Raw genomic sequence first — 134,270 nt, 5'->3', positions numbered from 1 at the left:
GCCGCATCTGAAGGCCTGAAAACCGTAGTATTGCATTCAGGGCCAGCCATTTCGGAAGGCACTTAGCATGCTAACTGATGAGAGTTTTGGTCTGTGCTCCTAGCCCCTCTTCCCCTTTATCCATTTCCCATTTGCACTCGCACAATTACGTTATGAGCCAGCTGTGTTAGGCTCAGCTTTCGCAGACTAGTGAGAAACTCCGATGGATAGGAATTCCACAGGACACGTAGAGGACACGGGGCATCTCACATCCTTATTCCTTTAAATCAAGTGGGTTGAGCCTACTTTCCGAGGCTTTGAAGAAATCCAAGATTGCTCAAGCTCCCTGGGGTTTCCCCTCCCTTGGGATACACCAGAACCCTTGGCGCCTGGCACACATCACTCTACGCCTGGGAGCTACCATGGTCATTAGCATCATCCTTATCATTATTCCAAAACGTGCCAACACAAAGCGTGGCAGCTTGCTGAAGTGTACATTCCCCACACTCGCGCCAGAGCATGTGAGGACCTGGGGAGCTGCGTGGTGATAAACCCTCCAGATGATTCTGAAGCTGGTATCCACGGCCACTTTGAGAAAGGGTGATTTTTGACCTTTCTGATCTAGAAGCTCGAACAAGAAGCATTTCTCTGGCTCCAAAGGCAGTTTTGGACTCGTATGAATGCGTTTGTGGAGTGCCCGGCTGGCTCAGTCAGTAAAGCACGGGACTCTTGATCTCGGGGTCATGAGCTTGAGCCCCACACTGGGTCTGGAGCCTACTTTAAAAAAATTAATAAAATATTTAAAATAAATGAATAAATGCATCGGAGTTTGCAAATCTAGAAATTCTTCACATAAAATTAAGGAGGCTGTGTGGCGCGTGGGTGGCTCGGTCAATTAAGCATCTGCTTTCAGCTCAGGTCCTGACCCTGGGGGTCCTGGGATCAAGCCCGGCATTGGGCTCCCTGCTCAGGGGGGCGTCTGCTTGTTCCTCCCTCCTACCCATTTCTGCTCACACTCTCGCTCTCTCGCTCTCTTTCTTGCTCTCTCTCAAATGAATAAACAAAATATTTTTTAAAAAAAATAATAAAGCTGTAAAACAAATAAAATTCCTGACCTTAATGGCTCTACTCTCTCAACAGTGACACTTACTTCTCAATAGGCAATTTTCTGGCCAGAACTGTCTGCTCATTTCTATTCTTGGCATAAAACCTGAAAAAGACCTTATGGTACACAACCCATGAAATAGGAACAGATTCACGCACGTGTCTGAATTGCTGCTACCGGAGTTCTGACCTACTACATTTTCTACCCCAGATTTTTCTTCCTTGGTCATCAATATTTGCTTGTTTCTTTTATTTTAACTACTGTGTGCTCGATGGGGATGATATCACTGCCTCCTTCCAGCAAAATTGGAGGGAGAAGAAAAATTGAATTTTTATTAATATAGCCCAGATATAAATGCAGTACATAAAGGGATATTCAGTGTATCTGTGCTGCTACAGTTTCATGGAGAAGGGTCAATTAGGGAAGGATGTCTACAAAGTTTCCTCAAAAAGAAAAAGGAAGAAAAGTTTGAGAAATACTGCTTCACTTGAATTCAATCTTAGTTTCCTAATTTTTAAAATAAACAACTTTTATGGAGCCCCTGGGTGGCTCGGCCGGCAAAGCGCCTGCCTTCGTCTCAGGTCATGATCTCACGGTCCTGGAATCGAGTTCTGCATCAGGCTCCCTGCTCAGCAGGGCATCTGCTTCTCCCTCTCCTTCTGCCCCTCCCTCTGCTGGTGTTCCCTCTCCCTCTCTAACAAATAAATGAAATCTCTAAAAAGAATGATATAAATAAACAAATTTTAAATTTTGGAAACAGAGAAGAAACTATTTTCTAAGAATCCTACCTGTAGCCATATCAAACACATGGTTGGCACTCGGTGTTGCAGGGGGTAGTCTGAGCCCTTTATGTGTATTAACTCCTCCAACAGGGTCAACCATCCATGACCACATTAAACCCAACAATGGTTTAACAGATGAGGAAGCTGAGGGACAGAGGCATAAGGAACTCGCCAGGATGAGACAACTAATAAATGGCAGTATGAGGGTCAAAACCCAGGGCGCTTGGCCTCAGAATCTGTTACTAGAGCCACACTGTGTTTTCTGGCCTCTCTTTGGGCATACAGCCTTCCAATCTTTCCATGGGTGTGTGCACACCTCAGCTCAGGGCCTGACCCCGGGGTCCCGGAATCGAATCCCATGTCGGGCTCCCTGCATGGTGTCTGCTTCTCCCTCTGCCTGGGTCTCTGCCTCTCTCTCTGTGTGTCTCATGAATAAAAAACGAAAATCTTAAAAATAAAAAAAAGAAAGAAAGAAAGATAAAAAGAAAGCAATCAAACCCAGCAGAGCCGGGAAAAGCTCTTTTACTTCCCTATTCACAGTAACTCAGATAGAGGACTTGCTCTTGCAAGAGGGCTATCCCTACTGATAACTGTGCTGTGGTAGGAACCAGGCATGGTAGCGGGGAGGGACCCAGCAAGGGCCGTTTGATCAAAGTCCTCTGGGTCTTGTGGTTTCTGAAGGGCCCAGTGCGCATTTGCTCCTTTATCTTCCAGTGAGTTGCATTCCTTCCCTTTGAAGTCCCAGACCTCTGTCCTGTGTTCCTCAGTTCGAACTCCCATAGATACTTCATTTTGCCTGTCTTTGGAATTTCCACAACTGTGTGGATTCCACAAACTCATAAATTTAAGTGAGTAATTTAATTTAAAAATTAAATTGATTTTCTCCTGTTGATCTGTCATGGGTCAGTGTCAGTTTGATTCCTCTTCTAGCTGGAAGGACCTTAAACGGCAGAGAGAGTTTCTTCCTCCCAACATCAGTGAACCACACAAGAGGTTCGAGGATCCAAGCTGGAAGATTCTATTCATCTTCAGACATTTGATGTCCCTCAAAGTTTAACCAGGTGCAGGTGGAGGCCTACAATGTTACAGCCACTCTGGAAAAATCTTCTGGAAGTTTCTACTGCACTTCTACACGTGAATATCTTACAACCAGAAAATTTCACTCTTGGCCTATACTTACCCAAAATGTAAGTAGGAAAGACAGAAGAAAAGTTCAAGTGGAATTATTTGCAATGGACAAAAGTTGGACTCCACGGACTGGAGAAGAGATACATAAAATCTGGTATAGCAACATAATGGGATACCATACAGCAATACAGAGGAGCAGACTATTGTCACATGCAAAAGCATGGGTGAGTCCCAGAGCCATAATGTGGGGTGAAGCAGCCAGACCCAGAGGGTGTGTACATACAACCCCATTTTTCTGACGTTCAAAAGGGCGAACTAATGTACTAGCATCAGAGTAGTGGCTCTCTTTGAGGAAGGGAAGGAAATGGTAATTGGCAGGCACTTGAGAGGGTTTCTGGGTATCGGCAAAGTTTTAGTTCTTCACGTGGGGCACGATTTCACAGGTATATTCACTTTAGGGTTATTAATTGAGCTTATAATCCACACACTTTTCTACACGTATGTTACTCTTAAACATAACATACTCGTCCAGATTTCTACAGAACGAATAGACTAAAATCTCCAGCAAATATGGTTTTCTAGGACCCTCTCCCCTCCGAGCTGCTTCCTCATTCCCACCTGCGCACCATCCTCTTAGAGAATGTTCCAATCTCCAGGCTTGCCTTCTCCTTGCTGCCCCAGCTGGTGGCAACTGAGTCACTGCCTGCCGTTATGGTCGGCCTCGCACACCTGTTACACACACGCTTCCTCCCAGCCCTGAATCACCCAACGGCGTGAGAAGTCATCTTAGTTGAGAAATATGATAGGAACAGCTGGAATCTGGCCACATTGATCTTCTTTTCCTAGAAGGATTCTGCTGTGCCCAAACAACGCACCCAACACAGTTAGGGGAAAGCAGAACTATAATTACTACTAAGAGTGCCATCTGGTGTATTTTTTGCCAAGTGGCACCAACATCTCCGCTAAGAGCTCTGGAACTTAAAGCCTTTCCCTAAAGAATATCATACATCTCTGTCTTTGGATTTAACCTTTGACAAAGTCCTAAGAATTCCCATTATATTGAGAAATATAGAATAACTACTTAATAATGGACCTTGGTCTGTTGTTGTTGTTGTTGTTGTTGTTTTTCCTGTCATCCCAATCAAGCTATGTTTGGGGACTTTTCCACTATGGAAACTGTAGGAAAACAAATATTGGATTTCCCAGACTCTCTTTACCTCAGGCATCACGTGACCTAGGGGCCACCGGTTAGAAGCACCTGTCACCTGAGCTTAGAATTGGAAGCTCAGGGGTTACCTGGGGGGCTCAGTCAGTGAAGCAGCTGCCTTCAGCTCGGGTCATGATCTCAGGGTCCCGGGATCGTGTAGGGCTCCCTGCTCAGTGGGGAGTCTGCTTCTCCCTCTCCCTCTGCCCATTCCCTGCCCCATTCATGCTCTCTCTCTCTCAAGTAAATAAATAAAATCTTTAAAAATGAGGAAAGAAAAGAAATAGATGCTCAGAAGAGAAAAAGCTGAGACTGCCATTTCCGTTCTCACGACTGTCTCCCATCTAAAGACAGCAATGGCAGCGATTCCAGCAGCAAGCGCAAAAACTAAAAGATACGAGAATTTGCCCTACTTGCAGGCTAATAGATTCGTCTGCCATAGTTCCATGGATGCAGCTAGGAGACACTACGTTGGTCAGAGACAATGGACTCTATCAGAGCATGGCACATCAGCAGCGTGAATATCAGCATATAAACGAGTTCCCCGTGGCCCTAATTCTTGTGGGAGCAAAGCAGATGGGCCAAAGAGATGCCTGGGCACACAGGAGAACACACTGGATCTTTTATAATGGGCAGTAGTCACGTCTACCCCTTTGCTCTGCAGGGAAATACAATCTTTACCTTCCAAGGCCTCTGCTGTGCAAGCATTCTTTTCTAATTTTTATTTCTATTCAGTTAATTAGCATATAGTGTATTATTAGTTTCAGAGGTAGAGTTCAGTGATTCATCAGTTGGATATAACACCCCGTGCTCATGACATCATCTTGCCAGACACGTCTCCAAAGGCAAGGGAAACGAACGCAAAAAAGAACTATTGGGACTTCATCAAGATAAAAAGCTTATTTCGCACAGCCAAGGAAACAGTCAATGCAACCAAAAGTCAACACCCCACAGAATGGGAGATGATATCTGCAAATGTCTTATAAGATAAAGGGCTGGTATCCGAGATCTATAAAGAGCTTATCAAACTCGACACCCAAAGGACAAATGATCCTGTCAAGAAATGGGCGGAAGACACGAACAGAAATTTATTCAAAGAAGACCTACAAATGGCCAACAGACATACGCAAGCACCCTTGACGGATGGTCTGGAACAAGGGCGGCCAATGGAGAAACGTGTCCTAGCACAGGGTTGACGACCGGTGTTGATGAAATCGGAGGTGTTAATTGCGATGACTCAACTGAACAATGGTGCCAGTGGTGTCTCCACCAGACCAGTTCTGCAGCATTATCTCCAGCATGGCCCCGGCTGCGTCGGCTACACACCTGGTTCTTGGACCCATCTGGAGTTAGTCAGCTCTGGCGGATATTTTCTTGGCTTCTTTCACTCACACCTGCCTACCCTGACTAACACACTGAAGAAGCCATGACTTTTCATTGGAAAATGCCTACACGTGCCCAACTCTTGCCCTTTGTTTCGGTTGGTTCCTTTAGTCTCTTAGATATTAGATAAACCATCTACCCATCCACCAAAGCCAGGTGTGAGATCTCTCCGGAGTCCAGTCTTAAAGGGAAATGAAGTGGGATTTGTACGGCCCGAAGATCCTGCTCCTGAGGTAAGATCCCCGGGTCGTACGCGTTCTGAACGTAGGATCCCCGGCCTGCAGGTTTCTAGGACCTGGAGATTTTGTCTTAATCTAGGATGTAAAGAGATGCAGCCTCATGAGGCCCGCTGATGAGTCTATGCATGTGTTGATGTGTACTCCCCAGCAGAGCTCCCTAGGATAGTGTCTCACGGTTCTTGCCTTGTGATTCCTGGATGGCTGGATAATGACCAAGTTTTCACGTGTCTTGGTTAGTCTATGCTTCCTTTGCTGAGAATCATTAAAAAAAAAAAAAAAAAAAAAAAAGTGATGCCTGAAGGATTGTCTCCCAAACAGTTCATAACTGGACATTGGTTTTCTTACCCAAAAATGTTACAGTTTTTGCATTGTCCTGATAGTAAAAAATACTTTTCCAGCAGGTTCCCGAGATGGACCGTACATACTGCGTCATCTTGCCCCTGCGGTCAGCTGCCTTGATGATATTTGAACTGCACATTTCAAGTTAATCGCATATCAAGTTATTCGCCCTCTTGTGGGGACTCCTAAACTGCTGGAGCAGGGAGGGGCTTACGGGGCCGTCTTCCGGTTTACTGCTCAGTTTTAAAAGAAGGACGGAAATCTCACATGCTATATACGTTTTAATGCCTTTTGTTTCCTTTAAAAACATGCCATTTGTTAAATTTATTTTGAAGCAGTGAAGTGATCCTTGCTTATTTTTTTTATTGGAAAATAAAAGAACCTGTTTTTAAAAAGTCATCCCAACAGTATTGGCTATCCATGCCTACAAGCATTTTTTTTTCCAGACGCTCATTTCTGCGTGTGTATTTTTACATGCTTTAAATAAAAGTATATATTTCACTTACTTGTTGGTAATTTCTCCACTCAGCTGCCTGTTATTACTTCTTTTTCTTAACATGCTCACCGCTTCTAAAGATGACCCCCTTCTTTCCCGAGTGGTGAGGAAGGTTAATGCTTTTATGAAGCAGTTTTCAGATTTTTTTAAAAAATTGTATTTATTTAGTTAGTTTTCAGATTTTAAGGTGCTTACAAATTTATTTCTCATTTTCATGTACAGAGTCATACACACGTTCGGATGGGAAGGTAAGGAGTATAATGCATGTGGCTGCGAGGAAATGTAAAGTCAGGCTTACGTGTCCGAAATGATGTAAGTGAACGCTGGGCTGGAACTTCTAGACCAACATGGCACTAATGTGCCCCAGAACTATGCGTCTGCAGGAAGAGAAAAGAATACAAGCATTCCTACTGGGAAATGGACCAGTCATGCAGGATCAGGGTGATAGACGTCCCTGAAAAGTGTCGAGACCAGCACTATTTAAAATAACAAAGCTATCTAATCTTTGTTGAGTGTTCACTCAGTGCCAGGAACCTGCCTTAAATGCACTGCAGTATTTAATCACCCTCAAACATTAAACCAGGTATTATCACCACTTGAGGCTTAGAGAAGTTGAGTGGCTTATCTTAAAGCGCTTGCAAGTGACCGAGCAGGACTCTTACGGCATCTGCCGCAGTGCTGGCGCTTAAAAGTCACCCCGTGGCAACCTGTGGAGCTGACCCAGTTGGGTGTAAAAATTATATTGTAAGAAGTTATGTTGTATATTTAAAGTTATGTTGTATATTTAAACCCCTGGGTGGTTCAGTCGGGGAAGCGTCTGACTCTTGGTCTCCGTTCAGGTTGTGATCTCAGGGTCATGAGATTGGGTCCCTCCTCTTAGTGCAGAGTCTGCTTGTCCCTGTTCCTCCCCCGTCACAAATGGTCTCCTGCGCCCCAAAGCCTGGGGTGACAGGGGAAGAAGGATCCTCTTGTGATAAGGAGGCAGCTGTGGGAGGCAGATGTGAATACTAGACACACAGAGAGAGGCAGAGACACAGGCAGAGGGAGATGCAGGCTCCATGCAGGGACCCCGACGCCGGACTCGATCCCAGGACCCTGGGGTCACGCCTTGAGCCAAAGGCAGGCGCTCAACCGCTGAGCTACCAAGGCGGCCCTTAAATTTGTGCTCTTATACAAGTAATAGATGTTCTTTGCAGAAATGTTGGGGAAAACGGGAAAAATAACACAGAAAAATTACAGAGGGGGGAAATAAAGATCACACACAAGTCCGTTCCCCACCCACCGTCCAAGTGCTTCTGGAATTGAAATCGTCCCGCGGGCACCGGCGTCGTGGTAGGGACGTGATTCCTCCTGCGCGGCCTCCTTTAGGCTGAGTCAGTACAGACGTAATCAAGCCAAATCAGAGCTTAAGGAAGCACCTGCTGAAAGATGCCTGTGTCTCCTGAGCGCGGCCCGCGCCGCCGACATCTCCTTTTGGCTCCGCCATCGGGGCTGGAAGAGTAACCAGGGCTTCTAAGCAGAGCGCAGCGTCGTCTAGGAAAGGGAGCTCGGGTGTCTGCACGCTGGATGGCCCCGAAGTGCCGAGACAGACCCTGTCCTCTTCTACCCACCTCCCAGCGCCTCCCTCCTATCACCGTGGCTAATGAACTTGGGGTCACCCAGGGGTGTCTCTCCGCTGACTCTGCCCGTCTCGCTGGCTAATCAGGAAACCTCTCCTACGACCAGCTGTGATGAGAACTTTGCACCGGGGCCACAGGAGCTGATGACCACGCCGAGCACCAGAGCAGCGAATCCTGACAAACTCCCCGTGAGGTAGTATGACTATCCCTGGCCTTGGTTTCTGTTTTGGTTTTCTTTTCTTTTTTTTTTTTTTAAGATTTTATTTATTTATTCATGAGAGACTCAGAGACAGAGAGGCAGAGACACAGGCAGAGGGAGAAACAGGCTCCTTGCGGGGACCCCGATGTGGGACTCGATTCCAGGACCCCGGGGTCACGCCCTGGGCTGAAGGCCATGCTAAACCGCTGGGCCACCCAGGCTGCCCCCCCCCTTTTTTTTTTAAGATTTTGTTTATTTATTTGAGAATTAGAGAGAAAGAGAGAGAGAACCTGAGCTGGGGGGGGGTGGGAGACAGAAACAATCTCAAGCAGACTCAGTGCAGAGCCTGACATGGGGCTCGATCTCACGACCCTGAGATCATGACCTGAGCTCAAATCAAGGGTCAGATACGCAACCAACTGAGCCCCCCAGGCACCCCTTAAGATCCTTGTCTTATAGATGGGAAAACTGAGATTCAGAGGAGTTCACTAAACAGCTCAAAGGTCGCAGAGCTGCAACATGTGGAACCCAGATTCAAACCCAAGGCTGTCTCACTCCAAACGCCTGCTCTTAGCAGACTCTCTAGTAAATAGACTCACTTCCTACAGACGTGGCACATGTTCTAACGGCCCATGTAGGAGGACAGCCCTGGACCAAGACCGTTGGAGGACGTCATCCACTCAGCCTTATGTCTCTAAATATTCCACCTTGAGACTAAAATCCACTGCTATAAGGTCAACAAGTGCTGTTTGGTCGAGTACAGATGCTGTCGAATGCTTTTCCTGTGTCCCAGAAGCACCTCGGCCTGATGGACTCTATCAAATCAAACCACTCGGTGTGGGGATGGCCACAGTGTATCCTTGACTCCAGACTTTCCATCCTTTCCTTGTGTCTCGGATGAATCGTGTGCGTCAAGGATGCAAATTCATGCATATTCTCCGGCTCCCACCAGCTTCTTAGTCTTGGAGACGTAGCAGGAGGTGGTGAGAGGCCTCTCGCTTGCTGACTTCATCCTGGTTTCTCTTTCCTTGGAGGGAATCTGAGTCCCCCGAGAATAGATCAGTGGAAAGAGTCTAGGAAGCGTTAGAGATTTATAGCAAAGAGAGGGGCCTGGCGTAGATGAGGAGCACAGCGTAATCCTAGAGGGATCGCCGTTTATAAGACATTAAGAATGAGGAAAAAAAATAATCAACATTGTGAAAACGACCCTTTTGGCGTTTTTGTGACACACACGCAGCGATGCTTTAGATTCTACTTCAAGTCTGGATGCGGGATGGATATTCCTTTGGATGTGAAAGTGTGCTGGGAGGTTAAGGAAGTCGTGGAACGTGATCGAGTTCGGCCTTTTTCCTCCAGAAGAGGAGTCCTCGCGGGAGCCCGTCCCGACTCCTTCAGGATCTTACTCTTCGCCTTCTCTTTTCCATAGTCGGTGGCTGGAGTCTTCCTCTTTCTACAGGCTCCTGCCCTCAGCCGCCCCTCCTCGCAGGCAGAAGTCGCCAGGCTCCGAGGACCCTCTGACTGCCAACCGGTCTCTTGCCATCCGTGGGGATACGGGTCCGTGGTTGGCACCGCAGTCCTACCCCAACCCTCGCCCCGTCCCCTGGCCCACGGGCCCACTGCTCCCCCGGAAGCGTTCGCTCCTGCGGCTGCCCAGGGCCGTGGACATCGGTGGAGGCTCAGGCCTTGCTCACGCATGGTCCCTGAGGCTTTCACCCACTGTCTGGGTCTCGCTCATCACTCTTCAGCAGGGCACCCCCACATCTACATTTCAAGGCTAATTCCATGGGGTCATGAGGTTGGCACATCCAGCTGGCTCTTCACCACGTTACGCGGCCTGTATCATGGCCCGCCTCGGAGACCTTGGCGCGACCCCTCCTGTGCTTGGCGGGGCGCTACTCGCTCTCCCCACCTGGCTTCACTTACCCTGGGACTCTGACTCCATGAGCTACGCAAGCCGCCGGGGCCTGGAGGAGCGAACGGACTTGCCTTTGGAGCCCAAACTGTCCCCCAGTCTTTGCGATCAGAGACTCTGCCACCTAATCCTCCACTTCCACAAATTCACTCAGTCCTTTGTAGGACGTAACAGATGCCCCTCGTCTCTAGGCGGCACCTGAGTCCCACTCCGACCCTGATCTCTACTGCCCCGGGGTTTGCCCATTTGCAGTGCAGCCCCCACGCCCTCTGGGGTCCATTTCTAGACACACAAGGAGCCTCCATCCCTGCCTGCGCACCCGGCCTTCCCCCCGCGGGGCTGCTGAGAGAGCCCACCGGCGTGATGTCGGGGAACGTCCATGCAGTCAGTCAAGGAAAGACCCAATCACACGGGCTGGGGGCGAGCTGACCACGTCTCCCGACGGTCACGGGACAGACGCACACAGTCCTCAGCGTCCTCGGCAAGTTACCGCCACCTTCTAAGATTTCCGCCTCCTCCTCCGTGAGCAGGAGGCTGGGCCGGCCCGCGTCCGTGGTACCTCCCGATTCCCAAACTCGAAGACTCTGCTGTTCAGAGTGCACTGTTTTCCACCTCAAGGAGTGATAGATTTTTCTGATTAAAATAAAAACAGTAAGTCAGAGAAAGGCAGTATCACCAAGCTTCCTCTCTCAGGAAGGGGCGTGTGTTTCTCTGTGTTCAGTCTCGGGCGTTTTTTAATCAGAGACACTGGGTAAGTACAAAGAATCCTGTAGCTTCTAAGAGACTCAGGGGAAACTATGCGCTTCCTTATTTTTTCTTCTAGCATTTTTTTTTAATTCATAAGAGACACAGAGAGAGGCAGAGACCCAGGCAGAGGGAGAAGCAGGCTCCCTGCAGGGAGCCCGACGCAGAACTCGATCCCAGAACCCCAGGGTCACACCCTGGGCCAAAGGCAGACGCTAGCCACTGAGCCTCCCAGGAGTCCCTAAAATAGAATCTAAAAAACCAAGAAGGAGAGAGAGACGTCGCTCGCCCCGACCCATGCGAGGACACAGCAGGAAGCTGAGCCTCTGCAAGCCAGGAGGGGAGCTCCACAGAAAGGAATCGGCCGGCCCCTCCACTGTGACTTCCGCTCCCAGAGCCGTGAGAAGAGACTTCCGTCGTCCAGAACCACGAGTCGGGGTGCTCTGTGACGGCAGCCGAGCAGGCTAAGACGGAAGTGTCACCTCGCTTGCCAGCCTGAGTCGTAAGCCCAGCAGCACATGCATTTAGAGATCTGCTATTTTTGCTACGTGTCCTTGGAAAAGGTCATGTCTTTGCTTATATAGCCATAGATTGAAGAATTCTGTTTTAAAATCGTATTATTAAAAAATAAATAAATACATACATAAATAAATAAAATATAAATATAAATAAATATAAATAAATGAATGAATGAATGAATTAATTAATTAAAAATCGTACTATTCACTCCTGTAAAAACTTCGGTGGGTACTTTTTTTTTTTCACTTCTATAAACAGAAGACAGCTTCTTTCTCTGCTGACCAAAGGAATTTTAAATTTAAAGAGCCAACATAAGGCCATCCTGTGTGTTTCTCTGTTCCTCCTTCAGAAGGACACCGCTCGGGCCTACTGAACAGCTCTTAACGGTCACGGCCTGCCATGGAAGGATCGTCCCAGGGGACAGGCCACCGTCGTAGGGTAGGTGTGACGGTGAGGGCCAGCCGCTGTTGGACCGCTGCCCATCCCCTGCACCTTCCTGTCCTTCCACACGCATTCTTTGTATCTGTCAACGAACGAGCCTGCAGGAAAACAGGTGTTTAGGAAAAAAAAAAAAAAAAACCTAACAACACCGCAGACACTAATATTTTTTTCAAGTAGGCTCTATGCCCAACGTGGGGCTTGAACTCACAACCCGGAGATCCGGAGATCAAGAGTCACATCTCTACCGGCTGAGCCAGCCAGGTGCCCCTAGTAACATTGGACAACATCTCTGGTCCCCAAATCCAGGGATCAGATAACATCAGCCGAAGAGAGAATTTACATTTTCGTCAAAGGTCTGCTTGGGTGTCGAGATGTCTGACGGCAAGTCTTAGACCCACGAGGTACACGAGGGCTTGCAGGATGCTGGCGTAGTCACTGGCTGCTTCTGCGCTCCCCGAAGCCTGCATTCCCATATTTCCAGGGGAAAACCAAGCTCAGGAAGACGGAAAAGCCCCGGATCCGGGAATTTGCAAGGCTCACCGGGTGTGCATAGGCCCACAGGAGCCTGACGGACATAAAATAATCCCAGCCCGGAGCAACTACCCGCAAGGGAGCTCTGAACTCTCACAGACGGGAAAAGTCAAGTGTGCCCGCAGCGCCTGTTTTTGGAGCACTTACGTCCTGGGATCCAGGACGCAGACTGGTTGCCTCGTTCTGATAGGATTCCTCAAACGAGGACTCGGTCGTTTAGAACCTCCTGGCTCCGCGGTGTGCGGGACTTCCTGGCACGCTCTTCCAATGACCCTGCAGACCATCGGGGACTCCAGGGAGCTTTGAGGGCCACTGGGATGAACAACAGCAAACCCCCTAATTTTAAGAACATGTGGTTTTGGAACGTGATGATGCCCGAGGCGCACGTTTTTAGGCACATATTCCCTGGGGTGAACGTACCTCCCAGTGGAAGCGTCTGAGCACCAGAGCTCTGGCCTTTCCCTTGACTTGGCAGCCAGGACGTTGCAGACAAAGACCAAAGACTCCAGGCCGTGCAGACTCAGCAAGGCCCCCGGGTGAGGATGGTTGTCACCCGGCCCCGGGGACTATTGCTTTACGTGCAGACGCCGGCCACAGGGGTGCGCAAATGTAACGGTGGTTTCCTACCTTCAACCCTTAATCTTTGTACCTTGAGTTCCAACAAATAGGATTCTCGGAGGAGGTCAACAGATGTGGCCGTTAGCGACCCTTCCAAACTCTTGGACTCTGGGGGCCGCAGAGAGGCCACACCCCACAGAGCAGCCACCCAGCGGCCGACGAGGGCGTCTTGGTCTTGACACCAGCGTCCTGTGGTTCCTCCACCTTCTCAGATCTACCTCCCACGTCCCGGGACCGGAAAGTACCTGACGGCGGACTCCGGGTTAGTCCTCTAACGAGAAGGACGGTCAGTGGGTTGCCACATGCCGCAGTTAGAACGCAGCCTTACGTACTAAAGCAACGGCCAAGGCCTCGCTTCTCTGCGTGCCATCACCTCAGCAGGCGGCAGAGGAATCTCAGTCCCTGAACTCATCGCCGTGAGGCAGGGCGGCCCCTCCTACCTCCCTCCCTCCCTTCTTTCTAGGTCCGTTCCTACCTCAAATACTGATTATGAGCCCATGATGAATGAGGCCCTGTGATAAACAGAACCTCATATTTTTTCAGGCTACCAATTCTGTTTGTTTTTAATTATTAAATATTCTTTTTTCCTCCAGAAGAGGCAGGCAGGCCCATTAGAGGACATGAAAGTCCTAGTAAAGTGCAAAGCAGGCAAGCATAATTGCCCGTGGCCGATCTCCAGGGGTAATTTTAATAAATTCTAGATTTTCTTCCTGTGATTCAACCTAGTTGGGGCCATACGCGGGCGCCATTTTGTATCATTAACGTTGGATCACGGGCAGCCGCAATGTCGTTTGGAGCTCACCATAAAGCTGACTCGAGCCTAAAGCTGATGTGCAATGTCTCAAGGAGAAATCTTTTTTTTTTCCCAAGGAGAAATCTTATTTCCCGTTTCAGATTTCCATAGGCCCAATGCCTTCCTGGAAGTGGAATTACTTGGGGGAAAGGCTCCATTTCCCAGCTTCTGTTAACAGACCGAGACTCCTCTCCGCGGCCGTGCATCAAAGGCTGAGGGGCTCCTTTCCCTGCCCCCCACCAGTACTGAGGGGGTGTTCATTTACACACCGTCCTCGCTAATACTGTTATCCTACATTAAAAAAAACAATGCATGTCGGACTCATAGTGACATAAAATCTTTAAAAGTGCATGTAAAAGGGAGCGTGGGTGACTTGAGGGTCGAACATCTGACTTCCTTCCCCTCTGGCCAGTCATGATCTCCGGGTCCTGGGGTCAGCCCCATTCAGCAGGTGGGGTGGGGTCCTTCTTGTCCCTCTTTGTCTGCTCCTTCCCCGTTTGAGTTCTCTCTGTCTCTCAAATAAATAAAATCTTTTTTTTTTTAAGTGCAAGTAAAATTATGGAACACTTTAAAATTCCAAGATAAAAGCTGAACAAATCTACTTGTGCCCACTTCTCATTAATTCCATTAGTGAAAAGGAGGCCGGGCTGACACATCCCGAAAGTCACTGTGTCGGAGTTTTGGTGGCAAACGCTGAAACCAGTTCTGATGACTTCATCAGAAGAGAGACGTCTTGGAGGGGCAGCAGGTAGGAGACCCAGGTTCACCACACAGGCAGGGGAACTTGGTAGTTGGCATCCGAACATGTCACAGCACCCGGGACGCCACTGGTATCGCCACTGGGTTTGTCCAAATGTCACTTCTGGCACCGCTGCCCAGGGCCGCAAAACCACCCTGTATATAATGATGATACTTTTTCCAGAATGTCTGTTGTTTGAGTCATAGACTCTGGCTTCAAGGGCCTGGATGGGAATCTCCGATGGGATGGACTTAGGTCACACGACAGCGCCATCCATGCTGGAGAATGGAGACAGGGAGCTTTGGGCCGTTCTGGCTTTTTGGAGAGTTTGGAGTCTGGGTAGGAAGCCTTGGGTCAATGACCACTCTGAATATTTATGTAAACTTGTTTGTTTCATCATATTTTGTTAGAAATCTGGTTAAACTTAATCACAACTGATTTTTTTTTTTAGGTTGTCTAGGTCATGGGATGTCTAGTCCAGAACGGCAGACTCCAGGGTGAATCACATCTTCAAAAGTCAGCGGGGCGGGGGGTACAGGAGTGGGGGAGACCGTGGAAAACCCAGGAGCATCCTCCCAGGGTAGAGGGGACTCCTGCATCCGGCTCTGGCTGACCGTTACTAGAGCCCCCGTGAGCCGAGGGTCACGGCTTGTTCAACGTTCCAGAACGTGCGGAAAGTCTGAGTTTCTGTGAAATTCTCTGATTTTAAAATTTGGAACTGAATCCGAAATCAGAAGAGCAATGACACCGTTGCTTTTCAAAAATGAGGGCTGCAGGCCGCCTCCAGGAGTTTTTTTATTTTATTTTATTTTAATTTATTTATTTTTAAACCTTTGCATTTTAAAAATTGAAACGGGGGGGGGGGCGGTGGGGACGGCGGGGTGGGGCGGTGGAGCCTCGGCCTTTGGCCCAGGGCGTGACCCGGGTCCCCGCATGGGGCCTGCTCCTGCCTCCGCCTGGGTCTCTGCCTCTCTCTGTGTGTCTCATGAATAAATAAGTAAAAATATTTTAAAAATACATTAAAAAAGAAATGCAAACGCGGGGACGAGGCCCTGGAGGTGGCCGTGCTGGGCCCGGGCCGCTCAGCCGCTCAGCCGGGGCAGCCCCGCCGCTCCCAGGGCGCGACCCGAGGGGCCAGGAGGAGCCGCGCCGCGGGGGGGGCCCGGGGGGGGAGGGGGCGGGGGGCAGGGGGCGGGGCTCCCCGCGTGCGGCACCTGCGACCTCGGGGCGGGGGGGGTCGGGACGCGCAGCCACGGCCCTCCCCGCCGCCCCGCCGAGAGCTCTGGGGCCCCGCCCGGCGCGGGTTCGGGGCTGGGGGCGGGGCGGTCCTGCAGGAGGCCGGGCGGGGCGCGGCGGCACGGCCCGGATGCGGGGGCCCCAGGGGCAGCGCCGCCGCGGGGAGGAGCCGGCGGGCGGTGAGCGCGCGGGGCCGGGGGGGGGCGGGGGGGCCCGGGGGCGACCCCTCGGCGGGGTGGGGGGGCGGGGTCGCGGGGACCGGGCCGGGCCGGGCCGACGCTCCGCGGGGGGGTGGTCCCCGGCCCCGACCCGGTGGGGCCCCGCGGGCGGGCGTCGCTCTGTGCCCCCCGGAGGCCCCGGCGCCATCCACGCGGCCGAGGCGGAGCCGGAGAGGCCAGGGCAGGGGCGCGCAGGGGTGCGCAGGGGCGCGCAGCCAACCACCCAGGAGCCGGGCGGGGGGCGGGGGCGGGGGCGGGGGCTCCCGGGACCCGGCCGAGGTCGGCAGCGCAGCCCCCCGCGGGGCGCAGGCCCAGGGCGGGGGCGGGGGAGGGGGCGGGGCCGCCGCGCTGGGCCCGGGGTCAGCCCCAAGGTCACCGGGGCAGGCCTGCGCCGAGCCCCCTGGACGCCGCCTCCTGCTCTCCTGCTCCCGCGGGGCCGCCCGTTCCGGGCCCCTCGCCCCCCGGCGCCCCCCCAGGGTCCGTGTCCGCGCGTCAGGGCCTCGGAGGAAGAGGCTCCCCGCCCCCCGCTCCCCGCTCCCCGCTCCCCGCTCCCCGCTCCGGGTCGGCGGCAGGTCGGCGGCAGGTCCTGGGGCGCAGCTGACGCGACTGGCCTAGCTAGACGTTGGTGCAGCCGCTGCCGCTTTTTACTCTTTGACTTTCCGTGCACGGGACGTGGCTGAGCAGGGCTTGGGCACAGCCCCGTACGGACACTTCCCAGGCCTGCTTGACGGGCACGATCCAGGAAGTCAGAAAGGAAAGAAAAAGAAAAAGAAAAGCCTGGTAGCTCTTGCTCACTACAGGAGGGGGAGGAGGAGCGTGAGAGGCGCCGGGGATCCCCCCACCCCCAAAGGTACGTTCACCAGCAAGACGCATCCTCCTCCTCTGGCTTCATGACTCTGCGACACCAGCGCTCTTTACTCCAGCCTGTGTGGGATTCGCGACCTGTCACCAGGGTGGGAACGGTGACAAATGACTCAGTGTGATCCTCGGGAGTATTGGAGTCAGCCTGAGGTCCCTGGGGCTAGACGGTCACAGCTGCCCGGCCAGTGCTGGGGACTCTGAAGTGGGCACCGTCCCGGTTCGGCTTGACCACCCTCCAGTGCGGCTCGTTCCTCGCCCCAACATGCTACAAGGTACCCGTCACCTCCTCCAACCGGAGCCCGACCCACCCAGGCCAACCTCGTCAGGACCCAGGACCCCAGGCCCCAGGCACGTCAGGACCCCACCAGGACAAAGGCAGCGGTCAGCACCCCGTGGGCACCTGTCACCGTGCCCGTTCCAGCCACCCACACGCAGCCAGGCAGCAGGACACATGAGCAACGTTCAGAAGCCCGGAGCTGAACCAGAACATCAGAACATCCGGCTCGGGAATGATCTGGATGCAGCCACACCGGACGCTGTTTGCATTTGCAGGCAGATCAGGTGAACTTCCAGTACAGTCGTGCACCCCCGCGCGAGTGGGGAGCCAGGTAAGCGTCTGGCGGACTGCTAAGTCCGCCCAGCACGTGGTGTCTGGCTTTCAAAAATTTTAAATGAAGTCCGTGTTGTTTGTCCGTGGATGCGGTTGCTCTAGGGACCTTAGATCCGACCGCGGGTTACTTGGTGGCTTACGGTTATCAACAGCAGCGCCTCGGTGTAAGTGCAGTGATTCATATCCGCCTTGGTTTGCTCCGGCCTTTTTTTTTTTTTCCAAAGGTTTTATTTATTGATTCATGAGAGAGACAGAGAGAGAGGCAGGGACCCAGGCAGAGGGAGAAGCAGGCTCCCTGCAGGGAGCCCCATGTGGGACTCAATCCCGGGACCCCAGGGTCACGCCCTGGGCCCAAGGCAGATGCTCCACCCCAGAGGCCCCCCCCCCGCCCCCCCCCCCCCCCCCCCCCCCCCCGCCCCGCGCCGCTCTACTTAGCCGTTTAAGGTACTCATGGAAGTGGGTGCGGTATCTGAGCTCAACTATTAAGGCTGTTAGACCTTTTTTTTTTCTTTCCTTCTTCTTCTTCTTCTTTTTTTTTTTTTTAAACAACGTCAGTTTCGGTCCCCAGTCCCTAGATGTTTGCCCTGTGGCTCATGATCTAGTTTCAGGGTCAAAGGTCAGAACGCTGCCTGAAATGTCCCCGGATGTTAGGGTGTTAGCCTTCTAGTGCGCATCAAGAATGTGCATTTTCTCTGACGTCCTTCCCCGTGTGTCTTTCACTCAAGCTTGTTTCATTCTGAGCAAAAAAAATCAGGTGAGATCCTGAAGCGTCTTCTGCTGGGCTGTGTGCGAAGTAAATATGTCAAATAAAACATCGCTCATCACCGTTTGGAGGTAACGTAGGAGCCGCTCTTGGCGCAGCCGGCCGGTGAGCACCTGCTGGGCCCACAGGCGCTGCAGCCCCGTCCCCGGGTGGCCTGTTTGTCCCCCGCCCCGAGGGCCCTGCGTGGCCCGGGAGGGGGTTTCGGGAGGTGAGGCGGCCAATTGCCAGGAGGTTCCTTGAGAGGTGTGGGCTGACGGTGGCCTTGCAGGGGACGATGGTGGCCTTGCAAGGGACAGTCTGGCAGGTGGAGGATGGAGGGGAGGGAGGGCGGTGGGACGTCGCGTCGCAGAGTGACAGGCCTGCCAGGCATCCTGGCGACACTGGGGAGGGAACCACCCGGACCTGCCTCAGTGCCCGGCAGGAACTTGCCATCGCTGTCCCCCGGCCGGCTCGCAGACGCCTGGCAGAGGCCTAGGAAGAAAGGGTGGCCCTTGGACGTGTGGCAGAGCCGGACGCTGCGCAAAACCGTCACGCGCGCCACCTCACGGGCCGCCGAGCGCCGAGAAGCTCGAGTCCCTCCTGGCGCCGATGGCCACGTGTCCTCGGGCAGCTCGCGGGCGCCTACGAGCCCGGGCCTCTTCGTTTCTCGGCCGGGTGTCCCGTTGTGTGTCCCCAGCCTCAGGGCAGGGCTCAGTGGGCGCACAGGGAAGGGCGTCTCGGGGTTCCCGGCGTCCTGGGTGCTGTCGGCGTTGTCACCATGGCCCCTAGAGCGATGGCACGCGGTGGGCGTCCCTGACGGATGAAGAACCCGCAGACCCGAGCGCCAGGCCACCTAGGATGGCAGTGGGCTGTGGGCAGACGGTGGCCCGGCCCTGGCCCCCCATGCGGCCTGCACACGGGCTGGGCCTGCACACGGGCTGGGCATGCACACGGGCCAGGCCTGCGGGCTCCGGCGTCCTGTCACTTCCCCCGTGGAGTCGGCCGTGTCTGCGCAGCATTGCTCTGGGGACCACCGCCGAAGCCCCCGCCAGCTGTCCTGGGCGTCCGGGTGTTGTGCGGGGAGCTCCCGGTCACGAGGCCCCACGTGTGTTCCCACATGGGCTTGGGAAGCCGCTGGACTGCGGTTGGCGTGGGCCCTGGTGCATCTCGGCGCCCGGGCTCCTGCTGGGGGGGCTGCACACGAGGCCTCCGTGGTGTGAGGGAGCAGTGTCGTGTGCGTGTGTGCGGACACGGCGTGACGCGTGTCGCATGCTGACCGTCCTCTGACACGCTCACCTGTCTGGGCCTTGGGACAGAGGGGCTGGGCCGCGCACTGCTGCGTGTCTGTGGGGCGGAGCCGTCCGTGCCGCCCGCCCGTGTCCACCCCAGCGCCGCGCACCCTCCCTTCCTGGCCGCGGTGGCCTTACGAGGACATGTCCTAGCCGTCGTGCCCACGGCCCCCGGCGCTCAGACAGCCGTCGTGGTCACGGACCGAGCCTCGCGGGGTCCGCGCAGACCCGGCCCCCCCACGCTCGCTGGCTCCTCTCCCTCTCCAATCAATTAAAAAAAATAACCGTTTTTATTCAGAATATTATCTGGACTTAGAGCCGAGCGATTTTAGCTATTTTTAGACTCGTGGAAGTAACGCGGTTTAGGGGTAAGAGGCGCGTTCTAACGGGGGAGGCGGCCAGACGGCGGGTGGGCAGGTGGGTCCGCGGGTGGCCGCTCCCCTGAACCGCTGGGCCCTCAGGCCTGTTCTCACAGCGACTCCCAGGCAGCGCCTGTGCCGCGCGGTCCTGCCTGCTCGTGGACGGGGTGACGGGGTGACGGGGTGACGGGGTGACGGGCGCTGCTTCGGGGAAAGCCCTCACGCCTCGAATCTCACCTGTCCCCACACCGCGCTGCGCGGCCTCACGTTCCGCATCAGTCACACGGTCCCATGTCACGGGCGTTCAGTTCTTCTTAAAGAGCTGTGGGGTCTCGTTTTTGTTTTTTTGATTTTGTGAGTTTAAACCCGACGTAAGAAGACGGCCGAGCTTCCCCGCGGGCTCCGGACGCGGCCTCCCGGGCGCCCACCTGCCGCAGGGCAGGAGCCGCGGGGCCTCGGTGTCTCTCCGCACTCCCGCCCCCGCTTCTGGCCCCTCGTGCGTCGCTGGGCCACAGGCCACGCCAGCCCTCGTCCCCACGGCCCCCGGGACGCCAGCGAGGCAGGAGCCAAACGTCTCCTAAATCAAACAGGAAACCTTGTTAAGGTTGAAGGAATTTGGGCGCCCGGGGGCTCAGCGGCTGAGCATCTCCCTGCGGCCCAGAGCGTGACCCCGGGGTCCTGGGATCGAGTCTCACGTCGAGCTCCCTGCAGGGAGCCTGCTTTTCCCTCTGCCTGCATCTCTGCCTCTCCCCGTGGGTCTCTTAAAAGAATAAAATAAAAGCATGTCAGATTTCTAAAAAAATACATGGAATTTCTGTATATCCCTTACCCCCCTCCTCGAAATATTAACAGTCTACGTGATCACAGTAGTTCTCAAAATCGGGAGAGTAATACCATCCCCTTGTTATTGTCCGATGCACAGATCTTATTCGCATTTATTTCCCCAGCGTCCTTCCGATCCAGGATTGGGTCCCCTGCAGGACTGTGCCTGGCATTCAGTTGTCTCGTCTCTGTGGACTCTTTTATTTTATTTTATTATTTTTTAAACATTTTATTTATTTACTCATGAGAGACCCAGGCAGACGGAGAAGCAGCTCCCTGCGGGGAGCCCGATGCAGAACTCGATCCCGGGCCCCCGGGGTCACAGCCTGGGCTGAAGGCAGCCGCTCCCCCCTCCGGAGCCTCCCACGGGCCCTTAGTAGTGTCTTTGAATCTGGAACAGTCCCTCCCTGTCTTCCATCATCTTGACACTTGTGAAGAGCAGTAGCCGTTGGCTTTATGGAACGGCCTCCACCCGTGTGGCCTGACGTTTCTTCATGAGTGTGCGAGTGCGTGCGGTGCACAGCGGCAGGCGGGTGTGGACCGGGCGGCGGGCACACGGAGCTGTCTCCAGGGCTCACCAGGTTTTGTGCGATTGACGAGCGGTTGGCGCTGTTCAGGAGGAGGGGACCTTTCCTCGGCACAAGTCGCAAGTGCCACCCTGATGTGGTGACTGTCTGTGCCAGCGTCCGTGCCGGCGGTTCCGCTGCCTGCTTTTGCTCCGGAACCCCGGGAGGTCCGCTCAGCTTCCAAGGTTTGGGGCTCTCCCGCACTCCCCCCAGTAGCTGCGTGTCCCCCTCCAGGCTTCGTGTCGCAGAGTTGCGAGTTACATAAGAAGCTCAGGGTAATTGAGGCTTCGCCTGATGCAAAGGGAAACTGTAGCCGTGTCTAAACTCCTCGCAGAAACGTGAATTCCACACAGATTCAAAACTATCCAACCGCGGGCGCCTGGGGGCTCCGTCGGTGAAGCGTCTGCCTTCGGCTCCGGTCATGCTCTCGCGGTCCCGGGTTCGAGCCCAGTGTCGGGCTCCCAGCTCAGCGGGAAGTCGGCTTCTCCCTCTGCCTCTGCCTGCAGCTCCCTCTGCTTGTGCGCTCTCTCAGATGAATGAATGACATCTTAAAAAATATACACCCAACCACAAAACTACTGGAAGAAGAGGTTGGTGAACACGTTAGGAAATATTTTTGGCATTAGTGAGTTTGAAGACCTTTTATAAAAATGATGAAAAAACTCAGATACCATAAAGAAAAGATGGAACCATCTTACAGGCTGAAATGTAAACATTTTGTACAAAACTTAAACATCCTTCGACCGAAAATGCCACCTAAACTAAGAAATGTCGGACGGAGGATGGAAATAGAAAATGCACCATTTTCAGACGCACGGTAATCATTGTTCAGGCAACAATCACCTTTCGATGCTAAAATTAGGGGCCAAGGTGTATTTGCAGGTTCCTGAAGTTACTCACAAAGGAAAAATATAGAATCTTTACAAGGAAGGGGCCTGGCAGCCGTGATTTAAACAAGAGATCCAAGTTGACGTCACCAGTGATGGGGCAAAAGCTGCCTCCCCGTGCACTGAGGAGGACACGCTTGTTTCTGAAGGTTTGCTTTGTTTTTTTTTTTCAAGAAAAAGAATGCATAGCTGTCTCTGTTTCCTGTATTTTGTCTCAGTAGCGGTTACCACGCATCTCTGCCTCACCCTGCCCCTCGCAGAATGTTTGTGTCGGAAGATCCGTTAGGATCTGTCTCTCTGGTCACTGTTGCGTCGCTAGCGCCTAGCACAGGCTGTTGGTTCGTAAATAACGTCGTACACGTAAACCGACGACTGGATTTACTGGGAGCCAGAGGTATTTGCAGGAAAGATGTAGTTAGCCTTGGGGCATCCCGGGTGCGAGATCAGTTGGGTGTCCCGGTGGAAGCAGATGGAAGAGATTTGAAGACACGGTGCTGAGGCTCAGATGGAGCGTCAGTCCGAGTCATGACAAGACGTGTCCCGGGGAAGGAATGAAGGTGTGTTAGCAGGAAAGGCAGGACACGGAGAGTTGAGATGCAGGGTGAGGACGGGTGTCGGGGGACAGACACCTCTGCTTCGCAGAGCCCACGGCAGGAGCTTGTTCCACGGCAGAAAACACGCAGCTGATCCAGGCCAGGCTTTCAGGAGGTTGCTCGTAACTGCCTTGGAGCAGTGTGGCCGGTGTCGTGAGCCTCGGGTCTGGGTGTGCGTCCAGAACTGCTGGGCGGCCTGATGAGAATAGAGACCTGGCAACCACTCTCCTGCTCTACCAAGGAGTTGTGGTGGAGGTGGTCGAGGAGCCACACTCGGAGGCAGCCCCGCGTCAGAGCGGGGGCGTCGGCCGTGGGCCTGGAGACCGGAGGGGGTGAGAGCTGAGCACACAGGCCCGGCAGCTGAGGCCGCGTGCGGGGCTCGCTGAGCACCATCAGGGGGGCGGCCAGGCCGGCCTGAGGAAGGACACGGCCTATTTTGCGTTGGCCTCCTGCATCGATGAGGTTTTCTCGTGCAAAACCCAAACCGTGAGAGCTGCCGTGCGGGGGACGCGTGGAACGGCTGCGGTTCCTGTGGTCGGGGAGCATCGGAGACCATCGGAGACGTGCTCCTCCATTTCTCCAAAAGGAGAGCTTTTGCTTTTGAGTAGTCGTGCCGGGCTCAGGGCATCTTGGTCATGGCCCGTCCTCAGGAAATTCATGAGAATGAAATTAAATTGATTAATAATGCCCGAGCACTGACCTTGCATCTCTGAGCTTCAGGCAACTGGCAGGCAAAAAGATGATGTTATTTTAAAAATTTATTCTGGCTCACTGTGCCTCGTGGAATTAGATAACTCCTGGATGGTATTTTGTTACAAGCTTATTGCAGCAAAAAAGGGAAGTATGTTAAAATATACATTAAAGCTGAGTGGCTTACGGGTGGCTTCTTTTCTTTTCTTTTTTTGGGGGGGGGAGGTGGCTTATTTTTAGAAGGCATCATTTCCAGGAAATTTTAGTACCTCTCTAGCAGAATAACAAAATCAACATGTTCATGTGGATTTAAGATGACAAAATAATTGTGCACAAATATGAATTTCTCCCCGAGAGCTCAAATTCATTCTCTTAAGTGTTTTATGATGCGTATCAATCGGACCGTCTCATTAAGGGAAAAAAAAAAATGGAATCCTAAATTAGCACATTTGTGAGCACATGAAATGCCCTTTGAGCACTGAGGGGGGCTCTTGATGGGATGAGCACAGGCGGTCAGTCCACAGCCAGCCAGTCATTGTGCATAAAATATAAGTGAAAGGAATCAACACCCTTTTATCTTTTTGGCAGAGAGAAGATTGTGGATCAGATAGTTGTTATGCTGAACTGAAATGTCATCTCTTCCTTTTCTCTGCTTAAGTACATTTACTGGCAAATCATAGAACATAGACAACAAGGAACAATCCTCAAGAAGTGAGGATTAAGGGTCTCAGTTGATTAAGCACCTGCTTTCGGCTCAGGTCACGATCTCAGGGTCCCGGGATCAAGCCCCACGTCGGGCTCCCTGCTCAGCGGGGCGGCTGCTTCTCCGTCCTGCCCCCACTCAGACTGTCTCTCAAATAAACAGAATCTTAAAAAAAAAAAAAAAAAGTAGCTAAAAATGAACTGGTATCTTAATTCTAGATATGGTGAGAGTAATGAAATAATAAAAATAAGGACAGAAGTTAATAAAAATAAGGTTGCAGGATGAACCAACCCAAAGTTGATTCTTTGAAAAACATTTTCCAAAAAAAAGAAAAGAAAAAAGAAAAACGTTAGCCAAGTAGCTAAATTTCTGACAATGTTAACCCAGGAAGAAAGAGGAAAACCCATAAATAGCATTAGGAATGAATAGGGAGGCATAACTACAGACCCACTATTTACTTATTTAAAAATCTGTTTATTTGAGAGCGAGTGGGTGAGTGGGGAGGACGGGGCACACAGAGAGAGCATCTCAAGCAGACTCTCCCCCCCCCCAGCGTGAGCCTCATCGAGCCCGTGACCCTGGGATCACGACCTGAGCTGAAACCAAGGGTTTGACACCTCACCGGCTGAGGCGCAGGCGCCCCGGGACCCGTGAATAATTGAGACCCTCTGAGGAGAGCTCTGATTATCTGCATTTGAAAAACAGATAAAATGGGACACAATTAGAAAACTTGAGCTAACTAAAATGGGCTCCAGGAGAAAGCAGAAAACCTGAATATTCCAATGACCCTTAAAGCATCCAGCCAATCTGTGACGTTTCTCCCCAGCCGCCCGGCCCCCCACGCCGCCAGCCACCTCCCTGTGTTCGTGGTCCAGGTCATCGAAGGCGTGACATGTCACGTCCGCATCCTGTCATTCTTATCCAAGCACCAAGACCAGCCTTGCCCTGATTTCAGCATCAACTATCAAATGCTGCTTGAGCCGACGCCAGGGATCCTCTGCCCCTACTTCGGAGTCCCCGCCTCGCCACTTGCTCGGGTTGCTCACCTGTTCTGCGCCCGGGCTTCCTCACCGGGGCACGCGGATGGTGCTGTGGCCCGTCGCTGACACCGAGCATCGGGCTCTGGGTTACACAGTGTCCTTTCTCCTTGCCTGCCCTTCTCCGCCCCTGTGCAGGGGGAGAGGCTGCGGTCCTGCAGTTTGTGCCTGGAGCCCGGGTGGGAGCCCCGGTGCTGGGACCCTGCACCTCTGGGCTCCATGGGCCCGACCGGCTCAGGCCTTGGAGCCTGGGTGGGAGCCCGATGTGAGACTTGATCCCAGGACCCGGGGACACGGCCTAGGCCCGAGGTGGACATTGCACCCTGCAGCCCCACAGGCACCCCTGACGCTCCCTTTTCACCCCAGGGTGGCATCTAGAGCCGCTGCCACCCTGCCCTCCAGGGCCATGAGCAACACTTGGACCTCCCTTTGGGACCCCAGGCTCCAATTCAAGAGGAATCGTGCTCTTGGGCCGTGACTCTGGGGAATGTGAGGTGTTGGCTGGGAGGCGGACCTGCCCCGTCCCCCCAGTGGGACCCGCCTGTGCCGTCGCCCTGGGCCCAGCTGGGGGTGCTCAGGGCTTCCTGCGGCTCCTGCTCGGCTCCCCCCTGCGGGCAGTGCTCACAGCTCAGCTCGACCAGCAATCCAGGCCCCCCCGCCCCCACCCCTGTCCCCCTTAGAAGGCCGTGTAGGCAGGAGCGAGCTGGGTGTCGGTGGCCACGCGGGGAGGGGCTGGGGCAGCAGCGGCGCTGGGTGCGGTGAGGTCACAGCCAGGTGCCCCCCAGGGTGCAGGGAGGTAGGGGCGGCTTCAGGTGACCCTGGGCACTCCTGTGGAACGCTTGCCGGGGTTGGAGCCGCCGCAAGGGGCACCCTGTGTCTGTGCAGACCGTGAGCCTGGAAGAGCGCGGCAGGTACCCACGGCAGGTGGACGGACGGGCAGGTGGATGGGGCGGCTGCGGGGCAGGCGGGGCCTTGAAGGCCGTGTCACCCTGCCTCTGCCGTCACCCTGCCTCCGCCGAGCCTGGAGCCTGCACTTCCAGAGGAGCCCAGGTGTGACTGCAGGTGGTGGCAGCACTGCCTCTCGCCCCAGGGGGTCCTCCCCGCCCTCCGCATCCTCCCCGCCCTCTACATCCTCCCCGTCCTCCCCACCCTCCTCATCCTCCCTGATCTTCTCCGTCCTCCCCAGGCTCCTCCTCATCCTCCCCTGCACCCGGCACCCAGCGTGCAGGTGGCCCAGCGGAGCACCGGGCAAGGGGGCCTGATGGAGGCCCTGTTTGCTGGTCCTGGGTGGGGCAGGACGGGGATCCCGCTGCCCCAACGGACCCGGCCTCGGGGGGGGGGCATCTGTGCGGCGTGGACTCAGCTAAGCCAGTGAGACGCTGCCTTTCTCTTCTTGCTTTGCCACGGCTCGGACTCCTGATGGGCGTCCCTGCCTGCCTGCTCCTGCTCCCCCCTCCCCTCCTCTCCCTCCTCCCACCTCCCCCCACCCCCGTCTCCCCACCCCCGTCTTCTCACCCCCATCTCCCCATCTCCCCTTCTCTAACCCTCTCTCCCCCCTCCCCCCTTTCCTCCCCCTTCCCCCTTTCCTCCTCCCCCTTCCCCCTCCCCCCTCCACTTCCCCCTCCCCCCTCCACTTTCCCCTCCCCCAGGCTCCATAACGGTCCCAACAAAAGCTGAGACTCGTCACCTCGGGTGTGCAAGGGACTTTCCCGGGCACCCCACTCCGCACCCCACTCCGCCTGCTGACCCGCTTGAGTTCTCGGGAGGCCCTGAGTCGTTCCTGCCACCGTCACCTGCACTTACTACCTGTGGGTTTGTAGCCGGGTCCTCCGCTCGGTGCCCACCTGGGGGACAGGTGTAGGGGCTCATCGGGGCTGTTTCGACTCCCGAGGGGCAGGGGGGTGCATCCGTGATCCTGCAGCTGAGCAATGTCCATGGCTGAGTCTGCAGGGCCGGCAGGGGAGCTGTTGGGCCCCCAGAGCTTTCACCTGATTAGGCCAGGCCCGCCCCGAGCTCTCTGTAGCAGGAGTTGGTGCGCTGGTTAGACATCCTCCTACATCCACACAACCCCTCATCCGGGGCGTCACACCAACATGCAGGTGAGGTCCCTCGGTGACAAGTCGGCCGCCTCTCGTCCACACTCAGAGGGAAGGTGCCACACCCTGGGGACCCGGAGGCAGGGCTCCACCTGCCGGCTCCAGGCTCCCGGCCCCCACAGCCTGGCCTTTGTCCCTTGGAGCCACGTCCTGAGTGCGGGAGCGCAGCAGCGTGCCAGCAGGCCGCGTGTCCCCCGGCCGCTCCTGAAGGTCCGCTTGGAAGAGGGTCCATGGCCGCCTGCGGCTCCGTCCCGGGCTCCATCCTGGGGCTCCGTCTCGGGGCTCTGTCCTGGGGCTCCGTCCTGGGCTCTGTCCTGGGCTCCATCCCGGGCTCTGTCCTGGGCTCCATCCCGGGGCTCCGTCCCGGGCTCCGTCCTGGGCTCCGTCCTGCGGTTCCATCCTGCGCTCCGTCCTGGGCTCTGTCCTGCGGCTCTGTCTGGGGTCTGTCCTGGGTTCCATCCTGCGTCTCTGGCCTTGGCTATGGCCTCGGCTCCGTCCTGGGCTCCGTCCTGCGGCTCCATCCTGTGGCTCCATATGGGGTTCCATCCTGGGCTCCACCCAGGGCTCCGTCCCGGGCTCCGTCCTGCGGCTCCGTCCTGGGGTCCATCCTTGGCTCGAGGCCCCCACAGCCGAGCACTCAGGGCACACGGTCCCTGCGGTTTGTGTTCCGCGGTCGGATGCTCAGAAAGTAACTGTGGCTCTGCTTGTCTCTGCGCAGATGAAGTGACCGGGACGCAGCGCGAGTGGGTCCTCTGCGGCCGACGACATGGACCAGCCGTTCACCGTGGCCTCCCTGGTATGTGGCGCCCGCTGCTGCCCCCGTGGGGCCTAAAGCCCCAGCGACCAATCGGCAGGTGCGAACCGAGGTGGTGGCGGTGCGGCGTCCACCCTGCGCGCAGCCCTCTGCCAAGTGGCTCCTGAGCCGGCTAAATAACTCGTTTTGATCCACAAGAGTGTGAGCCTGCAGTGGACCAGGCCACCCTCGGGTGCCGTCCTCTGTCCCGGCCGTGGGTGCCTGCAGCACAGGCTGTGCGGCCAGCCTCTGACCCCGCGGCCCAGGGCTCCGGGGCACGGTGGGACCGTGTGCCCACACGTGTGTCGCGCTTCCCTTTATGCCCATCATGCCCGTGCAGTGGCTGTACAAAGAGCAGGAGCCCGAGGGCGCCGGGCCGGGGGCTCAGGGACATGCGGGGGGCCCAGTCGCCCCGGGGAGGTGGCCCGGTTCTGCACACAGCACAGCCGAGCAGTATGTGGGACGCCCTCAGCCCATTGGGGCCTGATGGACGCACGCGGGCCTGATCGCCGGCAGGATCGGGGACCGCAGAGCAAACAGGCCCCGGCCCGCGGCATCCTCCAGGATGCTCGGTTGCCCCTGACGCTGGCAGCTGAGCCCCATCGCGCCTCCGGCGGCCGGCGGGTTTCTAGGGCGTCCTGCAGGGACGATGAAATGTTCACGGCGGGCCACCGTGAAGGGAGCACGAAGGCCTCTCCCCGGGAGATTTTGTATTTTCCTTCGAGATCCACGAACCCAGCTTCTAGGTCGACGGAGACACTAGGCTCTTTCCCAGTTTCCTTCTGAAATCACTTCTGAGTCTGGGAAGCTAGGACCAGTCAGTGCAGGAAACGGAAATCTTACTTTTACTTTCAGGGAGAAAGAGAACCCGGTTCTGTCCGCCTTGCACGTCTCCGTGTGTCCCTCCGTGCTCAGCGCCTGTGCTGCGAGGGACGGTCCTGGGGAGCAGGGCTGGGTGGACGCTGTGCACAAATAACCACCGTTCGGGGCAGGCCGTGCAGTAGTGAAAAGTGAGCAGACCACTTGTGCGCGTCCCGGGGGCTGGAAACCCCCTTTGGAAACGTGCTTACTTCCAGAGTTAGTTTTTTTAAAAATTTCCGATCATTTTCTGATGTCACTGGGGCCCTGCGGTCGGTTGAACCGCGAGGGGCAAGCGGTGGCCCAGGCCACGTGCAGCCCCCCAGTGCCTGCAGCTGCACCCCTGCCCGGGGCAGCGTCCGGGCCAAAGCCTGTGGGGGTGCGGCAGGTTGGCTACTCGGAAGCGTGCCCCGAGCTGGGGTGGCGCCGGAGGAGGAGCTGCTGTGGGTGCTGCGGCCAGCACCACCCCCCGCACCGGGCCTCAGTTGCTTCCAGGTGCCGGAGTGGGGATCCGGGGGCGCCTTGCTGTCGGTGATGGAGCCCTGGAAGCTCCAGGTTGCCCCGTGGCCGTGAGGGGTCGCAGGATGCCTTCAGGGGAGGCAGCGGGGCCCTGGGGCCGCCTGGGCTGGGGACCGGCAGGGGTCCTGGGCACGCCTCCGCAGGGGTCCCTCCCCGCCACCGCAGGGGCCACCGAGAGAAGCAGCTGTCGGGTCTCTGGTTCTGTCGCTAGGGGGTCGCCGCCCGGGTGCAGGGCCGGCTCACGACACGCTGGGGGGTGTCTCCCGGCCCCCGTGCCGCGCCGTGGGTGAGCGCAGCCGGTCCCCGGCCTGAGGGTCGCACGTGGCCGCCGCCCCCCGCAGGGCTCAGGCCTTGCTGCCCGGCCCGCGAGCCTGAGGTGCCCGCCAGGAGGCCGCCGGCAGCAGGAGACAGAAAGCTGTTGGCCTCGGCCTTCCCGGAGGCCGGCCTCTGCGCTGAGCGGGTACCCCGGGGCGCACGTTGTGTTCTCCCCGGACGTGTGCAGATGCTATTTTCACGCACAAAACACAAGCGTGTGACCTCGTGTCACTGGTTCTGCGGGCGATCCCGCGCATTGTCCCCGGCCAGGGCCTGTGCCCGTCACGGGCTGTGAGCACTCGGGCGCTTGCAGAGCCTTTTTATGTTAAAAAGAAATCGGAGGGGGGCGGCCACGCGGCTCGGCGTCTGCCCTGGGCGCAGGGCGTGACCCCGGGGTCCTGGGATCGAGTCCTGCCTCGGGCCCCCCCGCTTGGGGGGGATCCGGCTTCTCCTCGGCTCCCGCCCTGCTCGTGCCCTCCATCCCTCGCTCTCTGTTAAGTAAATAGACAAAATCTTTAAAAACCAAAAAAAAAAAAAAAAAAAAAAAGGAAAAGGAGGTGGCCCTCTGCCCAGAAAGGCTGCTCTGGGACTGGGCGGGGGGGCTCAGTGGCCGAGGCCGCAGGGGTCCCCAAGGCGCCTGCTGTGCAAGGGACGCCCATCCCTGGAGACCCTGAAGGAGACCGCGGCTTGGAGGTGCCCCGGGCCCCGCGCAGGCGACAGCCCCCCACCCCCGCCCGCCCTCTTCTCCCGGCCCGGGGGGCTCACCTGTGAGGACATGCGTGGCCGCGCCCGCGCCCCAGGGGGACGCACCGCAGCACCTGCGCCGCCACTGGGGACGCTGCTGGCTCCCCGGGGTGCACGGCCGCGCCTCCCCTCGGGGTCCCCCCCTGCGCGTCCCGAGAGGCGCGGGGTCGCCGTGCCGCGCCGCCTGCTGGGGCTCAGGGCCTCTGGCCTTGCCTTGCAGAGGAGGCTGGCGGCCCTGCCCGACCACACGGACGTGTCGCTGAGCCCAGAGGAGCGCGTCCGCGCCCTAAGCAAGCTCGGGGCCAACATCGCCATCACGGAGGACATCGCCCCGCGCCGCTACTTCCGGTCCGGGGTGGAGATGGAGAGGATGGCGTCTGTGTACCTGGAGGAGGGGAACCTGGAAAACGCCTTTGTCCTGTACAATAAATTCATAACGTAAGTCTGGCCTGAGAAGCCTGGCCCAGGGCCGCGTGGGGGGCAGGCGCCTTGCTGGGGCCGGGGACGCGGGACGACCCCGAGCCCGACCCCGCGGCCGCGACCTCCCGACGCGCTGAGTGGCGGGGTTTACGCTGCCGGGTACTGTGCGCAGGGCCCCGCGGCCTCCCTGGGCTCCGGGACCGCCGTCCCCTCGCTCCGCCAGAGAAGTGGCTTCCAGGGCCCTGCCCTTGGCGGCCTCCCGGGGAAGCGTGTGGCGCGCTGCTCTGCGCGCGGGAGCGGGAGCGTCGTGGGCAGGAGCTTATCCAGATGCGGCCACGGCGCCCGGGCCGCCGCGGACCCTGTACCCGCGCTTGTAGGGCTGGCGCCGGGCCGCGCCCCACCACGGGCCGATTCCGGGCAGGGAGCAGCCCTCAGCTGCCCTCTGAGTCAGTGGGTTTTTAAAGATTTATTTAGGGGCACCCGGGGGCTCAGGGGCGGAGCGTCTGCCTCGGGCCCAGGGCCTGCCCCGGGGGCTCAGGGGACGGGGGGGGGGGGGGGGGGGGGGGGGGGTGGGGGGGGGGGTTGGGCTCAGCGGTTGAGCATCTGTCTTGAGTTCCAGCCATGATCCCCGGGTCCCGGGATTGAGTCCTACGTCGGGCCCCCAGAGCGTGCTTCCCGTCTGCCTAGGTCTCTGCCTCACTTCGCCTGAGAACACAGAGGGGGATGGTTGGCAGCGCTCGCCTGCCTGGGCAACCCCTGGCTTCTAGGGAGCCCACAGGTCGTGTGCAACGGGAAGCAGCTGGGCATCCCTGACGATACGCGTTACCCGAGAACCTGAGTTTCTGAGCCCTAAGTGACCGATTGCCCGGGTCTGGTTCCCTTCTGCTGGCGTTTTTGCACATGTTCCCGGGGGAACTAAGCAAGAGGACACCGGCGACGGAGGCATCCCCATTAGTTGAGCAGAGATGGCATCCGCGGCCCATCGTGATCCATCGAGGAAGGACTCCTCAGGCCCTAAACAGATGTCTACTGAGCGCAGATTGTGGGCTGGACGCTCTTCTACGGGTTAGGGCTGCTCAGTAAGGACCAAACCCCAGAATCCCTGCGCCTGGCGATGCAAATCTTCATTTCACGGGGATGTGATCCATGTGGTTTGCTCTAAGGATTTCCCTTCACCTCTGCTGTCCTTTGTTCCTCGAAAAGGTGATGAAAAGTAGTGGGCTCCTAATTAGCACCTCGTAATCCACTAGGGACTCTGGCCATCGTGTCCCTTAGTGGGCTTCCCGTTAAGGATCCGACACAGACCCCAGGCCGCTCCTGCTTCGTCAGGGGTCGAAGTCTTTTTCAGTGGTGAGGACAGATGACCTTGGTCTTCCCGACTCTTGACATTTCTACAAATCCTCTGTGTTGCCAGCGCGGCACATGTGCGCGGGGTGCTCTGGGGGGCATCAGGGGGTGCCCAGGACCTGACAAGGGCCAGGGCATGGGGAGCATCCTAACCCTCTTAGTGCTTCATCCGCTGAGCTTGCTCCCCTGTGACACCAAGATCACACCCACCCCGGCCCTTGGTGGAAAGGCTGATGGAACGAATGTAGATGAAACAGTAACGAGTCAAGGATGTTCTTTTTGAAAAGGAGTGTCGTTCTGTTAGAAACCGTCACGGATGGGATGCCTGGCAGCTCAGTCAGTTGAGTGTCGGACTCTTGATTTAGGCGCAGATCGTGACCTCAGGGTTGTGAGTTCGAGGGCTCCGCACTCAGCAGGGAGTCTGCTTCTCTCCCTCCCCACTCCCCGGCCCTTCCCCTTGCTCATGAGCAGCCCCCCTCTTAAAATAAATGAAGTCTAAAAAAAAAAAAAACCCTAAAAACAAAAAAATTAAACTATCATTGAGCTCTTTTCTTTTTTTTTAAGATGTTATTTATTTATTCATGAGAGACAGGCAGAGACCCAGGCAGACGGAGAGGCAGGCTCCATGCAGGAGCCCAACGTGGGACTCGATCTCAGGACCCCGGGGTCACGCCCTGGGCTGAAGGCAGACCCCCCACCGCTGAGCCCCCCGAGGCGCCCATCATGGAGCTTTTCCCCCCACATAATGCTGAGGATGTGTTCTCTTTGTGTAGCTTGTTCGTGGAAAAGCTTCCCAGCCATCGAGATTACCAGCAATGTGCGGTCCCCGAGAAGCAGGATATTATGAAGGTAGGTGGGGTCGATGCTCCCCCGGGGGATCAAATGCTGCAGGAGGCTCCCTTATTGATCTCCTCCTCCTCCTCCTCCGCTTCCTCCCCTCCTTCCTCCCATCCTCTGGGGAGTTCGAGCACAGAAAATTCATTCCATTAGCCAAGATGTTTCGATTTCTTCTTGGGCCTTTAATCACTGAACGGAGCCAGCATGGGATGTCTAATTGAATCCTGGACGGGGTCGGGGGAGAGAGAAAAGAAAAAATCAAGAATGTGCTCAGTGGCTTTGTGGTGTGAAGAAGGAATCGCTAGCTGTTCTCCCCAGAGGTGGCGAGGAAGGTGGTCCCAGGCCCCAGAACTGTCTGAGAGTCACTGTGGCTGGGGTGGACTCTTCCATACGGTTCTGAGCCCAAAAACCGTTTGAAAATCGGTGTTGATTATTAAGGCGGCCCCGAAGTTCTACTTCTTGTCCTGTAGAACCCCCAAAGCAGGGTGTTATGAAGGTCCTGTGGGGGACTGGCTGAAGGCGGATCAAATATTTGAGGGGTGCCCTAAAGGTCTCAAGGAAAAGGAAGATGGTAGTTGAAAAGTTACGTATTCACCGTCCACATTGGCCACTGATGGAGCTTCAGGTATTTTTAGCTGAGACTATAGCCTTTTAAATAATATTTTTAAAATGTTTCCCACCTGTCTGTCTTTAGTTTGGGTCACTCTTACACGGGGTAAGACAGTGGGCGCAAAGCCGGCCACAGCACGAAATCTTAGCGCCCAACGACACGTGGCCTACAGGTAGTGGGAGACGGGCTCTCACCAGCGTGTCCAGCCTGGGGCTGCCGCCAGGAGCTCAGATGCTGTCAAACGGTCACCGCCGTTTCCTAAATTCCGGGAGACGCTGATCTGAAGGGCCACTCATTGCAAGGCCTCGTGTAGCATTTCCACTGAGTTCTCTCGTTCGTTCAAGCCCACGGGGGCCCCCAAGCCGACTCTCCTGCTCTCAGTTAGTTTTATTCTTATTTTTGTCCGTAGGATAAAGCTCTCCCAAAGCTAATGGTTCATGCCTGTGGAGTGAAGGGGGCGGGCGGGTGACGAAAGATTAAGAGAAAGGAAGTGTTAGCGGAAGAGCCTGGCCAGAGTCAGAGGACTTGGATCCTGGTGGTAACGGGCAGTCGCTGCTGCGCAGGACCTGGAGTCTCCGTGGGCCTCCGTTCCCTCGTGTCTGAGAAGGAGGGTGGTGCTTGGATGAATCCGATTTTCTCGGAGAAGGCGTTTGGGATCTGGATCCCCCGCCCTTCCCCTAAGCCTGTCGATTGAGGGGACCTGGGAGGCGGCCCGGGGTATGTGGATCCTCAGGGGCGTCCGTGCCTCCTCATGGCCGAGCCTGGCGGCCCGGCCCCCGGGGCGCCTCTGTCCCTCCTGGTGCCCCGCGGACCGCACGCGGTGAGTGTGTGGCCACAGACCCGCTGCCCGGGGACGGGTGCCGCGCGGACCGCCTGCCGGCCTCACAGAAGGGGAGAAGGGGCACCGCTCTCCCCGGCCTCCTGGGTCGTGTGCCGGAGCCACGGCAGACGGGCTCCGTTCCCACCATCACCTCCGGTTACTCGTGTCCTGATGTCTAACGCACGTGCCAGCTGTTTTTCTTTCTCAGCTGATGACCTGAGAGACTGTACCGGGGATCCCGCTAACCAATGTGTGTACATATATTTTTAAAAGAAACTGAAGGAGATTGCATTCCCGAGGACAGATGAATTGAAAAAGGACCTTTTAAAGAAATACAACGTAGAGTACCAAGAATATTTGCAAAGCAAAGTAAGTTCAACTGGTATATTTGTTTCGTGACTGTTTTCTGTGCGAATATTTTTTGAATTTCATTTTCATGTGAGTTTTGCAAGTGTCATGTGCATTTAAATTAAAAATTAAAGACGCAGTGATGTAAGAGCAATAAAAAATTCATGTCGACGTGCAAGTTAAGCGCTTGCACCAAACATGGCGTAATTTTATTTCCCTGCAATATCTGATCATGTGATGCTTTAGAAAATAAATTTCCTACAGTGATTTAAATGGAGCCTTTGACCAACTCTTGCCGCTGGGACCGTGGGGCGGGCTCTTTGGTGGTGACTGGAGGCGGCGGAGGCAGGGGAACGGGAGGTGGTTTCCAGTGCATCTTATTATTTTGGCCTTGGAAACGCCAAGGTTGCCTTGAGAGGGAATAACCGCTGACCATATGAGATGTGGTCGTAGCACCAATGGCTGGTGGCTTCTGGGTCGTCACCACAGAAAGAGGGACAGCGACAGTGAGGTCTCGGGTTGAGAGGCCTTGGAGATGCCATCGGCCCGTCTCTAGGACCTCCAGTTTAATGCTTGAGCTCCTCCCGTGTTTGCCATCGTTGTGTAGGTGGCTCTGCTTTTCGTTCCATTGCGCGCTTGTGTGCTTTGGACTTGTCACTCGTGCTGTCACCTTGGCTCAGTGTCATGAACTGCGAGCACGGCCCGGGAACATCGCTGCGAGTCAGCTGGGAGTGCAGGGCTCGGCTGTGGGGCAGAGAGGGCGTCCCTCAGGTGCGGAGGGTGAGGACTCGGGTCGACTTGCCCGGTGAAGAGAGGAGAATGATCTCGGAGGCTTAGGCAAGGCAACCGCGCGGAGAGAAGGGCCCGGGCCGGTCCCCTTTCACGCCGGCGAGCGCAAGGTCGTCCCCCCGCAGGGTCCCGGGCGGAAGGGCCTGGCCAGCCCTAATGCTGCCCGTGTGTCACAGTGGCCGGCAGGATCCCCGGGGCTCCCTCGGGAGGCGTCTCGCAGAGACGGAGCACAGCCCGGGTGGCAGGCATCCCCCGGGGCTTGTTGGACCCCTGCGCCTGCTGAGTCAGGCCCGGCCCTTCCGACCAGACCGTGGTGGCTCGGGGCCGCCAGGTGCTGCGTGGGGGTGCCCACCCCCCTCAAGCTAGTTTTCATCAGAAACACCTGAGGAGCTAATTGAAGATTCCTAGTCTCTGACCAGATACTGCCTGGAGGGGTTTGGACCCCGCGATGTCCTTGGGAGCCCCGGGGAGCGGAGGGCTGGGCGGCCGCGGCTCGGGGGATCTGGGCAGCCTGGGCCTGCTGCCCTGAGCAGGTGGACGGCGTTGGCCGTGGCGCTCGCGTCCCCACGGGCACATCGCAGCGTCTGCCTCTCCGCCGCCAGCCTGGAACCGGCTGGTCCCAGTTTGGTGGCGTTGCCTTGGAAACTAACCTCTTGTTCTGCAACCCCGTTTTCCAGAACAAGTATAAGGCCGAAATCCTGAAACAGCTGGAGCATCAGAGCCTGATCGAGGCCGAAAGGAAGCGGGTGGCCCGGATGCGGCAGCAGCAGCTGGAGTCGGAGCAGTTCCTGTTCTTCGAGGACCAGCTCAAGAAGCAAGAATTAGCTCGGGGCCAGATGCGGAGCCAGGAAGGCCCGGCGCCGCCGGAGCAGATCGACGGGGGCGCCGTGTCCTGCTTCTCCGCGCAGCGCGACGAGTCCCTGCTCGGTGCCTTCGCAGACCTGCCCGCTCCCAGCCGCGCCGCCAGCTGTGCCGGCCACTCTCCGCCCGTGACCCGGGCCCTGAAGCCTGCCGCCACCCTGAGCGCCGTGCAGAGTAAGTGACCATCCCCGGGCAGCCCTCCCGGGACCCGAGCGCGCAGCGGTGTCGTTGCCCCTTGGCGCAGCCCTGGGGTCGCGGCCTGCAGCGTCCGGTACAGAGACGGGGGGAGGGGGCGGGGGCATTGCAAGCCTTCGGTTTCTGGCCTGTGTTCAACCCCGAGCCGCGGGAGCGTTAGAGGCGAACACCCGCAGGCAAGGTGCTGGGCAGGTTGCGTGACCTTCGCTTACACCCGCAAAGCCGGTGCCCAGACTGCCGTGCGCGGGGGCTGTGGCCGGCAGGTGGCCTGCGGGGGCCCGGCTTCGCCCCCTTCCCGGAGCCCAGCAGTGGCCGCCCCACCCGAGACGTGGCCGGATGGCGTTTGCTTCCGGTCGCCTGAGGAGTCAGGAGAGGCAGCCGCTTAACGCGTTCCCCTCCCGCCAATCGCTGCTAAGATCAGCGCCCCAGTACCGACCCCGGCGTCCGCGGAGACGCAGGGTCACAGGGGAGCTGAGCGGGGAACGTCCGCCGTAGGGGCAGAGCGGGCCTGGCTTGCGCCACCCGCGTGGTCCTGGCCCGGCCCCGCCGTCCTCGCTGAGCTTGCCTCTCGGGCTGCGGAAGTACAGGGAGCACCCGGGACGCCACGTCCCTGTATTTCTCTTGGCCCCGTCGCGCCGACGCAGCTCTGGTGGCCGGGACGCGGGAACGTGTCTTTAGCTCTTTCTGCCTTTGCTCTCTCGTAGACTTAGTGGTTGAAGGCCTGCGGCGTGTAGTTTTACCGAGAGACCTTTGCCACAAATTTCTGCTGCTGGCGGAATCTAATACAGTGAGAGGAATAGAAACCTGTGGAATTCTCTGTGGAAAACTGGTACGGCCTGTGTTCCTGTCCTCCCGCCCAGCACACACGCGGGGGCGCCACTGACAGGTGACGAGCACGGCAGGGTAGAATCACCCCGAGGGCCGCACACATGATGACGTGGCCGACGTAGTCCACTGACAGCTGTCGTCGCTAACGGACTGACGCTTCCGGGACATGGGACGCAGGAGCCAGTCGTAAATGCATCGAGCCACGTATTAAGTCTCGGTCTAGAAAAATGAGGGACCCGGGGTGCCTGCGCGGTGCAGCCCGTTGAGCGTCCGAGTCTTGGTTTCAGTTCAGGTCATGATGTCAAGGTCGTGGGATCCAGCAGGGAGTCTACTTAGGGTCTCTTCCTCTGCCTCTGTCCTGAGCCCTGCTCGCTCACGCGCTCTCTATCTAAGATAAATACAATCTCTAAAATAAAGAACAATGATGGATGTCAGGTCTTCGGATTCCCTAGACCACACCCCCGCCGCAGCTGTCACTGTGACGGACGGTCACGTCGTTAACTCTGCAGGCGTCGTCTGGCCTCCCTTTCGCAGAAATGCACGGAGTAAGACCAGGGTTTGGCTGTTTTCCTTAGTTTCAGGCGGTAGTTTCGGCCAGCTGACCTCTCAGCACGGGCCCTATTTACGTTACGGAGGATTTTATCCAAAATATGTGATGAAAGATAATGTGAATATAGAAGGAGGACAAGCGACGGAAGACACGTTGGATCTGCACCTGCAAGGAGGGCGAGTCATGTCTTGTGGAAAGTGCCCTTTGTGGCGTCACTTGGGTCCGGGCACGTTTTCCCCCTAAACACTGAGCCGGGGAACCGTGACTTAACCGACCGTTTCACTGAGCACACGTCCTCCCTGCCGCACTCCCGCTCCTCCCTGGTCCTCCAGGAGACAGGGTGACAGCAGCCGCACACCTGCCGCGTCCTCACCGCCACCTGGTTCGCCTCCCCGGCGGCGTGCGGTGGATGCTCCCTCAAGACATAGGTCCTACCTGGTTGGCTTGATGGTGCATCGCCGTCCACACGCCACTCCCTCCTTCATCACACAGCCGCGCGCGAAGCAGCTGTCGGCGGTCGTAGCCTCGCGTGGCCGTGGCCTTGGCCCTGCGGTGCCCCGGGGGCGCCTCTGAAGGAGCGGCTGGGTGCCTCCTGTCGGCGGGGCTGGCCTGCTCATGGGAGGACGGGGTGGCCCGGCCACTGGGGACTGGGCAGTGCTCTCCTCTGGGACGTCGGGGCGATCCCGAGATGGGCCGTTCGCCCGGGCCCGAAGGCATAAAGTCAGCCAGGACGGGGTGACGAGCGCGGAGGGGAGAGCCGCAGTGGAGGCCGCAGGATGTGCACCCCGTCTGCAAGAGAGCCCCGGCCCCGAGGGAAGGTGGCGCGGGGGGGACAGCCCGCCCGGCATGAGCACCCCCACCTGAGCTCCCGCCGCCCCTTCCCCTGAAGGCAGTAATGTGGGGGCTTTCCTTTTTCTCTAAATGCAAACCCAAAACATTACCTTAATGGTGGAGAACTAAGTCCCTGTGAGTCCACTCAGTAGCAGAAGAGATTTGGGGAAGGACGTGAAGTTATGTACAGTCACATACGAGCGAGACCTTTGACCCCGCACACTGCTGAGTGCCCCCAGCACAACCATGGACTCCCCATAGCATCCCCCCTCCAAATGCACCTGCTGTTTTGTTGTGATCTCTGAGTTTTTCCACCGCAAACGTAACATATCAAGACGTTGCTTGTTGACTGACGCCTCGCAGACCAGCCCGGGACGCTCACTCCTGTCTACTGTACGTTTTCCATCGTGAGAATAGGTTTCGGGCCCCCGAGAACGGCCCCCAGACTTCTGGCAGGTTAGCCACTGTGACGTGTGAGGCTCTCAGGGTCCGCGGCGGGGGGCTGCGGGCTGCGGGTCGTCTCTCGTCTCGCCATGAAACGCCCTGCTTCCAGCTCAGCCTGCGGGGTCTTGCCGTTTTTCCCTCTCAGATGCTGGTTATTCTTTCCGCTACTTGTTTTTCAGATGCACAATGAATTCACCATCACGCATGTGATCGTGCCAAAGCAGTCTGCGGGGCCGGACTACTGCGACGTGGAGAACGTGGAGGAACTATTCGGCGTGCAGGACCAACACGGCCTCCTCACGCTGGGCTGGATCCATGTACGTGGGGCCTCGGGGTTCGGTGTCTTTTCCACGGGTGTGGGGGGGCGGGGGCCGCGTTCCTCGAGGAAATGGAGCTTCCTTGGAATCGTTTCTTCTTTCTGGGTTTCAAGCACCATGAGTGTCTCCACGGCGTCGGGCTGGGTCTGCTGCCAAGTCCGATTGAGCAGTGCTCTGCTCTGCTCTTTTCCCTCACCGTCCAGTGTCGAGACAGAGAAACAGAAATTGGGTGACCCCCTTCGATGATTTTATGTGGCCTGACGGGGACCACGTCAGGTTTTTAACGGACTTGATGAGACACGTATTGATATTCTCTTTCTCTTTGTCGTGGGCCAACAGTGCGTTGTTCTAAGAGAACTTCCAAAACATTTTTTTTTGGTATTTTATTAATTTATTCATGAGAAAGAGAAGCAGAGGGAGGAGCAGTCTCCCCACGCAGCAGGGAGCCCATGCGGGACTCAATCCCAGGACCTGAGATCACGACCTGAGCTGAAGGCAGACGCTCCCCCCACGGAGCCTCCCAGGTGCCCCGGAAAAAGTTTCTTTTAAGCAAATGTTTTTATATATCAAACAGGGGCCATTCATCCTTCTGCTTCTCCCCCGCAGGCCAGGGAGGAAGGTACCACTGTGTAAACAGCCGCGGTGGAGCAATCCTGGGTTCCAGCACCTACCAGGCCATCGTAGGCGTGAGAAAGAGCTTATGAATTTTTTTTTTAAAGACTTATTCATTCATGAGAGACCCAGGCAGAGGGAGAAGCAGGCTCCCTGCAGGGAGCCCGATATGGGACTCGATCCCAGGCCCCCGGGGTCACGCCCTGAGCTGAAGGCAGACGCTCAGCCACGGAGCCCCCCAGGCACCCCGAAAGGGCTTATGAATGAAAACACCCACGTTCAGATCTCAACTCTGCTCAGAATTCATTACAGGAACGTGGGCCCGTTAGGTAAGCGATCCATGCATCTGTGTCACCATCCACAGAGCAGCCGTCACGGTAACCAGCTTACCCCGGCCTGTGTTAGAGGAGAGGAGTCCGTGAATTCCGTGGCACGATTCCTAGGTGAACACAGCACTTTCCTCGTGTCTAAGAGTCGAATGAGATAACATGTGGGGTGACCTGCTCAGAGCCTGGCCCGCCATCGCAGCCAGTGGCACCTGCGGCCATCAGCGTCCAGGGCAGGGCCATGCCTTGGTCCTTCTATCCGTCGGGGTGGCGGCTGCATCGCTCTCCACGGAGGAGCGGTTATTCTGGGGTGCACGTGACTGCTCCTGGCAGAAAGAAGGGGCTTGGGCATGTGCCGTGCACATTCAGTCTGCGAGCCCCGGGGCCGCCGGGCATTGTGTGTCCGACAGTCGCTCGCTGCCGCCCGGAGCCCTGGAGACCTCTGGGCAGTTTGTACCCCCACCCCTGCTGGCATAGATGGCTCACGTGGTGACAGCGGGTTTGCACAGGTCAGCAGGCGGGCAGACCCTCGTCCTCAGTCTCACGAATGCTCTGGGTTAGAAAAGGTGGGATAATCCCGGTCCTCAGTTGGCCTGTGTCTTTGTAGACCAAGACAATATTAAAATAATGGCAGCAAAGACAGTAACAGATGCAGCGGACAATTTTGGTTCCTTTCTGTGTTAGGCACTGTCCTGAGGATTTTACGTGGATGACCACATTTAATTTTAACGCAGCGACCTGATGAGGAAATACTGTCTTTGAGCAGCCCAGGAAATGGGCATGTGGGGTTAAGTGGCCTTCTCAGCGTCACACAGCCAGTGAGCGACGGGCGCAGGACCCAGACACTGCTTGCTGGGACCCAGGTTTCCTGATTAAACGGGTCCCTTTCCTTTTTCAAGAGTAATTGGGGCTGACTGTGAATTCTAAGATCATGATGGGTGCACGTGCGTTTCACACTCGTGTGAGCCTCCAATCCGTGTCTTGGAAGCACAAGTCTGCATATGGCCCCAAAGCTGGAAGGTACACTTCCCAATGCAGACCCCGTCCTTGTCACCGTGCAAGTGTGCACTTGCCGGGGGGATGAGCCCCGACCGTCTCCAGGCACCCGGAGGCTTCTGCTCTCCTGCTTGTAGGGAATGACGGCCCACGGACGGCGCGAAGTGCGGCGTGGTAACCCCGCGAAAGGCCTTCCTCTCGCGGCCGCGGGTTTGCCAACAGTCGCTCTGGGTTTCGACCCCAGCTGTGCCGCTGAGCGGCTGCGTGAGCACAATGGGCAACTGACCCCAAGGCGCCGGGCCCCTGTGGAAGACGGGGTGCTGGGGCGACTCCCCCGGCTCCTGGCGTGGCGACCTGGCCTCCCTAGTAAGCAGGAAGCACGCGGGCACGAGCCAGGGCCCTCCTCCCCAATCGTGGTCGTTCCACGGGGGCGCGAAGCGTTTGTAAAAGTCCGATTTGATGAGTGACGGTCAAGAAGGACAGGCTGGTCCCTGGAGACTTCTTGCAGGGCGGTGTGGCCTGGGCCGCGACGACGACCCGGTAAGGCCCTCCTCTTTCCTGTTGGCAGACGCATCCTACGCAGACTGCCTTCTTGTCCAGCGTGGACCTGCACACCCACTGCTCCTACCAGCTCATGCTGCCCGAGGCGATTGCCGTCGTCTGCTCCCCGAAGCACAAGGAGTAAGTGCTGGCCGCGCCCGAGGGGGCGTGGGCTCTCGGCTGGGGACGCAGGGTCTCCGCCCCCACCTGCGGCTCTGCAGGCTTGGTGTCACTTAAGGTCCTTTCCGCAGAATGCCCGGGGCTCCTGGGAGCGTGATCGCCAGCTGCATAAACGGGGTTATTTCCCAGCCTTAGCTCGTGACCTCCAGAGCCTGTCCACGGGGTTGGAGACAGTGACCGCTAGGCACAGATTATGAGCCGAGGAGTTGGACAACTCCGGGTGGAACCTTGGCTGCGGCCCCGCATGCGCGAGGCCAGCAGGACACCTGCCCCTGGAGCCCCAGGCCCCTCGGGCCCGCCCGTCGGGAGGGGTGGGAAGGAGCCGCTGCAGGGGGTCGGCGAGGAGAGCTACGCCCAGGTCTGGCAGCCGCCGCCACTCACGCAGGTGCTGCTGCTTTGAACGGCGTGCGCATGATTACAAACAGGAGCTGTAGGTGCCGCCTGGGGTCTCCTCCCACGGGGCCTGCTTCCTCTCCGGCCTCACGGGACAGTTCGGGTCCGCGGCCCCCACCCTGAGGCCCAGTGGGCGCCTGCAGCTGGTGTCAGCCCCCGGGGACTCCCCATCTGCACCCCTGTGGTAAAGTCGGCCTGAAAGACCACTGTGAGGGCACGCAGGTGGCTAAGGTGGTGAAGCGCCCCACTCGCGCTTTCAGCTAAGGTCATGACCTCAGGGTCGTGGGACCCACCCCGCGTGGGGGTCTGTGCTGGCCGTGGGACTTGCCTATGACTCCGCCCCCCGCAGCCCAACGATCTCTGACTTTGTCCCTTTTGTTTGCACCCGGAAACAGCACTGGCATTTTCAGGCTCACCAACGCCGGCATGCTTGAGGTCTCCGCTTGTAAAAAGAAGGGCTTTCACCCACACACCAAGGACCCCAGGCTGTTCAGCGTGAGTACACTGTGCTGGCTGTTGTTCACACTTACTTTTCACCTCTTCATTTATTGTCCTTACGGATTCGGGGAGGGTGCGCTACGGCCTAAAACGCTGCACTGCTTCGCCTGGAGCTTCCTGACCCTGAGAGGTCATCGGTCTTTGTAGTTACTCCCGATTTCTTGCCCTATTACTGCACGTGCAACACCAGTATCCCTGCGGCCGGTCAGTCATGCACAAGCCCCCTTTCCATTTATGTATCGTCCTGACGCTTCACAAGCTAGTTTCCTCAGACCCCGGGAGGAAACGATTAAAGAAAATGAGATGACTGTCCCATGGATCCTTCTGCTCCGTGTGGACAGATTAATGTTTCCGTAACAGTGAAAACTGCAACCACACGTCTGGGCTGGCTTGCTACAGCCCCAGAGGGACACCCGACTATATCTTTTCTAACTGCTCACGTGGTGCTTCTCCAGCCGTAACATCACAGAAACATTAAAGTCAGAATCTACCTAAAATGACAGTTACTTGGCAACCTCTGTATGTGTGTGTTTGTTGGAAGTGAATGAACACCATTTTATTTGTTCTGATCGGAAACATTTTCAAAAATTAGGAACATTTTAAATTAGGAAATTCATATTCCCTTTCTGCAGAGAATCATGTTAAACATTCTGACGTAAAACCAATTATTTTTTTTTCCTAGGTCTGCAAACATGTGTTGATAAAAGACATAAAAATAACCATGCTGGATCTAAGGTGATGTGTTCTGAAGACGAGCACCATTGACGCCGGACACCGGTCCCTGGACCTGAGGTTGCGGGATTTTCTTAAGATGTTTCCTGAAATGACTGATATTTTATATTTATACATTTTAGATCAGAACGTTTGATATTTATTGTTCTTGCGCATTTTGAAGTTTTTCCTTTCAGGTTGCTCTGTCTGCAGGGCGATCACAGTGGTGTGAACTTCAGTAACTGTGAACGCGCCAGTTCCATGACCACACAATAAACGATGCTGCAAACAGTGTGTCTGTTAGTCCTAGAAATGTCTGTGCACGTCTTCAGGGCTTTTGATGCTTCCCTGAATTTAGTTTTCCCCTCGTTCCTATAAAACATGATTCTAAACAAGAAGTTCTGAGTGCCAGGCGGTCTCCAAGCCCAGCCCTCTGTTTCTGCCACCCTTCCCTGAGGTCGAAGATGAGCCGTTTCCACCTGTGAGAGGAAACGCGGCTGCAGCCAATGGGGACGTCCTGCGTTGAGTGTCGGGCAGGTCCGGCTCGGAGCTGCATCTGTGGTGGACCCCAGGGGACGGAGCAGAAGAGCGAGCCTCTGCTCAGGAAGCAGGTGCCAGACGCCTGGGGTAGCACGTGATGCCTTAACCTGCTGAGACGAGAAGCAGAGACGCCTGAGAGGAGGATTCAAAAAGCTCAGATAAGAGCGTACGGCCTGTTGCCGTGAGAGTCGGGGTGACAGGGAGAAGAAATGAAGCGAGAGAAGGAGCTCCTACCTCGCAGCCCAAATGATTAACAGATTTGAAAGGTGCACCTGCAGTGGAAAGGGTCTGTCTACGAAGCAGGGCATGGGGACTACAGAAAAATACGTTCAAGCCGAATAAGGGAACATAAATACGACGTTAGGTTTTATCAAGGCGTGGGTGGGGACTTGTGACCCGTGTCTGGATAATAAAAGCGTTTACCTGGATCAAAAAATATGGATTTTTTGATCAAACAGAAGAACGGGAGGTTTGTGTACTATGTTGGCACGTTGGAGGAGTAGGAAAAACCTAGGAGTGGTGACCGCGGGGGACAGAATGTGACCGCATCGGAGGTGGGACGATTAAAGAGGTGATTCAGGTCAACTGAGGCCACCGGGCCCTGACCCAATGTGACAGGTGTCCTGTGAGAGAGGGCCGACCGGGCGGACACGGGCAGAGGACGCCCCCTCCTGAGGCAAGATGCTTCCAAAGAAACCAGACCCTTGATCTCAGACTTCCAGCCTTCAGAACGGTGAGAAAACCGGTTTCTGTCGTCTGCACCACTCAGCGGTGGTAGTGTATCGCGGCAGTGCAGCGGCCACACACAGCACCTCGTAAATATTTGCTGAAGGTGCTGCTGGTTTTCTGGAAAGGACTCTCTTGGTTGCCAGGCAGGGGTCACCCTCTTCCCTGCGGGCCTTGGCCCTCGCAGGACAGCAGGACAGGGCGTCCGTGGTCATTCTCCGCTCCTGCAGCGGCTCCTGGATGCTGTTGCCGCTCCCGTGGCTGGTTCTGGGCCTCCCCCAACCTCGTTCCACGCTGTGGACACGCAGGTCATGATGGAAGCTGTGCTATCACGACTGTGGGGACCGGGCCTGGGGTCATGGTTGGGAAACCAGCCATGGTGACCCAAAAACGTGGAGAGCATGTCACATGCCTGGCATGTTGTGACGGGATCACATTGCGAGAGAATGTTTCCTGTCCAGAGGATGCTTGAGAAACGTCGTGTGCTTGGCGTCGATCGAGGGAGGGAGGGAACATGCGGCTCCGTGTTCCTCATAGAGGCACCTGCTGTGTTCTCTGTTCCAAAGACAGCAGAGTCTCCTTCAAGGAATGTGCCTCCTCTTCTAGCGTCTGTGCTCCTTGGGGACGGCTGCATCAGGGGTCCCAGAGATTCATCACACTCACGTCCAAGGAGACTCCTCAGTGAGGGAAGGCGCATCCCAGTGGGTTGCCCTGATCAAAACACCAGACATGGGCGCTGAGACGACAGGTCGTTTCCCACAGTTCTGGAGGCCTAGGGTCAGGCTGGCACCTTTGGGGGCTGCGTGGGGGCTGGCTGCCGGGTTTACAGACGGCCACGTTCTCACGAGGTAGAGAAAGCTCGTCTCCCCAGAGAAGGACACTAATCCCACCATCAGGGATCCCCTCTCGTGGTGCAATAGGCCAGAAGGCCCCACCTCCACACTCCGTCACACTGGGGACTGGATTTCAACATGTGGAATGGGGGGGGGGGGCGTACAGGCACCCACATCACAAGGCAGGTGCCAACAAGCAAATACCTTATCCGTTTGTCACGCTTTATGGAAGTGCTGTTGTACACGCCCGGAAAGCCCACGATCACACGTCGGTGAGAATGTGGAAGCTGTTACTCTCTTCCCCGTGATCTGGTGCTGAAGTGCCTTCAAGTGGATTAACGGGCTTACCCAGTGAGAAGGTAGGTTCCCAGCAGTCACCAGTTCAGGAACTCATACTAGGTACTGGTTGCCAAGAAAAAAAATCTCTCAAAAAGAAAGTTTTTTTTTTTTTTTTTTTGGGGGGGGGGGGAATCTTTAAACCCATATATTTTATATTTATGTTTTATCCGTATGATTTTAATTTTATACTGTTTTTATAATTAAAAGGACTTCATAAAGCCCATATTCCTGTGTATGCTTGAATAATCAGGGAGAAGCTAACGAAGTGGAGGTGGTGGCGAGAATCCGGGGGGGAGAGTTTCCCTATTTAGCGAGGAAGGTGCCAGAATCCGGGCGCAGCCGGGGCCGCGCGAGGGCGAGGGCGAGGGCGAGGGCGGGCCGGGAGGTGAGCCCCGCGGACCCCGCGCACCCTGCGCCGAGCGCGCCTGCGGCCAATCCCTGGCCGTGGTCCGGCCCCAGGGCCCTTCGGACTCCGCGGAGGCATGTGTCGGCGTCAGGGGGGTCGCCCGCTCCGCCGCCCGGGCGGTACTCGCCTGGGTCCCCGGGGCCCGGACGGGCCGTCACCCCGGGTCGCGGGGCGTGCGGACTTCTGTGCGGGGGCAAGGCCGACGGCGCGGCGGGCGCGGGGCGGGGCGGGGCGGGGCGGGGCGGGAGGCGTCTGTGCCCGGCGCACCTCACCCCCCAGCGGCCTCGCCCGGGACACGCGGCGGGACTGAGGCGGCGGCGCCTTCCCTGCCTCAAGGGGTGTCGGGAGCTGCTGCCACGGGGCTGCTCGCGGCCGGGCCTCCCCCGTTGCGCCCGCCGCCTCAGCCGTCCGCTCCGCGGTGTCCCGGCCTCCGACGCGCCCCGGTCCTGGGCGTGACCCCGCGGTCGGGCCCGGCGGGGAGGGGAGGCCCCTCGGCCGCGGCAGCCCGTCCCGTCGGTGACCTGGGGTGTGCGCACGTGGCGGCGGCGCGGGCGCCCCCCCCCCCCCCGGCCCGGCGTCCTCCTGGGTCACGGCGGCCGCTGTCCGTGCCCGCAGTCCGTGCCCGCGCCGCCCGGGCCTCCGTCCACACCGCCTGACGCGACGCCGACCCGAGACCCCGGCCGCCCCAGCCCTCGCTGAGGAGCCGTCGCGCCGGGAGGAAGGTCGCGGGGTCGCGGGGTCGCGGGCCAAGGCTCTTCCGGCTCCTCCGGCTCTTCCTTCCGGCCGCGGGGGCGGGGGGCGGGGCCCCGGGGCAGCCTGCGCGGCTCCTCAGCACTTCCGGGCGCGCCGGGCTCACGCGGGGCCACGGCCTCTGAGGATCCGGCGTCCGACCCCGCGCCTCCGAGGCCGCGACGTCACCTCGAGAACGTTCTAGAACGGCTGAGCGGGAGGATGCCCGTCCCGGGGACGCCCGCCCGCGACTCGACCCCACGGGCCGCGCTCCCGGCACCGACCCGCGGCCCGGCCTCCCCGGCCCGAGGCCTCCGCGGGCCCCGCGCACCTCCCAGGGGGCTGTGCGCTCCGGGCGGGGGGAGGGGCGGGGAGGGCAACACCCACCACACCCAGCCTCCCCGCCCCCTCCTCCCTCCCCCCTCTGCTCCCGGGGGCTCCTCCTCCCTCCTTCCCGGGGCTGCCCCCCCCCCCGTCCCCCCCCCCCCCAGCCCGGGGCCCTCACAGCGGGTGCAGCCTGCCCTTTCCGGACCGTGTCCTCTGGCGCCGTCCTCCCTGAGGAGGTGTCCTCGGGGCAGCCCCTGGGTCACCCTGGTCCCCGGGGATGGCGGGACCGCGCGTCCGGTTGTCCTGCTCTGACGGGGAACAGCCGCAGCCACGGCCGCCCCACTCGCGCCTCCTCCTCCCCCTCCTGCTGCTGCTCCTCTTCCTTCTCCTCTTCCTCCTCCTTGTCCTCCTCCTCCTTTCTTCTCTTTTTCCTCCTTCTGCTCCTCTTCCGCTTTCCTTTTCCTCCTTTTCCTGCTCCTCCTCCTCTTCCTCCTCTTCTTTCTCCTGCTCCTCCTGCTCCTCCTCCTCCTCCTCCTCCTCCTCCCCTCCTTGTCTCCTTGAAGAAGCGCAGGTGCAGCGGAGGCTCCTGGTGGGCCCATGCGTGTTGGCTCCGCCGGCCTCCTCCCTCCCTGCAGCCAGGCCGCTGTGTGTCGCAAAGCCCGGGAAGATGCTCTCGTGAGCCTGTCATGGGGGTGATCTGTGGTCCCAGAAGGGTTTGAAAGTCTCGTTACTTATTATTAGGAGAGGAAGGGGATTCGAGAAGCAGCCAGGTATACACCTGGTCGTGTGTCCTAAGGGGCTCGTCCGCAAGACTGTGCCACCCGCCCAGCCCTTCAGCGCACTGGACGTCTTGCAGACTCGGGAAGAGGTGTTGACTTAAGACTGAGCCAAGCGCTCAGGCCCTAAAGCTGAGCGCTCACACGGAAAGACCACTTCACGGACGCCCGTTTGCTGAATGGTCCTGGTTCCCCCGCTCGTTGCCTCTGGCCGTGGTCTCAATCCTGCACCCAAGAGCTCGCATCCTCCGGTGGTGGATGCAAAGTGCCCTGGCGCCGCAGATTGGTTGTACCTGGGTGAACCTTGCAGAGACGACGGGAGTGGTCGGTGATCTCTGCCTGAGTTCCAGAAGTCTCCTGGCCGCAGGTATCCGCACTAAAGCCCCAGCTTCTGTCCTAGTAGGTCTGGAGAGCCCTCGCCTGGTAAGCAGAGATCTAAATTGGGAGCGCTCACACGGGGAAGGACCACTTCACGGATGCCCATTTGCTGAACGGTCCTGGTTCCCCGGCTCGATTGAGGAGCCTCAATCGCCACACGGGACACCACATGGGACGGTGGTTCTCAAACTCTGACGTGCAAAAGGAGCATCCGAGTGATCTGATCGGCGCCAGGGACTCTAGCTCAGCAGGCTTCGGCTATGATCCAGGAACTGCCCGCTTCCAGGGTGCCTCCGCCGAAGCTGCCCTGCGAGGCCTATGCCTGGGGATGCTGGCCCAGTGGCTTAGAGTTGGGCCTGGAACCAAGGTCCAGGGGCCCCTCTCTGCCTGTAGGATATGGTAGCGGTAGGTCCACCCACGGTCTCAGTCACTCCACCCGGCAAAAGGCGGTAAGAAAACCACCTCCATAGGGTCGCTTCAGGATAAAATGAGGGCGTCCTATAGAGGGCTGGGCCTGTATCCTGCACCTGCCAACTCCCACTGTTCTAGGATTGGTGTTAATTAGCTCAAGCTACCGGGCCAGAGAAGACCACGGAAAGCTTGGATTTTCTGGGTCAAACAGGCATTAAATCTTGGGTAAATCTCTGAAGGAAGATGCTGCATTCGACAGAGACCCCGCCCCCCAAGACTCTCACACACAGGAGGCCCTCACAGGTACAGAAGGTGTTTCCGCGTGTCTTTAGACCTCTCGAGCCGAGCGGGTAGAAGAGAAGGTGAAGGTGCTGGCTCCGCTATGTGATGATGTCACGGGAGCACTTGGTTTCCTCATCCGTACAACGGGCAGGGTGAGCGCGTGCCCACATCGTTCTGAAGAACGGATGAGGAGGGGACGTCTAAGGCCCTAGTGTGGTCATGGCACCAGGGGTCCTCGGGGGGCCCGTTGGCTTTCCCATCCCGGCCCTTCTGATGTGTGTCTGTAGCCACATATTCAAACAGACGTTGATCGGGAAAAAGGAACTGATGAGCTTTCACAGCAGCGTGTCTTGCTTTTTTGAGAATCTGTTTCCCTGAAAGACGTAAAGTCCTACTTTCAGTACCATGGTTTAAGATTTTTCGACTTTATGATGATGTGGAAGCAAGGGGCATGCGGTAGAGACTGTACTCTGGGTTTGAACCTGGCTGTCTGCTGAGGCTGCGCGGGGACACGGCCCCCAGGGCCAGCAGCCGACGCTCGTCCCGCCGTTTGGGACCCGCGCAGCCGTCCTGTCTTTCACTTCGCAGTATTCCGTAAGCCACAGGCTCGCCAACGCTCCGCTCTGTAAGACAGGCTGGAGTCAGGGGGCTTTGCCCACCCGGAGGCCACTGTCGAGTGCTGAGCAACCCCCGGCTGCCAGGCCCGATCCGCCACGTTCGGTGGGTCAGGTGCCTGAAGCGCACGTCGACCGAACGGTGGTTTAACTCAGGTTGGGTTTGTCGGATGCGACCCCACCGCAGGTGGAGGAAATGTGTGTATTTATTGTTTCGTGTGCATATTGACGTCGTGCATCTGCGTACGTGTAACACGGAGTTACTGCTCCCGCTCACCCGGGCCCAGGACCGAGCCTGCAGGACAGTGACGCTGGGTCACAGCCGGCAAGCGGCAAGTCAGCCCGGGTGGTCCTGTCCGTACGCCTCCATTCACGTTCCCGTTTACACACACACACATACACACACACACACCCGTGTACTTTCAGATCTTTGCGCAGCCACGTTTAGCTGGGGGAGCCGCGTCCTAGCGGGCGCGCCCCGGAGGCACCATGAGGGGGAGCCCCGGCTGCACCTTCAGAAGCAGGTGCGCCCCGCGCCACCAGAGGCCAGGCCTGCAGGTAACCAGTAACGTACTGCAGATTTATTAAAAAAACACACAGGTAACAAGTCAGAGCTTTGCTGGGAATGATTTGGAAAAGGATGGAAGGCATTATTCCACAGAACGTTCACAATCGTGCGCCAGACACAGAGCAAGGAAGCGTCTTAGAAGCATTTGCGGTGCACGATGGACGGGCCGGCCTCGTCGTACTCCTGTTTGCTGATCCACATCTGCTGGAAGGTGGACAGCGAGGCCAGGATGGAGCCGCCGATCCACACAGAGTACTTGCGCTCCGGAGGGGCGATGATCTGCGGCCGGGGCGACAGAGGAGCGCGGTTAGTGCGCCTGACGGGGCTGCGTTCCCCCGCCGGCCAGGCTGCCGGACCTCGCTCAAGTTCCGGGGACGCGGGGACGGCGGGCGGGGGCAGCCGACCCTGGCCCCGTCCTGACTCTACCCAGCTCGGCCCCCAACCCCAGGGCTGAGACTCTCCAGTGAGCACGCTTGTTTCTGCAGCTTTACACGACCACCTCCGAACACCGCACCGCTGGGGTGCGCCTACCCCCTGCACGGCCTCCCCCCAGAACCCTGACGATGGCTCTGTCCCCCTAAGCTGTGCCCGGAACTCAGCACGACACGCGCTCTCCGCAGAGACCAACAGCGGCACCTGAGCACCCACTACCCAGGGCTTCTCCCACCGCTTCGAGTCCACTGGGATGCACCATGTCCCATGGCAGGGCTGGGTCCCCCAGGTCCCCGGGGTGGGTCCCGGGGAGCCGCGCTGCCAGCTTTCCGTGCTGCACCGGCCTGACCTGCAGGGCATGCTCATGTCCCTTGAACGGTGGATCAAGCCAGGGGCCCCAGCTGTGTGCGGTGACCCCCAAACACAGCGGCAGCCGAGTGAACCCCAGTTCCACTCCCGACTCAGACACTTCAGTGGAAACCAACGTGGACGCCTGGGCAACGGGCCCGGGTATTTATGGAACCCTGGGGGAAGGCCTGATTGCTGTTCACCGCCCAGCTCTGCCTGGACGCTTATTCTCCATGCAGGTAGCTGATACCGGTGCGCACCTACTGCGTGCCTGGGCCTGTGCTAAGCGTTTACCCGGGTCGCCTCGAACTCCAGAGAGCATTGGGTTCAAGCTGATTACATGGGGACAGAAGGCCTGAGGGAAGGGTCAGTAAGTGACAGGGTCACCCTATTAGACCCCTAGTCACACCTGGACCTCGCCCAGCTATTGTTTTGTTTTGTTCTGCTTTAGAAGCAAACTTTTCATTTGGGGGTAATTTTCCTCTATTTTTATATTTTTAAGATGTTATTTATTTATTCATGAGACACACAGAGAGGCAGGCTCCTTGCGGGGAGTCCGGCGCGGGACTCGATCCCGGGACTCCAGGGTCACGCCTTGGGCCAGAGGCAGCCGCTCCGCCGCTGAGCCACCAGGGGCCCCAGATTTTTAGTGAGTCTCCTCTCCTTGGAGCTCTGAGTTCCACGTTCACTTTATTCGAGAAGCCAGGGTTGGAGCAGCAGGCCTGGCGGCTCTGGCTGCCACCGCGTCTACACCACACCCCACCCAGGCCGCTTTGTCATGAGTGCAGCGCTGGGTGCGAGTCTCACCTGCAGACGAGGGAGGGAGGGGGCGTCCCGGCGGGACACCGACCTCTGGAGGCAGCGTCCTCTCAGTGTGTGGGGGTTCAGAGCCTGGGGGCGGGCCGAGGGCCCCGGTCCAGCTCTCTCTGTGCTGTGTCGTCCGCACACAGAGGAAGCGAGTGTGCATAACGGGGACTGTGATCTGGGTCGTGTGTGTCCCTCCCCGGGGCACGGGGCGCAGTACCCGCCTAGCTTGTGGCATCACATGGTGACAACAGCTTCTGAGAGGCCACCGGGCCTCCAAGGGCACTCTGATGTCTGAGCTCCCTCGGCCGGACTCACGGCACACGGTGTAGGGGCTCTGGGGGCTCTGGGACCGGGTGCAGCCGTTGGGGGGTCCTGTGCTTCCGTCACCCACACCAGCAGCAGGGCCGCACAGAGCGGCGACCGTCCGGCAGCCCCCGGCCCCTGAGCCGTGACCAGTTAGTGGAAAAGGGCGACAGAAGCTGCGGCTCTAAGCCTCTCGGGCGGTAGGTCTGGCTCCCCGATCACTCGTGCTGTTTGGGATGGGAGAGGAGCTAGTTCTGTGACGGGAAAGGGACATAACGTGATGGAGGGACACCCGGGGGGCTCAGGCCGTGACCCCGGGGTCCCGGGATTGAGTCCTGCATGGAGCCTGCTTCTTCCTCTGCCTGTGTCTCTGCCTCTCAGTGTCTCTCATGGATAAATAAATAAATCTAAATAAAAATATTTAAATTAAGTTAAAAAAAAGACAGGTGACAGAAATCATCAGGGCACGCTGTGCCGACTGTGTCACAAGTGCAACCGTGAATCGTGTCGCACGCCTGCATCTAACAGACGTCTCCATAAAGCGTCAAGGGACCGGCACGCGCGGGCGCTCCGCTGCACCTCAGTCCCGACGGCAGCTGGAGGACAAGGGTGCCCGGACTGAACCGTGGGCGACACAACCTCGCTTCCCCTGGGAGCGGGACTGAGTCATCACAGCGCCTGAGAGGCGCTGGCGCTGCGGGCGGCCCTGTGTGGCACCCGCCCCCGGCCCTACCTTGATCTTCATGGTGCTGGGCGCCAGGGCGGTGATCTCCTTCTGCATGCGGTCGGCGATGCCGGGGTACATGGTGGTGCCCCCCGAGAGGACGTTGTTGGCGTACAGGTCTTTCCTGATGTCGATGTCACACTTCATGATGCTGTTGTAGGTGGTCTCGTGGATGCCGGCAGACTCCATGCCTGCAGGTGACACGCGGGCCATGACCCAGCCCCGTCCCGGGGCCCCCTCCCCGTGCTCATGGGTGCCCAAGATCAGTGTAAGGCGGGAGGGGCCCCCTCGCTTCTTCCCCAGCCCCCGTGCCTCCCGACCTCCGGGCACCCGGCACGGCCCTGCCCTGTCGTCCATCCGCGCCCTCGTCTGACTTGCTCAGCGTCCCCCCACGTCACGGGTGCTTTGGGTGGGACGGGACACGGACCCACTCGCCCAGAGAGAACACCGCCCTGGCCTCCTGTTCTCCCCAAACGCGACGCTTCCCCCCTTCCCTGGTTTGGAAGAGCGCCTGGCACGGGCCCCACTCGCCAGGCTGCTCACGGCCACGGGCGCGGGCGGCTGGCGTCGCGGGGGGACGCGGGGACCTACCGATGAAGGACGGCTGGAACAGCGTCTCCGGGCAGCGGAAGCGCTCATTGCCGATGGTGATCACCTGCCCGTCGGGCAGCTCGTAGCTCTTCTCCAGGGACGAGGAGGACGCGGCCGTGGCCATCTCGTTCTCAAAGTCCAGGGCCACGTAGCAGAGCTTCTCCTTGATGTCACGCACAATCTCCCGCTCGGCTGCCGAGACACAGACAGGGGGGCTGGTGCGGCCCTAAAAGCCCTGCTTACTTGGTGTCTCCGACGGCGCGGCTCCTTCCAGCCCCGGCCCAGGCTCGGGATGCTGCGGCCCAGCATCCGGGACGGCAATGACCTGTGCGTCCGCGGGGAGTCCCTTCCATCCCCAGCACAGGGCTCGGCCCCCAGAAGGGTTGCGGGGGCGCGCAGGCCGGGGCCCAGGGGGCCGGCTGGAGGCACAGAGCGGGGCGTCCGTCCCTGTTACATCTGAGGCCCTTTCCTTTCTTTTCCAGGACTAACTGTTCCCTGTGTGGTGTCGTTGTCCTATAACCGCTGGTTACGCGGGGTTCTCGGTTATCAGGTGGTCCTATGCGCCCCCCATCCCCGCCCCATTTTCATAAAGCCCCAGAGAGCCCTCCATGCTCCTGTCGCCGCCCGGGAGGCCGAGGCCCTGGCTGGGGACCGTCCCCGCCCGGGAGGCTCCGGGACCCCTCCGGGACCCCTGCAGACCGAGGTGTGGGCACCAGGGGCGAGGAGCCCCCAGATGCCACGCCCTGAGCCCCTAAGCTACGGTGCCACGCCAGCCCCGCCCCGTTAGAGACCTGGGTCCTCGCTGGAGCAGAGGCGGCACGTGGGGAGGACCCCAACTCCCTGCCCGGGAAGGGGAGCTGCCACCAAGGGGCTCCAGCTCGGGCCATAGGAGCCCCGGGCATGTCGGGAAACACATGGACGCCACCAGATGGACGAGGGGCAACAGGGACAGCGCGTCAAATGCCATCATTTGTCTACGGATCACCCCCTGGACACTGAGCTGAGAGAGATTGCTAGAATTGACTTTCTCTGCTTCTGTTTGCTCCCGCAGTGTGGCTACGGGCAGGACACGCAGTCCCGCCAGGCTCCTGTCCTCCTGCCCCAGAGCCTGGGGGAGATGGGGGGTGCAGGGCCCCAGAGCCCAGGGAGGGATGGGGGGTGCAGGGCCCCAGAGCCCAGGGGGGACAGAGGGTGCACGGCCTCAGAGCCCAGGAAGGGATCTGAGGGGGTTCAGGGCCCCAGAGCCCAGGGCATAACCCGGGGGAGTGCAGGGCCCCAGAGCCCAGGGAGGAATGGGGATGGGGTGTAGGGCCCTAGAGCCCAGGGGGGGACGGGGGGGTGCAGGGCCCCAGAGCCCAGGGGGGATGGGGATGGGGTGCAGGGCCCCAGAGCCCAGGGAGGGACGGGGAGGCACACTCTGCTCTGGGGTTTGCGTCAAGCCTTGGCATCTGTGCCCCCCATCCTCTGCCTGGACGGCCACCGCGGCCCCGTGCACCCCCGTCGCTCCCGTGCCTCACCGGTCGTCACGAAGGAGTAGCCGCGCTCAGTGAGGATCTTCATGAGGTAGTCGGTGAGGTCGCGGCCGGCCAGGTCCAGGCGCATGATGGCGTGCGGCAGGGCGTAGCCCTCGTAGATGGGCACGTTGTGGGTGACGCCGTCCCCGGAGTCCAGCACGATGCCTGGGGGCCAACGCGCACCGTGGACGTCCCCGCGGCGGGTGCCTGGGCCCTGGCGGCCGCGGGGAGACGACGGGCAGGAGGGGCCCCGGGGCCCAGCTCAGCGGGGCTCTGCCTCTCCCCCGGCCTCTCCCCCACCCTCGCTCCCTCTCTCTCAAATTAATAACAAGTCCTGCTGGAAACGGGGCCAGGAGGGGGCCGTTCAGGGCTGGGCCAGCCGCCTGCCGCCACCCCATCCCACGCTGCAGCCTGTGAACCCCGCGGTGCCGCCCCAGCCCGGGCGCGCCCCTCGGCCACCTACCGGTCGTGCGCCCAGAGGCGTAGAGGGAAAGCACCGCCTGAATAGCCACGTACATGGCTGGGACGTTGAAAGTCTCAAACATGATCTGCGAAGCGACCGGGCAGCGGGGTTAGAGATGCCGCGGCCTCAGCAGGGAGCTCCGGAGCGCGGCCCTGCAGCTGGGCTCGGGGAAGGGGCGCCTGCCTGGCTCGAGGTCGCCCGGTGGAGCAGGGTCCCCCCCGGCCGCTGGCAGGCATGTGGGGTCCAAGCGTGCCCTAGCAGAGCTCCGCACCCCCGCTGACCCCGGGGACGTCACCCCGCCTCCACTGCGGGCGGAGGGGCTTGCTTGCGAGCTGCAGCGTGAGCGGCCTGGGGCCCCATGGGTGACGCCGGAGCCCAAGAGCAAGACAGGACAGCCCCGGGCTTTGGCCTCTCTGCTCTACGGAAGGCGACCGGCTTGGGGTCCAGCCAGGCCGCGGTGTCCGCGGCGCCGCTGGGCTGTCCAATGCCGGCCCTGGGATCCGAGGCCCGGGCCCGCAGCGAGAGGACCCTGGAGGATGGCCCCTGGCCGCTGGCAGCGGACGACACACATGGACACGAGGGGCCCCCTCAGCTCCCGCAGGCTGGGGACACGGTGTGAGCTGAGCCCCTGCGGGCCAAGCGCGGGAGATGCCTCCGGGCCTCCGCCTGTCCCCCGGCCAACCCCCCCGCCCTGTTGGTCCCCCGGGCCATCTGAGGCCATCTGCTGGCGGCCGGGCTTCCCATCACGCTTCCCCCTGACACCAGCCACAGGGATGGGACTGGCTGTCGGGGACGACGTCGCCTGCCACATGGGTGACTCCCAGGCACGCACACATCCCCCCGGCAGAGGACAACGCGAGCGTGTTGGTGCAAACCAGGAACAGGCCCTGCAGGACTGGCAGGTGTTCCATCAGGGCCCAGGTCGGCTCCAGGCGCTGCGGCTTCTGGCCGGCGACCTGGGGAGCCCCCTGATGCCCAGGGGCCCGGATTGTTCACTGCTTTTCCCGGACACGCCGTCGTGCGATGGCTTACGTGACGCGCCACTGTTCCAGCACGACCTGCTCCCCGTCCTTAAGACCCGGAGGCGATGGCTCGGCGCCTCCCAAGCACAGGCCCGCCTGCCTCCGGCCGGACACCCCTCCACACGCCCCCCGCCCGCACCCCGCTTGGCCTCCCTGACCTTCATGTCTGCACTTAGAGAAACACCGGCACTGGGTCTTTCGGCGGGGGGGGGGACGGAGGAACCAGGAGGAGGGAAATGGAGCGGACTCGCTCGCAGGGCAGGGGACACGGGGCCAGTTTGCAAACCCAGCTCGGACCCAAGGACCAAGCTCCCGCCGGACGTTGCCCCGCAGGTTGACACGGCGTAACCTCGCGCATCCCACCGCGGGACAGAGGGCAGCCCCGCAGGCAGGGGGTGAGCCCTGTGGAGGCGCCCGCGCCCGGGGTCCCGAGGTCCGGAGGCTGTCGCTGTGCGAGCGGGCAGTGGGGCTGGGCCTGCCCTGCAGGGTGCGGGGTCCCGCAGCAGCCGCCTACCTGGGTCATTTTCTCCCGGTTGGCCTTGGGGTTCAAGGGCGCCTCGGTGAGCAGGGTGGGATGCTCTTCGGGGGCGACACGGAGCTCGTTGTAGAAAGAGTGGTGCCAGATCTGGGGGGGCCAAGGAGAAACACGGCGACGTGACCCCAGGGAGCGCGGACCCCGCACGGGTCCAAACGTCCACGTTTTTACCGACTCAGAGACCGGGGCTCAGACTGCGACTGACCTACCCACGACCCCCATGGAGTGGGTGCCCGAAGCCCCCCAGCCCTGGCCTGTGGGCAGGACGCGGTCTGCAGAGTCGAACCCAGGTGCAGACCCCGGCTCGCCGCTCCCGGCCGTGAGCTAAGGACTGTCGCCCCCTCGTGAGCAGGGACCACGGGGACAACCGGGCGTCGCGGCCACAGCCCGGGCGGCTGTTCAGTCCAGCGCCTGGCCCACAATAAGGGGGGCCGTCATCCTTCGGCTCTGCGTCCTTACAAAGTGATGTCGACGCCCGAAGTGGAGTCTGACCTCATGACCCCAGACCCTGGGGCTCGCACTCTGCTCCTCGGACTGAGCGGGCTGGCCCGGCTGTGTCCTCCCCGACCCCAACCGCCTCGGGCAAGGCTCGCGGGGACACGGCTTCCCTTAGCAGGGAAAGGACGAACCGGGGATGCATGAATGGGTGGAAGCAGGAAAGTGGCCTGAAAAGGCCAGATGCCATTTTTTTTAATAGAGGTTTTATGGATGTTTTTTTGTTTTTAGATTTAAAAAAATTTTTGATTTATTTGACAGAGAGAGAAAAAAACAGAGAGCACACTGGGGGAGGGAGATGCAGACCCCTCTGAGCAGAGAGCCCGACCAAGGGCTCCACCCCAGGACCCTGGGACATGACCTGAGCTGGAGGCAGACACTGAACTCACGGAGCCCCCAGGCCCCCGCTAGTGACCATTTTTCTTACCTTTTGGGAAAATTTCCCTGCACAACCTGATAGGGAACCCAGGAGGGACCCTGATAGGGACCCCGGGAGGGTTTCCTACTGCGTCAGAGCCTCTCCTCCATGCATGTGCACGCGTGTACCTACAGGGAACTGACCAGTGAAAGCCAGATATCGTGGTTCTAACCCCTTTTGCTACACTAAAAAAAAAAAAATAATGCCATTTTCTCATTAGTCTGTCTAATGGTCCCAATCACTTGTGTTTCTATGATGCCTAATAATACACATTAATATTCTAGGATTTGGGGGCACCCGGGGGGCCCAGCAGTTGAGCGTCTGCCTTTAGCTCAGGACATGACCCTGAGGTCCCGGGATCGAGTCCCGTGTTGGGTCCCTGCAGGGAGCCTGCTTCTCCCTCTGCCTGGGTCTCTCTGCCTCTCTCTCCATCTCTCATGAATAAATAAAATCTTTTAAAAAAAAATCCTAGGATTTGGGGTATCTGGGCAGTTCAGTTGGTTAAATCTCAGACTCTTGATTTCTGCTGGGCCATGACATCGGGGTGCTGAGCTGGAGCCCTGCCTCTCCCCCTCCCCTCTCCCCCCTTCTCCCCTCCGCAATCCCTCTCAATCTAAAAAACAGAAACAAAAAATCCCTAGGACTGAACTCTTCTCATAAGCTCTTTTATGTGAAATCGGGAGATAAGGTTCACCTGCTGCCACACGGAGACGCGCTCTCTAAAATATGCCTTTAGGAACGCTCCTCAGTGGCTTGCGCCTGCACATGCTGGGGATGGTTCGGGGACAGTTGGGGGACATACCAAATCCACACTGTCTACAGTGTGAGAACCAAAACACTTAAAAAAAAAGTTCAGGGTGAGTTAAGGGGAAGCCTGGCCGTGCAGTCGGGCTGCTGCAGCTCCTATGCGCTGGGAGGCTGGGCCTGGGCCCCTGGGGAGCCGGGTGGGTGGGTGGGGGGCTCCTGGCTGCAGGCTCCAGAGGGTGCGGGGGGAGCTCCTGGCTGCAGGCCCCAGAGGGTGGGGGGGGGCTCCTGGCTGCAGGCCCCGGAGGGTGGGGGGGGAGCTCCTGGCTGCAGGCCCCGGAGGGTGTGGGGGGCTCCTGGCTGCAGGCCCCAGAGGGTGGGGGGGGCTCCTGGCTGCAGGCCCCGGAGGGTGGGGGGGCTCCTGGCTGCAGGCCCCGGAGGGTGGGGGGGCTCCTGGCTGCAGGCCCCGGAGGGTGGGGGGGCTCCTGGCTGCAGGCCCCGGAGGGTGGGGGGGCTCCTGACTGCAGGCCCCGGAGGGTGGGGGGGGCTCCTGACTGCAGGCCCCGGACAGCCCACCCAGTGTCCCCGCGACAGACCCGCAGCACCCAGCACTGGCGAAGGGCTGCGTGCTCGTGGGCAGCACAGCTCCCTGGAACTGCTTATGCACCCGCTTGGGCAAGGGGAGCGTCTCAGGATTTATTTTTCACCAGTAGCCAGACGTTCCAAGCCACGGAAGGTGATGGCCTGACGGCTGCACCCGCAGAGACCCTCCCGGTACCTTTTCCATGTCGTCCCAGTTGGTGATGATGCCGTGTTCTATCGGGTACTTCAAGGTCAGGATCCCGCGCTTGCTCTGAGCTTCGTCGCCCACGTAGCTGTCCTTTTGTCCCATCCCCACCATCACTCCCTGCAAAGAGCCACAGGGCATGAGCCTGGGAAGCCGGCAGCCGCCAATCACGAGGGAGGTCCTGCCGTCGAGGGTCCTCCTTGGGTGCCAGCCGCTGGCGCCCTGCCCGAGGCCACTGAGCCGTCGGGGGCGCCCGACTGGGTGTCCAGGGGACCCAGGGGCCCCGCGGGTACAGCACTTTACGCTGGGGCTTTTGGGTTTCTAACAGCTGAGTCCACGCCAATCAATGTTAAGACATTGGCCAAAAAAAAAAAAAAAAAAAAGACATTGGCCTAAACTGCTCAGAAGTATTTTTTGATCATCAAAGTGAAACTTTTAAAAAAAAAAAAAGGCAACACAAGAAAGGGAATCCCCGTCCCTGGATGTGTGATCGCCCCACAGCGGAGGCTTCAGAGTCGCCTAGCGGTGGCAGGTGCCAGGGCACCACGGCAGCCGTTCCGCGGAGACGGGCCTCAGATTCCACGCGGGGGCACAGGCCGTTATTCAGGCTCAGGGTCGCCCGCCGCGCCGAGGCCCGAAAGTACCGGGCAGGCCCGGGAGCCGCGACGTTTCTGGCGTCTTCACGCCGTGGCCGCCCCCAACACCTCGCTTACACAGACGGTCGGTGAGCTGGGCCGTGTGTCTCTGCACGTCGGCGCCACCGACCCTAAAACACGCGAGATTACATCTGGCAGCAAGGCCTCCTCTCTTCTAAGGTCCAGATCCCCGCCAGGGAGCGACCTCGGGTCTTTTTAATTTTTTTTTATTTTTAATTTTTTTTTTTTTAGCAGTCTCGGGTCTTATTTTAGCTCCTTTCCAAAGAGCAGCTGTGGTGCCCTCACTGGGGCTGCGTGACGATGATGCGACGATCGTCTTGAGAAAAACAGGAATTGGGGGAAAACGGTGACATCATAGCACCCCCCCCCACCCCCCAGCAGGCAACCTGTCTCCCTGGTACTTGAAATCTGCACTTACTAACCTCATCAGAGCTGCATTTTCGACACGGCCCCGCCATTTCTGGGCAGAGTCTGGACACTCGCGGACGCGCAGACGTAGGGGCCCTAATCTATAGCCCTGTTTCTCTCTATTCCAATCGGAGTTTTTTTTTTTTTTTTTTTTTTTAATTGCACGGATTCGAGGTGCAGCGCCGGGTGGACGCGGGCAGCTGCTACCTCGGTCCACCTGCACGTCCCCCGGTGGTGAGCGCGGCGACCGAGGACCACACGGTGTTGCTCACCTGATGTCTGGGGCGGCCCACGATGGACGGGAACACCGCCCTGGGCGCGTCGTCACCCGCGAAGCCGGCCTTGCAGAGCCCGGAGCCGTTGTCACACACCAGGGCGGTGCTGTCCTCTTCCTCACACATGGCGGCTGCAGCTGCTTCACCGGGTCCTGGGGGGACGGAGGGGGGCGCTGTCACCGGCTCTCGGGGCCCGTGGCTGCCGTCTCCTCCTGCGGGTGCCCCGAGAGCGCACACCCCAGCCCCCCTGGGTCTCCAAGCCGCCAGCCCCCCAGTGTTGTACAGGCCGAAGCCCAGGAGGCCCCGTTCACCGACCGGCCCCCGACCGGCCCCGGCAGCCGGCTGGTCACACGTGCTCCGAGGACGTTACACGACGGCCACGCCCGTGGGGGCCCGGCTGTGGGCAGGGACGCGAGGCACCGGTCATCCGTTGCAGGAGCCTCTGGAATTCGCTCCCTGAATCAACCCAAACGCATTTTTCTAGACATGTTGTCACTTTGATGTATTTTCTTAAAAAGGTGCATTTTGAGGGACGGGCAACATGGGAAAATTTGGAAACGCTGCGGCGATGGGATGCTTAATGTAAAGTGTTTAAGAGGAAAGTCTCTTTTGGGTCCAGAGAACTTTCATTTTACCTTTGGAAAAAGATTTAGAGCCGATGGAAAGTGTCTAAGGAGGTGCTTTGGGGTCTAGGGGCCCCGGCTCCTAAGCTTGGATCCCGTGACAACATCTGCAAGACGGGAGCAAACGCGGCCACTTTATGGGTCTGGGGGACTGAAGGTCCTACAAAACTGTAGGACCATTTTCTTTCAATGTCTCATTTTTATTAATGGGAAAACCCAGAGGCGGGGTTTTGCTCAAGGGCACTTGGGCTCTGAGCTGAGGGAGAGGCGAGGTCCTGGCCTCCAGGTCACAGTCCCTCCACTTCCCCCAAAGCTGAATTAGGTGGGAATATCCCACACAGAGGGGGACGCGCAGGCTTCTCGGCTCGACTTTGAGGTTGCAGGAGACGCCCCGCTGAGCAGGGGCCCAATGCGGGACTCGAACCCGGGACCCTGGGATCATGAGCTGAGCCGAAGGCACACGCGTCACCCCCCCCCCCCGCCCCGGGTGCCCAGGACGATGCATTTTAAAATCTGGGACCAAAAATTAAAATAAAAATAAATAAGATCTGGGACAGGGACTATTCGCTCCGATTGACAAACAAGGAAATCAAGACTCAGGAGCTGGTGTGACCCGTCCAGGAGCCGACGACAACGGGACCTCGGAGACGAGCGGGGGCGCCGGGCGGTGGGCTTGCGCTCTGTAGGCACAGGGGGGGCGCCTGGGCCCCACACACAGGCCGGCCGCTTCCTGAGCCCCCACGTCTCAGAGTCACAGCTTCCCTCTCTGCCCAACGGCGAGGACGCCACAGGCGCTGTGCAGAGGCCAGCGTGGGAGCCACACGTTTTAAAAGCACGTGGAATAATATGCAGTGGTGGGGACCTGGGGGCTCAGGGGCGGAGCGCCCGCCTGCAGCCCAGGCCGTGACCCCGGTCCCGGGATCGAGTCCCGCATCAGGTCCCTGCGGGGAGCCTGCTTCTCCCCCTGCCTGTGTCTCTGCCTCTCCTCTGGGTCTCTCAGGAATAAATACATAAAATATTTAAAAAAAAGTGATTTGCAGTGGCGCACGCATGAGGAGCTCTCCCCACACGTGAGATTTAACGTTACGGTTATTAGTGTCATTACATAATTATTGCCCAGATCGCTTCACTTCTCGTCTTTGCCTGCAGCTGTGGCGCAGAGACCCCTGACCTGTGGACCCCACTTGTGAGAACGCAAGAGGAGCCGCATGGACGCCGGCTCTTCCCATCCCCACCCTCCCTGCCCTTCCCCTCCCCTCCCTGCCCCGCCCTGCCCTTCCCAGACACTGGATTCTGTTCTGCGTTCTTGGGATTTGGCTTCCGTCCCAGCGGAGTAAGAGGCTAGAGGAGGAATGAGACATGGGGACAAGACAAAACCCGCGGGAAGAGCCGGCGCGTGTGTGGGAGGCGGCCAGCTCCGGCTCCAGGCTTTCCGCCGATGCACTAAGCAGATTTTCCAAACCAAAACAGTTGAGAATAGGATGAATTCTTTGGAAATAGGGTCCCCCGAGGCTGTGAGGAGATGCACTCCATGAGCGCGCCCGTCCCTACTGAGTGCTGTCCGGCCGAGGGCTTGGGGCGGGGTGCCCCCTGCACCGCCCCTGCACAGCCCGGCCTCAGCACCAGCAGCATGCAGGGGGGCACCCGACATCAGTAAGCCTGCTTTTATTGGGCAAAAAAAAAAAAAAAAAAAAAAAAAAAGTGCAGGAGGGATTTTCTGACCATCAGAGGGGAAGTTTCTGCGTCCTCAGAAGCCCTGCCGGAGGTTTGCCCTCCCTATCTGCAACCTGGAGGAGCCGCGGGGTTGGAGCGAAGCATTTCCTAATTAGGTAAAACACACTCAGTGTCCCTTTGGAGCTGCCCCCGGCTGGGAGGGGCTGCTCCCAGCGCCCGCGCAGCTGGTGCCAAAAATGAGTAGTTAGTGTCATGGGGGGAGGGGGGGCTTGGGTTCCCAGCTCGTCCCTCCTGAGATGCAAACCATATTTAGTCATGGATCGCAAAATGGCAGGAGAGGGTCAGCGCAACAAGAGTGGTCAGACCCTGGGGCTCAGCTGGGGTGCACAGGGTGGTCAGCTCCCAGGGCTCAGCTGGGGTGCACAGGGCAGCCAGACCCTGGAGCTCAGCCTGGGGTGCAGGGCAATCAGCTCCCGGGGCTCAGCCTGGGTACAAGGCGGCCAGACCCTGGCGCTCAGCTGGGGTGCAGGGCTGTCAGCTCCCGGGGCTCAGCCTGTGGTGCAGGGCAGCCAGACCCCGGGGTGCACCCTGGGGTGCAGGGTGGTCAGACCTCAGGGCTCAGCTGGGGCACAGGGTGGTCAGACCCCAGGGCTCAGCTGGGGTGCAGGGCAGCCAGCTCCCGGGGCAGGTGCGGGAGGCAGGTGGCCGCCCGAGGACCCGCAGCTGTTGTGCAGCCCCCGCCCCCCGCAGCCACAGGGCAAGGCTCCGCTGGCTGCCGCCTCCCTGTGGCCCCACAACACACCTGGAGACGGGCCCTCCCCGCCCCGCCTCTGTCAGAGCCACAGGGACTCCGACACCAGAGGCTCAACCCCAGTGCCCGGGCGCCGCCTGCCCCCTGACGGCCGCCGCACAGCGACACAGTCGGGGCGGGAGCCGCAGCCGCGCTCGGCAGCCCCCACCCTGGTGCAGGCGACGGCGTCCTGGGCACCCCGGCCGCGTCTCTGGGCCCCGCTGCAGCTGCGACGCTGCTGGCCCGGCGCCCCTGCCCCCGCCTCCTGTCGCCTGTCGGGGTTTTCCACCCCAGCCCCGGCAGCAGGGGCCACAGCCGTCTCGACGCAGGACGTTCCTTCGGGGATCCCCGATTGCCGCTGGCCTGCGGGGGGCCGGGGGCCTGGGCGGCTGCCACTTACCCCGACGGCGGCGCTGGCTGGGCTCGGGCGGGTGCGCGGGCGGCCGGGCCCCGGGGTTATATAGCCCCTTGGCCGGCCTCCCTCCCACTGGCTTCCCAAACAAGGAGCAGAGGCGCTCGGGCGCGGCCAGGCCAACACGACCATATAGGGGCCTCGGCACGAAAGCCTCCTCTCTGCGGGGCCGGGTCTGGGCTCTTCCACCGCATTCCACTGCTGGCTGCCGGCGCCCGGGGACCAGGGCCCGGGCCTCCAGAGCCGCCACCGAGGGCCCAGGGCCACGAGCTGGTGGGGGGGCACACGCGGCCCGGGGCGTCCTCGGGGCCCAGCCACCTCCCCCCGCGGCGGCTGCGCCCCCGACAGACACACGGCGCCCACGGCTCCTAAACACGCTGACGGCGGGCCGTGATTTCACGGTGCCCAGCCCCGGGGCGCGAGGGGGCCCGGCCATCCACGCGCTGACACAGCCAAGGCCCGGCTCCAGCAGCGCCCACGCCGCCCTGTCACGAGGCAGCTCGGGGCCTCTGCCCCCCGACCCCCCGGTGCCCACGCGGGCCCCGGCCACGCTGCCCGGGTGCTTGCGAGCGCCGCCGCGCCGGGACACTCCAGGGTGACCGGGCGCTCGACGGCCGCGACCCCTGTCCACCGCGTGCTGGCCCACAAGTGGGGCGCGAGCCTCCCCCTCTGCCTCGTCCCTGTCACCAGCACGCACACGGCCCGGGTGTTGAGGCAGGAGGGCCGCACGGCACAACGCGCACACGGAGCGTCCATAAGAGCAAATGGAAACATGTATGAATGAATAAAAAATGAAGAAGCAAAGTGAGGCGACGCACGTGCTCACCCAGCGGGGGGCCTCTCCTGCCCGTCTCCCATCCTCACACCCGCACTAGGCGAGCTTGCACGTATGTCGTGCGCACGTGTGGACAGTGAACTTTGTCGATTATGATTCAAAAATAAAACAATAAAATTGGAGACACTAAGTCGATGGCTTTGAGTCCCAGGGCCCGAGCGAGGCAGGACGTCGGGTCTCCCTGGTGAGAGGACCCGGGCCTGAGGCCGCAGTCGCCTCCAGCCGGTCTGCGAGGGGCCTGGCGACTTCCCGTGGACGCTCCTCCAACGGCCACGCACGAGCCGAGCCGAGGGATCCTCGCCCTCTCGTGCCCACCCGCTGTCCTCTTCGTTGGGGCGGTGCAGGGGCGGGGGCGCGGGCGAAGGACCCTGGTTCGCTTTGCCTGGGGTGTTTTCCCTTCCCCTCCTCTCTCTCCCCTCATTCCCTTCCCCTCTCCCTTCTTTCCCTTCCCCCTCCCCTCTCCTTCCCCTCTCCTCCCTCCCCCTCCATCCCTCCACATCCCTCCCCTCCCCTCCCCTTCCATCCCTCCCCTTCCCTCATCCCCCCACACACTTCCTCTTCCCTCCTTCCCTCCCTTCCCCTCCCCTCTCCTCCCCTTCCCCCTTCCCTCCCCCATCCCTCCTTGTCTCCTCTTCCCCCTCCTCTTCCTTCCCCCTCCCCCTCTCTTCTTCTTTCCCTCCCCGTCTCACTTCCCTTTTGCCCTCCCCTCCCCTTCCCCCATCCCCTTCCCTCCCCTACCCTCTCCTTTTCTCCCTTCCCCTCCCCTTCCCTCTCCTCTCTCCATCCCCTCCTCCCTCCCTCCCTCCCCCTCCATCTCTCCCCATCCCTCCCTCCCCTTCCCTTCCGTCCCTCTCCTTCCCTCATCCCCTCTCCCACCCCTCCTCCTCCCTCCTTCTCTCCCTTCCCCCTCCCTCCTCCCCCCCTCCTTCTTTGCCTACCGCCTCCCTTCCCTTTTGCCCTCCCCTACCTTTCCATTCCCCTCCCCCTCTCCTCCCCTCCCCCTCCCCTCCCCCTCCCCTTGCCCTTCCCTCTCCTCCCCCTCTCTCCTTCATTCCCTCACCCTCTCCCTTCCCCTTTGCCCTCCCCTCCCCTCTCCTCCCATTCCCCCTTCCCTCCCCCTCCCCTCTCTCTCCTCCCCCTTCCCCTCCTTCCCCCTCCCCCTCCCTCCTTCCTTCCCTCCCTCTTTCACTTCCCTTTTGCCCTCCCCTCCGCTTCCCCTCCCTCCTTTCCCTCCCCCTCCCTCCCCTTTACCCTTCCCCCTCCCCTCCCCCTCCCTCCTTTCCCTCCCCCTCCCTCCTTTCCCTCCCCCTCCCCTCCCCTCCTCCTTCTCCCCTCCCCTCCCCTCCCCTTCCCTCCTTCTTTCCCTCCCCCTCCCTCCCCCCTCCCTCCATCCTCCTCTCTCTTCCCTCCCCCCCTTTCTTTCCTTTCTTCATCTATGATACTAACCAGGGAGGACCCATAACTGAAAATAAATTTCCAAGCGACTGACCGATGGCCTCCTTGTCTGGCTCTGTCTTACACGCCCCGCTCAGGTCCCTTGGCTGAGAGAACACAGCCCCGCGTGCGTAGGCAGCGCCAGGAGGAATCTCCAGCCAAGTGGCCACACACCTTCTGCATCCGAGGAGTCACGAGCCCATCAGAAAAACACTAGTGTCCGATGAGTTGGTCGCAGTTCAGGAAAACTGTGAAACAAACTCCAGGCCGCGAGCACACAGTCCTGGATCATCTCCAGACGTGCTGTTGTGGAACGTCACCCGCCACCTCCCTCTCGTTATCCAGGGATCATCTACTGCAAACCCTTACGATCTGGGGCCAGTAGGATCCTCTCCGGGCCCGTCTGGAGCCCAGGAAGCAGCGCGTGCTCCACGTTTCCCAACAACTTCTTGGTGGCTCTGCAGCCCGTCACCTCGTGGCCGAGTCGCCCGTGTCAATCCTGCCGCACGACCGCACAATCCGGGTCGGTAAGGAACCTGATCTGCTGCTGCTGTTGAAAATTGGGGCCGTAGGAATCGCTTTGTCTACACTGAAGACACTCCCTGGCTCGTTCGTACCGTGTTCGGCTCCTAGAACTACAAGTCCACGCCGGGTCTCACGGGCCAGCATCAAGGCGGCTGCGGATCTTTTGGAAGCTCTGGAGGGACGCGATTTGGGCCTCTGGTTTCCAGAGGTGGGATGCGGTCCTCAAGGCCACCGCGGAGCGTCCGCAGACCTCATTTTCTGGCTCCAACCATCCCGCCTCTGCCTCTGAGGAGGCCTGTGGTCCCACTGGGCCCCCCGATGCCACAGGGCCGCCTCCCGCTAGGCACCTCCGCGAGGTTCCTTCACGTGCCTGTCCCACCTCAGGTGACCCCCGGCTCGCCGGGGCCCCTCCACCCCTTCCCACCCCGCCACGCGTGCTGCCCCCCGTGCCCCCAGGAATCGGCAGCACCTTCTCCATTTAGAACATTTAGAACGTGGCCCGAGTGCCCAGTGCGGTCACGGTCACGGTCACGGTCACGGTCATGGTCACAGGGAGGAGACGGCCTGCAGCGCCTCCACTCACTTCCACTTCATTGCGGTGCATTGGCCGAAGCACGAAAGACTCGCCCCTCCCTGCGGGACGTTCCCGGGTCCTCAGAGGCGAGGCTGACCCTGGCCAGAGGGAGCGGGTCCCCGGGTCCCCAGAGGCCGGAGGAGAGGCTGACCCTGGACGGAGGGAGCTCGAGCTGGGCCAAGTCTGGGGGGAGGCCGCTCTCTGCCACCTGTGCCTCAAGTCTCCGGCATCGCCCTCCGACCTCCTGCCCTCCACGGACCCCGCCCCTCCCACTCCGATCACCCTGGATGGTGCACCCTCTGCCTCCGGACACAGCGCCCAGCGCCCAGCACACAGCTCAGGGCCTTTGCTCGTGACCCCTGCCCACTTCCACCCCCACCCCCACTCACATCCTGCTGTCCACCCCCACCCAGATCCCCCCTCTCCCACCCAACCTCCTCCGCCACCCCCACCCCAATGTCCACCCCCACCCTGACCCCCACCCACCTCAACCCCCACCCTCACCCCCACCCCGATGCCCATACCCCCGGATCCCCATCCCAGCCCAACCCCCACCCTGACCCCTACCCCTCCACGCCCACTCCGACCCCCACCCCAACCCCCTCCCAACCCCCCATCCCAACCCCCACCCTGGCCCCCACCCCCACCCTAATGTCCACCCCCAACCCCCCAACCCCCCTCTCTCCTCCTCCCCCCACCCATACAGAGCAGCCTCCTCCAACAGAACTTCCCGCCACTGGTGATCACTGACCCCTGAAATGTGGGGACGAGTTGAAATTTTTATTTTATCTTAATTTGAATAGCCCATATGTGGCTGGTGGCGGCCACACTAGGAAGCACACGTACAGGAAGTGACTTTTGTTTCTTTTTAAAGATTTTCTGCATTTATTCATGAGACACAGAGAGAGGCGGGGACACAGGCTGAGGGAGAAGCAGGCTCCCTGTGGGGAGCCCGATGCGGGACTCGATCCCAGGACCTCCTGGAGGGCTGAGTATCTACAGGAATCATCCAGAACGGAGCCTATGTTTGCTTGGACCCCTAATGACTCATATCTGTAGACAAATTGGATATCACGGGCCCGAGGGGCAGGATCATGTGTGTCCTGGGGTCCTTCCCACCTGGTGACAGGTGCGCCGGGTGTGCCTGACCTGGTGGACAGGCGGGTTTGCTGGGCTCAGGGGAGACCGCTGGTCACTTATTTAGTCTGGAGACCACGTCACGGATCCTCAGGGCACTAAATAGTGAATAAATACAGGATTGTTGGTGTTGCCACCGTGGAGCGTTTGGGAGTTGGAACAGTTCGCGTCGGAGGGGGGGTGGGGAGGAGAGGCCGAACCAGGCGCCAACCCGGGGTCACACGCTGTCGGGGACTAAACACGGAAAGGGGGCTGCTCCGCGGCAGCCAAGGGGCCTGGGACACGGGGGTGGAAAGAGAGGTTCCTTAGCCGTCGGTGGCCGAGGGCCCCGGCCCAAACCGCGACCTTGTCCGTTCCTGACGCTACGAAGCTCAAACTGAACTTCAGCGACCTCCCCAAGGTCAGAGCAAACGGAGTCGGGTCCGAGCTCAGGTCCCAAGGACCTCAGGCCTGGGGGGGAAGCAAAGGACGGGGACAGCCACACTCTCGGAGGACCCGTGCAGCTCCCGGGGACGCGGACGAGGGGGGACCCGGCCACAGGACAGAAGCAGCCCCGTTCCCACCCGGGAGGGCAGAGGGCGGAGGCGCCCCAGCTCCGTGCAGGAAACAGAGCCTGAGGCCGGAACCAGAGCCCCGGGCTGCCCACAGGATGCGCCGCTTCTCAAGTGATGGTTTGAGGGGCTTCTCGTGTTTTCTGCCGGGGCTGACGTCCCATGCGGGCTTCCCCTTGTCCCTCCCTTCCGTTTGCTGAGTCTCAACGAGAAGGAACCGGGCGTCCCCTTTGGGTGAAAAACACAAGAAGCCTGGGGTTTGCTGACGGTGCTCCAGAAAATACCATCCACGAGGCTGCTCCTGCCGCGTAAGGGACCCGGTGACTCACGCGTCCCGGCGTCAGCATGGGTGCCAGGTGCCCCTCATCGGTCCGGGGCTCAGAACTTAGGGCAAGTCCTGCAAACCCAGATCCCTCCAGAGGCAGAGGTACCTGCAGATGGCGATGCCCTGGGGCCCCAGGCGGCCGGCGGGGGTCAGCTGCCCCATGTGCTCGGTCAGGCTTGCGGGGTCTCCCGCTATATAAGACGAGGCCGAAATGGCAAGTTTCATGTGCGACTCCCTTGTTTTTCAATGTAGGCAACTAATTCACTTTATTTATTTATTTTCCTTTTTCTGATTCACTTTAAAAGAAAAAAAAAAGCAAAGGAGGCCAAATGCATCCTCCTGTGGGCCTTCAGTGGTAAACTGAGGCACAGACGATCGTAACCAATCCCATCGCAGCTCCAGGGCTCCCGGGAGCCTGACAGTGTTTCATTGGATCATTAATTCTAGAATGAGTGAGGGGAGTGGGAGTGTAGGTGCCACCAAGACTTAGTCCTAAAAAGCGGCTTTACGTGCGAGGCGCCTGGGTGGCTTCGTCCGCTGAGCCTCTGACTTTTGGATTCAGCTCAGGTTGTGATCTTGGGGTCGTGAGTTCGAGCCCAGCATCAGGCTCCCAGCTCGGCGTGCAGCTGCTTAAGATCCCTGCTCTCTCTCTCTCTCAAATAAATAAATAAAATTTAAAAAATCACTTGACATCCTCTAAGGGAACGGGGTAACAGGGCATCAGTCCGGCGGACAGCCGTCTGCACGGAGAATGCCTCGGATCCGCAGCCCCGGCCACGTCGGGACAGAGGCGGCCCACGAGGGCGGGACGGGACCGCGGGAGACTGGACTGGAGCGGGGCCGGGTCAGGGCAGCGAGCGAGGCCGCCCGGCTTCTCCCCATGGCCGGCGGGACACCCCCACCCGCGGAACGGCTGCTCCTCGGTGGCACCTCGGGGTCGCCGCTGGTGCTGGCCGATTAGCAGCTCACCGAGGGCTGGTGCATCGCGCTGTGGCCCGGCTCTGAGCTCCCTGCCCGACTTTCAGCCTCACGTCCACTGTCCCGAGGCGCGGCCTCCGGCACAGACCCGGGCGTCGGATCCCTTGAGACCCGAGCCCGGTGTCCTGCGTGGGGCCGGGCCGGGGCGTCGCGGCCGCCCAGCTGTCAGAGGCCTGCAGAAGCAGGGAGGCTGGTCCTCCGGGGCTCGTCGGCACGTCTCACGGCTCAGGGGCCGGCACCGCCCTGGAGGGCACGGGGACACCCGGGGGGCGGCGGGGGCGGCTTTGAGCAGATGGCCCGCCCGTGAGTAGAGCTTGTGGCCCTGCATGTTTCAACGTCCTGTCACTCAGCCTGGCCCTAAGTCGCTGAAGGCTCAGACATGGAGCACCCGCTGCCTCTGGGGAGTCCATCCTGCATCGGCCACCCTGCGGGGCCCCGAGCGCACCCCGCATGGGACACGAGGACCGTCCAGGGGTCTGGAGCCTGTGGGGCGGCCCAGGGCACAGCCCGGCTGTCACTCGGGTCAGAAGCCACTCAGGCAGCGGAGATGCTCCGCGATGACCGTCCGAAGGGACGTGGGGCCTGGGAGCTTCCACTTGAAGGCTCCACAGGGAGCACCGCGGCCCCGGGGGTGCAGGGGGTGCACAGGGCTCTGCTTAGCGTCAGACGCACTTCAGCTCCTAGAAAAGAGCATGAACAGGAGGGACCCTGGGACGGTTCCTCAGTTCCTCGGTGCCGCAGGAATTCCAAGTGCTGTGCCTTGGAATTCCAGGCATTCACTTCCTTTTCCACCCAAACTGAGACCCTATAGGGTAATTTCACGAGGAGCAGCTCCCGCTCCTTTAAAGGCCGGACCTGGGGGAAGGTGGCACGGCCAAGGCGCTCACCCCCTGCACCGCGGAGGAGCAGGCCCCGGCTGCACCCTTGGCTCGTGCCCCAGCCCCAGTTTTCCAGCTTCTCCTGAGACTTCTGCACACGGGGAACGACGCGCCTCGGCCTGCGGGGCCTCCGGGAGGAACGGGACGGTGACGTCTGTCCCCGCCGTGCGTGACCCCACAGGGACCCAGCTGCAGCCGCCGCGTGCTCCGTGCTCCACGTCCCCCACGCGCAGGGCTCACACTCCTGAGCTCCAGGGCTGGGGACACTGTTTCACGCGCTCCTCCCTTTGGGTCACGTCCCCCAAAGGCCGACGGAACCTGCGAGCGTCACCTCAGCCCGCCCAGAGGCCTGGGCGTCCACGCGCCTGCACTCGTTTTATTTATTTATTTCCTGGTTCTTAATTTTTAAAAACATTTTATGTGTTTATTCATGAGAGACACACAGAGAGGCAGCGACTCGGGCAGAGGGAGAAGCAGGCTCCATGCAGGGAGCCTGACGCAGGACTCGATTCCAGGACCCCGGGGTCACGCCCTGGGCCGAAGGCAGACGCTCCACTGCTGAGCCTCCCGGGCGTCCCCTGCACACGTTTTAATTGTCACAAAATGGGAAGATGGTTGACAAGGGTCTCCTCTCCCCCTCCCTCCGCTTTGGGAAACTCCCCGGAATATGTGTAATTTGGAGTTTTTAAAATGAGACATCTCAAGGTTTCGTCGGGATGATCCTCATGCTGCAGGTTCCTATTTTACCCCGAATGCAAATGACCACGGGGCCCACCGTCCGTGCGCCTCACCCGCCCTCGCCACTCGTCTGCCCAGAGTCTTGGGTCGCCTTAGGCTCCAGGCTCACAATAATCCAAAGCCTGTTTGTTCTCCTGAATCCACGACAACGACGACAACTTCACCCAGAAACCCCCACGGCAGGCGCGGGGGGCCGCGGGCCTGGAGGAATGCGGGCGACGTCTGTGCCGCACACACACGTGTGTCCACCGAGTGCTTTTTTGGGAGAGACGAACAGAAAACCCAGGCTTCTTCAGACAGACGGTCACAGGCAGCCCCTCCTCCCCAAGTAGTGGAAATACCAGTGGGGAGAGCCTTGCTTTATAAGGGAAGGCAGCTCCGGAGGCGCAGAGCGGCCTTTCCCGCTTCATCCCCTGGAATGAGGCTCCGCTAAATCCCGGCAGTGGCTGCCCAGGAATTTCCGTCAGTTGTCTGGCCCCGACCACCACGGGGAGGCCGGCAGCTCCCGCACCCCCCAGGCCCTTTACGCCTCCTTTCTGCAAAGTGGCCACCGCCGGGGAACCTCTCAGACCCCAAAAAGGGAGAGCTCGTCCCTCGGAACCCGGGGCAGGGGTGGGATGTGGGGTCAGCCATCGCCTTAGGGTCTTAGTCTCCAGACCACAGAGGGATGGAGCCGCGTCTGGGTGGAGGGTCCTCCTGGACCAGCAGAGCCCCCCCACCCCGTGCGGCAAGAAAGCTCTCCTCCGTATTGCACTCGGACTTTGGTTTTTTTATTTTTTATTTATTTTTATTTTTTGCCCCATACCCGAGGCGACTCAGTGAGTGGGATCCCGGTGGTTGACCACAAAGTACCACCCTCGGCGGTAAGACTGGAGGAAATCGAAGCACAGCGTTATTTCCACAAGATTAAAATAGATCGTTCCCAGGCCCTGCTGGCCCTCATTTTTCTCATCTTCCAGAAAAGTACGCAGACTTAAATGTCAATAGTCCATTCCAAAAAAAAAAAAAAAAACACTCAAAATCCAAAACCAAAAAAAAAAAAAAAAAAAATCCCAAAAAAGTCCAAAAAACTGCAATGGAAGAAATGAATATTTCCACGTGCTGGCGTCCATCCGGACCATTTGAGGGGGCGCAGGGGGCACCCCACCCGGGTTTTCCGGACCCCTGGCACAGCGGGTCTCCCCAGGACGCCTCTCCCCGAGCGCCCGACGCCCGGCCACACCTTCAGAGCGCCTGACCTTCCCCGGCCTGTGGAAGGGTGCCCCCCTCTCCCCCGCGGGCCCCGGCCCCGTTCTCCGTGGCAGCCCAGCATCCAGGGCCGCGCGGGGGTCTCTGCCCCGATGCCTCTTCTGGTGACTGGCCTGGGCTGTCGCTGCATCAACCCCTAGAAAGAAAGATGAACCTAGAGGAGTCTTCAGACCCGAGCGTTGTTTGCGGGCTCAGGCCACACGTGCACCCCTCACCTCTAACTTAGGGAGTAAATAGGGAGCTGGAGAGGACGGCGGTCCCCCTCCCTCTCCCTCCAGCTCATGGCCTCAGCTGCGGGACTCCCAAGCGTGTGGGGTAGACGCCGCCAAGGAGCAACCCGGCCCAGGGAGTCAAGCCCACAGCGCAGGGGGCTGCGGCCCGTCGTGGCTTCGTGGCTTCGGCAACTCCATGGCCTCTTCCCTCCCCCGCGCTGCCTCCGACCCCATAAAACCATAAAACCGCGCGGGGTGAGCGGTCGGGGTGCTTGGTCCCGGGGAGCTGACGGGCGCACCTGTGGCTTTTCCAGCACTTGGTTTAAGCCAGATTTCTAGTTTCTGGGGCGCCGGGGGGCTGCTGCCCGGGACCGCCTGATAGTTGTCCACTCCGCGGGCGATGATGCCGCAGGGTCATCGGAGGAGGAGAGGAGCCTCCGCGCAGCTGGTCTTCAACAGCAGAAAAGTAAGAGACCAGCTACCATTATCCCAATAGTGACTGACGTCAGAGTGCTGGAGTCTGGGGGACAGAGCGATTAGGAAGACGGTCAATCCCCACTTTTCAAATTCATTAACCTCTGATGTCATATTTGGTGCAGTTGGATTCCACCCTGCCGTCCTACGGCTCGTCTCCGTCTGTCGCCTTGGTTTGCTTTCTCCTCCCCGACCTGTCCTGTGGGATCTGGATGTTTTCTAAACGTCGTCTTACCGCCTCCGTCTTTGTCCCAGTGCTGTCTTGTTTGCATTCTGTGTGAGCAGGGGCCTCGGGGTTCACAGTATACGTCCCTAAACCGCCTCCGTCCACGTAGGGTGGATGCTGTACCCGCGTGGGAAGCGTCAAAATCTTCCCGGTGTCTACGTGCATTCACCCCTCATCCTGTTACAACGTACGTGACAAATCGACGCGGGACTCGATCCCGGGTCTCCAGGATCACGCCCTGGGCCGAAGGCGGCGCTAAACCCCTGACCCACCGGGGCTGCCCCCCAATATCCATTTTAACTGAGAACCCTAACCCAAACTCCATTTGGAGTATTCGAGGTGTAAATGGCTGATACCCACTCCGTGTGTGCGCGGAGCTGTCGCAAGGTGCCACACAGGGTACCAAAGAGAGCGAACCCGTACGGGGTTTGTGGTCGGTTTACCTTAAAAGCTAAATTTCTAAGTCCTTCGTTTTTTCCAAAAATGAAATTCAACGTCTATGTGTCATTTTTCTATTTGCATCTTGCCAGGACCCCCCCCTGCCCCGCCCGTCCTCCCCACCCCCAACCCCACCCCCTCGGCCCCGTGTGACCCACCGAAGTAAAAAATTCCTCATCAGGATAATTTCTGGCACTGCTGTGGACTCGAGAAGGATTGACCCTGCAGATTCCTGCCTGGATCTACTGGAGCCCCGCTCTCCGCGTCCTCCAGGTCATTGCCCTCTGAGCAGGGGTAAGAGAAACAGGAAGCGGGATGTCCTAGTGGGGGCTCACAGGGCAGCCCCGGAGATGGGGGTGGCACGGACTTTCTTTCTTATTAGAAATGATGTCTTCTTCTCCCCTTCCTAAAGAAAAATGGATTGTGTCATCCTGGTGCATCGATTTGGCGGGTACTCATGTGCCCTGTGGGTCCTTGCTAGGCTTGTCCACCAACCTCTGTGCCCCCAAAGCCTCATCAACGTGGGCTGTTCTCTCTTCAGGTAGGAAGCTCTGGGGGCACCTGGGTGGCTCCGCTGTTGAGCATCTGCCTTGGGCCCAGGGCGTGCCCCCGGGGTCCCGGGATCGAGTGCCGAGTGCCGCGTCGGGCTCCCTGCAGGGAGCCTGCTTCTCCCTCTGCCTGTGTCTCTGTCTCTCTCTCTGCGTCTCATGAATAAATAAATAAAATCTTTAAAAAAAGAAAAAAGAAAGAAAGCTCTTGACCTGCATGAACCTCAAGAGGCCTCCATTAATTTGCAGCCATTTGAATAAAGTCTGTGCTCATTTTTCCTACTGAACCCAAGTCACCTGGCGGATTAGTTTCCGTCAGGCCACACGTGAGCAAGAACACACGTGCATACGTGCATATTCACATAAACAGCGACCTTTGAGCTATAATATCTGTTAGATGTTCACAGGGGGCCCGCCCGGGTGCTGCGGTGAACTGTGAATAAGTCGCCCTGCAGTGAGACTTCCCTGGGCTTCGGGCTTCGATAAGGAAACAGCCTCTCAAGACCCTCGTGGAGGAGACACTCAGCAGAGAGAAAAATGTTCTTGGCATCTTTCCCCAAAACACATGTCCAAAGAATCTGCACTTTGAACTCCATCCTTGCCTTAGGCTTCATGGATTAAAAGCCAGATGAAAGGGCAGCCCCGGTGGCGCAGCGGTTTAGTGCCGCCTGCAGACCGGGGTGTGATCCTGGGGTCCTGGGATCGAGTCCCGCATCGGGCTCCCTGCATGGAGCCTGCTTCTCCCTCTGCCTGTGCCTCTGCCCCCCGCCCCGTGTCTCTATGAATAAATAAATAAATAAATAAATAAATAAATAAATAAATAAATAAATAAATGCCAGATGAAAACGAACGCCCTGCCCAACTTACTAGAAAATACGGAAAAAGCAACCGCCATAGCATACGGCTTATTACACGGTGGTGGCCTTTGGCAAAAACGGATTCCTCTGGGCCAGCAGGATCAGTTAGTGGTCATTAAGTAACAAACATGCGTTCATGAATCCCACCTGATCTTGGCATTCGTAGCCCACTTAAGACTCTATTTGGTAAAACGAATCTCTCTCCTTCTAATTAGGAAGCATTTTTGGGAAGCTGACCAGGGCTCTAACGCAGTGGGGTGAAAACTATGTGGAATGTTGCCCCCCTTTGAAATAATATTCCTAGTGATGGCCGGGAGCCGGGTAACTTTCCAGGAGAGAAAGCGGAGGGCTGTGTGTGGTTCAGGGCTCAGCCTCGGGAGTCAGCTGAGCTCATTCCAGACCCCGGGTCAGCAACCTGCTGGCCTCGTGACCCCCGGACTATTTACTTCACCTCTCAGAATTGTGTCTTTTTATTTATGTATTTATGTATTTATTTATTTATTTATTTATTAAGATTTTATTTATTTATTCATGAGAGACACACAGAGAGAGGCAGAGACTCAGGCAGAGGGAGAAGCAGGCTCCATGCAGGGGAGCCCGATGTGGGACCCGATCCCGGGACTCCAGGATCACGCCCTGGGCCAAAGTCAGCGCTAAACTGCTGGGCCACCGGGGCTGCCCCCAGAATTGCATCTTTAAAGTGGGGAGAACGACAAGGTTGTTTTGTGATTAAATGAGGTAATGCGAATTGTTTAGTGCAGTGTCTATGTGGAATCAGCGCACAAGGCGTCTGACTACTATTATGGATTGTGTTTGTATCCCATTAAATTACCAACTGAAATTCAACATAACATGACATTTTTAGTCATCAGTCTAAAAAAAGAAAAAGAATGAGGATCCCTGGGTGGTTCAGCAGTTTGACACCTGCCTGTGGCCCAGGGCGTGACCCCGGGGTCCCGGGATCGAGTCCCGCATCGAGCTCCCTGCATGGAGCCTGCTTCTCCCTCTGCCTGTGTCTCTGCCTCTCTCTGTGTGTCTCTCATGAACAAAGAAATAAAAATGTTAAAAAAAAAAAAAACTATCAAGCGAGAGTAAACAGTTGTACTCCCTCTTCATTGTTTAAATCTTTGAACTTTGGGTATTGTAAGGTTTGTGAAGAAAGCTGCTAAATTTACGAGAAGGGAGGTGACAAATCAGAGGCAGGAGAAGACGCCTATCCGGAGGAGACGAGAAAGCCATCAGCTCTGCGATGTGTTCTTTTTTTCTCTTCTCTTCTCTTCTCTTCTCTTCTCTTCTCTTCTCTTCTCTTCTCTTCTCTTCTCTTCTCTTCTCTCTCTTCTCTTCTCTTCTTTCTTTTTTTTTTTTTTTTTTTTTTTTAGGAAACTAAAAATACCAGAGGTCTGTAGTTTCCGCGTTGGGCTCCTTACAGAGGAGACGTGACAAAACTTTCCCGTCACCCCTGACCTCCCAGAGCTTTGGTGGGTCAAGGGTCTCGGGGTCGCAGGCGAGTGTGGGGGGGACACGGGGCGAGAGGAGGCAGCCTGCGGAAGGCCAGCGGGGGTTCAGGCTCCGTAAATCCCAAATCCCGGCCAGGCCTGCTCCTCCCTCGGGTCCTGAGCTGCAGGACACTTGGCGCCGTTTCTCAGTTCTGTTCCGACTGCATGCCGAGAAGGTGCCCGGCCATGTGGGCTCTTGGTGGGTATCCTAGAACAAAAACAAGGCCCGAAAGGGGGGCACGGCACCCTACAGTAACGAGGCAGCGGGAGCCCCAGCGAGGCTGCGGCCACCTGCAGCTTTTGAGGCTCAGCTTCCTTGGATCCATCCGCCGTTGCCCCTTGGAGGTGGGGAGTGTTGGCTGCGGCATCAGGGTGCAACCCGCGGTGCCCACCACGCTGCTAGACAGACGTGGCTCGGTGAGCTCCGCTCAGAGTCCATGTTTATCTGGCTCCTCTTTTTTTTTTTTTTTTTTTTTTTTTTTTTTTTTTTTTTAAATCTGGCTCCTCTTCATCAGACTCTCAAATTCATTGCGGCCAAAACCTGAGATCTCTCTCACGCTTGGGGCCGGGGCCAAATGGCTCAGCCACATTATGTCCTTTCTAGGTTAAGACTCTGTCACAGATGATTATGATGATGATGATGATTATAAATTAAATATAATGATTATATGACCTATTACAGATAATATATAACTAATATATCAATAAGTGATATTATTAATAAGCGATGCCAAGTAAAGGGAGGGGGCAGTATTCAGTCCCAAACAACGGTTGATAGGGTTGAGATAGTGGTTCATTCTGAGAGTTACACGAAATGGAGAAAGACGGTATATTAATCACATTTAAATATCCTTTCCACTGATGGAATTACAGTCTATTGACATTTCAAAATGCGTATTCTTAATTAAGAAGCTATGATACAAAGAAGATTTTGAACCGAATCTGTGAAAATGTTTCACAGAATAAAGCAACACGCAACTCTCCAGCCACTAAGATACGAGGTGAGGTTTGAATATTGAACAATTCTTTTTTTTTTTTTTTTAAGATTTTATTTGCTTATTCATGAGAGACACCGAGAGAGAGGCAGAGACCCAGGCAGAGGGAGAAGCAGGCTCCATGCAGGGAGCCCGATGTGGGACTCGATCCCGGGACCCTGGGGTCATGCCCTGGGCCAAAAGCAGACGCTCAACCACTGAGCCACGCCCCCAAGCATCCCAATTACTTCTTTTGTTAAACATCGGCCCCTCTCAAAGGCTTTAACCGCTACTGTAGCTTGTGGAACACAATTACCTTATTTGAGATGCTTTCCTGTGCTTTAGGGAATTCTGCCCAGATTCCTCTGGATGAGTCGTGGAATGTACTCCCATGGACCCCGAAGGAGAAGATCTATTCCTTGCACGTTTGGTCCCTAACGGATTGATACTTTTGGATCATTGAAAAGCTAAAAGAAGCCTCTACCCCCCCTTTCGGCTAAATTGGGGAAGCTGAAGAAGCATAACCGCCAATACGCTTGTCAGGCCCTGCACTGGCTGCGGTCCTGCTTCCCGTGGCACCGGGAGGGCCTGTGCCATCCGCTCCCGCCAGTCAGCCTGCCCGCAGCCGTGGGAGAGAGAGAGGATTCAGCTCTACGGGGACCCCAGCCCGGAGGGAAGAGGTGACGCCGGGCAGGCTCCTGCGGAGGCCTGGGGCTGGCCACGCTTGGTCTGGTGCAGTAGAACACCAGGGACCCGCGCAGTCGGGGGGGCCCAGCATCGTCCGGGGGGCCTGTTGGTCAGTGGGCCCCTTCCCACCGCACAGACGGCACGCCTCCTCCGTGAAGCCGGCCGGGCACCCGGAGCGGGAGGCCGCCGTCTCGCTCTTGGCTCTCTTGGCAACTTCACGTCGCTTGCGGTGACAAGAACACGCGTAGGAGCCAATGCTCACCAGAAACCGTGTCGGATACGGTGGGCAGGTTCCCACGGCTGACCGACACCCCCATCCGAGCGTCTACGCTGACCTGCTGTTAGCACCGTCACGGACAGGAAGCCAGAAGCATAGGGAGCTGCTCCGCGTCCACAGATCTCCTGTGTCTGCAGCCGGAGCCGACCCTGCGGCCCCCCCCCCCCCCCCGCCCCGCACCTACAGCCCCCGCCCACCTCCGCTCTTCTGGGGGACGGGACCACTTCCCCCGCGTCTCTGTGCCCTAAGTCTCTCTGCTGTCCCGCCGCTGCAGGGACAGTGACTTGCCCAAAAGTCGGTGCATATTTATGACCCTAAAGCCAGGAAGTGAATCGGCCTTCAGGGGCTCGCCCGGCTTCCCCTGCTTCCTGGCTGAGGAACGTGCGGGTGGCCTGAGCCGTTGGGGGTGAGTTGGGGTGAGGCCGTGACCTTACAGCACAAACCACCAGAGTCACAGGCCAAGGGACAACCGAAGTGCGGCTGGTCTTCGGGGTGACCCGGAGAGCGTCTACCCCCCAGCTCAGGTGTCACTGGCCACCCGGGGCCTGCACCCAGGCCCCTACCTCCCCCGTAAGGCGGCACCGGAGCGCCGGCAGAGCGGGGAGACGTGGCTCTACAGGCGGGGTCGCCGTCCTTCGCGGGTGCAGCCCCTGACAACGTCCTGGAGCACACGCGCGGACACAGGGCTCCCCTTGTCCTCATCCACAGGCTCGCGAGGCCACTTGTCCCCTGTCTCCTCTGTTTGCTGAAGGAAGAAGCAGCATGACCGGAGGCAGAGAGAAAAAAGAAGAACCGACGTCCCTCAAAACCCGGGCACCGGGGAGAGGCACCGAGGATCCCGCGCAGTCCCGGGGGCAGGAGCCCGGTCCGCTGCCGCACGTGGGGCCCCAGCGCGACTCAAGCCAGAGATCCTCTGGCGGCTCCGAGGCTGGTTGTAGGGAGGGCCGGGGCGGGGTGGGGGGGGTGCTCCAGGCCCCGCAGCCCAGAGGCTTGGCAGCCCGTCTCCTGCCGACGCCAGGCCTCGTGATTCATCCCCCACCGGATGCCGCTGGCTCCAGAGAGAGACGTCGGCTGAACGTGCCAGCGCTCAGAGGAGACGACAGGCCGCCTAAATAATCCTCAAGAACCTTCAAGTGCAGGCTACTCATCTTGGGACGGATTCAGGCTCTGCTTAGTGTAGGTGGCGGTGGCTCCGGAAAATGTAGGGAAGGGAGCATGATGCTCCCACGCTGAGACTAATGTCTCTCTATCACGGTCTCTCTGTCTCTGTCTCTCCTGGTCTCTGTCTCTGTCTCTGCCTCCCCATGTCTCTGTCTCTGTCTCCCTGCTTCTGTCTCTATATCTCTCTGTCTCTGTCTCTCTACCTCTGTCTCTCCGTGTTTCTTTCTTTGTCTCCCTCTGTTTCTGTCTCTCTCCATCTCTCCATCTCTGTGTCTTTTTGTGTCTGTCTCTCTCTGTCTCTGTCTCCATCTCTCCATCTCTGTCTCTGTCTCTATGTCTCTGTCTCTCTCTCTCCATCTTTCCATCTCTGTGTCTGTCTCTGTCTCTATGTCTCTGTCTCTGTCTCTGTCTCTGTCTCTCTCTGTCTCTCCATGTCTGTCTCCGTCTCTCTGTCTCTGTCTCCCTGCCGTTGATAACGACACTGTGGGTCCTGCGGGCACGCCTGCCGTCCCTGAGACACGGGGAAGGACAGCACGGATGTCACCGTTTGGACCAAACCCTTTGTGTCCAAACTCAGGAGTGATGCGAAGCCCACGCGGCGGGAGGTTACCGGGGTCCGGCCTTGCGGTTCGTGGCTGCCGGGTCTGCCTGCGCGTCCCATGTCCGGTGTGTCCCTACCGAGGCCGCGAAGGCCCCGTCCAGCCCCACGTCCTGGTCACCTGCCCGCGCGCGTGCAAGGCTGCAGCAGCCCCAGGGTCGCGGGACGGGGGCTCCCACCCTCACACATGCAGCAGCGCCGCTGGCACAGCCTGTGGCTCGGGAGGCGGCGGGGGCCCGACACCCACGGGACCCTCTTTCCACTGGAAATTTTACTGTCTCGTCAATTGGGTTCATGGCTTCCTGTTTGTCCTCCCGTTGGGTCGACAACGGACAGTGAAGGGCTCGCGTGCACACACACGAGGAGCCGAGGGGCCACGCGGAAGATGAGAGACGTCAGTGCGGTCGGGGAAATACCGCCTCATCCCAAGCAACTCGCTCCCCGATTAGCGTCCAAAGTCCCGTGTCGTCGGGGCTGGGGCGTGGTTCAGCTCCACGTCCATGTGGCTTTGTCTGAAGTGGGAGTATTTATTTATTTTATTTATCTATTTATCTATTTTAAAAATATTCTATGTATTTATTCATGAGAGACACAGAGAGAGAGGCAGAGACACAGGCAGAGGGAGAAGCAGGCTCCCTGCGGGGACCTCAGTGTGGGACTCGATCCCGGGACCCCGGGGTCACGCCCTGGGCCGAAGACAGACGCTCAACCCCTGGGCCACCTGGGCTGCCCTGAAGTTGAAATTTTTAAAAAGAAAGCTAATTTCAGGGAGACTCCAAATAGAAAAACCAGTGTCGCTCACTGCCCGAGCACTGAGTTTGGAAAGGCCACAGGGGGGAGCGAGCCAGGAAGGCTCCAAGGGCTTACTGCTGCTTTATGTGAAAAGTGGGAGCTGGATTTTCCAGGTGGAGAGAGCGGGTCCGTCCCGAGGGGCCGTTGGGGCCACAGGGTGGGGCCAGGGTGGGGGAGGCCTCTGGGAGGAGGTCAGCGCGAGCCAAGGGCAAGAGCGCACACGGCCCAACAGGGTGCAGGACCGGCTGGCGGAGGGGCCAGTGAGGGGACACGGGCCTGTGCCCCAGCCCAGCGCCACCGCCTGCTGCCGGGGGGGCCTTGGGCACGTTGGCCCTGGTCCTAATCTGTAATATGACGAGGACATCACATGCGCGGGTAACGTGTGGGCCCCAGGAGACGGTGCTTCTCCCTCTGCTCGCTCTCTTGCTCGCTCTCTGTCATAAATAAATAAATAAATAAATAAATAAATAAATAAATAAATATTTTGTTTTTCAAAAAAAGAGGCCAACCATCTCGATCACGAAGAAGGGAGGCGATGCCCAGGGGCTAGCCGAGAACGCAGCTTCAGAGACACGCAGACCTGAGTCCCTTCGTTCCCTCGGGAACTTGATCCCATTACCTGTTCCTGCGGAAAAGAAAAGTCAACCTTCCCTCTGGGCGTGGATATGAGAAGCGAGGGAGTCACGCCCCCGGACCAGCCCGTGGAAGTGGATGCAGGCGAGTGTGCAGGCTCAGGAAGGGGCGGCCTGTGGCCCAGGGCGAGCAGCGGCCCAGTGTCCGGGTGCAGCCCCCGCTCTCCGGCGTGCCCACGCGCGACCGCGGCCCCTGTCCCCTCTTCCGGCCGCGGGGACCCGCCCGAGCGCCACACGGGAGCATGTTCATACAGAACCCGAGGCGTCGTCCGTGCTCGCAGCCGTTAGACACCAGCACCGGGCGAGCAGAAGCTGCAGGCCGTGAGCACCCTTCAGCATCCAAGACCACGGACTTCGGGCGAGCAAGCCACAGAGCCTAGTGTCCCGTGCTGGGCTGTGCGTGTGCGTGGGGCTGTAAAGCGCGTGTCCCCACGACACAGATAGAGACGGCCGGGGCTCACCGAGGGGTGAGCGCACACTCAGGCACGGGGGCAGCTCCAGCCGGGTTTCTGGCCGTGGCCGTGGTGGCAGCTCCGCGGCTTGAGAGCCAACGAGGCTCGGCCCTTTGCTGCTGGGAGGGCGTGTGGTCAGGGCACGCTCGCACCTGCTCAGGTAGGACTTGGCCCAGGCGGCGTAACGTGAAGGTAAATGGAAAGGGGTACAAAATGCGCCCGGTGGTTCATTACGTCCATCTGGTTGGCTGGTTTCCTAGGGCCCCCCTCCCATGCCCTAACGGGGGGCTCGAATAACAGCACGGCCCGCCCGGCTGCGCGTGACCGGCTGCCCCCCTCTGGACGAGGCCCAGGCCCCGAGCCGAGCACAGCACAGCTCGCTCGGGCGACAGCGTGGTCGTTAGAGGGGAAGACGGGCTCAAGCAGCAAAACGCGTCGCTCGTGAGCTGTCGGCACAGCGGGGCTCCCTTAGCTCACGGAATCATTTTCTTGGCAAAGAGCGCCGGGAATGTAAGCAAAACAAGGACAGACGCGGGGCCTTAAGCAACGGGAAAGCCTGTGCTCGACGGGGCAGCGGCACGAGGTGGCACGCAGCCTCGCGGGGCTTCCGTCTCAGGCGTGAGGCCCTTCATGGGACTTTTTGGAGAAGAAGCGAATTCAGCAGGGTAAGTAACCACGTGAGCCGGGCGAGCTGCTGCTGCGAGTTGCCCGTGTGGACAGCGAGGGTCACAGGGCCTAGTTGGAGGCGCCCGGGACCGAGTGCGGGGTCCACACGAGGGACCCGGCTCCTGGGAGGGCCACGCGAAGCACGGCTCTTTGCAGACCTGAGTGAACAGGTGTGCGTGGTCCCCGGCACCGCGGGTCTCGGACGCGCTGTGAGCGATACGGGACGTTTTGTTCGGGGTCAGGATAACCTTCTCCCCAAACAGCTGCTCCCCTCCTCCCATTTTCCTGGTGTAAGGACAAGTAAACCTAAAGAAGCACTTGAAAGAACGTCGATCGATAACCTCCCCCCCATCCCCCTGCGATGACCTGAGGATTCCAGGGGGAGCTCAAAGCCGGGATACCCGCCCCGCAGAGGCCGCGGGCCCGATGTCGGGGCGTCAGGCTGACCGGCTCTCCTCGTGGCCCGGATGACGAAACACTCTCAGGACGCAGGTTTGAGAAGGGCTGGGGGGAGGTTTCAGTGGCCCGACGCCTCCTCCAGCCCGAGTCCGAGCCGGTTCCTACCACCGGCCTTTCCGGCCTCTCCAGGGGCTCCTTCGACCCGACCCCGAGCAGTGCTCTCCGGGTGAAGCTGCTGAGCCCACAAACTGCAGGAGCGTGTCGCGGAACGGAGAACTTCTAACCACCGGACAGATTCCCCGCGTGGACTGAGCCCGGCGGGCGGCCTGGAGGAGGCGGCTCCCCGGCGGGCTGGGCTGACCCAGGGCGGCCGCTGCAGCCCGGGTGCCCCCCCTGACGTCCTGGGGCTGCCGCAGGGGCCTGCAACTGCCCACGCTCACAGCCAGGAAGGGCCTCGCCTTGGCGTCTGGACGGCTGCTCAGCTGAGCTCCCCACGGAAGCCTCAACGCTCAGCGTCCCCCTCGGTTTCCACCAACCCACTTCGGGGTCTATGCAGGTTTCCGCGTGGCTGTAACGCGCGGGAAGGGCTTCCAAAGGCAGATGCGGCCGCGTCCTCCGCGCCGGGCCTCCCTCCACCATGCACCCGGCTCTCTGGGCTCCACTGTCCCCTTGGTCCACGCGCCGTCGGGCCCTCCCGCTCTTTACAATCCCACAAGCTTATTGCGATTTGTCCAAAAGCAGAGGAGCCATCAAACGGGGCTCAACGCAGAGCATCACGGACACAGTCTGATCCCTTGATCCCTTTCTAGTTCTTTCCTGGAAAAAAAGCTGAGAGTATCATCTTCGCCGTGGGGAAGCCACGCTGCTAGGCCGCAGGCAGTGCTGCTTTCTCTTGTCCCTGAGAAAGTTCTGGAGGCGAAAGGCGCTGACGCTGGTTTACTGGGGCAGGGCCCACCTACGGCGTCGCCTATAAAAGGCATCGGTGCCCCACAGGGTCTGGCGTGGACCATCTGCAAGTCGTGAACATGAAATGAAGTCAGGAAACGCAAGACCGATTCCCCGGAAAATTGTCTGAGACACGGGGGCCGAGAGAGGTTCAGTGTCAGGCCGCGCACGGAGAACTCGGTCCCAGCCTGGCCTCCTCGCTGACCCCACTCTCCCCCCCCACGCCCCCTGGCACCTTGCAGAGGACGGGCAGCGCAGCAGCGGGGCAGGGCCCGCGGGGCCTCCAGGGGCCGCGCACCTGCCGTTCTTTGACCCTGGGAGACGTCACTTGCTCCCGGGAGAGGAACTGGTAACTGGCCGGGTGGCAGTTCACAGGTGCACACTCATCATTGTCCCTTTGGGGCATGAGCGGCACGTCCCATCTGTCCCCCCGGCTGGTGGGTGGAGCTCGGCGGCCCTTCGGGTCCCCAGGGCCCAGCCCTCGGGCTGCCCGGCAGGCCTCATCCTCCTGGTACCTGCAGCCGTGACAGTCACCCTGCCACAGGTGGCCTTGGCACCGGGCGACTTCTGCTGACCCTAAGCACTGGCAAAAGGCGGCCAGTGGGAGCGCACCCAGTGGGCATCCGGATGCTCCACGGCCCCATCCCCAGGCCCGGTCAGCCAGGACTCAGGTGATGCTGGGCATCCGGATGCTTCACGGCCCCATCCCCGGGCCCGGTCAGCCAGGACTCAGGTGACACTCGCAGGCTCTACCTGGCGGCGGGTTCCTGCTCGGCCCGCGGTGGCCGTGCCTTAGATGATGGCGGGTCCACAAGCTCGCACGGCACCCCCATGGGGCCGCACCCCGCATACTCTTTCCCTCGTCACATTCAGGGAAGAAGAAAAGGTGTTTGCGTCCCACGGTTCCCCACAAAGGTCCCAAGGCTCATGCCAACAGAATGCGAGGGGCTCCTGCCCCAACCAGACGTTGTTCCCTCCCACTCCCTCCCCGACCTTCACCGACGCGGGCCCCGCGAGGGTGGATTTTATGCACCAACCTGCAGAGGCTACAGTACCCCGCCACTTGGTGCCTTTCTAGATGTTTCTGGGAAGGTACTTTAGGTGCGAGTCAAGCCGTGCTCTCCACCACGTGGGTGGGCCTCACCCAATCCGTTGAAGGTCTTGCCCCGAGAGAGGGGGACCTCTGCCCTTCTCCCCTGGGCCCAGCCCACCAGCGTAGCTTGCAGAGTTTGGATTTGCCAGGCTTTATAGGTACAGAAACCAGTTCCTCAAACTACAGCTCTCTCTCACCAGAGAGACCGCTATCTCCGGTTGGTTCTGTTTTTCTTGAGAACTCTGACTAATACAGTCACCACATCAAAGAGTCCAAAACAACGGGGAGCGGCAAGTTTTCTAAGGGCAACTTGGACGTGCTGTTACTGGGAAGTGGGAGAAAACGCGTAGGATAAAGAATCAGGGGGGATCCCTGGGGGGCCCAGCGGTTGAGCACCTGCCTTTGGCCCAGGGTTCGACCCTGGAGTCCCGGGATCGAGTCCCGCATCGGGTTCCCTGCATGGAGCCTGCTTCTCTCTCTGCCTGTGTCTCTGCCTCTCTCTCTCTCTCTCTCTCTCTCTCTAGGTCTATCATGAATAAATAAATAAAATCTTAAAAAAAAAAAAGAATCAGGGATGCTCGCTCTAGGTGGGAATTATTAAAGCCTACTTTTGCTATTTAGTAAGAGCACTTTGGTTGACAACAGTTTTTAAAACATTGGGTCCACGGGGAGAAAGAATACAAGTAGTTTTGGGGGTGAAAAGGTGTTTTGAAGTTTCTCCCCACCCCCCAACCTTTTCTATAGTCAGATGTGTGTTTAAACGTTGTTCCGAATGCGATGCTGAGCGGCAGGGCCGACTTTAGAAGAGAAACGCCTCGACATATATGGCGTGGTTTGAGCAGAACCATGACGATTGTCCAAAATATCTCCCACGTCTGGTAGACTGCCTGAAGTTCTATTATTAAAATAGCATTTTTTTTTTTTTGCCCTTGAGGGCTTGGAGGCCCTTAGGAATGTGCTGTTAAAATAAAAATAGCTTTTAGACATTTCCAAACTCTTTTTTTCCTAGAACATCAGCGTTCATGAGGTGTTCATTCAGCAGGTGTTCTCCATGGGACATGAAAAAGACAAACAAGTGTGGGCAACAGTATATATCACCCCCCCCTTAGACAGTGCACACCAGCATAGTAAGGTTCTGAGAGGTCTTGGATACGAGGCCTGTTTAAATTTTTTAAATCTAGAATATTCTAAGATCATTTCACCACGAAACACGTGTCTCCCCGCAAAGCACCTGTTACTATGTCATTGAACCTGAGGCTCACCGTGTGTGTTGTTGGGGCCGGGGTACTGGGGGGGGGATAGAAGGACCAGGGCCCGGGAGCAAAAATACCAAAGTTGAACTCCTGGCTCTGGTACTGATTAACTAACCAACTTTGCCGACGACGCTGACACGTTTTTGGCTTCAGTTCTTTACTTGAAAAGCCAGTTTGATCAGCACCCTCCTGCCTGGGACTAAAATGATAAATATCGAGTAAGGAAGAAAGGTTTGGGAAAGTTGCTGCGTCATAATTCACACCCAGGAAGCCTGGTTTCGTCAGTCGTCCCCTCTGCTTCCTCTTTCCCTCTCTCCCTCTTATGGTATTTTTCTATTCCCATGAACTTTGTATATGAGGATGTTTTGTATGTGCAGGGAGGTTGCGAAGATCATTGGAGTCCCTGGTGCCACCTCCCACCCGCTCCCCGTTTGTTTGCTTCTTCTGTGTCTGTTCTGTGCCCGACAGTGGCCCGCCGGGGTCCTGGGGGCGGGGGCTCCTCGGAGACGGTGCAGTGGAAGCTGCGGCAGAGGCAAGCGGGTCCCACCTGCAGGTCTGGGCCCCGAGACCCTGTGCCGGGCAAGCCCTAAGGGGACGGAGGGCGCAGGGGCCAAGCGCGTCCCACCTGCAGGTCTGGGCCCCGAGACCCTGTGCCGGGCAAGCCTTAAGGGGACGGAGGGCGCAGGGGTCCCCTGGCCCAGGCCTCGGGTCACCCAAGTGTCCCCAAGGCCGAGGCCCCGAGAGCAGAGAGTGGGCCAGGGGCGGGCCCTGCGGGGGGGGGGACAAGAGGGTCTGGCCTTGACCCGGGCGCGGCCCTGAGCGCCCGAGGCCCTGCCCCTGCCCCTGCCTCCTGCCTGCGCCCGGCTTCGGGGTCCCCCGTGTCACTGCTCACACGTCCCTGCGTGCAATCCTTGCAGGCCCCCGCGAGCTGTTTTCGCAGACCAGACCCGCGGCGACCCGGGCGCGCAGCAGCCCCCACCCAGCCCGTCCTCAGGAGGTCGCCAGGACCTGGGCGGCGGGGAGGCGCGGTCCCGAGCTCCGCAGCTCCTGGCGCCCGCGGCCCCCGCGTCCTGCCCCGCGCCCGGGAGGCCGCGACCCAGCTGAGCGCCCGCGGGCCCGGGGAGCCGCCTGGACGCGGCGCGCAAGGCCTCGGGGCCGCACCTCGACCCGCCGCCCGCCCGCAGCTGCGGAAACGCTCCGCGCGGGGACGCCCGCCCCGCCCCGCCCCTCCCCCTTCCCCCTCCCCCTCCCCCCCGGGCTTCCCCCCCCGCCCCGCCCGCGCAGGTGCTCGAGACTTCCGGGACGGGCGGGGGCGGGGAAAGGGGCGGGGCTCGGGCGCGGGGGCGGGGCTCGCGACAGGGCTCGGGGGCGGGGCTAGGGCGGGAAACGGGCGGGGCTCGGGCAGGAAAGGGGCGTGGCTATGGCGGGCGGGGCGGGGTTAGGGGCGGGCGGGGCGGGGCCACGAGGCGGTCCCTCCGGCGCGCGGCGGGGACGCGGAGGCTGCGGCGGTCGGGCGGGAGCGCCCGCGACCATGTGGGGGGCCTGGGCCGTCCGCTGTCTGGTGAGTGGCTCCCGCGGGGCGGGGGGCGCGGGGGGCGCGGGCTGCTCGGTCTCCTGGGTCTCCTGCCCCGGGGGCGGCTGCGCTTGGCGGGGACCGGCGGCCCGGCTGTTCTCTAGGCGCGCTGTGTCCCGCCGCGCGCGGGTTCGGGTCGGGGGGTGTGCGCGCCGGGAGGGGACCGAGCCCGGGGAGGGGATCGAGTCCCGGGAGGGGATCGAGCCCGGGGAGGGGATCGAGTCCTGGGAGGGGACCGAGTCCCGGGAGAGGATCGTGTCCGGGGAGGGGATCGAGTCCGGGGAGGGGGGTCGAGTCCCGGGAGGGGATCGAGCCCGGGGAGGGGATCGAGTCCTGGGAGGGGACCGAGTCCCGGGAGAGGATCGTGTCCGGGGAGGGGATCGAGTCCGGGGAGGGGGGTCGAGTCCCGGGAGGGGATCGAGCCCGGGGAGGGGGGTCGAGTCCTGGGAGGGGATCGAGCCCGGGGAGGGGACCGAGTCCGAGGAGGGGACCGAGCCCTGGAGGGGATCGAGCCCGGGGGAGGGGACTGACTCCGGGGAGGGGATCGAGCCCTGGGAGGGGACCGAGTCCCGGGAGGAGACCGAGCCCGGGGAGGGGATCAGTCCTGGGAGGGGATCGAGTCCTGGGAGGGGATCGAGCCCGGGGAGGGGACCGAGTCCGGGGAGGGGATCGAGTCCCGGGAGAGGATCGAGCCCGGGGAGGGGATCGACCCTGGGGGAGGGGACCGACTCCGGGGAGGGGACGGAGCCCTGGAGGGGATCGAGCCCGGGGAGGGGACCCACTCTGGGGGAGGGGGATCGACTCTGGGGGAGGGGACCGACTCCGGGGAGGGCACCGCGGGCCGCGGGCGCACGTTTCCCACCGGCTCAAAGGTGTAAGGAAGAAAGCGCCCCCGGGGGCAGCGGGTAATCTCGAAGCTCCAGACCTGACTTTTCCGGGCAGAGTCATCCTGGGGCCGCAGAGCCTTGGAGGCCTGTTTACCTTCCTATCACCGCGCAGAAAAAGAAACTGCTGTTGTTTCCCTTCCGGGAATCCTGCCCCCGCGGCCCGTGAGCCGCCCTCAGGCCGGGGCGTCCCTCGGTCCGTCCTCTCCCCCCGCGGCTCCCCCTCCGCCACCCCGGGAGCCGCTGCCCCGACGGCGTCTCGGTGGCCCGTGGAAGACACTTGGTTCATCTTTGTAGAGAATATTTTATTTATTCATGAGACGCACACAGAGGCGGGGACCCAGGCAGAGGGAGAAGCGGGCTCCCTGCGGGGACCTGCCGTGGGACTCGATCCCCGACCCGGGGTCACGCCCTGAGCCCGAGGCAGATGCTCCGCCGGGAGCCCCCGGGCCCCAGACCCCTCCTGGGGGTGCGGAGGCCCTGAGCATCGCGGGTCCTCACTTTATCGGGATCCACCCAAGTTCCCAGCAGGGCGCAGGACGGTGCACAGGAGCCACCTGAGGCCAGTGTCCCAGCCCCCTGGGGGGGGGGGGGGGCTTCATCTGCACCTTCCAGGGGCCGAAATGGAGGCCAGAGAGCCCGGGGTTGAGCCGAGATCACACAGCTGCCGGGAGGGGCAGCGCTGGGGTTGATTCAGACCCGGCTCCCAAGTGCGGGTTCCCTGCGCCCGAGGCGAAAGGAAAGAGATGGTGATGCCTGGAACGGTCTTAGGATTGGGGGAAAAGGAGTGGCTCAGCGGTTTAGCGCCTGCCTTTGGCCCAGGGCGTGATCCTGGAGACCCGGGATCGAGTCCCACGTCGGGCTCCCGGTGCATGGAGCCTGCTTCTCCCTCTGCCTGGGTCTCTGCCTCTCTCTCTCTCTTTAGGTCTTTCACGAATAAATAAATTAAATATTTGAAAAAAAAAAAAAGGATTGGGGAAAAAAGAAAAACTGGCGGGCTCCTTTGGGAGTCATATGCAATATTTGGGTTCCTTTTGAAACCCTTAGAGAAATCTCAAGATTCAAAACTGAGCTATTTGTACAGCGCAGACTCGCTCTTTGCTTCCTGTGCTTAACCCCCCTGTACTGGGTGTTGGTTACTTTGAAAAATCTCAGCTCTGGGGACAGCAATATGGTAAGTGTAGCAGAATTATCAAAGCCCAGAGGGAGCTACCCTTGTTTAACTTTTCTGCTAGGCCTGTATTTAAAACACCAGGGACACTTTGTATGTACCGAATATGATGGTGTCTGTAATGTGTGTTTATTTATGATTACATAATAAATGGCCTAGGAGCTGAAGAAATTTAAGTTTTATTAGATGACATTTATAAAGGCAGACAAATAATTCTTTCTTCTGAAAAAAATCTGACACAACCCTATCATTTAGATAATCACTGTCTACATTTTGTAAACTCTGCTCCACTTTGCCCCCCTGACGTGACCCTTAAGTGTAGTTACACAGAATCCTTCCTCGCACCCGCCACATGCCCAGTAGCTCACCCCTATTATTATTATTATTATTATTTAAGATTTTATTTATTTATTCATGAAAGACACAGAGAGAGAGAGAGAGACACAGGCAGAGGGAGAAGCAGGCTCCATGCAGGGAGCCCGACGTGGGACAGGATCCCGGGTCTCCAGGATCACACCCTGGGCCAAAGGCAGGCGCTAAACCGCTGCGCCACCCAGGGATCCCCTCACCCCTATTATTATTAAAGAAGTTTCCACGCTGTCATGTCATCTCGTGGGTGTCCAGCAAACACTGGCTTTTGCACCTTTGCACTTAATAGTCGCAAGGTTAATAAAATGAGGGTGGGCCTGCCAATCACATGGAACCCAGAAGCAGATGGGTAGCATGTTGGGGGGCTGGGGGTAGATGGGACGGAGCTCCCTCATTTTCCCTTTCCGCCTTCTCCGCCTGGTCCTCCTGCCTCTGTTGCTGTCCCCTGTCCCTTACTCTGTGCTTCTCTTCTTCCCACCTTCCTGGAGTTTGTTTTCCCTCTTCTAGTTTCTAGCTGTTGTATCCACGGCACCTACAAGAAATCAGTTTGAAATCCCCAAAGAATTTACAAATGTCTAACGGAGATTTTCGAAAAAGCATCACGTAATTTAGAAATTTGTATGAGAAATAGCTGTGGGCAGTGCTTTCTCTCTTCCTACCTTCTTTTCTTTCTTTTCTTTTCTTTTTTTCTTTCTTTCTAACCACATGGCTCTGGTAGGTTTTGTCATGTACTGTTGAGGTCTGTGGTCAGGCAGTTAAGTTACTAGATGCCCAATTTCTTCTACGTTTCTTAGAACACTTGTCTTAAAATTATGCTGAAGGGAAAGGAGAGGACATTTGGGGAAAAAAAATCAACGTATTTATAAAGAATCATATGAAAGATTTTCAGTGGAAAAAATAAAGAACAGTTGTTTAATTTATATCATGTAATCATTTTCCTTAAACCAGCCTCAGAAAGATGAAATGAGTATTTTTTTAAAGTAGGCATTACTTAGGTCACAGAGGAGTTGAAAAGTTTTTAAAATGAAGCAAGTTTACGAAACTGTAATTTAAAACAGTACCAACCTGGATGGAAAGACACAAACTCGTGAATGATGTCAGGATTGGGAGGCAGAAATGAGATTGATACAAGGAGCCCATCGAGCCACCATATCGGCTCCAGTGAGATGAAGGAAGTCTCCTCTGGCGGATTAGAGTTTATTCTAGAGGAAATAAATTTTATTTCTTGCCCTAAGTTTAGAGGGGGGGAAAGCAAAGTAAGTGAGAGGCAAAGGAGACCAAGGATTTGGATGCAAGTCTCTTTGGGACACTGAGGAGTCATTTACTTCTAAAGGACCCCCTTGGTGGGACCCTCAGCATCTGCAGGGAAGGCAGCCGGGGTGCTGGGGGGGAGGGGGAGCCAATGACTGTGGTACAACTGGCAGTTGGAGAAAATAGCCAACACTTAAGAGATGTTTAAAAACCTGAGTAAGGAAATCCCCCACTCGAAAACCCCTAGTGAGCAAACTGTCTTTTGGTAAATTATCTCAGGTCCCAAAAGTCCCTCAATAAGCACATGTTTTGTAATAGGTACTAAAGACTGTCACCTTGTGATGAAAACCAATAAAGGGGCCTGTACTAAAAAAGTGGATCCAGAAATAAAAAGCAAGTTGAGGACAGTGGATCTCTTTCTTCTCCTTCAGTAGATACAGGTAGAGAAATTGGCCAGATGATGCCAAACAGTGACTTTTGAAAAAATAGAGTCATTCTTTATTGTATATCACCTAAAACAAGATTTTTTTTTTTTTTTTTTTACGTTTTACTTATGGCCTTTTAGTTTTGTCCACACCTGTCCATAGTTTTGGACACACAACTTTAATCTTACAGTTTGTAGTGGATGCATGTACAGTGAAGGCTTTTATTCAGTGAACCTGAATTTCTAGAATTCTTATCATTTATTATTTATTAATTTTTGGGTGATCTACTGTCGTAACAAAACCATTTCTAGTAGTGGAGTCTATCTGTATTTTATTCCTGAAAAAAAAAAATTATTTGTAGGACCAGTGTCTGTATCGTAGTGCTTAGTATTTATTGCGTTGTTTTTGCTTATCTGTGTGTATCTTCACAAAAGTTGGAAAACAGCATTTAACCAGCTAGAAAATCCTTTTGGTTTTCTGGAAGACCCTTTTTTTTTTTTTTTTTTGGAAGACCCTTCTTTTAAAAAGAAAAATAAAGCACCCGTCACTTCTTAAATGGCTGGACTGCTGCCCCCAGTGAAGCCTCTTAAAGAGGAACAAATAATTCCATCTACTTGCCAGCCTTTATTTTCTTTGAAGTGAGGTAGAAGTAGTGGAGCTCTAACTAGACAGAAAGACGGATCCCCGTGAGATTGGCAGCTCCGCCTTCACCAGGAGGAAATGAGCTGGTTCTGCCCTTTGAGCTCTGCTTGCTTCTGGTTTTGGAACGCGCTTCGTGCAGCCACGCCGCTCCCATCCCTGGGCATTTAGAAACAGCCGCCTCTGTTGGACGACTGACCCGAGTTCCACCAAGGATGTAAGGATGACCGTGAATTTAGTGTGGAATCGGGGCATTTTGAGCAAGGCCGGCCTTGTAACTTATAAATTACCAAATCGGACTACAGCTCACTGGACGGCTGTACGCAGCCCCCGAGGCAAGCAAGCCTGTGCCGCAGGTGTTGCTCAGCTGCCCACTGGGGTAAACTTGCAGGATCGGAATGAACGTGGCCACGGAGCCGTGAATGACGGACTGTCCTCCGGTCCAGTGATGCCAGGTCCCAGATTTACTCACGTCTGCGTTCTGGGAAGCAGTACAAATGCAGGACGTGAGAAACATCGATACTTTTGATTTCTGAGGGCAGAGGCCTTGGAAGAGAGAGAGAGAGACCGCGAGGGCTCAGAGCGCGTGGCTTGTGCCCTTGCCCCTTGCTGGTGACCGAGCTTCCGTTTCCAGCCACCCCCCCCCAAAAGAATCCTTGATCAAAGTAGACTTCCCATGGGTGTCTGATTGGATTTAGGCCTGATTCCTGAAATTGAGCAGCCATTGCCCCAGACTATGGTTTTTTGTCTGTTTAGCCCACGCGGGATTGATACGTGCAGTAAATGCACACAAGTACCTATTTTGAATATTGGTTGCCCCCTGAACGTTGGAGGATTTTGGTTGCTCCTGAAAAATGGAAGACCTGGGCCCACCCGCCGCGTGGCCCCCACTCCCCTCACCTCCCCGTTTCCAGGAGCCGCCCGGTCTGTGCTGCGTCTCCGCCCCCGGCCCCTGGGCAGTGACTCTGCGGCCCTCCCATTATGTTTTCTCCACCAGGATGACTCCTCTTCCTTCAGGCCAATTTTTGGAATCCTTATTTCTCCCCGAGAAGCCTTGGCGATTTGCAAACGCGGAGCGTAGAGGCTGTTGGTCTGTAAACCTTCGCAGCTTCTCCCCTGTGACTGTGGTGGCGGCTGCCCTAGGTCTTCCCCTGTCTGTCCTCGGGCTGCGGTGAGCATCCCCCGAACTGGGAACTTGCCAGGGATGATCTCAGGGACCCTGATTCTTTACGTCCGTGGTGGGACCTGCACCATTTTTGGGTTTTTCTTGTTTTTTGTTTTTTGTTTTTTTTCAGGGCATCACTCCCTGTGATTCTGAGGTCTGTCACAGTTTTGAAGACTATTTTTTTGTGATTCTGAGGTTTATCACAGTTCCGAAGGCTATTTTGCAAACTGTAGCACTAAAATCAAAATCTAATCCCAGGTAGAATTTTCTAGATTCCCTCATTTTCCTTTATTGTTGCTTGATCACTCAGAAGTCTAGCCAGTCCCGTCCCTTATGCCCACTGCCTCGACTCGCTCGCTCTCTCCTGGTTTCCCCAGAAACTGGCCTTAAGGAAGAAAGAAGATGCTCCTGGCATCTTCTTCTGTATTTTTATGTACACATTTAAAAAAAAAATAAGAAAAAAAAAATAAGAAAGAGTGGATCTTCACTCCTCGCTTCCTGTGGAAAAACATATTTCATTTCTCTGTATTTCACTGATGCACCTGCTACAGAATGTCACTGCTCTTTCCTTATTTTTTACACTAATAGACTAGAGATGCCTCCCAGACTTGGTTACTGGTCCTGTTAGAATTTCTTTTTCGTCACAGGTTCTAAATAACTAAACGTCAGCCAGCCAGCAAGCGGAATTAGTCAGCGCAGCTCCGTTTCTTGTGCCGTTTACAGGACGGGGCTCAATCTAGAAAAACTTCACCGACTCTTCGAGGCGCCTGTTAGTCATTCTTGCCGTTAAAGAGCTAACCTGTTTCGCTGCCTCGTGTCTTTTTTCTTTTTTTTTAATTTGCTGCTTTAAAAAATTATTTTCCTGTTTGCTTTGAGCTTCACTAAGAACAGAAAAAAAAAAGGTGATGATTTTTTTTTTTTTTTTTTTACTTCCTTTTCAAATCCTAGCTCATCTCAGGGCATCTGATTCTTTGGTGCAACCCAAAGGGTAGTCCCAATTTTTTCCAGCCGGTGGCTTCATCCAGCCCGGGGTGTCACCCTCGCTGGCGTGTCAGATGTCCCGTGTTGGCCGTCCCTGGGGGCTGTCCTCCGGCCGGCTCTGCCTGCTTCATGCCTCGTGCGGAATGAGCGAGACCCGCGGGCCCCGAAGGCTCAGGGCCGGTGCGAGGCTTCTAGTCGGGGGGCTGCCTCGTGGAAGAGTGCAGTCCCGTGGGCGTCGTGGCTGCTCTGGGCAAGTCCGCACCCTCGGGAGACGGCCGGGTGCACCCCACTCCTTCCTGAGCTGCAGCCCAGGGCGATGGGTCTGCCTGGGGAGGGCTGTCCTGCCCCCGCTTTCGGACCCTGGGGACGTGGCCTCGCCCTCGGGGAGCTCCCATCGCACCTGCCCCGCACCCCCACCGTGCACTTGCTGGAAGGTTCTCCGTGTAATCAACACCCGGGCTTCCGGTCCTGCTAACTGGAAACAGAGTGAGTGGCTCATGCTCCAGGGGGGACGGAAATGCTGAGGAGACTGGCCTCAGTCACTGGGCCCCGTGCCCCTGACCCCGTGGGGCTCACCCCAGACACTGTGCCCCCGACCGCCATGGGGCTCACCCAGGGCCCCGTGTCCCCGACCCCCGTGGGGCTCACCAGGGCCCCGTGTCCCCCACCAGGCAGAGTCGGCGGGTGGGCTGAGCCCCGCTCCACATTCCCGTGGGTGAGTCACAGGGAAGCGCAGTCTCAGATTTGCGGAAAGCATCAAATCCTGTAGATAACGAAAGACTCCAGACGGTCCATTTGTTGAAATCCCGTCTCCAGGCCGAACAGGAGCGCGGGGTCCCTCCTGGCTGGGCCATTCCCTCCGTCCCTGCGGCGTCCAACGTCCCCGGGTCTCCCGCCACCACCACGCTGCTGACCCGCGTGGCCCAGGACGGTGATCTCTTTGTCTCCGTAGCTTAGCCGAGGACCTGAGGGCCTTCCAGGGTCCCCTGGGGGTGACCTGCCTGGAGACCCCTTCTCGAAAGCCACCCAGCAGCTCCTCCCCGGTGGCTTCCCCCGCTGTGCGCACACGCCCTGTCTGTCGGGGCCTTCCCGACACCCTGGACCCCCATCCCAGACCCCGATCCCAGCGGCTTGCCCCTCTGCAGGCCTCCAGCGCTCGCGTCTCTCCCCGTGCATCTCCCCGTGTGTGTCCGAGCATCTCCCTGGTGCTTCCTTGCGTGTGTCACGGTGACTGGGCCCCGGAGCTCAGACTGCTCACTCCTTCCCCGGGACGACTTTGTGAGGGTGTTTCTGGTCTTGGTTTTCTGCTGCTGTTGCTTCTTGGTGAGACAGCGTTTCGGGGGGTGGCCCCCGAGTAAAGCAGGTGGGATCCCCGACGCGGGTGGGCTTCCTCGGGCCGCTCCAGCCCTCAACCACACAGACCGCGGGCCCCGGAGGAGGAAGAAATTCGGCCGCGAGCGAGGCTGCCCCTGGACGTGAGCTGCACGCCCCCCCCGCGACTGCAGCCTGGGGTCCTGCCGGGGTTTGGCCGTGCCCTGCCTGCCCCTCCTCTCTCTCTGCCCCCCACCCCATCCTGTTTCTGTTTCCCCAGAGAACCCTGTCGTGCCTCGCTTGCACGGACAGTGGGAGCCGCCTTGCTCTGGCCCATGGTCGGTTCCCAGGCGCCCGTCTGGCACATGGGGGGCGCCCAGCAGGGTGTCGGCTCGGTTCATTATCCGACTAACGGATTAGCGGACATCCCAGCAGAATGGACAGTCGGGGTTGCTCTCCCTGTTTCATCTCCAGGATGAGGGACGTGTAAAACTATTCTTATTCCTCATTTTTTTCCCCAGTTGGTTATCCTCTGTTTCGTTTATTCGCATTTTTCAGACCTTTCATTTCATCCATTTTCTGTCCTTTTCAGCTCTTCTGAAAACAAGGGTTTTGAGCACTCGGATCACTTCATTCTCTGTGGGTTTCCTGCTTTGTCAGAGTCAAAATGCCCCAGTTCCTGCCTGAGCAGTTTGGGTTAAATCTTTGCATAGTGCAAACTTGAGTTAATGCAGCAATTGAAAAGCAAACACAAGCTCTGTGGGCCACTGGCTGCATCACGTCATGCAGCAGCCACTCTGTGCTCTTCAGGCCATCCTCCTTTTTCATACTTAATGTCGTTTTTTTTTTTTTTTTTATGCTGAACTAAGTAAGAAATGTTTCCAGAATTTCAGCTCTGTGAAGCGGATGTGATCAGATGTGAGAGGAGTTGGTGCTGAAGTCACTGCCCCTCGGCCAGTGATGCCCACGTCCTCCAGGTTTCTGCCCCGGGCTTCGCGTTCCTCAAACGCCGGCTGGATTCTGGTTTCCAATGAAAAACCTCAAAACGAGGGAGAGTATACATCTGACTTGTCACCTAAACCAGGAGTTAATAGGGTCTCAGGAATCCGGGGTGGAATCAGGGTGCCAAGCAGGAGAGGGGCCCCGGGTCGCAGGAGCCGCACCCGCAGCATCGGGTTCTGGCTTTCCGTGCTTTTCAGCGGTTGAATCTGTACCATTTTCTTCAGTTTCTGGTGAGACGTCAGAGTCGAACGAGGGGAACATTATTATGTCCCTGTAAACCCCCTCTTCACGGCAGTGGGGTCGCGGACCCCAGGCAGGAGTCGCTTCTACTCAGTTTGGGTGCCGAGGCTTCGTGTTCCGTTATCTGTTGCAAACAGGACTAACGGGTCTCTTCCAGGTATGGAGAGATTTTTTTTAATTTTTTATTTTATTTTATTATTTTTTTAAAAAGATTTTATTTATTTATTCGTGACAGAGAGAGAGAGTGAGAGAAAGACAGGCAGTGGGAGCAGCAGGCTCCGTGCAGGGAGCCTGACATGGGACTCGATCCCGGATCTCCAGGATCAAACCCCCAGCCGAAGTCCACGCTAAAACTGCTGCGCCACCGGGGCTGCCTAGATTTTTTTTTTTAAGCAAATTTATTTTATTAGAGAAATATGCCATCACGTCTTTATTTCCTAGCACGCCCGATGCAGTTGCTACGCATTGGCGATCCTTCTCTGATCTAGAAGAGGAGCTGATATTAATGGGATGATCGAATGACCCACAGATAAAGCAAGAAGTGGGGAACCGTCGCCGCCAGAGAGAGACTGATGCTGATAAAGATCTTTTGCTCCAAGTTGCGTGTCATGCCTTGGACAAAGGTCATAGATTCAGACGTGTTTTTTAAGATTTATTAGAGAGAGAGAGAGAGAGAGAGAACAAGCATGTGAGCACGAGTGAGGGGAGGAGCAGAGGGAGGGGGAGAGGATCCCAAGCAGACCCCAGCCCCGCCGCCGCCCGCCGAGCCCGGAGCCCGGAGCTCAACCCCAGGAACCTGCCATCCTGGCCTGAGCTGAAATCAAGAGTCGGAGCCTGAACCGACTGAGCCGCCCCCAGCGCCGCAAACTTGTTTTAAAAAATAAGAGTCACGCAGATATAAAGCGTAACCGCCCCCCGCCCCCATCAGTGCACTACAGGTAACCTGCCCGTGGGTGAATCTGCTTTTGGAGACTTCATACCCACTTTCTCTTACAGCCAGTGTGTTCCTTGCCTTGTAGTCGCAGAACCTGGCACATAGTAGATGCTCAAGAAATGTCTCTTGGACCGAAGAGGCAGGGAAGCTAGTGTGCTCGGCAGTGTCCCTGTGACCGGGGCGCCGGGCTCGCTCGTCCTGTACACACAGTTGCTCACGCACAGGAGGGCAAGCTGGGGCCCGGGCTCAGGCCTCTGGTCCCTCGGGTGCAGGGAAGGAGGGACTGTGAACGCTGCTGGGGAACTCGGGCCAGTCCTAGCTCTGCCTTTTGCTGGACAGTGTCCCTGGTCAAGGACATATTTTCTTGATACTTTGGTATCGCTTTCCCTCTCGGAAGACTGAATGTTAGGAATGTTTGTTTTTTTTTTAAGATTTTATTTATCTATTCATGAGAGACACAGAGAGAGAGAGAGAGAGGCAGAGGGAGAAGCAGGCCCATACAGGGAACCTGATGCAGGATTCGATCCCGGGACCCCGGGGTCACGCTCTGGGCCGAAGGCAGGCGCTCCACTGCTGAGCCCCCCGGGGGGCCCTAGGAATGCATTTTTACAGACATCCATCCGGAATAGAGGCAGGCAACCACATCTCCCTCGCCCCTCCATCCTCGGGGGTCCCGTGACACCTGTGACCTGAAGGGGATACAGGCCTTAGTGACAGACGGGGAAGGGCTCGGAGGGAAGAGGCAGGAGCACCCGTGGCAGTGGTTTCTACACGAAGAACATTTAGTTCTCTCGACTTGGAAGATGCTAGTATTATTACTGTACCTTAAAATAGGGGAAAAAATATGTGCCATAAAAACCGTGAACAAGGATCTTAACAAAAATCCTCAGAACTAATACTTAAAATTATTTGTGATGCTTGGCAATAGACTTTACATATTCCACCTAAAACGAGAGATTATTTATGTTTATGGTTAGACCAAAGAAAAAAAAAAGCAATTTAGGAAACCAGAGAGAAGAATCCATCAGAGACCGCCCCCAAATGCTTCCATACGTCTTAAAGGGCTCATTTTTCTAAGAAATTCTAGTCGATAACTCAGATAATTCTGACGCAGTATCGCTTAGACTGATAAGCTTTTATCTGTGGAAGAAAGGGACCCAAAATAGATACAGTTTGGTTTCCCCCCTGAAAGAAGTTCACCTTTTTTTCTGAGCAAAACATGAAGAAAATCCCAGCTGAGTCATTGTGGGGTTGGTTAACCAGACAGGCTTGCAACCCAATTGCGTATTCTGTGGTCGCTTTATAAAATGGGAAGAGATAAAACATGTCACATCATGAAACAAGAAGAGATAAAAACCCAAGCACCGGGTTTGGGAGAAATTATCACTCACTTTTTATCCTCATAATAACCCTTCAAGACGCTCTGGCCACTTGCGGGTCGCAGTCGAGGATCAGCTGGTTCCATGACCTCCCTGAAGTCGTTTTGAACTTTCTCGGTTTTTCCTTCTTTGTCCTCTTGTTCCTCGCTAGAGCTTCATGGCGATGACAGTGATAATAACAACATAATAACCATGCGGTGCCTGCCCCGGGCGCCTGCGTCTGCTGCACGGAGCTGCAGGACTTTTATGATCCCAGCGGACCCACGAGGAGGCGACCGTTTCCGCTTTATTTTATTTTATTTATTTATTTATTTTCCGTCTCCGCTTTAGAGATGAGGGGACAGGGTGATGGGCACTGAGGGGGGCACTTGGCGGGATGCGCACTGGATGTCATGCTCTGTTGGCAAATTGAACTCCAGTAAAAAAAAATTAAAAAAAAAAAATAGGGCAGCCCCGGTGGCTCAGTGGTTTAGTGCCCGCCTTCAGCCCAGGGCGTGACCCTGGAGACCCGGGATTGAGTCCCACATCAGGCTCCCTGCGTGGAGCCTGCTTCTCCCTCTGCCTGTGTCTCTGCCTCTCTCTCTCTCTCTGTGTGTGTGTGTGTGTCTCATGAGTAAATAAATTAAAAAAAAAAATCTTAAAAAAAAAAAAAAAGAGATGAGGGAACAGAGACTTGGGGAGTCCGGGTGCCTCTGCCCACAGCGACGCACGGGTGGCAGCCAGGGTCCCCTTGGAGCCCAGGGCCCGGCCCTCCCATCCGTGATGCTCTTCCTAGGGTGCTTGGGCGCGTGGGGCCGTGGGCGTCGGCAGGTGCAGCCGCAGGTGCGGCCCTACACCTGCTCCCCGGCGGCCTCCCCAGCCCACTGCAGCTCTCCTGCTTTTCCTTGGCAGACGCTCGCCTCCATCGCTGGACCGTGGCCCAGGGGGGTGAAGGCTCAAGTGACCAGCCTCAGCTACAAAGTGTTGAGATCGGGTAGGAACGTCACCATGGGAGACGTCAGGTGCTGGGAAGACCCGCTTCACGGGAACAGCCTGTGCTGTGACGCGTGTCCTCCCGGTGAGTCCGCAGACCCCCGAGGCAGCTTGAGCGCCGGGCTCAGGAGGGGTCGCTGCTCCTCCGGCGCTTGGTCCTCCTGCGTTAGGACGTTATCGGGGGAAAGAAACAACAACTAGGTTGTTGTTCACCTCTTTCCTGCGTGGCTGCCGTGGACGCGAGGACAGGGCATTCACAGGTGACGGGTGCCCCTGGAGGGAGAGGCTTTCTCTCTCTTTATTTTTTGTTAAAAATATTTTATGTATTTATTTATTCATGAGATTGAGAGAGAGAGAGGCAGAGACACAGGCAGAGGGAGAAGCAGGCTCCATGCAGGGAGCCCGACATGGGACTTGATCCCTGGACTCCAGGATCATGCCCTGGGCCTAAGGCAGACGCTCAACCGCTGAGCCACCCAGGTGTCCCTTTTTTTTTTTTTTTTTAAATATCTCTCTCTTTAGCTCCACTTTTCAGTGGCGAGAAAAGACGGTCGGAATTTCAAGCTTCTCACAACAGAACTGATTAAATGTATCCTCACAGCTGGAGCTCGGACAACGAGGGACCCCCACCCTCAGGAGGTGGATCTCTGACAGCGAGGGACCCCCCCGCCCCCCCCCCGCCCGCCCGCCCTCAGGAGGTGGATCTGGCAATTCCCCTCAATCAGGAGTTCTCTGAAGCCTGCAAAATACATTTGCATTTTTTGCAGCTGAAACTAGACGAGCTAGAAGAGCAATGGGTGCAAACCCAACGGTCTTTTAACCCCAGTGGTTTGAAATGCAAACCAATCTCAGATCGGAAATCCTTCGAACAGGAGCAGATGGGACGTTTCAAAGTGTCCTCGAGCGGCCCTTTCCTGCATCTGGAGCCGAGCTGGCACCAGCTTGCGGCGTCAGCGTCTCGGCTGCGCTGTGAAGTGGGACGGGGACGTCCGGGGAAGGCCCGTGGGAGCCGCCGCGGGGCCGTGGGCAGCAGGTTGTGGGGCCCCCAGCAGCCGAACGGCTCAGGGCCTGCGTGCGGAGATCCTACCGGCCCCCTTGCAAGGCCCCCCGTCCAGTTGTTAGTGACCCTCAGGGAAGCTCTGCCTTGCCATCCAGCCCATTCATACTTAAGCCTATTCACGTGTACTCTCCTCCGGAGAGGAATCCGGAACGGCTCCCTGGCTTTCTTATAACTTGCCAGGCACCATCTATTTGTCCAGGAGCTAAGATCCTCCTTCATATTTTTATTTATTTATTTATTTATTTATTTATTTATTTATTTATTTGAGACACAGAGAGAGAGAGAGGCAGAGATGCAGGCAGAGGGAGAAGCAGGCTCCCTGCAGGGAGCCCGACGCGGGACTCGATCCCAGGACCCCGGGGTCATGCCCTGGGCCAAAGGCAGGCGCTTAACCGCTGAGCCACCCGGGCTGCCCTCCTTCATATTTTTAGAACTTAAAATGCAGGTTCAAACAAAATCAATCTGCTTTGCCCATCAAGCTGCCAAGGATTTGTGTCTGTTTGCTTTTCTTTTATTTTGCATTTTTTAAAAATTTTCACTTAAGACATGCCTTCAGCCCTGGTGGGTTTGCCTTTGAGATAAGAACCCTCATAAACCACGATGGGAATGTAAGTCGTTGGAACCCTTTAAGAAAGAAATTCGGATAGGTGGGCCCAAGACTTGAAACCGTTCATGCCTACTGATGCAGCAGGGTTATGGGGGACACGTATTCAAAAGTAGTCAGAAGTCAAGGAAAATGTACGTGTGACATTCCGTTGTGATACCCAGGGATTCGGATTGTTTTGGGGGAATTGGAGTCTTCAAGAGTTGGAATGTCTCCATCCATCAACTATGTCATGTTTTCTGACGTAGCCTCAATGTATAAATTCCCCGAAGGAATTTCTTTTCTGGGGTGGGGGCAGGTGAGGGGGAGAGAGAATCCAGAGCAGGTGCCACGCCCAGTGTGGAGCCCAATGCGGGGCTCGATCCCACAGCCCTGAGCTCTCGACCTGAGCCAAAACCAGGAGTCGGACGCTCCCTGATGGGAGCGCCCCGGAGCCCCCCGAAGGGGTCGCTGGCCCACCTACCTGCTGGATTCACGACCCTGCTCCATGCCCCAGCGCCCTGGGGTGCTCGGCACACACTAACCCGCTTCCTGCTCCTGGTCCCTCTTGTGGGGCTGTAGGCTCGTCCCTCTTCCAGCTGCTTCCAGGTCTTTATGCTCGTTGGTGTTGTGGAATTAATACGTAATTTAACAAACTATTATATGAGCCAATGCTGTACAAATACAGAGAAAAGACAGGTTCCTACTTCTGTGAAAACTCATTTGCATGTTTGGAGGATTTTATTCGGGATGAGCTGCTAACGGAGTTGTTGGTGAATGAGAGGAGGTCAGAATCAATGGGAAAAAAAAATCACAGACCCCTTGAAAGCCTTTCATATAAATTATTGGTACCTGGAAGGGATTTTTCCATCAGAAAGAGAAGAAGCAAGGAAAGAAGGGAGAGAGGGAGACAAAGAAGGATGCAGGGAGGAGGGAAGACAAAGAAAAACAGGAAGGAGGCGTTTTGAAGGTCACCTACATGAGGAAGAATCTGGAATGCGTATTACTCTCTCTTTCGCCGCAAGGCTGGCCGATAATCACTCAGTTATATTTCACTGATTAAAATATTCACAGTATGGTTTTCGATGATACCCTAGGTGAACCGACAGTTCTGATTACCTGATCGACAACTGCTCATCACCCACCTTACCCAATAAGAAGGATTCTGGGGCACACGGCACGCGTGGCACACCTGCGTATACTCCCACGTGTACGGGGTCCCCGCGTGGATGCACCAAGATAACCGTGACACTCCCGCAGCGGTTGACATGGAATTCCTCCTACCCTCCCCCAACTTTTCCAGGTTCTATTACGCTCAGAAACAAATGTATTTTTTATTTTTTTTTATTTTTTAATTTAATTTAATTTAATTATTTTTATTATTTATTTTTATTTATTTTATTTTTTATTTTTATTATTTTTAATTTTATTTTTTATTTATTTTTATTATTTATTATTTATTATTTTTATTTTATTTTTTATTTTTATTTTTTATTTTATTGTATTTATTTATTTATATTTTTTTACTTTTTATTATTTTTTATTTTAGAAACAAATGTATTTTAAAATCTCATTTTTCAAGACAATAGGAGCGCCTGGGTGGCTCAGTGGGTGAAGCAGCAACTCTTGATTTCGGCTCAGGTCGTGATCTCAGGGTCGTGAGATCGAGCCCCACGCTGGGCTCCGCACTCAGCGAGGAGTCTGCTTGAGAGTCTCTCTCCTGCCCCCACCCCGCTCGCTCACGCTTTCTCTCTCTAACTAAAACAAATTTACTAAAGAAACCCAAAACAACCACTCATTTTTTATATTTTGATAAATTTGGGTTGTGTATGTTGGAAGAGAGAAAACCCCGTGTTTACGGTCGTGTGGTGGGCATTGTGCTAGGCGTGTTCTGCAGGGTAATTATTTAAAGGGGCCAATTCGTCTAGAAACCACAATAATACACTGGCAAACCAGCAAAATTCGACAAAACTGTTCTTTGGCTCAGCGCTCTCAGGCATTGCCGTGATGTTCCACAGCCCCAACGCATGGTATTTGAATTTGGTGCCGGGTTTTCGGAATTCATTTTGTTTTCTTTGTTGACTACACAATATCACACCTGTCTCCATCTCATGATTTGCTTATGTGGTATTTTGTTTTCTTCAAAAGAATGCTGTGAGGTTATTGAGAACGTCGTGTGCCCAGGAAGGAGCAAACGCGTGGGGCCGATCACACTCGGCCTATTCTTTTTAATTAGTTACACCAAGAATAATCAGAGCCACTAGCCATGCTTTCCTCTTAGATTTTCCTTCACGCTTTCTGTCTCTTTCTTCTTCACCCTCCATCTCCTGGCCCTAATCCCCAAGGCACATACCACCACTTGACATCATAGATTGGTCCGGGCATTGCCTGTGTCCTCCCTGGAAACGCAAAGCCCTCGGAGACCTAGACGTTGTCATATTTCCTGCAGGATCTCTGGCTCCTGAAAGGGCCTGACCCACAATAGGCATTTAATAGACACTTGCCAATTAAGTGAATTTTCAGCATAAAGCATTGTCATCCAAGGCTTCCCGACACCAATACAATGACTCGCTTTATTTGAAAAGTAAAGCAAATGTATTACTTATAAAAAAAAAAAATGTATTACTTATAATCGTGTGAATTAAGACAACAAACCTCATAGCAAATTTTGTTATAGATATGCTCATGCCTTCCCATCAAAACACACTCTGTGCCTTAATGGCAAAAAAATATAGAAAGAGGAATGGATGTGAACCTCTGCCCTCTTTGCAAGAAAGTTGCTATAGGCTTCTGTGCATGTGGTCATTCCGTGCATTAAAAATAGTGTAGCTCATCCTCCGGTGTCTGTAGGCACAGTTGTTGGGTGACTCTTTGGGCTTTCGTCTTGGGAGACTTCCCGTGTGTTGACATGATTTTTATGATGACCGCCCCCCCCGCCACTGTGTTTCTATACCATTAGTCTGACGACCCTGACTCCCGCTCCTCGTCACCCCTGCATATCTCCCACGCTGTTGCACGTCCACCTTGTGTTCCAACGCCGCCTCCATTTTTCTCTTGGGCAGGCACACGGAAGGAAAGTGACTGCACGTCTTATGCGGGTAAATCACACTGTGTGCCCTGCCAAGAAGGGGAGGAGTACACAGACAAGACGCATTTGTCTCCTAAATGCAGGAGATGTGGAATCTGCGATGGAGAGCATGGTAAGTGTCTTTGAAGCCATCAGAAAGGCCAGTAGTGCCACTCCATGTAGAGCCATGTATAATGCACTTTGAGGTTTTGAGGTTGGGACCTACTCCGGTGCCGGATTGGCATACGGGGGCGGGCAGGATGGAGCTGGCTGGAGTGAAGCAGCGCCAGGTACTGAGCTAATCACTAGTCTAGACATTTGCGGGTCAAATCTAGGCAATTTTCCCAGAATGACGAAATATGAACCTGGTGAACAGGTGCGTAAATTTTGTTTTCCTGCCTTGATTTGCGTTCTTGGTATAGCCGGCAAGAGCTCAGGAGCCTTCTGATACAAGGACAGAGGAATCCAAGAGGTGGGTGGGAGGCGGGAGGCCCCCTCCCCTTTGGAGATCTGTTTTGTCTTGATTAATTCTAACTGAGGACCGGAATTTCTATGGATGCCTCAACCTATCATGAGAGCCCGGATCCAGATGTAACAGAAAAACTCCCCAGTTTCATTTCATATCAAGAAATCCCAGGACATAAAGCTTTTCTTGTCCCTTTTTGGGCCCTAAAGCAATGTTTCTCCACCCTGGCTGTATGTTAGGATCACGCAGGGAACTATGAAAAATGTTCACATTTAGGTCCCACCTCAGAGCAATTAAATCAGAATCTCTAAGCAAGGGCTTTGGCATTGGTCTCACTAAGTGTTGATGAGGGCCTGATACTCTGCATTTCCTTTTTTTTTTTTTTAAGATTTTATGTATTTATTTGCAAGAGAGAGCGAGCAAGCATGAGTAGGGGAGGGGCAGAGGGAGAGGGAGAAGCAGACTCCCCGCCACCCCCAAGCTGGAAGCATGACATGGGGCTCGATTCCGGGACCCTGAGATCACGACCCCACCCCCCAAGGTGGGTGCACAAGCCATGCCCTAAGTAGCCAGGCTGTATAGGAACGGGGCAACCCTTCCAGCAAAAGTGGGGCTATGTTGGTTGCTGGACTGTCTGTCCTTTTCAAACCCTGCCCAGTGATTTCAACTGCTTCACCTGGGGTTGCCTCTTTTGCAGGTGAACGCTACCTGTGTGTTGCAGGAGGTGTGCTGATGTAAGGGTAGATCGCGAATCTTCTCTTGCGGCCCTTGCTCATCAGCTGTTGTAACTAATAGTCTTCAAACTGGCTTTCTAGGCTTAGAAGTGGAAAGAAACTGTACTCAGACCCGGAATACCAAGTGCAGATGTAAACTAAACTTCTACTGTGACGTCTCTCCGTGCGAACACTGCAACCCGTGTAGCACGTAAGTTTTCATCTTTCTTTTTTTTTTAATTTTTATTTATTTATGATAGTCACACACACAGAGAGAGAGAGAGAGGCACACAGGCAGAGGAAGAAGCAGGCTCCATGCACCGGGAGCCCGACGTGGGATTCAATCCCGGGTCTCCAGGATCGCGCCCTGGGCCAAAGGCAGGCGCCAAACTGCTTCCGGCTGACAGTAGGGTATTAGAGGTTCCGCTTCGGGGGCGTCAGCAGCTACTTGAGGATCATCAACTATGTGGGGACAGAGGGGAGGGTCAGGGCCCCGACCCCCACGTGGTTCAAGGGTCGGCTGTAGTAATAGTTCTAAGTCCTTCGTAATCTCAATCACCGGAACCTCCTTGTTGTCATGTTGACTCCTTGTCATCGGTGAGCAAACAGGCTCACAGGGATTAGGTGACTTGCCAGGCGCGTGGAGTTGGGGCAGGGCTGAGCCAGTCTGACCGTCGTGCTCAGATACCGACACCGAGGGTTTCCTCCCGCGCGTCCTGCCCACCACGGGACGCCGGAGCGCAGGCTGGGTAGGCTTGCTGAGCAGGGTCGAGGGCGGGGCTGTCGACCCGTCGTTTTATTGTTCAGTGGGACTGTTCTGAAATAGCTTTTTGCAGTTTATGACTTTAAGAACATTGCTTTACTCCCAATTTTATTTTTTATTTTACTCCAAGTTTATTACTTTTTAAATAATTTTTTACTCCCAATTTTATTTTATTTTTTAAAGATTTTATTTATTTATTCATGAGAGACAGAGAGAGAGGCAGAGGGAGAAGCAGGCTCCCTGCGGGGACCCCGACGTGGGACTCAATCCCGGGACCCCGGGGTCACGCCCTGGGCCGAAGGTAGATGCTCCACCGCTGAGCCCCCCAGGAGCCCCATTTACTACCAATTTTAAATCTTTGTCTGTTTCATCCTTTTTCCAATTTATCAATATTTTCATACCTTCCTTTAACTCTTGATATCTTAACAACAAGCACAGTCACTCTAGGATATTTCTTGTCCAAACTTCCAAATTATGTTATGAATTTGTACCAGCTTTATTTATTTTTTTTTTTATTTTTTATTTTTTATTTGTGCCAGCTTTAGATGCTAATCTAGCAATACCCGGGGGGAGGGGTTTGTTTGCGGGAGATGCAAAGATGACTAAAATGGCCCAGGATTTACAGTGTGGTGTCCTTGCAGGTGGTCAAGGAGTCTGCCCACCAGGCTTTTTAAAATTTCCTCTGTTTTTTTTTTATTTTATTTTATTTATTCATTTTGAGAGAGAGAGAGTGTGTGAGTGGGTGTATGCACATGTGCACGTGCACGTGGTGGGGGGCAGGGGCCGAGATAGAGAGAACCCCAACAGCCTCCGAGCTGAGTGTGGGACCCCGATGTGGGGCTCGATCTGTGACCCAGTGATCATGACTTGAGCCAAAATCAAGAGTGGGACACAAGCGGCCGCACCACCCAGGCTTCCCTGTTCCTTTATTTGTTGTTTTTTTTAGGTGTGAACATGGAATCCTTGAGAGGTGCACACCGACCAGCGACACCAAATGTGAAGAAGGTCATGATTTCTCTTTATGACTATGTCCTCCTTTCTCTCATCCCTGCTGTCAAAAATATGAAGAAATTTTACTCTTCGGGAGTCCCGCGCTCGGTCTCCCGGGTTGCCTGTGCTCACGTTCGCTCTTCAATGTGGCTCCTACAGGATCCAGCTCCAGATACCTGTGGTTTTGCGTCCTCATCCCGATTCTGATGTCCGTGCTCGTGTGCTGGTGTAAGTGCTTACTTTGTTCAGACCGCACATTGAAATCACTTGGGAAGTAGAATTCACCAGAATTCCCCCGCGTCCTTCCCATGAGACGGCTCCCACCGGGCAGGTAGCTCTCACGTTAAGCACCGGCCCTAACCGCACCCCTGCCAGGTGCTGAGAACTAGGTGGTACCATCTGCCAGCTGCTATGTATGAGCAGTTACCCTGGAGCTCGGAGCGGGTGGAAGGTCCCATCCTCATTATGGACGAGGGTTGACCGAGGATCAGAAGCAATCCCTGCATGCTCACCGAGGGCCCCACGGGAGGCAGGATCTTCCTGGGAAAGAGGCAGGGGACACCTGACACCTCTGTGCTCTGTGCCCCCTGTCCCTGGGTCAAACGCCACAGTCTTTGGGGTTTTATTTATTTATTTATTCTATTTTTTGGGGGTCTTTTTATTTATTTTTGCCCCTTAACTTACGACACCAAGGCAATGGAGTTAACGCGAGGGTTATAGTAAAGCCAACAGGCGAGCCCCGCCTGGGCATGATCGTGATTGCCATCGAAGGTCCCTCGGAATCACTCATAAAGCACGGAGAGGTGACAAGTTTTAATGACTTGGATTCCAGGCCGCGGAATCCAATGTTTCACGCCCTGTGGCTCCCGCGTCTGCCTCACGCCTGCCACGTCCGTCCCGGTGAAGGGGGCAGCGGCGGCCGTGCCCTGCGTCATTCTGACGAGGCCGGTGTGCTCACGGGATGGCTCAGTTAGGACGTGACGTGTCTCGAGAACGTTTGGCCTCGTGGGGTGGGAGCCTGGAGCGCCGGTGCCTCCGTCCTTCCGCGTCACCCTCTCCTTGGTGGGACGGTGTGTCCTAGGGGCTTCCTCCAAGGCTGGGACCGGAGCCTGATAGAAGTTTCTTTGATCTTCCAGGGCTGTTCAAACGGCGCAGGACAAAAGGGAATGTCACCCTGGGACCCACACCGTCCCCTCCTACTGTAGGTGTTGGAACGTACACGCGCTTCCTTAAGAAACTAGGGAAAGCGGCCATTCGGCTTTTTATTTGCATTTATCGAGAGTTTGTGGGCCCGGGTCGGGCCGCGGGGAACGGCGCCCGGTTGACAGGAGGCTCCCACACAGCTCACTCGAGGACGAACTAACCGGGCGCGAGACACACGCCGTGGGAGCTGGCGGCGGGATGGGGCCGAGCCTGTGTCCTGTGCTGGTGTCACCGCAGGGACGCGCGCGTCACCCGGGCCCCGTGGACCGTGCGTCGCCGCTTCTCTCTCCAGTATGAGAGCAAAGCGTTTCAAATCTCGAAAGATACGTTTGGGAGAGAAAGCAGTTCGCTCGATGAGCGACGATTTCTGCTTGGGGCCAGGGCTCTTTGAACTGCTCCACCTTAAACCATTTTGACATGTCAAAAAAAAAAAAAAAAAAAAAAGAATAGTTGCTGTAGAGAAAATTTGAAAAAAAAAAGAAAATTTGAGAATTATGTCCCTTATGTTATTTTCTCAAGTCTGTATGAAAAGTCATCTCTGCAAATTCCATGAATCCCTTCGATTCTTTGCATAAAAGATAAGCTCACACGCCTTAGTTTCTGGCAAAGCTGGAACTTTGCAGAATAAAAATTTCAATGGGAAAAGAATCCTTTTTAAGGACACAGTTTAGCTGATTCTGTGCATCGTGCTACTGGCTGTATTTCCTTCAGGGTTAAGGACGAATTAGACAATCAGATTTAGACTGTTATAAATATATTCTTATTTATCATGTTCTTTCCGTTTTTTTTTTGTCTCCCCCAGGAAGTGATACCAATGAACTGTGCAGGTAAGGCTCCCGTCCTGTAATTGCACGGAGACGCTTCCTTCGAAGGTAACGGGCTGACTTCGGGGTGGACTGACGCCGCTGCTTCCGGGACGTGTTCCCGCCCTTCCTCGAGCTCACAGGCCTTTCTGCTCGGCGCCGAGCGCTTATCGGCGGCTCCGCCGTGTAACTAATGCTCATAGTTAGAAGTGAATCGGGTGCAGCGGACGCGGTCCTGAGGCTCAGGGGCGGGACGCGGCGTCCGGGGCTCCGCCCGGGGCTGCTTGGCCTGCGAGTCACAGACAAGGTCCCCGGGTCGTTGCCCGCCTCCCGGTCTCTGGGTCACGGGTCGGCACATCCTAAGAACGTCAGCGGGCATCTCTTCCAGGCCTCTTCCCTCCTACGTCTTGCCCTGTTGTGAGCAAATTACTGGGGGCCCAGGAGGGGTCAGGCTGGGGGCTCAAGCGGGTTTCTGGCTTTGTGTCCCCCCCGCCGGCCAGTGCTCCCCATTTCTGGGACTTAACTGGTGTCCCCAGCACTAGGAGCAGAGGGATCCGCGTAGTTCTCAATGGTAACAATTGCATTCAGCAGGACGTGTTGTCAGAGACCGTCCCCTGCCTTTCAGACATCGACCTGAGCAAATACATCATCGGCATCGCTGAACAAATGAAAATAAAACAGGTCAGGGAATTCGTTCGGAAGAACGGGATCAACGAAGCCAAGATAGACGAGATCAAGAACGACAACCTGCAGGACACAGCGGAGCAGAAGGTGCAGCTGCTGCGTCACTGGTACCAGGTGCACGGGAGGAGGGGCGCGTATCACACCTTAATCAGAGGCCTCAGAAAAGCCCATCTTCGCGCGCTGGCGGAGAGGATTCAGGAAACGATCCAGAAGGACGTTGCCAGTTAGCTTGAAAGCGGAGACTTCGGGCGTGAAGGTAAAAGCGCCAGCCTGGCCAGAAGCGGAAAACGGGCACCGAGGCCCGGGTACGCGCCCGAGGGGGCAGAGCCCGGCGTCCGGGCCGCTTCTTCCGCTGTGCACGGGGCCGCCCTGCGCCCTTCGTTCCCTCCGTGGGGAGCTAAGGTCTGCGTTTGCTGGATTCCTGGAGTTTTCGTTGCATCTGTTGATTCTCGGGCTCATGTGCTTGCAGGTCCCGAGGGTCGCGTGGATCGGACTTGGTGCTGCGGGGGAAGATGTGGCTCAGAGTCGCGTGTGCAAGGACGCGTGCAAAGGACAAAAGATAGGAACACGCTCTGGTGCCCGAGGGTGTGGGGTGGATTCCGTCCCGACCCAGAGCGGCTGCGCCGGGCCGTCCGCAGCCTCGCCTGTCCCTGCTGTGCCGCCCGATCCCGCGACCCTCGGGATGGGAGCACATTTGTGGCCTTGGCACCTCGGGGAAGAGAAGCCCCGGGGAGCTCGGTGCGCAGCTCGCGGCGACCTGCTAAGCTTCTGTCCCGAAGATCTCTGCGCAGATTCTGGGCATCTGGGCGTGACGTGCTTCGGTCTGGAATTCGCACAGGGGATGCTTGGGTGTCCTCCGCGTGCTCGCCCCTGCCCCGGGCCAAGCTGACCCGCTTCCCTCTGATGTCGCAGCATTTCATTCCCACGAGGAACGCTCTCGGGGGTGCAGCCCTCGTGCCCCCTGCAAAGCGCTGCCTGAGAAGCACGCGGGACCCACCGGCCGCCAGGGCCGCCCCGGGAAAGTGCCGCGGGCTCGGAGGCAAGCGGCCCTTCGGGGAGGCAGCGGGGCCTGTCGGGCCGTGGAGCCACCGGGGCTCACGCCGCCGCCGCTCCGGGTGTCCTGGTCCTGGGAGCCTGCTCAGCCACCCCCTCGCGTCCTTGCTCGCTGCCCCCCGGCAAGGGGGACTCCCCTCCAGGGTTCGCGGTGGCCCCGGTGACTGCCCGCAGCTCCCGGCCCCAGCCAGGGGCCCTTCCCACTGCGCCCCCCTCACTTTCCCATTTAAACACATCTGGAATTTTGTGTCGAATGTGAATCAGTAAATACTATTTATATTTATACAGACGGGAATCGAGAATGGAGACAAACCGAAGTAGGATTTACAACCATCAAAAGAGCTTAATGTTCGGAAATAGAAAATATTTAATTAAAATCATGTTTTCGGCGTTTCTGGTGATGTCTTTTTTTTGGTGGGGCCTCACGTTTTGTTTTTGTTTTTCTGTGACCTGTTTATGTATCTCCAATTCTCTCTTGGGTCTCAGAAAATACTTCCTTTTTATTTATTTTCTAAGATTTTATTTATTTATTTATTTATTTATTTATTTATTTATTTATCTATTTATTTAAAGATTTTATTTATTCATGAGAGACACAGAGAGAGAGAGGCAGAGACACAGGCAGAGGGAGAAGCAGGCTCCCTGCGGGAAGCCCAATGCAGGACTCGATCCCGGGACCCTGGGGTCACGCCCTGAGCCCAAGGCAGAGGCTTTGCTGCGGAGCCGCCCGGGGCCCCAGCGTTGACTTTAGTAATATGTCCTATCTAACCCGTGATCCCGAAGTGTTCCCGTGTGGTGTGGAGTCCCGGGAGGCGGCTGCCGCTGCCGCGGTTTTGCAGACAAGCCTTCGGGAGCTGGCGTGTGTCCTGTTGATGCTGAGCGCGGGCCGTCGGGGCCGCAGAGGGCTGGGGCTGCAGTGTCAGGCCGGGCTGGTCCCGTGGGGCAGGCCCCTCCCGGACCCCATGGCCGCCTTAGCCCCGCCACCTCCCGGGTCTGGTCACCCAGGCCCCGGCCCCTCGGCGTCTCCCGTCCCTGCGGCAGCTGCAGGTTCCTGCTCGCAGTGCCTGGCCCTCAGGGACATCGCCTTGCATGTGTGTGGCAATCACTGACCTCTTCCCCGAGGGCCCCCTCCTCCCAGCCCTTGACCTGGCCCAGGCTCTGCCCCCCCACCCCCCTGCAGGAGCTCCCAGGGCTCCGGTCCCCACTTCCCCTCCCTGAGCCACCCTAGGCTGCGCCACCGGCCCCCAGTGTCCTGCTTACAGAGGCAGAAGCCAAGTGGACCAGCGCAGCCTCCGTGGACCTGCAGAGAACCGCCCGGCCCCGGGTGCGTCCCCGCTGACAGCTGGGGGCTCCTGCAGACACGGGGCGGGAAAGCAGTCGGCTGTTGGGGTGCTGGCTTCTCCCCCGGGTCTCACCTGAGCCCCAACCACTCCGTGTGCACACCCCTGGGCCTCGTTGCTGAGCACGGGGTGACGCCTTGACTCCGATCACCCCACCCTGCTGCACCTGCCTGGTCCCCTCCCGGTGCCTGGAGCGGCTTGGAGGCCCCCCCCACTGCACGGCCTGCCACCAGCATGAGTCCCCTTACCTCTCTGGCTGCGGACCCCTCAGGCCATGACCCCGGGGTCAGGATGGATTCCCACCTGCTTCTCCCTCTGCCTGGGTCTGTGCCTCTCTCTGTGCCTCTCATCAATAAAATAAATAAAATAAATAAAATAAAATAAAATAAAATAAAATAAAATAAAATAAAATAAAAATCACAATCGACGCAAAGTAGATATTCATTCAATCGATATTTTTTTGGCTGAATCCGTGAACGAAGGAGTAAATGCAGATCTAGTCATTTGTGTTGGTTGGCAGCTGCCTCCGGTAGAAAAATCACCGCTCCACAGGGAGGCCGACCTTTCTTCTTAAAAACTGACCACGTCCTTACATCAGCCCCTGGACCCCACTGGCTCCTCAATGCCCCAAACGCTGCTCAGCACCGCTGGGTCGTAGGCTGCCCCTGCCTGTCTGGCACCGGCTCTGCCCCTGCCTCCCAGAAGCATCTCGCCAAGCCCCACCCTCCTCAAGGGGCCAGGGACGCCGAGCTCCCCTGAGGAGCGCTCACCAACTCCCCCAAAGCCTCGGGTCTCCTGAAGTCACAGTGACTGTCTCCAGGACCCCCCCCTGCCATCGCAGCAGATGCCCCCAAATAGTGGACTTGGTGCAAATGTGCACCCACGTGTCAGGTGCTTCAGGTGCTTCGGGGAGCAGGCTCAGGGCCAGCGCATGAGCATCTCTGCCACTGCAGCCTCGGACCCGCCACCTGGGACCAGCCCGGGCGCCGCCCCAGGCCGCAGGGTCCCCCCTGGAAGGGCAGGTCCCCCCATGCCGGCTCCGAGGCAGGCTGAGGCAGGCTGGATGCTGCACCTGGGCACAGGGTGGGGCCGCACCTGGGGAGCACACCCCAGCTTTCCTGGAGGAACTTGCGCTCCCTTGGAGGACCCCATGCTCCCCTGGAGGACCTCGTGCTCCCCTGGAGGACCCTGTGCTCTCCTGGAGAACCTCAGGCTCTCCTGGAACACCTCAGGTTCCCCTGGAGGACCCCTCGCTCCCCTGGAAGACCCCACGCTCCCCTGGAGAACCCCGTGCTCTCCTGGAGAACCTCGCGCTCCCCTGGAGGACCTCAGGCTCCCCTGGAGGACCCTGCACTCCCCTGGAGGACCCTGCGCTCCCCTGGAGGACCTTGTGCTCCCCTGGAGGACCCCGTGCTCTCCTGGAACACCTCGGGCTCTCCTGGAGGACCTTGTGCTCCCCTGGAGGACCCTGTGCTCTCCTGGAACACCTCGGGCTCTCCTTGAGGACCTTGGGCTCTCCTGGAGGACCTCGGGCTCCCCTGCAGGATGTTGAGCTCCCCTGGAGGACCTCAGGCTCCTTGGAGGACCTCGTGCTCTCCTGGAACACCTCGGGCTCCCCTGGAGGACCTCCGGCTCTGGGGTGGCCATGCCCCACCGTGACTCATGCCCCCAAGTGGCCCCCAAAGTGGCTGCTCCAGGAGACCACATTCGAAACTGGCGGTGTTTGGGGTGCGTCCACCGCTGTCCCCGAGAGGGACCGAGGCTCAGGGAGCTAGGACACAGGCCTGCAGGGGACAGCGGCGAGGCGGCCACTAGGCGGCAGTCAGGGAATACGGCCAGGCTGGCGGTGGGCGGTAAAGATGCGCCTCCCTTGCGGGCTCCTGTCCTTGCTGCTGCGGAGCCCTCAGTGCGGGCACCTGTCCTAGCCACCGGGTAAGGACGCTGGGGCTCGAGCCGCAGCCCGGGATGTCTGTCCTCGGGGGCATCCTCCGCGGCCGCCGCCCACTGTCTGAGCAGCAGCTCCCACTCTGGACACCAGGAACCTTTTTAGATCTAATTCTATTTAATTTAAACAACATCTACACCCAGTGTGGGACTCGAACTCACGACCCAGAGACCGAGAGCTGCATGATCTCCCCACTGAGCGGGCCAGGGGCCCCCAGACGGCAGGACCTTCAGATCTGTCTCTGAAACCCGGCGCCCAGGTCCCCAGTCTGCTCCCAGCTGGTTGCAGTTGGAAGTCCCCCCAACAAAGTCCCCAGCCGGGCAGCTCTGTCCTAACGGGTGCCCTCCCGTGACCTCTTCTTGGACTGCTTTTCTCCTGGAATTATCTCCCATGTGGAGGACATCCCGGGGGCGGTGACACAGCCAGGTGTTCCTTCGGTCATGACCTGGACAGATGCCGTTAGGAGAAAGAGGAGGGCAGCTCGACGGGGGGAGAGGCCCGGTGTGCGGGCGAGGCGGGGAGCCCGGGGGGCGGGGGCTGCAGCCCCCCCACAGCCACACAGCCTCGGAGGGTTTCCAGGTCCAAGGCCAAGAGTCGCACAGACCTTATCCTCGTTGCCTCGGAGGTGAGCTGCTTCCTGTGCACGCGGCCAGGTGACGGGCCGTGGGCCTTGCCGGCAACCCCGGGGCCCCTCCCAGGCATCTGCAGAGGTCCCCGCGGAGCGGAGGGGACGGGCCCCCATCTCCGTGTCCCCGCAGCACCCTGACGGTCCTGTTTCTCAACACGCAGACGGCACCTTGGTTTGGCAGAAAGATCTTGTTGCGATGCTTAAAAAAAAAAAGAAAATATTTTAAATAGGAATTGTAAAATGAAGACTGAGCTTCTGGAGGTACAGGGTTTGTTGGCTCGGAACGGTTTCCCCGGGGCCCCTGGTCGCTCCGTGGCCTCCTGGGCCCTGAGAACCCGGACCGCGGCTAGAAGCCCGCCGGCTGGTGCTCCTCGCCAGTGAGGACGGCTCAGCTCGGATCCATCCATGGACCTGCCCGGCGGCCACCAGCGGGCGCGGCCTCTCCAGCCCCAAGGGGCCTCGCGGGTCTGGAAGGTTCCGGATCCCTGTGAAGCGTGGCCCAGTCACTTCCCAGTCCGGTCCCCTCTCCCTTGCAGGAGGGGCAGGTCGGGCCCTGGATCCCATGTCACCGGTTCCTCGGTTCCTCGGTGGCGTCTCACCCACGGCTGCCGCTGTGCAGGCCAGGAAAGCACTCACCTCACCTCGCCGTGTGCGTAAGAAGCGCCGGCGGGGCATTTGGATTTAATTTTTATTTTTAAAGACTTCACCCTTTCATTTGGGATCGAGAGCGCGGGGCCGGACGGAGGGAGAAGCACGCTCCCCCCCCCCCCCCCCCCCCCCCCCCCCCCCCCCCCCGAGCAGGGACTCGGAAGCCGGGCTCGACCCCAGGATCCCGGGATCCCGACCTGCACCTCCCGCAGGTGCTTCACCCTCCCCGACCCCCCAAGCCCCACCCCAGAACGTCTGCAAATGCACAGCCGGGTTGCGCCCCTCGGGATGCCTCGGGGAGGCGGGAATGCCGACCTAGTTCGTCCCTTGGGCGGCAGAGCCAGGCTTTGGGCGCTTTCCCTGTGACCAGCAGGCCCGCGGCCCGGACAGCGTCTGGGAGCTTCCCCCGCGTGCCTGTGTCGGCCCGTAGGGCTGGGGATCTGCGGCCGGCTCCGCAGGTTCCGTTTTGCTTCCAAGTAAAGGCCTGGAGCCTGCGGGTCACGGCTGAGCGGGGCCTTCGGTCACCTGTGGGAGCGGGCAGGGGGCTGAGCAATGACCTGGCACGACCCCCGTTCTCTGCGCCCCCCCCCTGCGCGCAGCCACCGGGGCCTTTCGGCCAGTACTGGCCAGGTTTTTGGAGCATCTCCCGAGCCCCAGGCCCCATCCTCCTCGGAGGGTCACCCCCACCCCAGGCCCAGCACAGGAGGCCTGAAGCCACATGGGGCACAGTGGGAAGCTGCAGGGAGGCGTGGGCCCCCCCGGAGGAGCCGGGATTCCCCGCCTTTGGCACGGGGGCTCCTTCCATGTGTCACTGCGGGGGACAGTGCGCAGGCCTGCAGCAGGGCCACGCGGGGACGTCGCGCTGGCGGAGAACAGGGTCCAGCACCAGCAGAGGCCTGGGTCCGGGAGGACCTGCTGCCCGGCTGCGCCCCCGGAGCCAGCGCCCCCCCAGGCTCCTCGCTGCAGGCCTGAAGTGGCCCGAGGCCGTGTCCATGGAGCTGGGGTTCCAGCACCAGGAGGCCCAGCGGGACAATCGGGGGCAGGGGGCCAGGGACCGCCACTGTGGGGAAGGCTGGACCCAGGAAGGCCCTGGGGCGGCGCTGTCTACACCTGCCAAGGACTCGGCATCCCTTCGACTCCTCCAGCCCCCGGCTTCCCTATGCCTCATTCCTTACTCATCTTCTCACTGAGAAAGGACTTTCTTAACAACTTGGAATTTGGAAAGTCCCCGCACCCCCGACCCCGGCTGCCCCTTCTGCCTCCATAGAGGTGACGCTCGCACAGCCCAGGACCAGCCCCAGGAGGCACACAGCTCGGCGCGGGCGGCTCCCTCCGCGGGTGTAACCAGCCACCACTGTCTACGTCCCAAACCTTTCACCCCCTTCCACCTCGGAAGCCGGGGCTCACCCTGCCCCCCGCAGCCTCTGGAAACCCCCGCGTGCTCCCCGCCTCGGGGTCGCATCGCGTGGGGTGCTCTGTGCCTGCCACCTGCTGCCTGCCACCTGCCGGGCACAGGTTCGAGCCACGCAGGCCAGAGCCCAATTGCGGGGAGCAGCAGCTTGGTGAGGCCTCGAGCTCCTCAGGGTCGGGGGGGACGTCCCTGCTGCACCTGGTCTGCTGCGGGTGAAGCTCCCGCATCCAGCTGACGGCAGCAGTGGTCCCTGCCTGGAGGGACAGCCGGGCTCCAGCAGGGATGTTTGCCAAGGTGGTCTCAGGTGGGAATGGGGGTGGGGCGGAGGGTCTCCAGGTGAGGGCCTCCAGGTGAGGGTCTCCAGGTGAGGGTCTCCAGGTGAGGGCCTCGAGGTGAGGGTCTCCAGGTGAGGGTCTCCAGGTGAGGGCCTCGAGGTGAAGGCCTCCAGGTGAGGGTCTCCAGGTGAAGGCCTCCAGGTGAGGGCCTCGAGGTGAGGGTCTCCAGGTGAGGGCCTCGAGGTGAGAGTCTCGAGGGGGTCTCCTGCTTCCGTCTATGCAGTGCTAATGCTGGTCCCTGCAAGGACACTTTCTACTCCTGTTTTCACAAAAAAACAAAACTTTATCTTGTATTTATTATTTTCTTTGTATTTATTCTCTGACTTTCAGGCAGGTGTTATTGCTCCAATTTTATTTTTATTTTTATTTTTTTATTTTTTTTAAAGATTTTATTTATTTATTCATGATAGTCACACAGAGAGAGACAGAGAGGCAGAGACACAGGCAGAGGGAGAAGCAGGCTCCATGCACCGGGAGCCTGACGTGGGATTTGATCCCGGGTTTCCAGGATCGTGCCCTGGGCCAAAGGCAGGCACCAAACCGCTGCGCCACCCAGGGATCCCCCAATTTTATTTTTTAAGATTTATTAATTTATTTTAAAGACGGGGAGTGTGGGAGGAGCCCCCTGGGGGGCTCAGGGGTTGAGCATCTGCCTTTGGCCCAGGGCGTGACCCCAGGGTCCTGGGATCGAGTCCCGCGTCGGGCTCCCTGCATGGAGCCTGCTTCTCCCTCTGCCTGGGTCTCCGCCTCTCTCTCTCTGTGTGTCTCTCAGGAAGAATTAAATAAAATCTTTAAAAAGAGAGAGAGAGCACGAGCGCGAGGAGGGGCAGAGGGAGAGAGACCCTCAAGCAGACCCCCCGAACGTGGAGCCCGCTGTGGGCCTCGATCCCAGAACCCCCAGACCGCGACCTAAGCTGAAATCAGGAGTCGCAGGTGTAACCAACGGAGCCACGCAGGCACCGTCTTCCCGGTTTAAAGAAGACACGCAGGTCCCCGGAGGACGACGCTGGGGCACATCCTGCAGCTCCCTGCTGGCCGCTCAGGCTTTGTGCCCCGGGGGGACTCCTCAGCACTGTGCAGGGTGGTTTGTGGGAACACTGAGCCACACGCCCCCCGGGAGCCAGGGAGGCCTGGCGGGGGCAGCAGGTGGGGCAGCAGGTGAGTGGGCCGGAACCTTTGCCCGCTGCCTCCTTCCCCGACCGCGCCTGTGCACGTGGGAGTTCTCTGCGCTGTCTCAGACTGACAAACGCCGTGGTCCCTGGTGGCAGCTAACGTGGCTGTCGTTGAGCCCGCCCCATTCCTTCGTGACTGCCCTTGATGCGGGGCCCGGGGTGGCGGCCCACTGGCTTTAGACGCTCGTGCCTGTCCGCACACGCCGCTGGTTAACTCAGGACGAGGTGCTGGCTGAGCAGGTGCCTAGTGATCTCCCGGGCACCCGTCTCACTTGTAGGGTCACTGTGCGCGTAGGGTGGACCCCTGAGTTCGCCGTCTGCTGTGATTAACCGAATCCCATATTCTCTAATAAGGGGCATCGAGGAGCCCGCGTGCTGCGACCTGGGGTAACGGAGAAACCTACTGAGCGACGTGGGGCTGGGTGATAAGGGAGCGGCACCAGCGTGTGTCCTCCCGTATCTGGACGGATCTCTCCATAGATGTGAACACACATCCACAAAAACTGAAAGAGGATCATCTCCTGGCAATGGGCTTTGGGATTATGTGGGATCATTCTTTTTCTTCCGCAAAACGTATATTTTTTTATATATAAAAATAGGTGCTTCCTATGCAAATAAGGTTCCTGCACGTTTGCGCGGAGTTACAGTCAAGGAAAATCCAAGCAAATCCATCGCGGGGTTACACGGTGCTGGTGTCGTACCCGTGGCTCTGCAGCTTTGAATGGGTAGAGACCTATTTGATATTCACAGAGGAATTTAGGAAATCTGAAAAATTTTGTTTTTCTGAGAAATGGATCACAAAATACCCATCACCGGCTCAAAAATGGACAGTGTCCGCTGGACACTAATTGAAGCCTGTCCCAGCAGCAGCCCGGCTCTTCCCCAGAGCACCCACGCTCTCTTCCTCTGAAGTCAATCAATCAATCAATCAATCAATCAATCTTTTAAAATCCACGTTGAAAATGTGTTAACAGTTACCTCCTTGGACAGTAGAGATTGCTGCGCTCCCCAGTGCCCCGTCCTCACCTGGGCTCACTCCCTACGGTCTTTAATTCCAACAAAACCCTGTAAACTGAGTATTCTACAGATCACAGGCCTGAGGCTGAGAAACCACATCTGCCCTCCTCCTTGCAAAGCCCCCGGACAATTCACATACGCTTGACGCGTCTGGTTCCATTTTTTTCAGTCTGTCACCACCATCCAAATCTGGAGCCTTCCATCACCTCCCGCCCAAACCCCGTACCCAAGAGCCATGTCCCCGCTTGCTCCCCCGGCACCCAAGGAACCAGGCCGATGGACCCTCCTGCACCCCGGACCTTGTCCATCAGCGTGCTCGTGGGCAGGTGCCTCCCGTGATGGCTGTGTCCCCCGGCGTGATGTCTCCAGGGTTTGCCCGGGCGTCTGTGCATCGACGCGTCACCCGCTCTTGGGGATGCGGGATGGCCCCGTGCGGACGATGTACTGGTGGGCGGACGTGTGACCGTTCCCACCGTGCGGTGATTGTGAATGTGCCCTGGGGGCCCCCGGGGCATCTTCTGCAGACACATGCATCAATACCTCTCTCTCAGGGCGACACCTGGGAGGGCGCAGAGCGGCCGGCTTCTACGGTAGCTGACGGTGTCTCAGATTTCGATAAACTGTTGAACTTGTCTGCACAGTGACTGCACACACTTCACAGCAGAGGGCGCAGCCCAGCGTCCCCCGAGCACCCCCGACGCCGGCCGCTGCCTGTCCTGACCAGAGCAGTCCAGGCGGGTGTGACGTGGCATCTCACTGCGGTTGTGATTGGTGGTTCCCCGAGGACGAAGAATGTTGAAAACGTTTTATGAATGTGTCTCCTCTCTGTACATCTCCTTTTGAGAGATGTCAACGCAAATCCGCTACCAAATCTGCTTGTCTTTTTATTATTGAATTGTAAGAGCTCTTTACATACCGTGGCTGTGACTTATTTATCAGGTATATGATCTATGACACTTCTCCTATTCTGCAGGCTGTCTTCTCACTTTCTTAGCAATATTGTTTGCAGCATGAAAGTTTTCTCTTTTTTAATTTTTAAATTTATTTTTATTTTCTAATTTATTTTAATTTATTTTAATTTTTTAATTTATTTTAATTTATTTTTTATTCTTTATTTATTTTTATTTTTTATTTATTTTTATTTTTTATTTATTTTTATTATTTTATTTATTTTTATTTTTTTATTTTTATTTTTTTATTTTTATTTTTTATTTATTTTAATTAATTTATTTATTTTAATTAATTAATTTCTTTTTATTTTTACTTATTTTTATTTATTTATTTACTTTTATTTTTTATTTATTTTTATTTATTTATTTTTATTTTTTATTTATTTTCATTTATTTATTTATTATTTATTTTTATTTTTTATTTTTTAATTTATTTATTTTTATTTTTTACTTATTTTTATTTATTTATTTTTATTTTTTACTTATTTTTATTTATTTATTTACTTTTATTTATTTATTTATTTTTATTTTTATTTTTTAATTTATTTTTATTTTTTAATTTATTTTTATTTTTTTACAGGACCTGTGGGCAAAAAGAGCTGAGCATGAAAATTTTCAACTGTAATGCAGGTCACTTTTTTTCCTTCTCTTGTCATTTGTGCTTTTGGTATTTTATCTAACCACCCATTGTTTCACCCAAAGTCACGGAGACTTGTTTCTGTGCTTTCCTCTACGGATATCACAGTTTCGTGTCATGCACATAGGCCTGTGTGCTACTTTGAGTTAATTTTGGGATGTATGTGCTGTGACATGGGAGTGCAATTGATACATCTGCCCTGGAGAGCCAGTGGTCTTGGTACCGTTTGTTGAGAAAACGACTCTTTCCCCTCTGAGTTGCCTCGGCTCCTTTGTCAAAAATCGATTGATAATAAATGCAAGGATGTCCGTACGAGCTCTTAATTCTCTTCCCTCGACCTACGTACCCATCCTTATGCCACAACCTTTATCACGGAACCTTCTTCTCCCTCTGCCCCTCTCTCTGTGTCGCTCATGAATAAATAAATAAAATCTTTAAAAAAAAAAAATGAAATAGGGGGCAGCCCTGGTGGCTCAGCGGTTTAGCACCACCTTCAGCCCAGGGCCTGATCCTGGAGACCTGGGATCCAGTCCCGCATCGGGCTCCCTGCATGGAGCCTACTTCTCCCTCTGCCTGTGTCTCTGCCTCTCTCTCTCTCTGTGTGTCTCTCATGAATAAATAAATAAAATCTTTAAAAAAAAAAAGAAGTAAGAAAATACGTGTTCTTAACTTTGTCCCCCCGCCCCCCTTTTTTAAAAGATGGCTTTGACTCTCTGGGATGTTTTGCATTTCCATATAAATGTTAGTTTCAGCTTGTCAATTTCTGGAAAAAAAAAAGCCATGCAACTGCCAAGCAAATGTATTCTTTATCTTCCTTTTCTTGCTTGATATTAGACTCAGAGTATATAGGTCGTTGGCAGGCATATCTGTTATCCAGGCTGCTGTGTTCTTGGATGATGTTCCCACGGTCAATTTTCACCGAGTCACCACTGACACAAAAACCCAACTATAGCAGTCCAAGAAGGAAAAACTAAATATCTGTGAGTTTAGATTTTCGAAGCTATTGGTTGGAGCTTAGTAGCTTACTAAGTGCGATATTCCGAAGTCTTGTCTTCTATCCTGGTGACTGATGACTGCATGAGGCCTAAGGTTGCTTGCTTAGAGGCTAACATTTCAGATAAGAAAGCCAGCTGTTTAATTCTTAAAATGTAACTGATTAACTCATGAGATTTTGCTTCTGGCGAGCATTTCTTCATAAATAACACATTTGGATGAGAGGAGTATTCCTGCCAATGAAAAATCAAGTTACATGACTGAGGCTCATTTTTTTTCTTTTATTTATTTTTTTTAAGATTTTATTTATTCATGAAAAGACACACACAGAGAGAGAGGCAGAGACCCAGGCAGAGGGAGAAGCAGGCTCCATACAGGGAGTCTGACGTGGGACTCAATCCCGGGACCCCGGGTCACGCCCTGAACCGAAGGCAGATGCTCAACCACTGAGCCACCCAGGGACCCCCTTTTTTTTTCTTTTAAACTATATTTCTCCACTTTCAACAGCATCCTGAGCCCTGAGATCTTGAATAATTACACAACAGGAAGTTGAGAAGGAGGGATCGCACATGTAACCCCGTTTTCCTGCTAATGGGGCATCTATGTCCTAAATTCCTTTGAGTCGGACCATTAATTCCAGGCAGCAGGGCAGGCCCTGTGCCATGGCTGGGGGTGTAACGGGAGCGAACCGGACGCCCGTGGTCATGGGAGGACTCTGGGTGGTGAGTCCTCTCCTTCCTCTTTCCTCGGAAACACCGTTTCCCTGGCCCGAGCGGACATGCCCCTGGCGGCTCCGGGCCCCTCGTCCTGGGCGGAGCGCAGCAGCAGCTCGGGAGGCCTCGCCTCCGTCCTTGCCGGGGGCCCCACAGACGCGCGTGGGCTGAGGTCACGGAGAAATTCCCTTGCCCTTACCGCCTTTTTTGGTCTAAGACCTTTATCGTGGGGATTTGGGGTAAGAAATTGCCAGACCAATGACCCAGGCGGTGGTGGTAAGCGGACAGACGACTCACCCCTTGAGCATCCACCAGATGCTCTGAGACACTTCTTTTCATAGGAGGCTTCCTGGAAAGCTGGAGATGCTCAGACGACCGGAGACGTCCCAGCTGTGCTCTGCCGAGCAGTGCGTCCAGCTGCAGCCTCCGGGCGTCCCGCGCTGGTCCTCCCGGCCCTCACCCCACTGTCCTCGGGCTCGTCTGTGCAGCCTAGTCACTGTTTAAGTCCACTTCCTCGCTTTTTGTGGCTTATCCACCTCAGACTCTGGTCTATCCTTCTAGACAAACTCCTCCGAGATGCCGGACAGCCGGCCTCCGAGGTTGCCCTACTTGAACCCAGTCTCCAGATTGCTTTCAGATCTGTCCATTAGACAGCTGGCCTTTGACTGTGCTCGCGAAGCCTCAAGAGCTCCTCGATGTCTTTTAGGGGCAACCTCCAGGTTAAACCCACTCGCGTCTACGATCTATTCTGTGATCGCCCGCGCCGCCCCCTCCAGCGGCAGAGTAACTGCAAAGCTGAGGGACAAAGGCCAAGGAGGGACCGGAGACCGGGGTGGGCGCGTCACACTCCAGCGAGGATGTGGGCCACACCGACAGCTGAGCCTGGTCTCTCCTGACGTGAGACCCAGAGGGAGGACAGGCATCGAGCGTTTGCTCCCGGTGCCAGATAGATGGTTCCCCCTGGTAGACCAGATGATCACTTGGCCCTTTCTGGGGCCCTGGTCTGAGTCCGGAACAGAGAGCCTGTGGAGTCCAAGTGCAGGCCCCAGGGTGCACTGGGACTGGGCAGAGACAAGAACCCCACCACCGAGGTCTCTGCAGCCTGGGTGGCCCGTCGCTGCGTCGCACTGGCAGGCCCACACCTGTCCTTTCCGAGGCTCCGGTTCTCGGTCTCTGTGGACGTGCACCCCAGGGTCTGGAGTTCGGAGGACTCGGGAGTGGCCCCTCTCTGGAGCAGAGAGGCAGCTGGGCAGCCGCGGGCCGAGCAGACCCAGCCCCCCACTCACAGGCCTGTGCCCGAGGCCGCGGTCCCGCGTCTCAGCTGGACGGGGGCCGCGGCGCCAGCATGCAGCTGATTCCAGCTGCCCTTCAGCATCCTCCCAGCCCAGGGCGGGTGCACCACGAGCACCCCAAGAGGGGCAAGCAGAAGCTTGAGCCCCTTGAACCCACCTGGCCCAGAGGTCATAGAGAGTCACTTGTGTAGGATACACGACTCCGGAAACAAGAGCAAACCTATGAGTCCGGGTTCTCCAGAGAAGACAATTCATGTAAAGGCAGGATTCCTTCTGGGGGATTGACTCGAATCTGACACGGTTCTGTCCCCGGAGCCTTGTAGACTCGGATCAACAGAGAAGCCTCCTGACCCGCAGATGTCACACCTGCCGGCGTCACCCTTTGCGAGATGAGAGCCAACTCCTCCTTGAAGCGCTTTCTGCGTCTGCTTGAGACTCTCTCCCTCTCCCTCTGCCCCTCCCACCCATGCTCACTCGCACAAGCTCTCTCTCTCTCTCTCTTTAGAATAATAAGTAAAAAAAACAAACAAATAAATAAATAAATAAATAAATAAATAAATAAATAAATAAAGCTTTAAAAAAGGTAATCTGTTCACGGGTATTAATGAAAAGTGGCTATTTTTCCAAAAAAAAAAAAAAATTCATAGAGCGGTTGGAACGGGGGACGTTTATAATGCACATTTCATTTAATTTAAGATACTCCAAATATGATGAAAAAATCAAACCCAACTTTGTTTCATGGGAAACAAAGTTAAATTCTTACAGAGTATAGAGGCAAAGGGAAAAATAATCAGGAAAAGTTAAAGGAAGCTGACACATATTTGTCATCAAGATGACCTGTGGGCACGAGCATCGTGAGCCTGCACCCGCGGTGGGCGTGTCAGCGCTTGTGCATGGGCTCGACCCCTCGGGCCTGTGAGTTCCGCGGCCTCGGCAGGCGTCGTTGGGCCGTGTCTTCTTCAGGCGGCTCCTCTGCGGCCTCTGTATGGATAAACAATTTTCAACCCTAGAAAATCAATACTGAAGCATAAATAGAAAATGTGGATTTACCATTTGTGAGTTAGGCTCAAGACTAAGTCTTGCAATCAGTGGACTAGCTTCTCAGTATTTGAATTCGAAGTGTTTGCTGTGTTCAGGAGACTCCGACCTATGAACCTACATAGATCCTTAATAAACTGTATGAGTGAGCTTTGAATTTAAGCTGAATCTTATAAAATAATTTGACAAAATACATAAACTGTATTGGAATGTTTAAGGCAATTTGGGATTAACTATATTTCCACGTGAATTCATTAAGTATATATTGTCTAAGTATTGGGGAAACACTTGATATGAGGTTGCAAAATTTAAAGTATTTACCAAGAGATTTGAATACAGTGATTATAAATAAATTTAAAACTTTTACGAGTTGGACACCTGGGTGGCTCAGCGGTTGAGCATCTACCTTTGGCCCAGGACATGACCCCGGAGTCCCGGGATCGAGTCCCGCGTCGGGCTCCCTGCATGGAGCCTGCTTCTCCCTCTGCCTGTGTCTCTGCCTCTCTCTCTGTGTTTCTCATGAATAAATAAATATAATTTTTTAAACGTTTAAAAATACCGTATTTAAAAGACCTAATTTACTAAGTATGTAAATAGTTCAATATGTTTGAATTGAGGTTATTAAATATTAACCAAAGCCTCCCTCAGAAATAACAGTTTGTTACTTAACAGTTTATATAACATGTACCCAATTGGTAAAAATATTGACAAAACATAAAGGCTCAAAGAAAACTAAGTTTCCAAATTTTGATTACAATATTAAGACCCAAGTAGCTTTAAGTAGTTTATTTAAACTTGAGCGCTCCTCCATGAAGACAAAATTGACATTGATAATCTGGAGGTCAGACAGTAAGTTTCCAACTTAATAAGGATATAGGGGATTCCAAGTTGGAAACCATCACACCTGGAATCAAAGTAACCTCACATGTAACAGAAGTAAACTTTCCTGAGTTGAGTAAGTAGCTAATATGTAGGACTAGCGGGGACCAGAGCTGTGCCTTCTAGTTCTACTTTCTTGTCAGTACTGAAAATGTCATTCTGGAACCATTATTCTTTATTCCTTTAAGTGGTTGAAATCCTACACCATTTTCTGACGAATAATCCTACTAATAATAGGGATTATTTTATCCCTATTAAAATAATCCTACTAGGGAACCCTGGGTGGCGCAGTGGTTTGGCGCCTGCCTTTGGCCCAGGGCGCGATCCTGGAGACCCAGGATCGAATCCCATATCGGGTTCCTGGTGCATGGAGCCTGCTTCTCCCTCTGCCTGTGTCTCTGCCTCTCTCTCTCTCTCTCTCTCTCTCTCTCTCTCTCTCTGTGTGTGTGACTATCATAAATAAATGAAAAAAAATGTTTTAAAATAATCCTACTAGAATTTCCTGGTGAGTAGCTCTATCTCGACAGTGACCCATGTAACCCCCCGGTACTGGTCTGTAGGAGTCGCAAAGAAGAGAGTCCGAATTTCTGCTGTCAAACACCCTGCGAATTTTTTTGCATGACAAAAAAGTTATATCGATTTGAGTCGTTGATCACTCTGCTTCCTTATTTATTTATTTATTTATTTTTATTTTTAAATTTCTAAAAAATTTTTTGCTTCCTTTTTTTTATGATAGTCACAGAGAGAGAGAGAGAGAGAGAGAGAGAGGCAGAGACACAGGCAGAGGGAGAAGCAGGCTCCATGCACCGGGAGCCCGACGTGGGATTCGATCCCGGGTCTCCAGGATCGCGCCATGGGCCAAAGGCAGGCACTAAACCTATGCGCCACCCAGGGATCCCTTTGCTTCCTTTTTTAATTGGAAAAAAAACTAACAAGCCATTCGGAGATAAATATTCCGCTTTATCAAGACCCTTTCCATATCGTGTTCTTCTGAAGACCAGACGATGTGTTCGGCTTAAATCCTCAGCATGATCTCTAAATACACTTGTAAAAAGTAGAAAGCATCAAGCTAACGTGTCGAGCCTGAGCAGTACATTTTACGTGATTTTAGCTTCTTATGCCTTTTGTGTTATCATGGAGATTATCTCTCATAAGTATATATTACATGTATGATCCAAACACATGAAAAATTTTATTTTTATTTTTATTTTTAAATATTTTATTTATTTATTCATGAGAGACACACAGAGAGAGGCAGAGACACAGGCAGAGGGAGAAGCAGGCTCCATGCAGGGAGCCCGATGTGACCCCGGGGTCACAGCCTGGGACAAAGGTAGATGCTCAACCACTGAGCCACCCGGGTGTCCCCACATGAAAAATTTTAAATTGATGCTTACAGTGTTCTAACTGCCATATAAGATAGTCATCCTTAGGTAGAAACATGTGACCAGCAGGAACTGATAAGGGGCTCCCAGTGGCCAGAGCCGGGGTGATCTGAGCAGCACGGAACAGTATTGAATCCTAATTCAAACTCTAGAAGTGCGTAGAAGTCCATAGTGACGTGGCAAATGGTGGCAGAAGCACCGCTTCTGTGCAGAAAACTGCAAAGTAATTGATGGGATGCTCCCTGCTTCACACACCTTCTTCCAGGAGGTGGGCCAGGCAGTGGGGAGCGTGACCGCGCGGCGGAGAAGCTGGGGGGCCTGCCCTTGTGGCCCGAGCCCACGAGGTCCGTGACCCGGGTGCTCCGGTCGCAGCGGCACTCCGGCCTCAGACGAATCCCGAGTGAGACACAGCCGACAAAACACCCGACTGTCCCCCCACCCCGAGTCTGTCAGGGTCGTCCAGACCGAGGAGACCCCGAGACGCGTGACTCGCTGCGACACAGCGCTCTGGGCCGGGCCCGGAACAGAAGGCAGCGGCAGGCGGGAACTAAAGAAATACGAATAAAACGTGGACTTGACCTCATGGGCCATATTCACAGTGCGTGGCTTGCTTCAGCAGTTGCGGCGAACGTGCCACGCTCACACGTGGGTAAGAGGAGGAACTGGGTGCGCAGCCTGCGGCCACCTCCGGGGTGATCTTCTCAACTTTCCCACATTTCTGTCCTAAAAAAAAAAGTATTTTTTTAAAAAAAAAGAAATGTTTCACTGTCTTCCAAACCCAAAACTTCTAAGCCTGGAAACCTCTGAGGGAAGTTCGGGTCCAGCGGGTCACATCCCCAGGCCCTGGGGTTAGGGTTCGAGGAGGATGCTCACTGGGACAGCGAGCGGCTTCCTGAGGGCGAGGCCTGGGCGCCAGGTGAGGAGGAGAGCGGCACGGCGGACGCTGTCGGGGGACAGCTCACCTGCACGGCGGCTCCCCCACTAACCGGACGGGGGCCTGTCCTCCTCCTCCCGGGATGCCGCCTCCAGCCCGAGTGACTGAGCCCCCCCCATGCTCCAGCCTCACTTTTTTTTTTTTTTTCAGATTTTATTTATTTATTTATTCACGAGAAACACAGAGAGAGGTAGAGACCCAGGCAGAGGGAGAAGCAGGCTCCATGCAGGGAGCCTGACGCGGGACTCGAACCCAGGACCCTGGGGTCACACCCTGGGCCGAAGGCATATGCTCCACCCCTGAGCCCCCCAGGCATCCCCCCAGCCTCACTTTTTGATGCTGGATTCCAGATTGTAGTTCTGAGCAGGGTTCCTGGGCCAAGAACTGAGAGTGCTGTAACCGGGCACCAAGTTTATTTCTATTTTGAAAACTGTAAATACAACACAGCGCCCTACAGATTATTCCATAGCCGTCACTACGCGGGTACCGCACCTATGACACGACACAGTGATGGAGCCTTCGTGTGCCTGTGACCCGAGTAGCAAATACCAGGGTTTGTCATGAGTGTTTCAGAGATTTCAATAAAAGAAAAAAAAATTAAAAATACAGGCCCGGTGGGGCAGGGACCGCTATAAAAATACTCATACACGCAGAAAATTCCATTCTAAGAATTTTTCACTGTACCTTGAATCCAGTAGGAAGTTAAGATGCACAGGAAAAGAGACCGGAAAATTCTAGTGCAAGGCTCTGAGACATAAAAAATTAACAGCAATCTGTACCCGTAAAAGCGGGGATGAGTGTCAGGGACAGTCCCCTGTGAGCTTCAGGGGGCAGTGAGCACAGAGAGCCGGGAGGACGGCAGGCGGCCCGGGACCCCTCCCCTGGAGGAGCCCACCTGCACACCCGCGGGCCGCCCCAGCCTGGACTCCCTGGAACCTCCCAAATCACCCCGAGGTCGGACCGGCCTGCGGCGACCCGCGGGCTCCCCCGTCTAACCGGCCAGCGCCTCTCCCTTGCATCGGGCTCCCAGCATGGAGCCTGCTTCTCCCTCTGCCTGTGTCTCTCCCTCTCTCTCTCTCTGTCTCTCATAAATAAATAAATAAAATCTTTAAAAAAAAAAAAAAAGTCCATCTGAAGCCTCTATTCTGAAAGAGGCCTTTTCTGACCTTCCAAACCACAGACGTTGTCAGTTCTAATCCCTACAGTTCATTTGGGACTTTTCCAATTCACCAGAGACTTTTGGGGGGATAAGTCCTATTCTGGTTTATGGAGTGCATTGCACTTACATTTAAATTGCACTGGAAAGGGGCCCCCGGGGGCTCAGGGGTGGAGCGTCTGCCTTTGGCCCAGGGCGTGATCCTGGGGTCCCGAGATCGAGTCCTGCGTCAGGCTCCCTGCATGGGGCCTGCTTCTCCGTCTGCCTGTGTCTCTGCCTCTCTCTCTCCCTCTCGGTGTCTCTCATGAATAAATAAATAAAATTTAAAAAATGCAACCGTATATAATACAAAATGTCTATTCCAGGGCACATTGTTGGCCTTGGCCAGCCTTTCCATCCGCCGCGGATTGCCTGGGCTCTCCCGGGACAGTTTCTCTCTGCCTCTGAAGGTAGAAAACCCCCAGTCCAGTCCTTACTCCCTCTTTCCCCCAACGCCATGTATTCCCTGCGTGGTTCTTACCGTGATACCCACTTTTTTGTGCACCCCCCGCCCGGTGCTCTGCTCCCCTAGACGCTCAGGCACATCTGTGTATTGTCAGCGTGACCATCGTTCACCCGCAGGAGCCCAGCACCCCTTTTGCAGCCCTTTCTGAGAATTAGCCTATGGGAGCTGCACACGCAGGCTGGGCTCCTGAGTCCCCTGTGTGAGTCCCCCTGGGGACAAAGGGATGCACCTGCCCCCACTGCCCTTGTAATGCTGATAAGGAGATTGACTCCCCCACCACCACCACCACAGTGTTAAAGGGACCCTGGCAACAATACGGGGGAAATTCCTCCCGGGAAGCAGAGAGTGCGCTGGCGCCTGGGGAGAGCGAGTAACTCCTTTGGGACAGAGCACATTCCTAAAGCACTGTTTCTTTTGTAAGATTTTATGTATTTATTCATGAGAGACGCAGAGAGAGAGGCAGGGACACAGGCAGAGGGAGAAGCAGGCTCCATGCAGGGAGCCCGACGCGGGACTCGATTCCGGGACCCCGGGGTCTAACCCTGGGCCAAATTCAGCTGCTCAAGCACAGAGCCCCCCGGGGGCCCCTTAAAGGACCTTCTTAAGCAGGAGGGTGCTAATATTTGAGCACATAGGAGTATTTGAGGGCAGAGACTCACGGAAGGGGTCTGTTACAGATGCAGATTTCTTGCTGGGACAGTGATTTCCTGGGTGGGGGACCCAGGAATCTGCATTTCCCTGTCCTGAGTCTTCCCCTCCCCATTCTGTTGATGCAGCCTGTCCTCTGGCCCCAAGGCGGGGAGAGCTTCAGGCCCCCAAGGGCTCTTGTCTCCGCACTGGAGCGCCTCCCTGGGCCCCAAGGGCCACCCCGAGGGCCACTCCGAGGGCCGCACGAATCCCAGTCGGGCTGGGGCTGAGGCTCCTCGCTCAGCTGGCTGCTCCGGCGACACTAATTCTCGCAGACCCAGAAGCGATCAGTAGACTCCGTGAGTTCGACCCTTCGGAGCTCACAGGGTGCACTCGAGGCCCCAGAACTCCGACCCGTGCCACAGGACGCTGGTTCAGTGTTCCGGGGGGTGGCCCAGAGACGAGCAGCT

At 57.1% G+C, this 134,270-nt stretch overlaps 4 protein-coding genes and 2 long non-coding RNA genes across 11 annotated transcripts; 2 read left to right on the top strand and 4 right to left on the bottom strand.

Moving 5' to 3' along the window:
* The first annotated feature begins 16,083 nt into the window (after positions 1-16,083).
* STAMBPL1 (STAM binding protein like 1) lies at positions 16,084-44,455 on the top strand. Of its 4 annotated transcripts, XM_077874812.1 has the most exons (13): positions 16,774-17,693; positions 25,173-26,433; positions 27,033-27,191; positions 28,198-28,275; positions 30,929-31,146; positions 33,249-33,324; positions 35,016-35,111; positions 36,557-36,914; positions 37,640-37,764; positions 39,768-39,905; positions 42,408-42,520; positions 43,348-43,447; positions 44,133-44,455. In XM_077874812.1, exons 4-13 carry the CDS (start codon positions 28,246-28,248, stop codon positions 44,187-44,189), a joined length of 1,311 nt encoding a protein of 436 aa, XP_077730938.1. In that variant the 5' UTR covers positions 16,774-17,693; positions 25,173-26,433; positions 27,033-27,191; positions 28,198-28,245; the 3' UTR covers positions 44,190-44,455. The 4 variants fall into 4 exon arrangements, with proteins under 4 accessions (XP_077730937.1, XP_077730938.1, XP_077730939.1 ...); XM_077874811.1 differs by lacking the exons at positions 16,774-17,693; positions 25,173-26,433; positions 27,033-27,191 and adding an exon at positions 16,084-16,185; XM_077874813.1 differs by lacking the exons at positions 25,173-26,433; positions 27,033-27,191 and having other exon boundaries at positions 16,774-17,646.
* On the bottom strand, positions 39,089-46,969 carry LOC144299304 (uncharacterized). Its single transcript, XM_077874814.1, has 2 exons — positions 46,465-46,969; positions 39,089-46,138 (listed from the first exon to the last, which is right to left on the bottom strand). Exon 2 carries the CDS (start codon positions 42,411-42,413, stop codon positions 41,463-41,465), a length of 951 nt encoding a protein of 316 aa, XP_077730940.1. The 5' UTR covers positions 42,414-46,138; positions 46,465-46,969; the 3' UTR covers positions 39,089-41,462.
* A 4,112-nt stretch (positions 46,970-51,081) lies between these two features.
* On the bottom strand, positions 51,082-65,244 carry ACTA2 (actin alpha 2, smooth muscle). Of its 2 annotated transcripts, none has more exons than XM_077874809.1 (9): positions 65,100-65,244; positions 61,610-61,764; positions 60,265-60,393; positions 57,809-57,919; positions 56,273-56,357; positions 55,813-55,974; positions 54,296-54,487; positions 53,714-53,895; positions 51,082-51,369 (listed from the first exon to the last, which is right to left on the bottom strand). In XM_077874809.1, exons 2-9 carry the CDS (start codon positions 61,736-61,738, stop codon positions 51,226-51,228), a joined length of 1,134 nt encoding a protein of 377 aa, XP_077730935.1. In that variant the 5' UTR covers positions 61,739-61,764; positions 65,100-65,244; the 3' UTR covers positions 51,082-51,225. The 2 variants fall into 2 exon arrangements, with proteins under 2 accessions (XP_077730935.1, XP_077730934.1); XM_077874808.1 differs by lacking the exon at positions 51,082-51,369 and adding an exon at positions 52,055-52,225.
* Positions 65,245-73,834: 8,590 nt separating this feature from the next.
* On the bottom strand, positions 73,835-91,102 carry LOC144299300 (uncharacterized). 2 transcript variants are annotated; one of them, XR_013366009.1, is made up of 5 exons: positions 91,013-91,102; positions 79,876-79,993; positions 75,843-76,090; positions 74,846-75,066; positions 73,835-74,470 (listed from the first exon to the last, which is right to left on the bottom strand). It is a non-coding gene; the product is annotated as an uncharacterized LOC144299300 (long non-coding RNA). The 2 variants fall into 2 exon arrangements; XR_013366008.1 differs by lacking the exon at positions 91,013-91,102 and having other exon boundaries at positions 79,876-80,672.
* An 8,901-nt stretch (positions 91,103-100,003) lies between these two features.
* Positions 100,004-114,588, top strand: FAS (Fas cell surface death receptor). The gene is made up of 9 exons (XM_077874807.1): positions 100,004-100,148; positions 102,730-102,895; positions 107,516-107,653; positions 108,802-108,910; positions 110,409-110,467; positions 110,612-110,680; positions 111,589-111,657; positions 113,063-113,398; positions 113,612-114,588. The coding sequence occupies exons 1-8, from the start codon at positions 100,098-100,100 to the stop codon at positions 113,368-113,370; spliced, it is 969 nt and encodes a 322-aa protein (XP_077730933.1). The 5' UTR covers positions 100,004-100,097; the 3' UTR covers positions 113,371-113,398; positions 113,612-114,588.
* On the bottom strand, positions 100,936-102,104 carry LOC144299301 (uncharacterized). Its single transcript, XR_013366011.1, has 3 exons — positions 101,851-102,104; positions 101,660-101,757; positions 100,936-101,148 (listed from the first exon to the last, which is right to left on the bottom strand). It is a non-coding gene; the product is annotated as an uncharacterized LOC144299301 (long non-coding RNA).
* Positions 114,589-134,270: the final 19,682 nt, after the last annotated feature.

Source organism: Canis aureus, chromosome 27, assembly GCF_053574225.1.
Source record: "Canis aureus isolate CA01 chromosome 27, VMU_Caureus_v.1.0, whole genome shotgun sequence".
Classification (NCBI taxonomy): Eukaryota; Metazoa; Chordata; class Mammalia; order Carnivora; family Canidae; genus Canis; species Canis aureus.
This window is presented reverse-complemented; position numbering and strand designations above follow the sequence as displayed.

Bases quoted from the DNA above. Each gene is read 5' to 3' on its own strand.
- STAMBPL1 (XM_077874811.1), top strand. From the start codon at position 28,246: ATGGACCAGCCGTTCACCGTGGCCTCCCTG. The intron at 28,276-30,928 runs GTATGTGGCGCC...CTTGCCTTGCAG, and splicing joins CGTTCACCGTGGCCTCCCTG to AGGAGGCTGGCGGCCCTGCC. The intron at 37,765-39,767 runs GTACGGCCTGTG...CTTGTTTTTCAG, and splicing joins GAATTCTCTGTGGAAAACTG to ATGCACAATGAATTCACCAT.
- LOC144299304 (XM_077874814.1), bottom strand. From the start codon at position 42,413: ATGCGTCTGCCAACAGGAAAGAGGAGGGCCTTACCGGGTCGTCGTCGC.
- ACTA2 (XM_077874808.1), bottom strand. From the start codon at position 61,738: ATGTGTGAGGAAGAGGACAGCACCGCCCTGGTGTGTGACAACGGCTCC. The intron at 53,896-54,295 runs GTAGGTCCCCGC...TGTCACCTGCAG, and splicing joins GTTCCAGCCGTCCTTCATCG to GCATGGAGTCTGCCGGCATC. The intron at 52,226-53,713 runs GTAGGGCCGGGG...CCCTTCCCTCAG, and splicing joins CCAGCACCATGAAGATCAAG to GCCTTCTGTCCCCATGTAAT.
- FAS (XM_077874807.1), top strand. From the start codon at position 100,098: ATGCTGATAAAGATCTTTTGCTCCAAGTTGCGTGTCATGCCTTGGACA. The intron at 102,896-107,515 runs GTGAGTCCGCAG...TCTCTTGGGCAG, and splicing joins CTGTGACGCGTGTCCTCCCG to GCACACGGAAGGAAAGTGAC. The intron at 110,681-111,588 runs GTAAGTGCTTAC...TTGATCTTCCAG, and splicing joins GTCCGTGCTCGTGTGCTGGT to GGCTGTTCAAACGGCGCAGG.